Source organism: Choloepus didactylus, chromosome 2, assembly GCF_015220235.1.
Source record: "Choloepus didactylus isolate mChoDid1 chromosome 2, mChoDid1.pri, whole genome shotgun sequence".
NCBI lineage: Eukaryota > Metazoa > Chordata > Mammalia > Pilosa > Megalonychidae > Choloepus > Choloepus didactylus.
In genome coordinates, this window is record NC_051308.1 from 225305685 (window position 1) to 225449863 (window position 144179).

General features: G+C 42.6%; 2 protein-coding genes and 2 long non-coding RNA genes across 26 annotated transcripts; 2 read left to right on the forward strand and 2 right to left on the reverse strand.

Annotated features, from left to right (window-relative positions):
- Positions 1-2965: 2965 nt before the first annotated feature.
- SRRM1 (serine and arginine repetitive matrix 1) lies at positions 2966-32068 on the reverse strand. Of its 17 annotated transcripts, none has more exons than XM_037828153.1 (18): positions 31995-32068; positions 29280-29369; positions 28884-29006; positions 26597-26767; positions 25884-25999; positions 24292-24405; positions 23649-23843; positions 23273-23392; positions 21173-21441; positions 16483-16563; positions 15899-15985; positions 14318-14462; positions 13907-13948; positions 10321-10428; positions 8021-8485; positions 7253-7448; positions 5728-5937; positions 2966-4162 (listed from the first exon to the last, which is right to left on the reverse strand). In XM_037828153.1, exons 1-18 carry the CDS (start codon positions 32013-32015, stop codon positions 4058-4060), a joined length of 2658 nt encoding a protein of 885 aa, XP_037684081.1. In that variant the 5' UTR covers positions 32016-32068; the 3' UTR covers positions 2966-4057. The 17 variants fall into 17 exon arrangements, with proteins under 17 accessions (XP_037684081.1, XP_037684080.1, XP_037684072.1 ...); XM_037828152.1 differs by having other exon boundaries at positions 15899-15982; positions 21167-21441; XM_037828144.1 differs by having other exon boundaries at positions 21167-21438; positions 24292-24495.
- Positions 32069-32200: 132 nt separating this feature from the next.
- On the forward strand, positions 32201-66688 carry LOC119527771. The gene is made up of 3 exons (XR_005215467.1): positions 32201-32454; positions 62838-62994; positions 66011-66688. It is a non-coding gene; the product is annotated as an uncharacterized LOC119527771 (long non-coding RNA).
- Positions 61196-81097, reverse strand: LOC119527770 (non-compact myelin associated protein). Of its 3 annotated transcripts, none has more exons than XM_037828160.1 (3): positions 69302-76190; positions 66184-66268; positions 61196-63934 (listed from the first exon to the last, which is right to left on the reverse strand). In XM_037828160.1, exons 1-3 carry the CDS (start codon positions 69468-69470, stop codon positions 63793-63795), a joined length of 396 nt encoding a protein of 131 aa, XP_037684088.1. In that variant the 5' UTR covers positions 69471-76190; the 3' UTR covers positions 61196-63792. The 3 variants fall into 3 exon arrangements, with proteins under 3 accessions (XP_037684088.1, XP_037684089.1, XP_037684090.1); XM_037828161.1 differs by lacking the exon at positions 61196-63934 and adding an exon at positions 80452-81097 and having other exon boundaries at positions 65909-66268; positions 69302-69387; XM_037828162.1 differs by lacking the exon at positions 61196-63934 and adding an exon at positions 80452-81097 and having other exon boundaries at positions 65909-66268; positions 69302-69390.
- A 15606-nt stretch (positions 81098-96703) lies between these two features.
- Positions 96704-102253, forward strand: LOC119520412. 5 transcript variants are annotated; one of them, XR_005214179.1, is made up of 4 exons: positions 96704-97199; positions 99159-99243; positions 99398-99511; positions 99624-102253. It is a non-coding gene; the product is annotated as an uncharacterized LOC119520412 (long non-coding RNA). The 5 variants fall into 5 exon arrangements; XR_005214180.1 differs by having other exon boundaries at positions 99196-99243; positions 99593-102253; XR_005214178.1 differs by having other exon boundaries at positions 99196-99243.
- Positions 102254-144179: the final 41926 nt, after the last annotated feature.

Here is a 144179-nt window from a genome sequence, read left to right on the forward strand (position 1 = left end):
TAAGCTTTCACAAGGCAAAAAGCCCAAGCTTAAGACTCTTGCTCTCCATTCAGTGGAGCATTCCTTCAGGATTGTGCAGAGCTGGATCCTAAAATATTACCATATAACTTTCAACTTTTAAACTTGGCAGTCTCTGGATCAGCTACATCATCCCGAGTCCCTTCTGCTCTTCTAACAACACACTTAAATTTGGGCAGTGTTTCTATAGTCATCATCACATGTGACTGTCACAATTACCAGAAGGTAGACAGGTATTTTGAGAAAAACATTGGGTTCTTTATCAGATGGTAGGAGTTTAAAGAGGGACAATATTGACTAGTCCTCAATCAGTTATGTTAAATGGTCATACTCTTCCTGAATCTCCTGATCCTCTGTATAAAACGGGAACAGAATTTTGCTTGTCTACAGTTCCCAGCCCCAACCTTCACAATGGTAGGAGTACAGCAAAGCACTTTACAACCCAAGATAATTGAACACTTGTACACATATTGTGTGATTCCATTTACATGAAATATCTAGAACAGGTAAATCCAGAAATAGAAAATAGATTAGTGGTTGCCAGGGGATTGGGGGAGATGGATGGTTGGGGGAGTGACTGCTAATGGTTAGAGTCCCTTTTAGGGATGATGAAAATCTTCCGGAATTAGATAGTGGTGATGGTTGCATAGACTTGTGGAAATAAGTATCACTGAATTGTACTTTTTAAAAGGGTGAATTTTATGGTGAGTAAAAAAAAGAGAAAACAAATGCATTGAATAGGGCTGTGGTCCAAAATCCTTTTTAGTTAACTAAAATTTGTCATCATCGGTAAAATGGATACATGTCATATTAGCTAAGAAAATGGGAACCTTTCTTTGTGTTGTCATTACTTTATATGTATTAACTAACATTTAAATTCTTCAGTACAACTGAGGCAGATTCTATCTTATTTCCATTGTATGGAAGGGTGGAAGGGAAAAGAGCAGAACTTGAAGTAACTTGCCCAAAGTCACACAGAAGAAAGCTATGATGGAAATCCTGTCTGCCAGATTCTAATCATGTTCTTTCCACTCCAAATTGATTGCATGTTCCTGTTCCCAAAAGACAAATTCTCCTTGAGGACAGCCATCATGTATTTCATTTTCTTTACCTAAAATCCCAGCAGTGTCTGGTAGTATAGAGGCAATGAAAATAAATTAATTCATCCAATATTTGAGCTTCCACTATGTACCATCAGGCCCTGGGAACATAATCACCATAAAGAAGACCAAGTTCCAAAGAATCAAAAATGTATCATTACAGATGGTCATAATTGCTATACACGAAAAAAAGAGGGAGTTAGAAAAGCCTGTTTGAGAACTAAGGAATTAAGATCGTGAGACAGTGCCTTCCAGAACGAAGAGTGGACACACAGGCCCCGAAAAAAAATCTTTAGTGGGATACAGGAAGAGAAAGGAGACAGCGTGGCTTGAGCAGGGTGAGAAGTGGAGATGAATGTGTGAAAGTAGAGTGGAAGAATAATAATTAGCCTTGCAGGCCACGTTAAGTAATTAAGCTTTTCCTCTGAAATAGAAATCTAAAATCTATTCAAGGGTTTTAAGCATAATGCTATGATCTGACTTGAGAATCTGTGTGTTGGGAGGTGGACAGTACTGCCACTGCCAGTATCTCAGGTTGATGATGGCTAATTTGACCTGAGTAAATGATGGTGACAAGTACTGAAATGGGGAAAACTGGGAGAAGAAACCATATGAACCATACAGTGGTGGGTGTGGCAACAGTATAAGAAATTCTATTTTGGACATGTCCAATATGATGTCTTTTAGACATCAAATGGAGTTGTCAAATAGGTAGCTGGACAGGAGTGTAGCTTAGGGGGTAGTTTTGACTGGAAATAGACTTGAGACATTGGCATAAAGATGGCATTTAAAATCAAGGAATTAGGGATTAATGTAGGGAAGGCCACCAATGACAAAGACAGGCAAACTCCATCACTTCATGTTTGAAAGGATTTACTAGATAAAAGAAACAGACAGTGAAGTAGAAGGAAAATGTGTTGGACCTAGAAAGTAAACCATTGTTACACGTGAAGTGCATCAACAAAGGAAGAGAGAAAGATCAGGCCAAATCCTGCTGAGAGGTCAGGTAACATGGAGACTGAGAATTGTTCGTCTAACTGCTAAATGGAGGTTACTGGTAACCATAACAACAGTTCAGTCAAGTTCAGGAATGCCAATTGATTAAATAAATGGGCTAAGTGATTAAATGGATTGAATGAGTGAATGAATGGTTGACTAGGTAAGATACAAGTACCCCAGCGATGTTCATTGCTTTGTTCACACTGGAAATGTAAGTCATCAACAATCATCTTCGAAACTGGATAATCTGTGCTTTTCCTGTATCACAGAATTAAAAAATCAAAAGGAAGCCATGGAGAAGATCCTTGAAAACTAAGTTACTGAACACACCTTGTCCATATCCTTTAGATAAAACTCCTAAAGTTTTCCTGAAGTTAGGCTGATAAACATTTTCTTCTTTTTGCTTCAGCTGCCAGAAGTTATCAAATTAACTGCCCATATATCAACCTACTCAGTTTAGATTCCTGGTAACAAAAATTTCCTTTTACTTTTTTTCACAGAAATCTTGTTTTACCTTATTCTGTTATCAACTCAAAACTTCAACTTTTTTTGCTTTGCTAAATCTTAAATACAAAAATGACTTCATTATGGAGAACCAAACATCAAAAAAACATACAAAAACCACAACTGGATAGAGGGTTGTGCAGTCATTCATTTTTTAGCTTTCATTCACTTCCATAAATGTGCCAAGCTTTTAACTCATGGTCTGTTCAGAACTATTTGCTCTGCCTGAAAAATTCTTCTATTTTGCTTTGTCTGGTTGACTTGCTCAGCACGCCATACATTACTATTGCACCCTGCACTTTCCTTTCATAGCACTTATCACATAAAATAAAGCTACTCAAGCCTTAATTTCATCTTTTATTTTCCCAGCCCAAGTCTTCTCCCCAAGGTGTCAAGGGGCTAAAAAGTTAAACATCAATAAATTTCTAAGAAAAGTAGATTTCCTTGCAGTACTGAAACAAGTGAGAGTGGCAAGCATTTTTAAATTTAGAAATTTATTGTTTAATCCACAAGCTTTATATAGCTTTAGTTTAAAAAACAAAAACAAAAACAAAAACAAAACCCAAAACAACAAAAACAAGACACTATTTCAAAGTCCGGGCCCTTCCAGCCTTCCAAACACAAGAGCTCTGAAAGTTGTGTATATCAATTGGAAGAACAAGACAAAAAATTATGAATGGAGCCATGACATTTCAAAAAACAAAATTTTATATAACTGAAGGATCCTTCCTGGGACTAGATAATTGCCTTTACAAAAGAAAAGGAGGAAAAAAAAACCCAAAACACCAAAACCAGAATATAATGAAATTCCAGTGTTCCAAATCAACTTGTTACACAACCATATAAACCCACAGTGTCCTGGCAAACAACATGCTTTCATTTTCTGTCTCAATCTAGAGTTCGAATGTTGATTCATTTCAGCAGAGACTCCACAGGCAACAGGAAAGATGGTGGCATTAGAATATTCATTTATACTTTTGTGGTAGTTCAACAGTGGTCTTATTTCTGGGCAAGCTTACAAACCATACTAGGTTAGAAGCATCATAACTTAAATGGGTGCTAAGAATCAAATGAGAGAAAGAAAGGAAAAAAACCTCTGGGAATAGCCAGAGGCATTAAAGGAACCATAAGAACGCCAACCATATTTAAACCCCCTTTTTTAAACCCCCTTTTTTAAAAAGAGGATTTTTTTTCTTTTTGGCTTAGAATATTTCACGCTAAATGAATTTATGTCAGCTGTCAATGAAAGAATGTCACTAATACACTGTGGACACCTTTTGCAATGTAAATCCATGCCCCCTTTTTTACATGGTGAACGTCAACCTAGCAATTATTACAACAAATGTTATAGTCTAAAGCTCAAACACATTTTAGCAATTTTGAAATTGAATTGCGTACAAACCAAATAAAATTTACAACATAACAAACATTTCCATCTAAGACTGTGGGGACACTTGAGCCTTCCGCATTGATCTCAGGGCCTTTTCACGCAGGTGCTTTTCTAAGTCATCAAGGTTATCTTCAGCTTCACTTTCAGTCTCCTAAAAAGACAGAATGGTTATATAATTATGTCTTGAGATACTGGTGGGAGATGGTGAGTACAGAGCTGAATTATGTCTGGGCCAAATACAGATGCTCAGGATACTGCTGCCTTACTGTCCTGGGAGTGACAGCCTGTTAACGGACCATCCTTCCATTAACAAGGATATCTATGACTTGACACCGTTGTTCTCTTCTATGTATTTTGAAGGTAGAAGGGGTCTTAGTTTTACTTTTCATCTATAGGTAAGAAACTTATACTGCAGTTATTTGCCCCAGATAGCAAAAACTAGTTTTGCCAGAGCTAAGAATCTGGGTCTCCTCATTTCTCTAGTCCATACAATAACTAGTATATTTCCTCAGTGAAAATGACTTCCTCAAGGAAAAAAAATAAAATGCATATAATCTACTCAAAGATAAAAGGGATTTGGGCACGAAAGCTTAATTTCATTGGTCTGCTGTGTGTCACCTGAGACAAAGCACTTTTCTGTTAGTTAAGACTTGCATTAAAGGAAATGGAAAAAGCCTATTAATAAAAATAAAAAGCTTTTCAATAACTGACTTTAATGGGAAAATAAGGAAAGATACCCAGACTCCTGATAATGTCCTCTGGAAATAAATTATTCTCTAAATAGCATCAGTTAAGAGTCCATAGAACTCTAAATCCCACTGAAGTCTTGCTCTTTTACTGCACTCCATTTCCTAGCAAACACAAACCCTAGCAAACTGAAGAGATGATGGTAGAACAAGATGACTGTAATTAATAGCACTGAATTATATATTTGAATGTGTTCAGAAGGGGAAATTTTAGATTGTATATGTTATTAGAGTAAAAATTAAAAACAAAACCATAGGACTGTAAAACATCAACAATAAATCCTAATACAAACCATGGATTATAGTGAATAGTACAATTATAGGATGGCATATGGGAATTGTTTTATGCATGATTTTTTGTGTTTTATGCATGGTTGCTTTGTAAACCTACAACTTCTCTTTAAAAAAAAAAAAAAAGCTAGCCATCTTGCTTTCCCTACATTACTCAAATGTGAGGTCCACTTACCTTTCTGATGGATTATTTAAGTATTAATTCCTTGGTGGCTTTGGTTGCTAGGAAGACTAAAGGCAAAACTTACTCAACCATCAAAACTATACTGACCAACTCCTACAGTTCAATAATAAAAAGACAAATAACCCAATTAAAAAATGGACAAAGGATCTGGACATTTCCCCAAAGAGGACACATAGGTGGCCAATAAGCACAAGAAAAGATGTTCAACATCATTAGCCATCAGGGGAATGCAAACCAAACTACAATGAGATACCGCTTCACACCACTAGGATGACTAATAATAATAAAAAAGACATAATAACAAGGGTTGGCAAAGAGGTAAAAATTGGAAGCTTCATACACTGCTGGTGGGAATACAAAACAGTGTTCTCGGTGAGAAACAGACCAGAAGAGAACTACTTAGCTACAGTCTTAGAAAAAATGATTTAGCTACTTCTCAGAAAATGACTTAACCATCTGTATAGAACTGCAAGATAGCTATGAGTCCATACATACCTTTTTAGGCTCTGGCTCTGCCTCTGGTTCTTCCTGTGCTGATGTAGTTGTGGGAGCAGCAACGACTGCAGGGATTACAGTAGCTGCAGCGGCTGCAGCCACAGCCTTTTCCTTCTTGTGTTTTTTGTGCTTCTTGTGCTTCTTCTCCTTTTTGTGTTTCTTGTCCTTCTTTTTCTTCTTTTTCTTCCCGCCTCCTTCTTGGTCCGAATTCTAGAAATACAACAATAAAAGCAATAGAATTAATCTGATTAAAATTCTGTCCAAGTAAACAAATTATATGTTCTCAAGCAATGTGTAAATGGACAAATTTCAGGACTTCATAAAGCCTTAGCGGAAAAAAAACCAAAGGCCAATTACCACCAAGAAAACTATTCCTGGAGATGTTAACCAACCTACCACATTGAAAGCATCTCATCCTAAAACATGTATCCCTACTATCTGATAAAGCTGTTGTAAGGATTAAATGAGAATATCCATAATCACTCAGAATACTAGGTCTGACATGTAGCAGACTTTTAATAAATGGTACCAGCTATTATTCTAAATACTCTCTTGTATGAAACCATGTCTCTAGTCACCATCTGACCTCTCCTATCTTTAGAGTGGGGTTGTTTTGTTCATCTTCACTGAATATACACTGAATTTATGCAAAGGGAAGATTCTGCTTTAATCAAATCTAGTCCATAATTTTAAATTTCACACTTCACATTTCTAAGAAATTTATTTAAAATGCCTCACAATCCATTGTTAGCACAATAATTCAGTTAACCCTATTAAGATGGATATCTAATCACTAATCTTATACAATACAAACTTTCCCAAGTTCAGATTTATGACTCACAAAAGGGGAAAAACAGTTTAAATCCAATACTTTAACACCCCAATGATCTTTAAATGTAAAAATAAGAATTTTCTTATGCAGTTTGCCAGACAACATATGAGACAATACAGTACTTTTCATCACATCTAATATTTTGCAGGCTGCAAGGCTCATTTTTGCATTACAGAAGTATTTCCACTGTAGGAAAAAAAGAGCATCAAAGTGGAAAGAAGAAAAGTCCTTCTAAAACATAATCACTGTCAACATTTGGTATCTTCTTTTTAATATTTTTATTTTCTTCTTTATAAAAATGGAATACTATAAATACAACCTAAGACTGAAAATACTTATTGACTGTGTGATCTTAACTAGGTATCTGAAAAGGTATCAAACACCAAGACAACAAAAGAATACTAAACTACTCTTCTAGATAACATAGGTAACTTTGTTTTTATTTTTTATATAGTCCAATCTCAACCACTGATTCTAGAATTTCACAGTATTAAACATTTTGCAAATTAGGGGGTGGTTAGAATATCAGGTTTTCCATGGACTGTTGATATAACCACCACTGATCAGTGCCTCCTGGGAGGTCCATCTGAAGCAAAGAAAGTAATTCTCCTCTGAGCTACACAAGATAAACTTCTCTGATTCAAGTGACCGTATACAATCACAAGGGATGTCTAAAACAAGGCAGACACATACCCGTGCCGGAGATGGGCTTGGTGTTGGGCTTTTAGCCTTTTTGACTGGTACCGCTGGTGACCAGTTTGTAGAGGGTGACTGAGACTGGACAGGGGACGGAGGTGCTTGGGGTTTTTTAGCTGCTGGCTCAGGAGATCCTGAGACAGATCGAGAAGATGAGACCCTCCTTACAGATTGAGGGCTTGGTGAGGCAGCCCTAGACAAAGAAGAAAAAAGAAAACAAAACACTTAGCATCCAAGGCAGAGATCTTCCCTGAGAGAAAATAACCAACTACCACTCTGAAACCAGGTCACAAGCTTCAAATGTTTACAGCATTTAAGTTTGCTGATTCTGTTAACATATCAAATTTACACCAGCTAAGTCTCCTGGGTAGTAGAGTTCAAGGCCTATAATCCTCTAGCTGTTCTATTAATGATACTTTGTACATGAAATTAGTAATTCTAGTTTACATTTTAAAACTGCTTTTATCAGTCTTACATGGACACAAAAGAAATGTTCTGTATTTCACTTTGGAGTTTAGTTTGGGAAGCACACCCCTCAAAAGATACTAGTAAGAACCAAGTAAAATCCTATGATATTTAATATCTGCCATTTAATTTCCTGAACATGTTAAAGAATCTGTAAATAGCACCTAGAATTTCCCTTAAAAAGTTTCTATTTACCATTTATTTCTTTCTGTAATTTCTCAATACAAAGGAAAAAAAATCCAAATATAAAGAGCTATGCAAGTTAGCATTTCTTAACCAAAAAGCATAAAATATTTTTACTTTTTTGTCTTTTTGGGTTCCGGAGTTCTGGAGACTCTCCTAATGGGCCTAGTACTTGGAGATGGGGACTGCCTTCTTTGGGGTGATGATGATGCTCCTCTTCGAATGGGGGGAGGGCTTGAGGTGGTCTGAGGAGCTCGAGGCCGTGGTGAGGGCGAATGCCGTTTGTTTGGTTGTGGAGATCGGGCCTCCCGGGTAGATCGACTTGGGGAAGACCCTTTCCTATGCTTTGACGATAACGATGGTGATCGTCTCTTGGTGACTGGGGAGCTTCTTTGTTTGGGAGGTGGAGAATGGGAGACCCTACGCTTTGGCGGTGGAGATGGCGATGCCCTTCTTTTAGGAGGGGGAGGTGGAGAAGCTGTTCTTCTCTTTGGAGGGGGAGAAGGAGAATATCTTCTCTGTATTGGAGGAGAGTATCTTCTTGGGGAAGGTGAGCGCCGACGTGGTGGAGGAGAAGGAGTCCTAGGAAAAACACATCAATAAGTTGAAAGAGTCAACAGAATTAAGGAAAAAGAATGTAAAGAAAACTAACTAGCAGTTACGGTTCTAATACAGTTATCACTAGTCAAAGGGAGTGTGTTTTCAAGTGGACATGCTACACTTTCTTCCTCTTTTGAAGCAAAAACACATTTAATAAATTACGGTTTATCTCAGATGACAACAATATAGGACATTCTGGTTAATGGAGGAATTTGCAGTTTAAACAAAGAATTCAAATTGTCAGTCATTTAGCACAATCTATATGGGATCAATTTACTGTTTTTTTGAGAAGAGAATCTTGCACTGCTTTGAAGTTATAACTGTGAACATCAGTTACCATAATAACCACCAAGTTACTAAATTAGCAAGACTCTACTGACTATAGTTAACTTACTCAGGAAGTCTGTGCTTTCAAGAGCTCTCCTATGTAGTGTCTTCTCTGAATTGGCATTTGGACTCTCCATTAATAGAGTTCACTGCAGTTTTAAAGATACCTCTACACCTCCCCACCCCCAAGGAGAGACTGTTTTCTTTTCTTTATCAAAAGACCACTTTTCAATGGAAATCTGCTAAGCAGACTGTATCCTTGCATAAGTCCAGCCAGTGGTTGCCTGACCTTTGTCTTAATGCTTAATTCCTACAAAATCCTAGGAACTCTTAGGAATTAAGACCTGAAAATAATATTCACACCCCCAAACCTAGTTTGTTCCTGGATCTTTCCATCTTTGAACTTAAAATAAGTATGTTCCCACCTGGAATCAACTTTACAATGGCCTCTTTTTGGGATAACATTGTAAAGTGCACTACCATCTACAAAGCAAGGTTGTCTTGAGGGACTAGAGAGTTCTTTTTACATACAAAGTAATCAAAGAACCTGGCACTTTGCCTACCACATACATAACAGGCATTCAAGAATGTGGCCATTATACCGACACTTCAGTGACATATTTGAGCAGTGCCTTTAAAAAGTATTTTTGATTTTTAATTTGAAATAATTTTAGATTTACAGAAGAATTGCAAAATTTGTGATTTCCCATACACCCTTCACCCAGCCTTTCCTATGTTAACATCTAATACAACCACAGAAAAGTTATTAAAACTAAAAAAATTAATCTTAGTAATAACTTCATATTAACTAAAATACCAATACTGGATTTCCCCAGTTTCTCTACAAATGTTTTTTCTTTTCCAGAGTCCCATTTAGTTGTCACGTCTTAATTTCCTCCAATCTGTGACTACTACTCAGTCTTTGTTTTTCATGACTTGGACACTTTTGGAGAGTACTAGTCATTTACCTTATAGCATGATTGTCAATTTGAGTTTTTCTGTATTTCCTAAAAATTAGATTGAAGTCATGCATACCTGTGAAGAATACCACAGAGGTATCCAGCAAGTATATGATATTAATGTGTTACTGAAGATGTTAACCTTGATTACTTAAAGTGGTATCTGCAAGGACTCCCCATTGTAAAGGTATTATTTTCCCCTTTATAATCACTAAATAGAGCAATGTCACTTTTAAACTTATTTAACATCTTCATTGATATGTAATTCTCATACCATAAAATTCCCCCATATAAAGTGGGTTTTAGTATATTCAGAGTTATGCAACCATCACCACCCCCAATCTCATGTCCCTCCTCCACCCTAGGCAACCACTCATATTCTTTTTCTCTAGATATGCCTATTCTGAACTTGTCACATAAATGGAAAAGCAAGCCACATTAATAAGATACTTCAATCATAAAGACTCAGAGTTGTGCTGCGATTGTCTCCCTACTGCCCCAATTATCCTTCCAACACATCTGATAAAGTACCTTCGTCGTGGTGGGGGTGTGGGAGATCTGCGCCGCCGAGGAGGAGCTGGAGAAGGAGAACGTCGCCTTCTGGTGGGTGGTGGGGAGGGACTTCTCCTCCGTCTACCACTAAACCAAAGAAAAATTATAAGTGATTCTCTGAATCAGCAAAAAAAGATAGTTTCAATTATCATTAACCTAAAAGCCAGCAATAGTTACCAAATGCTTCAGAGTAGAGGTTTAAAACTAAGGTCAAGACCCTGAAGGCAACCAGCCTTAAAAAAAAAAAAAAAAAAAAAAAAAAGAACCAGAAAGTTTTACTTGTGGTAAGGGTATTATTTTGTGAAATTTTTGTTTTAGTACATGATATAAACCATTCTTATCTGATTCAGGGTGAAAAAATCTTGGAAACAGCATCTTATAGAGTGTTGCTTTTTAATTAAGGATGTATATCAGAATCACTGGGAATGCTTCCTTAGAAATGTCTACCAGATCTGGGATCAAATTCAGCCAGCCAGGTGTATTTTAAAAAAGCTTTCCAGATGATTCTGATTCCTTATTAGGAACAACTGTTGTAGAGCTTGGGAAAATTCAATGCTCCAATATAGAAATTTAAAATATCACTATTAGCCAGTGGCGTACGACCCAAAATCTGTGTGTCACTGCTCCAAGTTCTCAGTTTGTTTTTTTTTTTAAAGGTATCTCCATTGCCCAAAAGTGGTATACTATTAACTAAAAAACACTGTCCCAAAGACAAATGACCAAAATTGTCTAAGTACTAAAGCTATCACTGGAACAATGTGGTTAAAATATAGATGAGAACCACAAAAACCTTAATTCTGGGCTCTGCTACACACTTAACCAACACAAAAAGCACACCTGAAAAATAAGGTTATAACAGTTGAACTCACAGCAGCCTGACAACAGAAATAGTAAAATATACAGCAAGTCAGTTTGCCACCTTTTGGGGAAGTCTGGGGTAGTCAAATGATGTAATTTAATTCCTCATTTCTGGAGATAATTTCTAAAATTTACTAGGTCTCAGTTCCCCTTTACAAATAAGGAGAGCTCTATAACTGAGCATAGAAAATTCTAAAATAATTATTATTTTCCAATATAAGCATGCTTGTATCTTGTGGCGAAAGACTTCACTTTGAGCAGATCTAAAATATAAACTATAAGAGGTGACATATCAAAATGGACAAATCTGGTAAATAAAATGTAGACACCAACCCATTAATTACAAGAAGGGACAATAAAAGAGAAGCTACTCTACAAGAAGGGCTCATCTGGCAGAAGAAATGATCCCAAAAGGTTTGCCTGAAGTGTGGGTTAATCTGAGAATTATGGGACTTGGAGAAACAGGATGACTACAGTATTACCTGCTTCAACAAGTAATGGGTATTTCAAATGGGAAAAGACATTCTAACTTTCAACAAGACGTAAAAAGAAGAAAGGTTTATACTTGCAAATTTTGGTAAAGTGACACAAAATAGGAGAACTTCCAATATATTAACAGCAGGTATGAGAGGCTACTATTGTTGTTGACACAGCTTCTGTTTTAAAAAATATTGCCCCGATTTCATCTTGCTAAACTTTAATCTCCTTTAAAAACTTAAACTCAGATTAGAATTTACTGTGATACACTAATGACCTGGGATATTTATTTCTGCCTCAGTTCTCATCTGCAAAATGAAGGGCTTGGAGTAACTAAAAAGGTCCCTTTCAGTGATGATCTTCTATGTCCTATGTTAGTATGTGAGAAAATAAACCAAAAAGCGAGAAAGAATGAATTAAACCATAATCAGACTAGTTTAACATAAAGAACTGCCAGAAAAATAATATGATAATCAGTCATAACTGGTGTCCTGACACACATGGGTCTATGACCTGAAAGCTACAGAGATTCTTACCTGAGCTGGTAAGGCATGCTTCAGGAATTTTAAAAAGCTAAGCATTATCCAGTTATACTCTGAATGCTAATACCAAGCCTTCATTTCTGGATAGAAATTGTTGTTTAGGGACCCCCCTCCCCCACCAACCTGCATCACCCTATCGAGAATCACAGTTCCAAAGAGACTCATTTACAGATGGATAAATCTGTGATATAACTCTTAAGGGTGCAGGACAGAGGAGTCTTATCAGAAGGAGCTAGCTTGCTGTCTCTGCAGTGACCTTTTCAGGATAACCTCACTTCACCAGTCATGCTGGTAATGACAGTAAGAAGTTAGGGATATGACAACTGCCTCTTTCAAACCGAGTTATGATGAATCTAACTCGTATCCTTTAAATTAAGGAGTGTTCAAAACCAAAGACAAGATATAAGAGTGTGGAAAATTTTAAGTTTTTCAATGTTTAAGCTCTAAACATAAAATATTCCAAACTAGGCTATATTTCCCTCCTTAATTCCAAATGGTTCTTTCTCCATCTCTAAATCTTAGACACCTCATAGCGATTTCTAATGTCATTACACCTGAGGTTACTAATACAGCTTGAAATACCTTCTTAATGAGGAAAAACAAAATGAAAACATCTTGGAATAATACAATAACTGTTAATGTTGCTTTTACTGCTATGGGAAGAGAAATCTCTTTCCAGAATAAAGGTAGTTCCACAACAGGGGAAAAAAAAGAAGGCTTACCACTAACCTAATTCTGTAAAGCAATTGTTTGGCTGCTATACTAGCAATTTCAGAGAAGCCAGAAGGAACTGTAGCTGGGAAAAGAATAACCCAGCATCCATATTTTTCTTTTTGAGGATTATGTATTTTAATGTTGTGTAACAATTTCTTTCAAAGCACAAATATCCTGCTCTGCTTCATCATGAACAGTGCTGACTGCTAAGAGCCTTTCCAAGATAATACTCTAAATGAGACACCTAAAACAGTAGTTACAAAAACTGAGTTATAAAGAGCACAGTGTGATAATTTTAGGAAGGATAAACTCTTAGAAATTTCGTGGCAGTTAAAACCCCAAAATGCAGAACACTGGTGAAGACTAGTATAGTACCAAAAGCACTCGGTCACTTTGCCAAGAAACTCAATTTACTTGTTCTGTGCCTGTCTTTTTGCACTTTTAATAAAATGAGACAGACCTGAATTAGAGATTTCTATATATGATTTTGCTCTAAAATGTTATGTTTCTAAGGTCACATGGATGCTGATGATCAAAAAATGTCAATAAAGATATGCAATTCTCCTCCCCACTTCTAGAAACACTGAACAGGACCAAAAGTCCAAAGCCTTACATTCATTTTTAATAAGTCACCAGAAACATAAGGTGTCCCCCCACCCCCCATCCAATATAAGGAGCTATTATGATCTTACTTCTTGCAAAGTATCCATATACTGTAAAACTATGCCCTTCTTGATATAAAGAAGGTATTTGAAATCGAGGTTCAGGTGATGCTCTAAATAAACATCTTGTGCACATTTCCTCCCATTTTTAATTTGAATTTTAAAGAAAAACAATCAAACTAAAACAACTGAGAAGCTTTTCCACAGCTATAGCCACTGTTTACCTTAGAATGTGATAAGTAACCTAAACAGGAATTAAGTCACTAAAACTTTGACAGGTAATTAGAATTTACAAAGTAGTGTCTAACCAACCTTTTAGTCACTGGTGATTGCCATCGTTTTCCCATCTGCATCCTGAGAGCAGTGGAGGAAAAAAAAGGTCAAAAATTCCACTCACCAAATATTTACTTTGATGGAATTATGTACCACAAATGGAGATATTTTTGTGTTCAGAGACGCTCAGGAACTAATGCTATGATTTAACCATTTGGTTTATTCTTCTAGTCATGTACATATAGGACATGGTTCAAAACTTACTCAGTTTCTCATTAAACGGGAATAACCATCACACAAATCAAACCAAAAAACAAAAACTCAGAATTGACCATCTCCTTCTGAAAGTCCTTGGAATGAGGGGGTTAACTAAATTCTAAAAAAGCACAAAGCCCATCCCTTAAGTTATATAATGTCATCACAACTAGAGAACATCAGCGAAGACATTACCGAGGGGAGGTCTCTTTCTGGCGCTTTCGTGGTGATGGAGAGGCACTCCGGGAAGGGGAATGTCTCCGCCGCCTGCCCACCTCGCCATTCTTCACATGGGACCTCTTGGGTCGCTCATCTTCTGAAGAGGAGGAGGAGCCGGAGTCTGTAATTTCACAGCAAAGAAAAAAATTACAACTGGTCTATGCTTATTAAGAGTCTGTCCATGTTTTCTGAATCCAGGTGGATAGACTGTCCGAATTGGCAAGTCCACTCATATAAGTAAGCGTATGTACAAACATTACTTCTAAACAGAGGCAATATAATACATACTCAATGACTTCAAAGCCAAGCATAAATAAGTATTATTATATAAATAGAAGTTCTATGTATCATTTTCATAACACAATCCAACCAAGAAAACAAGTGTCCCTGAATAAGTCTAGTGATTACCCAAATAACTAAGTAAAACTTAAACACACGTGCAGCAACTACTCGATTCCTGTTACCTAAGCACTCTTAATGCCACTTAAAGTCGTATTAGGATATTAGGTTATGAGTAACTTATTTTTACATCCACAGCTTTGACCAAACAAATAAACAGAATGCATGTGGCACTTCCTACAGTGTATGGTAGCAAATGTCCAGGACTGCGAAGAGAAAAACTTCAATTGTTTACACATGGTCTTCTTAAAGTAACTCATGACTGCCCCCACAAATCAAAACTTAAATGAAAAATAAAATCCCAAGAATCAAAAAACAGGCCTAAGAACTACACCCATTTTCAAACTATTCCATGAATAACCTGGTCTAAAGAGGGCAAAAGCTGTGTAACTTTTAACTGACTTAATGCCACTATGGGCTGGTTTGGTTTCCATTTCATAAATGAAAAGCAAAGGTAGTACCTAGACCAAGTCACAAATACCAAGTGAGCTAATAAGAAAGGAGCATCTGGTTTAGAAATCAGGTTCCTGTGCACACTCTTTAATCCAGCAATTCTCTTTCTAATTATTTTATAGATGTACTTTCTTTCATAAGTGCACAAAAAAACTAGCAACAACCTAAATGTCCACCAAATAGGAGACTGATTCAATAAATTATGGTATAATCTTACAATAAAAAATGTTGCAGGTAGCAAAGAGTGTAGTAGAACCATAAGAATTAACAGGGAAAAATGTTCTAGTTATATTAAGTTAAAAAGGCAGGTAACACTCTAAAGTTTGACCTTACTATTTTTTAAACCACAGATTCTTAATATGCACTGAAAAATTCTGAATAAAAGTGGTTAGCTTTCAGAAGTAAGACTAGGAGTTGAGAGGAACTATATTCTTCAATTTTATACCCCTCTAGTCTGTTTTACTATTGTTCTCTAAGGATTTATTACTTTTATAACAACTTAAAAGATAATTTAAGTTTTGGAAAGGACTTAAAACCAAAAAACAAAAGCAAAATAATGCCCCCCCCCAAGAGATTTCCAATGTAGGCACAAATAAATAATTTCTTCGAAGTATAGACACTACAGTGATAGATATTTATATCTCAACTATTTTTTTAAATTAGGAAATGCAAGTAGAAAAAAAGTTTAAGAATCAGCGTCCATACCAGATGAAGACTGCTGGTTCTGTCGTCTGTACTGGCGTCTCTGCTGTACAGAGTCTGCTGCTGCCATTTTGCCGCCTTTATCTTCTTCTGAAAGATGGATGTATTTAGACAGTGTTTCTTTAGTTATACACATAGAAAGTGACATATTTGAAGAGGAAAACAGTCTCTCAAACCTTCCTTTATCTGGTTGGATCAAACAATATGAGACTATACTTCTTACAATGGAGAAGGAGATTAAAACGCCAATTTAAATGCTGATTTAGACTACTGGCACCAAACAAAATCAAAACAAACCTATTTAGGCAGTTGCTACAAGTCAGGCTGGGTGCCAAGAACTTTATAAACATTTTAATAACCACAAACCAAAAGGATGGTTCTATTATATCCCCAACTTTCTGATGAGACTCAGATAAATTAAACAAAAAGGAGTTAAGTGGTAGAGCTGCAGTTTCAAGCCACGTCTGTTCAACTTTGAAGTTCTAGTGCTTAACCACTAAGTCATATCCTTTAATTAATCTTTAACCAACAGGTGTTGACCAAATATGCCACAAACTAATTCAGCTTGAAAAACAATGACAACTTACCAGATTCAGATAACTCTACTTTTCTAGGCTTGGGTGCTGGTGAAGGAGACTCTCTTTTCTCAGTACCTTTATGTTTTGTCACTAAAAAAAGAATAAGGAGGAAAAAACTCACATACAAGAAAAGAAAAAATAAGGCTATACAACTGTATGCTTTCTTACAAGTACCTTTTTACCTGTTAAATTGTCTTCAAACATTAGATACATAAAAATCCAAGTTTTCACAATACCAGTTTATTAACTTTTTTGAATTGCAGAAAATAGATGTGGTTATTCTAATAAAAAGGGAAGGTAATGTTGTTACTGAGTAGAACAAGCTTTATACAATGTATAACATTCAGCTCAGCAAAGGAAACCTCTGTGCTGCTTGAACTCTACAACCTAAGACACACATACAACTGGGAGGGCTCATCAGCATAAAAGCTTTCAAGCACTCACTCACTATATGAGGGTTCAACAAAGTAATCAAGATGATAAATGACCAAGAAATAAAATTAGATAAAATTTTCACAGAAAAAGATACTTGGCCTGGAGATGAATTAGCTACCCAAGAGGCTGAAGGCTATGAGAGCATAAACGTCACAGTAGCATCAGATTTAAATTATCTATGAAAAAAGATGACCTTTACACGACAGTAAAAATTGTTAACTACTAAGGCTGAAAGAGTCTGTCTAAACTCTACGCACACCCACCCAAAGAAAAAGACAGCTCTGTAATATACCTAAGATAGAAGAGCTGTGGGTATGTCATGAATTATCCAACCTATCTTTCCCAATTGCATGGAAAATTTTTATTATGGCAACTATCTTTTGTATGCTTGCTATGTTACAGGAACTGTTGAGCATGGTTGCTAGTATCAATCTCCATTTTACAAGAGGAGAAATCTAAAGTCTAAAAAGAAAACACAAAATTCTGTTTCTAGGCCATGGGCTCTAATCCTCAGCAGTAACTGTCTGTGCTTATAATATATCAAAACTATGTACAGACATGTTATAATCCTTAATCTTACCATGGATTAGCCTGAACTACCACTTGAGAACGATCTCTCAGAGAATCAAAACTTGAAGACGACGTGATCCCTTCAGGATCCTTGCCCCTTATGTTGATTAGAGAAATTATCATGGAAGGTTTGACCCAGAATACAAATATGTCTCATTTAACAGACACTCATATTTAAAGCTCTATTAAAACTTATTCCAAGGAGCAATAAATTAACGGAACTAGGGATTCAACACAACAATTTCATCTTTGCTCAGGTAGTCAAACTGGAGAATTTGCCACTATAATTTTCAATGAACAGAATTTTATTAATAATTCTATCTAATATTAACCATTTGGACAAGCCATTGGCTTGGGTAAAAGAATGGTTAGCACTGAATTAGATATCATGAATTATAGGAGGAGATATGATTAGCAAAAGTATATTTAAAACTCATATTTTAAATACAAAGAAATGAAATAGAAATATATTTTTTTAATTTTTTAAGGCTATTTTTCTAGACAGTATTCTACAATTAATCCTCAATTCATGAAGACAGCAACCAGTTAGGCATCTAAGTTACCAACTCAGAGAACTGAGTCCCAAAATTTGTTTGGAAGCTGGCTGTTTGGATGTCAGAATGCATTTTCCCCTGAGAAACATTTAAAATTTGGTTAGGTTTGCAAAACAGTTGGCAAAAGCCTACCTACCAAATACTTCAACTGAACTATAACAATATTTACTTTTTTTTTTCATGCAAACACATTTAGTTTTACCCTGATTCACTTTGTCATTAATAGCTTAGTTAAAACAGTTTTTCATTACTGTTAGTATGCTCATACCATCAGATTCATATCTCTTATGTATCTCTACTGGTTATTCAGTATGACTGAATAACAGTATTATTAAGATAAGTTCATGTTTCATCAAGGTTCTATTTGTCTAGCTGAAATTTTATAGTTTACTTTGTTAATTATGCTTTATTTTTAGTATTCAAAGGGCAAAATTGTTTTAGCATTATATCAAAAGTCTAAGAAGTCAAATGAAACACCAAAATTTTAAATTTACCTCTACAGTCTTATTAGTCTCCCAGACCTACCCAAAAGATCACTTGTAAAGATAAGTCACTCTGACCAGAATTAGTAATATTCACTAACTGTCTACAAAGCACAATTTATCAAGGCTAAATTGATCTAAATACACTAAAACTTATCACCATTGTAGGTATAGGTACTCTGTTAATACTTTATTGAAGATGCCACTGATTTAAAAGCAGCAGCATTTTATGTACCACTAAGATAATGCCAATATAACCATGTCATACCATTGATTATAAGATGCTTCCTACAGACCCTTTCAGGTGAGCATGTATATTGTACTCCAAATACTTTACCCCAAATCCCCCAAAACGCTTTTCTTGCCTTCCTCCCACTCTACTGGGGGCCAAAAATACAAGTTGCCCTCTCTTCCTTGGCAGTTGCCTTCTCTCAATAGCAGAGCTCTAAACCCTCAACTTAGTGGCTGCTATATGAAATACAAACACAAAATCTTAATGACATTTTAGTGGTGTTGCTCCTGTTACCAGCCATGGAGTTGGTAAAGAAAAGAATTTCTGAAATTATACTACCAGGTACAGCAGCCAAAGAATTTTACCCTGTGCCTCCATCTCCCTTTTCCAGCAGTTAAAGAAGCACTTTGGGAAAAATGAGCAAAAGAATATTTTATTCAAATAGGAATGAGAATGCTTAAATTCCAGTCCTGGCCTGTTAGTGATTGACTTTGAGAATCTGTCTCTTGGTGACAATCTTTAAGGACTTTTGTCACTCTGAAATTTCTTGGAGAGCTAAGAATCATTTTAATGTTATAAAAGGTATTTCTAAGTAGTTCAAACCAATATTCCGCTTCAGTAGACACAAGACAGCTCCTGATTTTAACTGCCCACAGGGTGTATCTTTTGCTGGGATTTTGTTTGGATATGGAAAGTCCTGTCCCAGAACTCATAGGAATAGCCTGGCTTATCTCTCTCCTTTGTACATTTTCTGTGTCACATCAGCAAAAAGCAGTGCTACTCCCCTCCAACAATATACCAAAGCACAAGAGCTTGGCACCCTTGCAGACTCTTTTTTTTTTTTTTTTTTTTTGCAGACTCTTTTTAAAAGGTAACTAATAATTCTTAGCAAGCAAGCAAGCAATTTTAACAAGGTAAATTTTGTGCAATAACTTTGGCCATATATTGTAAACAAAGAAATCATAACCTACATGTTTTTGCAAAGTAACAGGTGAGAACATGTGTATTTTTCCCCAGACAGCTTTTGGCCTCCAGACAAAATAAAGAAACATACACTTCACAGAAAAAAGAAAAAATAGTGCCTAGGCAGTGGGCATCAGATTTGGACATGGTGACTAGAAACCATGGATAGGTAAAGAAAATTTCCAGATTTTGAACAAAGTAATACGGAATATGAGTTTATGAAATCGTGATCCTGAGGCCCCTCCCCATATGTAAATGAAGTCTAAACCCAGAACTAAAGGTTTTTCTATTCAGCTGCCTGTCCAGACCTAGAGTCAATGCACCAAAAATGATTTTATGTTACTATACAATACCACTTTACTTTAATGTTAAAATTGAGAAAATAATCTGAGTACTCTTCACAGATTATGACTACCTATTAAACCCCCTTTCACTGACTACTTGTGTAGTAAATACCTCACTGTAATTGAGATATAAAAAAAAAAAAAAAGTTGAATTTGCCTTTCTAGATAACACCACACTGGGGGGAGATGTAGCAGCAGGCTGGCCAATCAGAAATCCTGGTCTAATAATGCTCATTAAAATGTGTGGTCGAAATTTTGCCCAACCCCATTTCCTTCATTTCTAACCATTTAAATCTGATCAGAACAACCTCAGGACATGTTAACCTACAGACGGCTCCTTAAAATCTGGTTGCCATAGCAGCTTTTAAGAACTTTTCCCCTACTACTCACCTTTCAGGTGAGGCAGTTCATTTCAGCCCTAAGCACCAGAGGCCCAAAAACAAATGGATCCTATAGTTTTTCTCCATGCATATTTTAACACTAAAGGAACAAACCCCAATGGACCACAAAACTTTTACACTTGGATTAATACAGCATTCTACTTGCCTGGCAGGATCACAGATCATAAATTCCTCAGAAATCAATCTGCAGAATAAAGCAAGGACAATACTCAGAGGAAACCTGCCTAGAGCCTAGATTAAAAAACCAAATCAGCTTTTAAGAGGACACCATGTCCTTCCCTTGAGAGCACAGTGTGGCCAAGAAGGAATTAAAACAGAATATGAAGTTCTCATATAAGATATCAAATGAAAAATCTTCAGCGGGGAAAAAAGGTAACTAGTCTCATATTAATAAAATGATCCCTTGTCACAATGACACAAACTTTCATAATTTACCCCAACTCTAACCAGCCCACAACTAGTATTTTTCTCCACCTGTCCAATGCCAGACAGCACTGCTAAAAACAAAATGCTTTATAAAAACTCTGTTCAACAAACCCCAAGAATTTAAGATAGGAAAGGTAAACCTCTACCCAAATTTACAAAAAGACATTGCGTACAAATAAATACCCAGCTACTTCATACTTAGACAGAGGGGGGGCAGCAACAAATGACTATGCACTATGTAGCAAAATGAAGAGAAAACGTAATTTTTTATGTGTTTGATTTTTACCTTTACCTGAAGTTCTCCCTGGAGAGACAGAAACACGACTTTTTCTGGTACGGTTTGACTGCTGGGGTGTTGGGGAATGACGAGGTTTTGGTGGTGGAGTTGCTGGAGGTGAAGGTCGGTGCCTTCGCCTTGGAGGACTCGCTGAAGGAGATAACCTACGAGTTTTTCGAGGGGGACTGGATGTCCTCTTGGGAGGCTTCTTTGGTGGTGACCGGGAACGAGAGGAAGATGATGATGAGCTACTCCCAGACAAGGATGCTGATGAGCGCCTTCTTCTATGGATGAAAGTATTCATATTCACTAACTGCACAGTTATGAAGAATGGCCTTACAGGTATGTACAGTTCACACAAAAATACACAGCTACTTTTTTTTTTTCCAACTTTTGAGTTTATGTAGCTAAGCACATTAAATGATTCCCCCCTCCCAAATGGGAAATGAAACCATGACCTAGGACATGAAACAGCTAATTCTGAGACTAATCATCAACAACCAATACTGAAAAATGCTTCTATTTTAGGTGTCTCCCTAGTTATAAAGGATGCCAAGTCAAATGCCATAATAAAATAACTAACCAGTCTCTTTCTTCCTTAGGATTGGTATCAGTGTTTTGGAGTTTGCACATAAAATTTAGGTAACAAAATTATTATCCACTTAATAACACACAGTGCCAAGCAACCTTTAGGCTGCATTAAAAAAAAAAAAAAAAAAAAAAAAAAAAGATGTGCAAGATTAGGAATTCATTTAGCTACATAAACTTAGAAGCAGGGGACTCTCGAATTCTGCGGCAAAATTTGTGGTAGGTTCTGTTGTAATTATGTGTACCTGCAGAATTCACCTTTGGCAGAAGAATTCCTGAGAACCTGAAAAAAAGAAACCCTACCTTAAGTGTGAGATAAAAACTGGCTGAAAGGGAATCTTACACAATCTGCAAAATATTTTGACTGCTAGATGGCTCAGTAAGCACAATTAAAACATGCTGTTTGCAAAACTCCAATTTAAGAAATAACTGTTTCCACTAATCTTGTACTAAAAAGTTCCAGCATTACTTTTCTCCTAAGGAGAAATCAATTTTGGGAAAGTATAATGCCTGAACGGACTGACCATTTACATCACTAGTCTCATCTATGGATTTTTAATAGTGGTGATACTATAGTTCAATGTAGCTTGACAACCTCCCTATGCAAAAATGAACATGTATATGTATTTATTATGGGGTCCCTGAAAAACGTAAGTCTGCAAAAGAAACCTTTCATGCAGCTTATTTGATGTTTATCCTCTTTATGTTCAAGTTGATTGGTTCCCTGAGAAAACCTTCAAGACTGGGAAAAAAAATTCTATCAAGTATAACCTGAAGCAAAATCATCACAGTTCCTTCCAAAAACAGGTGAAACGTTTTAAGAGGACGTAAAACTGCTACTAATGCACCAAGCCTCTAAGAGCAGATTTAGCCACTATTCTCTTTTTGTTGAAAGCAAAGAGATTCACACATTTTACCCTTATGCTAATTTTAGAATGATTTAAGGAGAAAAAAAAAATTGGTACTAGCAGGTTAGACTTACGCCTAGTCTCTTCATAAATAACTATAGAGACCAAAGTACTAACAGTTATTTCTGTGGAATGGGATTATGGGGAACTTTTACTTTGTTATTTATTTCTGTTTGAACTGTTTATGTTATGAACTCATTACTTCTACTATTAGGAAAAAAGTATAATGCAATAATGGATTACTTTAATACTGGTAAAAAGAAGCTTACTGGCTCTGTAACTCACTACTTTTCATTAACAGTGATAAGTTAAAAGCCAAAAGAGCCAAGGTGGCCAATTCCCATACTCACTGGCAGGATTTCTTGGTGGAGACCGAAAGACTAAGAGTTAATGCGTAGTACCAATAAAATGGAAATGTCCAGCTCTGGACTAGATGTTTTTCACAGCACAATAACAGCATTACATTTCAAATGACATACGCTCTTTAAAAGACTAACATCACACTTATGAGTTTTTCTTTCTTCCAGGGGGACACATTCAAAAATTATGCTAAAACAAACATATGACACACTTTCAAACACTTCACACTTCTAGATTTAAAAAAAGAGAAAAATCTCACCGTCTCACTGGAGATCTACTCCTTCTATGCCTTGGTGGAGGAGGCATTCGTCTTGGTGGAGTTCTTCTCCGAGGAGAAGGCCTCCTTCTTGGGCTTGGCCGCCTTCTAGGTGAATATGATCTGCCATACAAACAGAACAAGGACCTGAATAAATCAGGAGCAAGGAATGAATTCCTTGACATAGTTTTTCTCAATAAATTTCAAGGGACACAGTTTTCCATTAACATAGCAATTTTCATTGTATACAAAAACAAGTGTCTTCAAATTCTCCATGTAAATCCAAATAACACTTGTTCTGTTGTTTGAAATTACTACCTACCTAGGAGAGTAGTACATAAACGCTAAGATCTACACTGATCTTAAAGCCACAACTCACCTTGATCGGGATCTATGGCGCCGTCTAGGTCGAGTATGAGATGGAGAGCGGGAACGAGTCCGGGACCTTGATTTGGAACGTGACCGAGATCTTGGTCGAGTCTTTTCCTTTTCCTTTTCTTTTTTGGAATTTTTTTCTGGAGAAGGTTCTTTAGGTTCTGGTACAGGTTCAGGCTTGGGAACTTTCAGGATGTCACTGTGGAGAAAAAGTTTTTTCCCCTAAGACTTCTAAACCATAAAATAGTGTAATAAAATCACTTCTTTTAAATAGTTTTCAAAATCTATGAAGATGTCTAACCCCAAAAGATGTATGTATTGACCAATGAAATTCAGTAAGCAACTAAATTCTGACCATATACATTTTTAAAAAGTACAAAGATGTCCATGATACATTAAGAGGAAAAAAGCAAGTGAGAGTATATGAAATATTGGAAACAATACACCAAAAGATAGCAGTGATTACCTTTGGGTTGACCTACACAATTTGAATTTCTTTCCAGAAAGTTAATTTTATAATTTTAAAAATCAAATGGAGGAAAATAATCAAGTAATTTTATGCTTTTAACTGAGAGATCTGTCACATCTGTAGCCACTAATAACCACTTAAAACTGTGATATTTCTAAATGAACTTTCATGAACTTGCCTAGTAGAAGTGGCTTCTTGTACTGAAGGTTCTTTTACTTTTACTGAAGGTTCTGGGAGCTCTGGAGTTTTCTCCTTCTTTTCTGGAGCAGGGGAAGGACTCCGGCTCTTGGTTCTGTGACGGGGAGATCGAGAATGACTGCGCTTTCTCTCTCTCCTGACAGGGGAAGATCGTCTTCTAGGGGAAGGAGATCTGGATTTGCGTCTAGGATGAAAGCAAATTTTTTCAGGTTTTTTGAATAACATGGACTGGGGTCAGGGTGAAAGGGAGGGGCAAGGATTTATCTTTTTAATTATACCATTGTTTGTCTATATTGGAGAAGCTCCCTATGGAAATAGGATAGCTATTCTATCTTTTCTATTGATAGGATAGGGCAATAAGTCCAGAAAGGCAAGCAAATGAAGGATAACAACATTCTCAACTATAACCATTATAGAGAAGAGGAAAGTACTGATCTGGGAGGACTCTAAACTTACGTTCTTAATCATTCCCAGAGATGAGAAGAATAATGACCAACTTTTTAGAGGAAGAGGATGCTTAAAAGTAAACAGTGATACTCTTTAACAATAAATCAGATCCAATCAAATATAGATTTAGATGCAGTCTGATTCCACCAGAGTTCATCACACAGAGCTTAGGTAGGCTAGAAAAATGACTAGAGCAACTAAAGTGATACGTTCTTCAGAGAAGAGAAATATATCAAACTTGCATGAAACAGCATTTTTGGACAAGAGGAAGCCCCTCTTCTTCCTTTTCAATAGTAGTTCATCTAACTTGAAAGTGTTGTTGTTTTTTGTTTTTTTTTTTTTTAATTTATAGTGAAGGAAAATAGATCTGGTTCACTGATACTCAAGTACATTATGAGGACTTGTGTTTAACTGCAAAAGAAGTACTGCTTCCCTGACAAGTAAGTTTCAACATCAAATATATACATGAAGGGACTAAGAAATTACTTCCTCCCTTTACTAACTGCTACAGAGATTAATGAAAGAAATAAACAGAACCCTAAAAATGAAAAGCCTAATGGAATTCTCACCTTTCACCACAAATACAGTAGAAGCTGAGTCGTGGATTTAAAAATGTGAACCTAACAATAGTCTCTTTGGAAGGAAGAAGAAAACAAATAAATAATCTGAAGTTTGGGTTCAGTACAACCATCTGAGAAAAGCAGAACAGGGAATTAGGCGGATATAATATGAACAGCTAATGGGTACAGAGTTCTAATTAAAAGGAAATAGAAAAAGAATGAATGAGTGCATTAAAAAATAGCTCAAATTAATTAAATGTGATATTTAAACTAAAGCAATATGGGAAAAAAATTCTAGATTTTGATTTAGGAATTAAGAGTTGGATAATGCACTAAGATTTTAGGAACAATTATTACAGTCAAATGAGCTGTGTCTCAGACAAAAGACAAAATATTTTTTTAACCCAGAGGAAAGTCACAGCTCACCATGAAAATCCTATGATTGAAGGAAATTCCCTTTATAGTGCTACTACATTCCTTTTTTAAATAAGTACGTTTCTACACACAGAATTCCTTAAGGCCTGAGGTATCCATGAAACATTAGGTATGCATTTATGGTACTTACCTTCTTGGGCTTCGGGACCTTTCCCTTTTTTCTCTGCTGCTTTCTTTTTCTTCCTTATCCCTCTTATCTTTGTCTTCATCTTGCTTTTTCATAGATGCCAATTTTTCTTGTTCAATCTGCAAAATCAGGTTTTCAAAAAACATGGTTGAACATCTGAGAACAAGCAAACTGAAGACTACCTTTCATGCATGATAAATGCCAATGCTCTTGTCATTTCACCAGCCTCTGCTTATAAACAAGACTGTTCTTCATCTTTATTACAGAACACACTAAGATTGGTATCAAAGTCACTTATTTATAATATACTGAATAATAATTTGCTGAAAACTAATCCCTAACATAGTGAACTAAAGAGATGTTAACAGTGAACTGAAGAGACATTACCATTTCCAAGTGTACTTAAAAAAAAAAATCATTTTCATATTCATCTTATTCTTCTGTGATCTATCACCCATATCAAGAGCTTTTGCATTAAGTGCAAATTTTCTTGAAGCTAGATGCATTCATATGGTTAAATTTTTTTTTTCTACCAAATTACTGCACTCTGGGAAAATGACATTCTAAACTCAGTGTTCAAGTTGGAGGGAGGAGTGGTGGACCAAAGCTGAATGATCAAAATTTATTACGGCAGAGCAAAACAGTACTCCAATTCTAGCGGCATCATGTAAAATTAAAGAGTCTAGATACCACTTTTTCAAAGAAAAGATCATAACCTGTCTCTGTTTTATTTCTTCTTTCTTCAGTTCTAGAAAAGCAGAAGGAATTCCAGCAATGTTTTCTTGTGCACTTAACAGCAGGGGCCACAATTCTCCCATAAATTCTCTAGCATTTTTTCCATTCAAAAACCCAGTCAGGTTGATTTGCATCATTTTGGAGTCTGGATTCTGCAAAAAGACATGACAGGAAGAGAAACAGGTTACTTCAAAACGAACAGACAAACAAACCTTAAACTCATTTAAATTAGTATTTTTAAAGTCTACCATAGGGGCTTAGATTCATATATATTCCTTACTATTTAAAAAAAAATTTTTTTCCCTACTGGCTTCTCAGCAATACAATCTCTACCAGAGATTATCAATTTCTTTCTCACTACCAAAAGCTCAGAGCAGCCTGTTAATCCTTTGTGGATTTCATAAGTATTTTTGGACTGTGTGGCTGTTAGTGGGTATTACATTTACTAACTTTAAAAACCATCATGGAACATCCATAAATTCTTGCACTTACTAATAAGAAAAGTGTTTGCTACCGTGGAAATTTCTCCCCAGTGAGAAATGGAAAAATTATAATAACTGTTTACCTTTCTAACACTACAGATAGCTTTAAACTTTCTAGAAAATATCTATTGTCCAGTTACAAAAACTAACAAGTTATGCATGCAATCTGTGACTTTTGAAGACTAAGCTGAACGCCTAATTACCACAATAAGGAAAATCTAGTACACAATGCCTCAAATTCTCAACTGTCCACAAAGGGCTAAGAGGTCAAGATTTCTAAAACATAATCGGGTTTTTAAATGCTAAATCTGTTGGTCAAGCAACAAGGTCCATATAACAAGCACAGCTCAATAGCACAAAGCAGTACAGATTCCAGGTGTCTTCAGTTTCTTCTTTGAACCTTGGGGGTTTGGAATCGCCAAGTCCCCTGTAGAGAAAGATGTTCCCTTGGCTTGCTTCCGACTCCCTACTGCAACTCAACCACCTTGAGTTTAATGTTATATCATTTATCTAAATTGCAAAAGACGAACAAGCAATAATGAGTACACAACCACAAAAAAAGAAAAGATTGTTTTAAAAAGTTCTAAACTTTAATCTCATGCTCACTACAAGGGGAGTACTACCAGATACTTAGGTTTTAAAAATGCACTAAAATACAAATCAGTCAAGCATTTCTCTTATAAAATCTGTATTTAATTATCATTTAAAAAACCATTCTACCATGTTCCTGGTTTTCTAAGTAAAACATACATACTTTAAAAGAAGTGCTTTTAAAAAATTAAATAGCCTTTTAAAATATCCAAAACTATTAACTATGAAATTATTTTAAAAATAGAAATACCTTATCAGTTGACATGCCAACTGTTCTGTCAAAACACAAGAGTGAACTCTTTGGGAAAAGGATTAATGTAAAAGCAAATTAACATTAGTATATTTGACAAAAGGTCATATGGTACATCTTATTGTCCTTTGGGTTGCTGTGGCAAAAGAGCCAATTATCTTAAAATAAAAATGTTCTTAAACAACAGTTCTGTCATCTTAGAGTATCTCATGTATACAGAAAGCAACAATTTGTTCTAACAATGCTGCCAATTTCAGTCTGAAGTTTAACTGTAACATAAACAAAAAGCCTAAACAAACTTGGGGCCTAAAATAAACTTGATGACTAGCTGACATGCAGCTAAAACTAAAGAACTTAGTTCCTTGTTTTAAAAAGAATATCCAATCAAACCAGAACTGCCCCTCATGTGCGACATAAACGTCCATTTCATAATAGTATTTTTAAAAGAGCAGTGTAAAGCTTTACCCAATTGCTCTTTCCTGATTGTGTTTTGTTGTTGTTGATGTTCGGCCACTTTACACAACTCACCTCCAAACAAACACTGCATCATCAAGGGAGTTGGGTCAGAGCGACATTGGGACACTCACTCTGCTGTGACCTAATAAGGTGATGGTGCTATACTTCAGACGCAAGGAATAACTTCCATTTTGGTTCAGGCCTTTTAAATCATAAATCACATTATCATTAGAAAATTGCTGTCAAAGTAACTTAACATGTAACAGCAAAATTACAAACAATAAGTTTGATTTTTCAGCTGTGTAGCTTTCACAACTATGCACCTTCACTAAACTTCCAGCCTTAACAGTTGTTTACAAAGTGAATTCTTTTCACAACAAACATTGTAAAACAACCCTCCTATTTGTACTCCATAGAAAAAATTCAGTTTCCACAGATTACAAAATTATGTCACATAATCAGAAATAAGAGCCATCTGTGTATTATTACCTTCACTTCCAGCTGGTTGAATATAAACTCAATCACAACATCATCTTCAAATCCAAGGATTTCCGTTACTCGTTTTGTTATCCAAGGCTTTATAACCTCCAAATTTACTTTGCTCATGTCCACCTGTTGAAAAAAAAAATTATTAAGACTTCATAATCCTAAAAGAAAGCTCAAGTGAGTTTTGTATAACAAAGTTCCTTTTAGCATATGGAATTTTTTTGTTTCGCATGGTACAATTTGGCTCATTCTTATTTGGTTATGCTGTGTGTGTACAGTGGCTAAAAGGTGGCATGTGTTCAATTATGTTTTCCTGAGATTCATGTTACTGTGCATCTCCAGAACAACTTAAACCGATAGTTCTAAAATGATGCAAAAAACTCTAATCCAGAAGAATACCTTTTTTTCTAGGCATTCTGCAAATTTCAGCTGCTTCAGTAGCTTCTTCTGTTTGTTGCTGAACCGATTATCCTGTTCTGCACTAGTTCCCTGCAGAAAGAGAAACACAATATTCTAATTAAGGGTTCAAAGTTAAATTCCTATCTTCTGTCAGCTAATCACAGCTATGATGTTATAATCAAAATAGGATAATCAAATAAACAGAAACACCATAGCTAATATTCATAGGCACAGAATATATACTCTTTCTCAATGTAGCTGACATTTTGAAAACTTGACTCTACTTACAAACTAAATACATGCTCACTATAACAAGTCAACAATAAAGCAGTATACAGCACAAAGTTAACACTTTCCCATAACTAATATTAGGTATAATGTGTATCCTTTCACACATTTTTCAGCTCATATGGACATTAAAGGCTTTTTTTGTTTAAATACAACACACTGTAACACATTTACTCTGCTTTTTAATATATACTTTCAAACAAGAGTATTATATTTCATTCTCTGAAAGCCAATAGCATGCTCGCAAATCTGTATGGCAACGCATATAAATGGGGAATAGGTTTAAAAAAACACTCTTAGGATTGCGTTTTCAGTATTCTACCACTTTAAGAGTACAGAATGTGCAAAAAATACATGCTTCCCTTAACAAACTCATTTTCAGCAAAGAATTTGGAAAAATGAGAGCTTATAACTACATCAGACCACCAACTGATCAGTAATTAGTCTTTGTGTTTTATCACTCCTACTGGCCCAATCCAACATGGAAGTAATCGGTTGTGTGATATGAAACCTCCTGATTGTTTCATTGAGTTGGCCACTGTCCTTGGAAAGTGATCAAGAAAATTCTGTTTCGGAAAGCAGAGAGCCTGGCGATTCAAATCCTAAATCTGCCACTATTTAGCTTTAGGACCCTGAAGCAAGTTAGCTTCTCTGAGGTTGTTTCCTCACCTGCTAAAATCAGAGTAATGAAATCTATCTTGCAGGGTTATTGTGTATGTCAGAAATTATACACGTAAAGTTTCTGGTATGTGGCAAAAAGTTCAGTAAACGGAAGCTATCATTTCTGTATCTTAACTGAAACAGGTCATTATCTGGCAGGCAGTTTACTATAAAGATAACTACAGTAAAATCTTTTAATTCTGACATTATTTCTGGTCAAAAACTCTAAGGAATTGTAGGCACTATATAAAAAAAAAACTGCACCTTTTTACCAACACCAAAAGCAAACTTCACTTTTAAATGTATACATCAAACACCTTGCTCCTTTTCTATTGGAACTCCTTTCCACAGTGAACATTTGTCATAACCAAAAGAAAAGGCTTCTATTTTTGTTTAAAATATTACTTGCACACAACAGAAAATACTGATGATTTACTAAAAAATACTTTGCTGGAAATTACAAAATGGACACTCATCAGCTATGTGAATATTTGATAAGCTCTCTCATTTGAAACCAAATTCCAAAAATAACTTTAGTATGGTCTGCTTAATATATGAACAGTCAAGTAACTGGTTGTTGTAAGTCAAGTATTTGGAAGAACACTGCAACTTTTGATGCCCAGTTGTCTGTCAAAAGTTAATTAATCTTTACCAAAGTCCTGGCCTTCCCCTCTTTTGATTTCTTCTTTAAAACCACACGCCAAACTATAAAATGAAGTGTAGATTTTGGCATATACCAACTTGTCTCTTTGGTCTTTCTGCAACTAAAGAGTTTGGAAACTGATGGGATCATTGGTGCTCAATTATAATCCTGTTAACATTACTTCCCACCCATCTGGACCTAGACCGGGTGCTAATTTCCTGCAGTAGTGGAATATGGGACAAACGGGCTTCAACCAGAGCCTGAAATAGTCTGGGCCCTGGGGATCAAGTACGACGAGGTTAACTTTCCTGCCTGGAAGCGATGGGCGCGCAGCTCCAAGAGAACGTAGGTAAGAGTCAGCTTTTCTCCAGCAGACTCCAAAAAAGGGTAACAAACGATAGTGAGGGTGGGGGAGTAGTTTCACTCCATAACCCTATGTCCACACACACGCACACCTCTCTATAGTAAACTCTGCCCTCAAAATTTTCAAGTTCAAACGTTCTGACTACATATTATCCGAGTTCCCCTCCTTGAAAGGAGATCAAAACGGGCGGGAGTTCCCGCGAACTCTGAACCGGCGCCTTCGCGGAGGCTCAGGACTAGGAGAGAAAACAGGGGAAAATGCAGGCAGGGAAGTCCGCTTTCACAAGAGAAGCCGCTAAACGCTCTGTGCAGTCCTCTTTCCTTTAAGACGATCCTCTGGGGCGATATACCCCCAAACTATACTCTCCACTATCCTCCCGCCGCCAGTCACCTCAAGGTTTCCCTCCGACCTCCCCCTAGAGACTTCCTCCTCGCAGCTCGGCTAGGCCCCAGGCCCGGCAGCGCGCGCAGCGCTTGGCCTGCAGGCCCCACCGGGCGGGAGGGCGGGCGGCGAGACACCGCTCCGGCCCATTCCCGCCGCCATTTTCCGGCGACCGTCGCCGCCGCGTAGGGGGGACGATCCCGGAGGACGACACTGCGCAGGAGCGCACGGGTCTGCGCCGCAGGACACGGAGAAGAGTCCGCAGGCGCCCGAAGCCCTCGGAATCTTCGAAGCCTCCCCTCCCTGACCATCCAATCCCGAGTTTAGGCCTCATCGACAGGTCCCTCACCTCACCCCAGATCCCCGCGCTTCTACTTACGCGAAAGAATCCCGCGTCCATCTTGCTGCCTCGGTCGGAGATCGCTCCCTATCCCAAGGTGCACCGCGCCGCCGCGACGGAAGGCGGGACTGGCAGAAAGAAAACCGAGCGCCAGGACGCAACGTGCGCTGCCTTCACCTGCCCCGCCCCAGACACGAGGCCGCGCCTGCTCAATGAGGTGAGGGCCCGCCACGCGTGCGCACGCGCGTTCGAAGGGCAGCCGGCTGCCTGCCTCCGAGGCTGCTAGTAGCCAGTGGGGGAGGCGAACTTTGCGGACGCAACCAATGAGAGCAAAAGGGAGTCATTGGGCTAGCTCGCTATGTGAATCCTTTTGTGGCGCGTGACTAGCCTCGTTCGCGTACCGTGACGTGACCCATCCTTCGACACGTAGTAGAGGAGGCCTCCTGCCCTGGGGCTCCAAGGAGCGATTGAAGAAAAGGGCTATTACCTCAGAGTGACGGTAATGAGGCGGGCCTTGCGCAGATGACGAGCCTGCGGCCTTCCTTGTCATTGTGAAAGTCGTGAATGTGTTGGTTTTACGAGTTTACCGATAGTTAAGATGGATTCTAAAATAGTTGCACTAGGTTTTATAAATGAAGTCCGCCTTCTAGCCCAATTTCCTGTGCTTTCCCCCGTGTGTACACAACTCACCCATTTTTTAGGAAGCTGTTAAGTGTCCATTAGCTCAGTTTCGGTTTCAGCTTCCGGGTAACCACGTTAAGGAGCGGGAAGCTGAGCAGAGAGCCTTGGCCCTCGGGCTGCATGTCGGGGCCCAAGGAGAAGCCACAGGCCTCCCGGGGTGGAGCTCATGGCTTCGGCCTCCCCCGCCCATGGGTGTCTCCTCAGCACCTTCGCTTTGGCTGGGAGGGCCTCCAGGACTGGATTCCCTTTGCCAAATGTTCACTGAGCGCTTTCTCCCCCTTCTTGCGTTTCTGAGGGAAAAATACAAGTGTCTCTTTAGAAGAAAGGCTTTCTGTCCACCCCACTTCCCCCCATACAAAAATTCTCACCTTTTCGTGCTTTGTCTTCACGTCATGTATCACACCTGAAAGTGTGTACTTGTTTAGTGTCATGGCTTTAAATAGTAACTGTATACTGACGACTTCCAAACATCTCCAGCTCAGACTTCTCTTTTGAACTTCAGACTTGTGTAGGCAACTGCCTCCTTGACACTTCCACTTGGACGCCTGATAGACTTAACAGATTTAACCTAACTAGGAACTTAACTTCTGATCTTATGATCTACCAACACTACCACCCCCCCGCCCCACCCAGGTGAAAAAAACCCAACCCTGCTCTTCCCCAAACCTTTCCTGTCTCAGTTGATGGCAGTATCTTTTCTTGTGGTAGCACACGAACTTTGATACTATTCTTGACTTCACTTTCTCTTGCATCCCACTTCCAAACTGTCAGGAAGTGCCCTCTGCTATAATCCTGGTCCAGGGAGCCATCATCTCTTGCCTGAACTTCTGCAATAACTTCCTAATGGGTCTCCCTGCTTTTATCCTTGCCACTACTGAGTTGTACTTCTATTTGGAAGTCTGTTGAACATAGAGCCATCCTGTTAGAAAACCTCAGTTGGACATGTCACTCGTCCACTGAAAAACTTCAGTGGCTCCTCATTTTTTGCTTAGTAAAAGCCAAAATCCTACCTTATTCCTAGATCCCCACCATTTCCTCTTTGACCTCATCTCCTAGTACCAGGCTTTCTCCTGCCCCTAGGCCTTTGCACTGTGGTTGTAACTTCTGTCTAGAATCTACCCCCAGATATCTACTTGGCAAACTTCAAGTTTATATTCAAATATCACCTATTCAATGATGCCTACCCTGACTGCCCCATTGAAAATTGCTCACACTCCCTCTCTGCACCCCTGATGCCCCTTACTGTATTTTTTCCATAGCATTTGTCACCTTTTAATGTATGTTTACATATTTTGACTGTTTATTATCTAAGTTCTCTAAAGACAGGACTTTTTGTCTGTTTTGTTGATTGATGCATCCCTAGTACCTAGAACAGTAGTATAGGCTCAATAAAAATATGTTGAGTGAATTATTGAAATAAAGCTTTGTTAGAGGGTCAAAGAGGGGGAAGTGATTAGCTCAAGGCCTCCATAGAACAAGCCACATGACCACAGGGAACTATGAAATAACAAGGTCCCACATATTCTCTATGATTCTAGTCATTCTGTTTTATCCTTCCTTCACTGTCTGCTCCTTTGCTGTCAGTTCTGTAAATCCTGGTTTTCTTCTTAGTTCTGTCATTGACACTTTTCTCCCTTCTGTCAGCACAGGTACCTGTATGTACTCTCTTGGTTTTGATTACCTTTCAAACATATATATCTTAGGCACAGGTCTGTCCTGGACTCATATTTTCAGTTCCTGCTAGACATGTTCACTTGGATGTCCTGTATGCACCTCAAACTCAACATGACCCAATCTTAATTCATCTTTTTTCCACCCACTCTCAACTTTGTTTTCCCATTCTCAATGACTATCAACTTCTATCCCTGGTATCATTCTTCTCTCCCTCACTCTCCACAACCAGTCACCAGTCTTGCCACTTGCTTCTCTTTTAAGATTGTGAATCTACTTACCTGTAGCCCCATTACATCTTTAGTTTAGGCAACTGGATTATTCTGTGGATCATTGCAACGACCTATTAACTGTTTTCCCTACCTTTAGGGTTGATATCTCCACCCTATATCCTGAGTGATTATTCTACAATGATAATTTTGATCCAGTCATTCCCAGTTTAAAACCTTTCAGTGGCAACCCATCATCCTCCAGATAAGGTCCAAGCCAGCTAGTGTGGCCACAAAGCCTTTTATGATTTGTTCACTGCTCCCTTCTCCAGACTCATTACATTGGTCAGTCCTCTTCCTTCCACATCCATCACTTCTAAGCTGCAGCCACACTGAATTACAGACACTTGTTTAATTATGAACAGGTCTGTATGTTAAATCTAAAGTGATGAAGAGGTGACTCAAATGTCACCTCCTCAGACAAGCCCTTTCTGGCCAGCCTTCCTAAAATAGCAAACAACCTCTCTCTCCTCACTCTATCCTACTCTGCTTTCTTTTTCTTAAGTAGACATTATCTATTTTGTTTACATAGCAACTGTCTTGTTCCCGTATGTTTTTTTAAAAAGTCACTTTGGGGGAAAAGACCTTGCCCATCTTGTTCACTATTACAGCCTCGATGTCTAGAACAATATCTAACACATTCTTTGAGCTCAATAAATGTTTGTAGAGTGAATACACGAATACAAGTCTAAGGCTCAGTCCCTAAAAGCATTTCTACCAATGAGTGAGTCTGTTCTTTGAAATGTTACAATTAATGATTTTATCCAGAAGAGTCCACACTGAAAAATCTGCTGTGGCAGATCAGCCCCCTTCCTGATCTCAGCAGGTATAGTGGAGAATTACTTAGTACTGAAGGTACCTGCAGACACTTATGCTGTGTAGATAGAAATATGCCTTAAAGCCAAGCATCCATCCCCATACAGCCACTTGTTTCACCACTGCTGTTTTGCTAGATCTGATCTTTACATCCTCAAGTTAAAAAAAAATTAAAAAAAAAACACTCTAAGCATTCTCCTGAAATTAAAAGCTCAAACACTTTTCATTTTAGCAACTGCTTTTCCTTATTGCTTGCTCATAGCTGTTGATGGCAAAGGTGTTTCACCTGTTGCCTATTCCCTCTGTCCTTCAGAGTTGCTCCTACTGAAAATGACTCATCCTTTAGGCAAGTACAGCTTTTATTATTTTCTCACCATTTTCAGCTTTTGTTTTCATCTTCACTTTGTTTCCAGCAATTGTATGTTCCTTTCAACTCTGCTTTTGTGTTTCCTGGATATAACAGGGCTAACAATCTTCATAAATTACTGTAAGAACTAAGCGCAAACTTACTGAACAAGCTATAGGACTAAAATAATCCATTAGGCTGAGATGAAAATGACTGATGGATAGAAGCTGATGCACTTTGCTGTGGAGGGTGTCTTGGGCACATCAATGAGTGTATTAGTTATCTATTGCTGCATAACAAATTACCTAGAAAATTTAGCAGCTTAAAAAATAAACATTTGTTATCTCACACTATTTCTGTGGATCAGGAATCCGGAGTGGCTTAGTTGGTTAGTTCTGACTCCAGGTCAATATATTGGCCTGAGTTACAGTTATCTGAAGGCTTAACTGGAGCTGGAGGATCTGTTTCCAAGATGGCTCACTCACAGGGCTATTCAAAAAATGACTCAACTCCATGCCACGTTGACGTCTTTGCAGGGCTGCTTGAGGGTCCTCATGATATGATAGCTGGCTTCCCCCAGAGCAAGTGATCCAAAGGAGAGCAAGGCAGAAGCCACAATGTCTTTTATTATCTAACTTCAAAAGTTACACACCATCGTTTCCACTAGATCTTATCGGTTACACAGATCATCCCTATTCAGTGTTGGAGGTGAACTACTAAAGGACATGAATACTAACAGGCAAGGATTGTTGGGTTTCATCTCGGAGGTGGTATACCACTGTATTGTAAGTTAAAAGTATGTAATTACAAGAGCTTGCATACTTACAAATCTAGAATGGACGTTATTCTTTTTCTCCCCTCAGGACCTTTTCACATATCTTGTCCCCTTGGTCTGGAACCACAGTTCCCTTCCTTCCAGCTCTTCCTTTGTTCTCTCCAATCTGCATTCCTACCCTTAACCCTTTACTTGGCTAGCTCTGATTCTTCCTTTAGGATTATGTTTAGATATGACCTTTTCCAGGAAGCATTTTTGGTTTGTGGACTAAGTACTGATTAGTCTGATTATTTTTTAGGGGTTTGCTGAGCTCTCCCCACAGACTATGCACCCAGGCCTTCCAAAACTGGATCCCATATTCCACCTAAACTCTTATAACATATTTTCTAATATATATACACACACTCTTATCTCTACCCATGTCCCACACAAGATAAAACCTTTGAAATTAGGGACCATGTCTCCTTCCTCTCTTTATCCTCAGTAACCAATCCAGAGTTTGGCAAATAATAGGTTCTAAATAGATGGCTAAATGCAGAATAACTGAGTGTTAAAAACAATATTCTGCCAAAGCTGAATATTGCCATTATAGAATAAATTTCTGGGATATAAAAATAAACTTGTATGAGAAAGTATGAAATTGTATTAAAAGGTGTGAATATAATTACAATTTTATTGTTAAAAGTTTTAGCAGTAAAATTTTAAGTCTGACATAGTACAGAGACCATAGATTTTTCAACACTAGAGGGCCTCTGCAGTCACTATACTACATATTTTTCATACTCTTGGCCTTCTCCATGTTTAGTCTATTGTCAATGATAATTGCATGACACTTTTATTTACTGCTTTTCCATTCACTAGGAGGATAACTCTATGAGGGTCAGAAATCTCTTGGCAATAGAATGAAATAAAAACTTAATTTTATTTATCGTCAGCATACAAAGATGTCAAGCTATAAGATTTCTAGTTGTTTCTGCATATCGAATAGCAGATATATAAGATTTGGAGGTAGCAATTTAGTATTTTCTGCATCACGTACTTTCCTAGTCTAATAAAACGTCACTAGATGGTGCTCTACCCTCTCGGGATGAAATACATCTTTGGGCAGGACTTGTTGGAAATAAGTAAACTCTCACAAGGGCATGTGGTTTGATTGGATGGTTTTTATTTACTATGTGTTCAGCATGTTGTTTTTAAATGGAGTGAGGTGTACAAAGGAAGTTGAAGATGGTACTCAGGGAACCTAAGGTGTAACCAGGAAGATAATAGCAACAGGCATGAAAGAAAAATGTAATGGTCTGCTTTGCTTTCCAGCCCCGCAGATGTTATATTCAGGCATTGTGTTGGCATATTTATTTTTTACACAAGGGCTGAAAGAAACGGAGTAATGCCCATCAGATGGGAATTGAGGAGCCACAATTGGGAGAATTCCCGCTTCCTGTCTCTGTCTATGTCTATATTCTTACTGGGTCATATGACTGTATCTTTCTTTTACAGAAAATCTTATGATAATAGCAAATACCACCTCTTAGGTGGGGGAGGGGGAGTGGAAAGCATTTTATGTCAGGCTTTGTGATAAGTGCTTTAAACGCATTAGCGAATTCAATCCTCACAATAATACCTTGGATGCATTTTACAGATGGGTAAACTGAGGCTTCAGAAAGAGATGTTAGTTGCCTAAATTTACACAGCCAGCATATAGCGGAACTCATCCATTTGCTGAGGGTTTCATCCATTTGCTGAGGGTTGAGACTGCAACATTACAAATAGCTTTGCATTCATATAAGTGTTAAGAAAATAGCTGGAGAAGCTTATCCTGGTGAGTGAGCAAACAAGCTTTCTTTAATCTATCTAGAGACTGCTTCCCAATTTGTGCCCAAACCTATGTGAGAGGAAGGGAAAAGCAGAGAGGCCTGGGTCAATTTTCTCTACCCTTTTCTCCACCTTTTCTCAGGCAGTGGTGGCCACAAGTGGTTGGTTATTTGTATCATCCTTGACTTCATTTAAGAATGAGCAGCAACAGTACTTGTTATTCTAAGTTGTCCTTTATCTCTTTTGCTTCTGCACCTAAATTCTCTAGCTGGGCAGGTCCTTACCACATTATCCTGTAAATGAAGAGCTGGCTAGAGACCAGATACAGGAACCAGTCAGCAAAATATAAACTTGGATCACATACCTTCGCTTTTGGCCTTATAGAATTACTGAGGGATTGTGGTCTAGTGACTCCTGGGCTATAGACAAAGACCCTTAGGCCATGTGTAGAGTATTCAGTGTATGAGTTACAACTTGAAGTCCTAGTCCAAGTTCCTGTGTTCCAGGAGGTCACTACATCTTATCGACATCAACATTTTGTGGTTGCCTGTGTTTAACCTACAGCCAAATGAGTAGGGGTGGCAAAGCCAGAATGTGCACTAATCATATCTAGATCAACATATGCCAACTATAAATAGTGAAGGTGTGAACAGCACCATCCCTTGGGAAACCATTCACAAAAAGGAAGCCCCCTTCTGTAGAATATAAAAATGTAGGACTTTCCTAGCTCTATGACACTTGCTCCCACAACAGGGGTGCCTGTAATTCCTCCACTCTTCTAAGGCCCAGGCAGCAGCTGGGAAGAGAGCAAAGGAGCTTCTGTACCTGCAAGGCAAACTATTAAACCTTCCCAGGTACTCACCCAGAGGTTAAGATAGTGTGGCCTTTAATCCTACCCTAAGGAAGTACAGTGTATGTAAATGTACTATATGTATTAATAGGAATGTTAGTCTAGAAAATTAAACATTTTATATTGGCTTATCTTTTGTTGTGTTAAATAATCTTATATTTAAAATATATATTTTTAAAAAGTTACCTCTGAACTGTTTCCATTTATTATGTTAAAGTTAGTGGAGTGGTTGTAAAACAGTTCACTAAAAGTCTTAGACACCCTGTAGCTTTGACACCCAGGGATTGACCTTCTTTCCTGGGAGGTGACTTGTAATTTTCCCTGAACATTCATGTCCCTCTTTTCAGTTCTTCCAATAACCGAGTTGCAGGACCATATGGCAACTCCATGCTTAGCTTCCTGTGGAACCACCACACTGCCCTCCAGATGCGCTGCACCATTCTACTTCACCACCAACACTGATTAGGTACATCCCTTTCTCCACATTTGCTCCAGCACTTGTATCCCTCTGTTTATTTTTAGACAGTTATTCCATCTTTAGTAAACAATCTATGATTCCCTGTATAATCATATAGTTATGCATTTACCACCACTATCTATATGAGGCCATTTCCATTTCTTCCACAAAGAAAGAGGAAAAAAGAAAAAAGAAAAAGAAAGAAAAAAATGACAACTAAAAAGCAACAAAAGGAAAAAATAAAATTAAAACAAAATCAATAAAAAAGTCAGACAATAACACAACGCCAAGAATCCCATACCCCTCCCTTATATTCCCTTCATATAGACATTTAGCTCTGATACATTGCCTTAGTTACAATTAATGGAAGCATATTACAATGTTACTGTTAACTATAGACTCTAGTTTGCATTGATTGTATTTTTCCCCAATACCACCCCATTTTTAACACCTTGCAAAGTTGACATTCATTTGTTCTCCCCGATGTAAAAACATTTTTATATTTGTACATTTAATCACAATCGTTGACCACTCTAGGGTTTACTGAGTTATACAGTCTCAGTCTTTATCTTCTGTCTTTCCTTGTGGTGTCCTACATGCCGCTAATCTTCCTCTTTCAACTGTACTCACAGTTATCTTTGTTCAGTGTGCTTACAATATTGTGCTACCATCACCCAAAATTGTGCTCCAAATGTCTCTCTGCTGTCTTTTCCTATCTGCCTGTAGTGCTCCTTTTAGTATTTCCTGTAGAGCAGGTATCTTGTTTAGAAACTCTCTCATTGTCTGTTTGTCTGAAAATAATTTAAACTCTCCCTCATTTTGAAGGACAGTTTCGCTGGATATAGAATTCTTGGTTTGCAGGTTTTCTCTTTCAGTACCTTGAATATCATACCACTGCCTTCTCGCCTCCATGGTTTCTACCGAGAAATCTGCACATAGTCTTATCAAGCTTCCTTTGTATGTGATGGATTGCTTTTGTCTTGCTGCTTTCAGAATTCTCTCTTTGTCTTTGACATTTGATAATCTGATTATTTAGTGTCTTGGTGTAGGTCTATTCAGATCTATTCTGTTTGGGGTACACTGTGTTTCTTGGATCTGTAATTTTATGTCTTTCATAAGAGATGGGAAATTTTCTATGATCTTTTCCTCCATTATTCTTTCTGCCTCTTTTCCCTTCTCTTCTCCTTCTGGCACACCCATGACATGCATATTCATGTGCTTCATGTTGTCATTCAATTCCCTGAGACACTGCTCATGTTTTTCCATTCTTTTCCCTATCTGTTTGTTCTAGTTTGCTAATGCTGCAGAATGCAAAACACCAGAGATGGATTGGCTTTTATAAAAAGGGGGTTTATTTGCCTACACAGTTACAGTCTTAAGGCCATAAAGTGTCCAAGGTAACACATCAGTAATCGGGTACCTTCACTGGAGGATGGCCAATGGCATCCGGAAAACCTCTGTTAGCTGGGAAGGCATGTGGCTGGCGACTGCTCCAAAGTTTTGGTTTCAAAATGGCTTTCTCCTAGGACATTCCTCTCTAGCAGGCTTGCTCTTCTTCAGAATGTCACTCACAGCTGCACTGAGTTCCTTCTCTTTGAGTCAGCTCATTTATATGGCTCCACTGATCAAGGCCCACCCTGAATGGGTGGGGCCATGCCTCCATGGGAATATCTCATCAGAGTCATCACCCACAGCTGGGTAGGGCACATTCCAAGCAAATCTAATCAGCACCAAAACGTCTGCCCCACAAGACTATATCAAAGATAATGGCATTTGGGGGACACAATACATTAAAACTGGCACACTGTTCTTTTGTGTGTAGGATTGCAGCTGTCCTGCTCTCCAGTTCATGAATCCTTTCTTCTGCCTCTTCAAATCTGCTGTTACATGCCTCCATTGTGTTTTTCATCTCTTGTATTATGCCTTTCATTCTCATAAGTTCTGCCAATTGTTTTTTCAAACTTTTGAGCTCTTCCTTATGTTTGCCCAATATCTTCTTTATATACTTCATCTCTTTTACCATATCTTCCCTCAACTCATTGATTTGATTTTTGAATTGAGTTAGCATATTTGTTTGAAGACCTTTAATTAGTTGTTTGAACTCCTGTATCTCATTTGAAGTATAAGTTTTTTCCTTTGACTGGGACATATCTTCATTTTTCCTAACATGACTTGTAATTTTTTGTTGTATAGGCATCAGGTTTCCTTGATTACCCCAATAAGATTTTCTCTGACCAGACAGGCCTAGGTCTCAGGAGGAAGGTGTAATCAGTACCAAGTTTCCCTGAGGGTGAGACTCAGCAGGTTGTCAAACTTTCCTGTTAGGCCTCTAGACTCTGTGCTTTTCCTATCCTGTCTAGCATGTGGTGCTTGTCAGCCTGCAGCTCCCCACTGGTGTAAAAAGGTGCAGTTTCTTTAATTCTCAGTGGCACTTGTCCTGGCCAGGGGCTGAGGGTGTCAGAAGCCAAGCTTAAGTTGTTTGTGTTCCCAGCCCCCAGGCCCTGGGGTCTGAATTCTCTGAGGGAGGGCAGCCACTTGAGCTGGGCCCCACCCCCCTTTTCTTAGGGAAGATATACCCTTTAGGGAATTATCTCCTAAATTTGAATTCCTCCTCTGTCTCTATGACTCTCTTAACTCCACCCTTGCCTGGGTGAATGCTAACAACTGTAAATGCCTGAGGCTTTCCCTAATGAGCTACTTAGAATGGGAGGAAAAAAAAGGAAAAAGAAAAAAATCCACTTTTCAGAGCCAGTCGCCAGCCTCCCAGTTTCACCAGTTGACTGGTGTGGGTACCCAGTTTTCTGTGCCCCTTTTCTTGGGACCCTGCCGTTTTCCAGTATTCTGAGCTCAGCCATCTCCAGAAGCCTGTGTTTTTATTTATTTATTATTTATTTTCTGTCAGTCCTGCCTCCTCTCTGCCAGAAGAGACCTCAGGGTTCCTTTCCTGCTTGCTCAGGGTTTATTTGTGCTCGTAGCTTGTATTCAGTAGTCCATATTTGTTAATTAAAACCATAATTGGATCTTGGTTGAGTTACTTTCCCTTGCTCCAGGTAGCCTGCTTCTTTTTTCCACAGGGAAGTGTTACAACTCAGTCTGCTGTGCCGTTGGGGGAGGGGTGCCAGCTCTGCAGTTTGGGGAACTTTACTGACAGTTCTATGCTGTGATCTCAGCCATTCCACCCAATCCAGGCTGGTATACAATGTGTGTCCAGTCATGGATGTCCCCCAACAGTTGTTCCAGACTATTTACTAGTTGTTCCTGGCTATTTACTAGTTGCTCTTGAGGACTAACTAAATTCCACACCTCTCTATGCCACCATCTTGCCCTCCCTCCAGGAAGCTACATTTTTAATAAGCATCCTTGGGAAATTCTGATAGGGAACCTCACTTTGAGAAACACTGCTTTAATGTCTTAGTTAAGTCATTACTTGTTCCATATGAAAACTTTTTTGTCTTCACTTGATTGTGAATTTCCAGAGGGCTTTGGACATAGTAAGTATTCAATAAATTGTTGAATAAAAAAAATTGTGGTAAACATGTGAAGAGGGATCTTTCTCTTTTTAAAGTATCTGAATAATCCTAATAAATCTTGGGGCCCTTCATGACCTAGGCATTAGTATCATATTCAAATAACAGAGGCCAGGAGTCAAAAATAATACAAAATAATTTCAAATTCCAATTGTATTTTTCAAAAAGTCAGCAAAAGGAATTCAGTTCATAATTTTGTCCGCTTCTCTTTGGTTCCCTCATACTTGCAGTTGCTTTGTTCCTCTTCCTCTCCAAAAGTCCCCCTGCTCTTTACTGAATAGATTAGTTTAGCCTCTCCAGCCTTCTGAAGATCTCTCCTTTACCCATCTCCTGATTTTCCACTTCAAAGAAGACTGTGAGAGCTGATCCCTTAAGCCAGATTCCTCTGCTTTAGACCCTCAGTTAGGATAACATATGTTACTCCACCAGTTTTCCCCTGGTAAATCTTTGCAGACCTCCACAAAGAAAGGCCCCTGTTTATCATGTCCTCCAGAGGCTCCTTTTACATATATTCCATCCCCTCTTTCTTTCTTTCTTTTCTTGTGAAGAAAACACAATTTCTCCAGTGTGGCTCTGGAGAGACTGCCAACCTGAGCCATCAAAACCTCTCTCAGATCTCAAGAGTTAAGAACAGGAGCCTCTGCCCTCCACCTCCCCCCCTCTCCCCCCAGTGTATGGGAAGCCCACACCCTTACAGTTGCAGACTATCACTAAATATCTCCCTTCAGCCACAACTTCTCAACATTTTGGACAATCTACTGTTGTTCCTTGGCAAGAACCATGCCCACCTATGGGAATGCAAGAGGTAGGGAGCAGAATGAACAAAAGTGGTTCAAAATTTGACCCATCTTAAGTCCCAGCCTGCTCATTTGCTCAAACCTAAAACCTAGTTTATTTGCATCAGTTCCAGCTCTCTAAGTCTGTTCCAAGACCTGGCATTCCAGCTCTGAGCTCCATTTGATAGTCTTGTTTTCAGGGGCAATCATGGCAGTGTTTTCTCCTCAGCCTTTCTGGCTTCATCAGTAGCAGTCCTTGTTTTGGTGGTGGTGGTGGTGGTGGTATTAAAAGTTCAAGGTTGCCATGAAGGCTGTTGAGTTTTTTTCAATGCAATTTTATTGAGATATATTCACGTAGCATATAATCCTTCAAAGTATACAGTTGTTCATAGTTGTGCATTGATCACCACAATCAATCTTTGAACATTTTCTTTCCTCCAAAAAATTAAATAAAAATTAGAATAAAAAAGAACATCCAAAACATTCCATTCCCCTCCCCCCCATCGTTCATTTACTTTTTTTCAGACTCATTCATTGTTTTTTTTAACTTTATCAAAAAATTAAAAAAACAAACAATAAAAAACCAACTTTTCAAACAAAATCAAAACAGAGGAATAAGAAAAAGCAAATAACCTAAAATAATTACATTGCTTCCAACGTGTTCCTATCCTATCCCAAGAAAATAAACAGACTATAACTCAACAAAGGAATAAGGAAAACAAATCCCCTAAAATAACCACATTTCTGTGAACTTGTTCCTACCATACCCCCCAGAAATTGACAAACCATAGTTGTTCCTGAGCATTCCCAGAACATTGTTTACCCTCCTTAACTTATCTGTTCTTATTAGATTATCGTTCCCCCTTTACTATTTGCTATCACTAAGTCTCCTACATTCTACAACATAAACCGTATCGTTCTCCCTTCACTATTTGCTATCACTAAGTCTCCTACATTCTACAATATAAACCATTTATTTTATATTTTTCACAGTGTTCACATTAGTTGAACATACAATATTTCTCTTTTTGTGCCAGTCTTATTTCGCTCAGCATTTGTCTTCAAGTTTCATCCATGTTGTCGACTGTTGAGTTTTATTCTAGCAGGCAGTCATGTTACTGACAGATCACCTTGAACTTGTGGAGGTTTGATTTAATTTTTTGTTAGGGCAGGCACATTTCAGTATTTGGAGTCTCAGAAGGAGAGGGCAGGACAAAAATATTTTTTAAGAAAAAGCCAAAAGTTTTCCAAATTTTATTTAAAAAGACAGTACCCAAAGATCAAGGAAGCTCAGCAAACACCAAGGAGGATAGATACAAAGATTACTGTTAAATTGTTGAAAACCAAAGAAAATACTCAAAACAGCCAGAGAAAATGGGTGTATTTCATACAGGGGAACAATGACAAGAATGACATCTGACTGGAGGCCAGAAGACAATGGCACTACATCTTTAAAGTGCTGAAGGCACAAAATAGTCAACCTAGAATTCTGCCCAGTGGAAATATCTTTCGAAAATGAAGGTGAAGTAAAGATATTTTCTGATAAATGGAAGCTTAATGGATTTGTCACCAGCAGACCCTCACTACAAGAAATTCTAAGGGATTCTCTTGGCTGAAGGGAAATAATAGCAGTAGGAAATTCAGATCTACAGGAAGGAGGGAAGAGCACTAGAAATGGTAGATAAGTGGATGAACATTAAAAAAGCCAACTTTTTGTTCTTTTCTTAAATACTTTGAAAAGTCATTGATAGTTAAAAGCAACAATAACACTGTAAGTTGAGGTTTTGAACATATTGTACTGGTTTGTATATATTATGTCCCCCAGAAAAAGCCATGTTCTTTGATGCTGTCTTGTGGGGGCAGATATATTCGTGGGGATTAAGCTGGAACATTTGGATTAGGTTGTTTCCATGGAAATGCGCCCACCCAACTGTGAATGATGACTCTGATTGGATAATTTCCATGGAGGTGTTACCCACCCATTCAGGGTGGGTCTAAATTAAATCACTGGAGCCATATAAATGAGCTGACAAACAGAAGGAACTCAGTGCAGCTGTGAGTGACATTTTGAAAAGCAACTGAGAGTGACATTTTGAAGAGGATCTACAGCCAAAAGGAAGACTTTGAAGGATGCACAGGAGTAGAGAGGGGCTGCAGATGAGAGACCGTTTGAAGATGGCCGTTGAAAGCAGACTCTTGCTCTGGGGAAGCTAAGAGAGGACAAATGCCCCAAGAGCAACTGAGAGTGACATTTTCAAGAGCTGTGGCCTAGAGAGGAACATCCTGGGAGAAAGCCGTTTTGAAACCAGAACTCCAGAGCAGACGCCAGCCACGTGCTTTCCCAGAGGTTTCCCGGACGCCATTGGCCATCCTCCAGTGAAGGTACCCAATTGTTGATGCATTACTTTGGAAACTTTATGGCCTTAAGACTGTAACTGTGTAACCAAATAATCCCCCTTTTATAAAAGCCAATCCATTTCTGGTGTTTTGCATTCTGGCAGCATTAGCAAACTAGAACACACATGTAGATATAAAATACATGCAAAGGGCAGGAGGGATGTAAATGGAATTATGCTATTGTAAAGATGTCAATCTTCTACAAATCGATTTATTTTTTACTTCAATAAATTTCAATAAAATCCTAACAGATACTTTTTTTTTAGGAGAAGGAATTTTATTTCTTGTGGTCAAACTGAGTGAGATTTAATGGATATTTTTCCCTTTTTTAAAAAAATTAAATTCAATTTTATTGGAATATATTCACATACCATACAGTCATCCATGGTGTACAATCAGCTGTTCACAGTACCATTATATAGTTATGCATTCATCACCCCAATCTATTTTTGAACACCCAAGTCATCCCCCACATCCCACTATTTTTCATTTAGTTTTTGTCCCCATTTTTCTACTCATCCATCCATACACTAGATAAGGGGAGTGTGATCCACAAGGTTTTCACAAATCACACTGTCACCCCTTGTAATCTACATTCTCATACAGTCATCTTCAGGAGTCCAGACTACTGGGTTTTTTTGAGTTTGATAGTTTCAGGTATTTACTTCTAGCTACTTCTATACATTAAAACCTAAGAGGTGTTATCTATATAGTGCATAAGAATGTCCACCACAGTGACCTCTCGACTCCATTTGAAATCTCTCTGCCACTGAAACATTATTTCGTTTCATTTTGCATCCCCCTTTTGGTCAAGAAGATGTTCTCAATTCCACGATGCCAGGTCCTGATTCATCCCTGGGAGTCATATCCTGCGTTGCCAGGGAAATTTATACCCCTGGGAGTCAGGTCCCACGTAGTGGGGGAGGGCAGTGAGTTCACCTGCTGAGGTGGCTTAGCCTAACAGATATTTTTGGGAAACTTGCAAGCTGACTGCAAAATTTTAATAGAGGATGAATTTATCTTTAAATGGAAGATAAATGGAAAAGCATTTCCGCTCCAAGACACTGCAGAAGAGAAAGTTTGAGTGGGGAGACCTTGCCCTACTGTATTAATTAAGACAATGTAGTATCTGTGCAGGGATTGACAAACTCACCAAGGAAACAATAGTGTAGAAAAAGACCCACAAGTATAAGAAAACTTGACAGAAGACAAATGTAGCATGGTAGATACTTGGGAAAGGATAAGTGGTACTGGGACAATGAAAATCCATGTGAAAAAAATGAAATTGGATCACCCTATACACAAAGTCAGTTCCCAATGGATCAAAGATTTACATGTGAAAGGCAAAATTAAAAAAAAAAAGCTTCTAGAGAATATCTTTAAGGCGTAAGGATAGAGAAGACTTCCTTATACATGACATAAGAAAAGTACTAACCATAAAAGAAAAATAATGGTAAATTTAACTACATTAAATTAAAAATGTTCATCAAAAGATAACATGAATTAAAAGGAAGCAAATTGGTAGAAGGTATTTGCAGCAATATTACTATAACTGAGAAAAGATTAGTATCTAGAATAATATTTTTTTAAAATATTACAAACTAATAAAAAGACTGACAATCCGATAGAAAAATGGGCTAAGACTTGAACAGATATTTCACAGAGGAACCTATCAGCATATGACAATAGCTTAACCTCATTAGTAATCTAGAAAATGCACATTAAGATCAAAAGATACTAATTCGATTGTTAAGAATTAGAAAGTCTGTAAATCAAGTGAAACTTATATATGCTGATGGTGGAAGAGTAAACTGGTGCAAACACTTTGGAAAACAATTTGGCATCATCTAAGAAATGACCCTATGACCCAGCCTTTCCATTCCAAATTCTTACATGTGTACACCAAGAGATGTATAAGAATGTTTATAACAATGTTCTCCCCAATGGCACAAAATCAAAAGTAGCTGAAATGTTTGTCACCAAGGTAATGAATAAATTGTAATACATTTAAAAAGTGGAATGTAATGCAGAAAGAAATAGAATTTAGTACAGCTACATGTAAACATGGATAGAATTTAGAAACATAAAATCTAGTGAGAAAAGTAAACTTCAGAAAACTATATTCAGTACAAACTCATTGTTTAAAAGCTTCAAAAAAAAAACTAGCAAAATTAACCAGTATATTATTTAGGAAATATACATTATGGTAATTATTTTAAAAGTGAAGAACATTCAGGAAAGTGTTACTCTGGCAGGGCAGGATGGAGAATGAGAGAGGGGAAAAGCACAGAGGTAGACATGTTCTGTTAGTAATGCTCCAACTCCTGAGCTGGGTTGTGGGGAGTTTCAGAAACAGTTATTTCGTGTTACATCTATTCTTTGATATTTAACAAGTATAACACAAAGAGGGGGAAAAAAACACCCGAAACTCCTGGAGAGAAAAAACAGATTGTCAACAAAAGAACTTCTTAACAGCTAGTATGCAAAAAGACAGTGGTGTAATATTTTCAAAGGAATGAAGGAAAATAAATTTGAATCTAGAATTTTTTTCTCTATAGTGTCCTTTAAATACTAGAGTGAAATAAATATTTACTCAAGGCCTCAGAAATGTTGCCACACAAAGACCTTCTTTGACCAGGTAGTACAGCAAGAAGAGAACTAAATTCAGGAGGAAGCAATGAGGTAGGAGGAGTAAGAGTGAATAAATGACTTAGTACATTTTTCTAGTGTCTAAATAAATTGTGATCCCCTTCTGAAAAAATGGGATAGACTCTAGAACTAAAACTCTATGTGATTTTAACTGTTAATCAGGGAAATTCAAATTAAAATAGCAATGAGATAATGTTTCACATCCAAAATACCATCAGAAGTGATAAGGTCAAGGTAATTCAAAGGACAGGTGAGGATGCGGGGAAACAGGATTTTTCATGAATTGTTGATGGGGTGGGGTGGGGATATAAATTGTGTGTGCTTTTTCCCTGGAAGGCCTTTTGACAGCATTTAGTCAAATTAAGTATGTCTCTCTCTGTCCTATGCCCTGCAATCCTACTCCTGGGTATATAACCCACTCTTCCTCCACCCCACCACCCCACCCCCTCAAAAAAAAAAAAAACCCACCAAAGACAAATAAAAAACTCCCACAGGTCCACAAGAGTATGTTTGAGAAAGTTTATTTTGTGTTGTGTATGGAGCTGGAGCTGGAGGCAAACTATATGTGTGTCCTCATGGGGCTGGAGTTAAAAATGTGACATTTGATGGAATACTATGCAGTGATCAGAAATAAAGAACTGAATTTACATTCAGCAATACAATTAGAGCTTAAAAAATTGTGTTCGGTAAGAAAAGGAAGAAAGAATATCTATATCACATTTATGCAAACCTTATGTAAATTAAATATTTATTCTTAAAAGAATACTAATTTTTTAAAGACACATATTCCTTCATTAAATCACTTATTCAAAGAGTATTTTTTAAATACTTACAGTGTGTCAGACACCACTCTTGACATTGGGAACATACCAAAAAACAAAATCCCGTTTTATTCTACTGGGGAAGACAGATAACGAAGGAAAATAAATCAGGGAAGGCAGGATGGAGGGTGTCTTTGGAGAGGTGTGCTATTTTATATGGGATGGCCAGGAAGTCCTCTTTGCTAAGGTTACATTTGAGCTGAGGCACGCTTTAAGAGGAGGAGCAAGATAGTGGAGATGTGGGGGAAGAGAATTCCAGGCAAAGAGAACAGTAAGTACAAAGGTCCTGGGGTGGGAGTGGGTTTGGCATGTTCTGGGAGCAGCAAGGAGGCCAGAATGTGGCTGGGGTGGAGTGAGAAAGGGAGTAGGAAGTGAGAGACTTTGTGGTGGGTAACATCACATAGGGCCTCACTTTTAGAAATTTTCTTAGAATGAAATGAGAATCCATTAAAGGCTTTTCATCAGAGGAACAAAATGATCAGGTTTATTTTGAAAGGATCACCCTGGTTATTGTGCAGAGGCAAGGCTAGAAGCTGAGAGACCAGTTTGGAAGTCCTACCCTGATCCAGGAGAGAGGTGATGATGGTGACTTGGAATAGGGTGGTAGAAGTGAAGACAGTGAGAAATGGACTGAAGCTGGATATATTTTAAAAATACAGCAGGTAGTTCACTAATGGATGAGTGTGAGGGAATTAGAGAATCAAGGATATCTGTGAAGTTTTTGACTTGAGCAACTCAAAAATGTAGTTGCTTTTCACTGAGTAGGAAAGATTGGGGGAGGAGTAGGTTTGGATGGGAAAATCGGAGGTTTTATTGGTTTTGTGTTAAATTTGAGATGCCTGTTAGTTATCCAAGATGAGATAGTAAGGGTGCTGTCGGCCATTTACAACTAGAATTCAGGGGAGAAGTCTGGGTTGCTAATATGTATTTGGGAGTTGTTGGCATATTGGTGGTATATAAATTATAGGATGAGATGAGGCCACTGATGGAGTGAGTTAGATAACGAGGAAGCCTGGGGACCAGGCCCTGAGGCACTCCATTATTTATGGATAGGGAAGGTGAAAAGGAGCCAGGAAAAGAGACTGAAAGGGAATGGCCAACTGGAGTAGGAAGAAAATCAAGAGAGGGTGGGGTCCTGGAGGTCAAGCAAGAAAGTATTTCCACCAGAAATAAACTCACACATCTATGGCCAATTGATTTTCTACAAGAGTGTCAAGTCTTTTCAATGGGGAAAAAATAGTTTCTTCAACAAACGGTGCTGGGAAAACTGTATATCCACATGTAAAAGAACGAAGTTGGCCTCCTACCTAAACACCATAAACAAAAATTGACAAAATAGATCAATGATCTAAATGTAAGAGTTAGCTAATTATTATTCTTGTTATTTTTGTGTGTGTGCTAATGAAGGTGTCAGGGATTGATTTGGGTGATGAATGTACCACTATGTAATGGTACTGTAAACAATCGAAAGTACGATTCGTTTTGTATGACTGTGTGGTATGTGAATATATCTCAATAAAATGAAGATTAAAAAAAAATAAAAATAAATGTAAGAGTTAAAACCATAAATCTCTTAGAAGAAAACAGGGGAAAACCTTCCCAGTCTTGTATTAAGTAGTGGATTCTTACATATGACACCAAAGCACAAGCAACAAAAGAGAAGACAGATAAATTGGGCTTCAAAATTAAAAATTTTTTGCATCAAAGGACAATATCAAGAAAGTGAAAAGGCAACCCAAAGAATGGCAGGAAGTATTTGGAAATCAGATACCTGATAAGGGCTTAATAAACAGAATAAATAAAGAACTCCTACAACTCAACAACAGAAAGACAGACAACTGAATAAAAAAAATGAGCAAAAGGCTTGAATAGACGGTTCTCCAAGGAAGAGATACAGATGGCAAATAAGCACAGGAAAAGGTGCTCAACATCATTAGCCATTAGGGAAATGCCAGTCAAAACCATGATGAGATACCACTTCACATCCATTAGGATGGCAACCCAAGAGTCCATCAAGAGATAAATGGATAGACAAAATGTGGTATATCTGAGTATTATGCAGCCATAAAAAGGAATGAAGTTCTGATACATGCTACAAAATGGATGAACTTTGAAGACATATTGAGTGATATTAACCAGACACAAAGGACAAATATATGATTCCACTAATATGAAATTCCTAGAATAAGCAAATTCACAGAGAAAGAAAGTAGATTACAGGCTACCAGGGGGCAGCAGAGGGGGAGAGGTAAGGAACGGTGAGGGGAGTTACTGCTTAACGGAGGCAGTTTCTGTTTGGGGTGATGGAAAAATTTTGCAACTGGATGGTAGTGATGGTAGCACAATATTGTGAATGTAAGTAATATCAAGGAATTGTACACATGAAAGTGTTTAAAATGGGACATTTTGTTCTGTATATTTGTTACCACAATAAAAATAAAATAAGTGTTTCCAGAAGTAGATACGGGAGATAAGATCAGGGCAGAGAAGTGAGTAGATTTGGCAAGGACAATTCTGTGTAATGATGGGAATGAACACTTCACTGAAGAAGGTTCTAGAGAGAATGGGAAGAGAAGTGGATGTAGCAAGAGAATTGAAAACACATGCCATGCAAAATTCTTTTTGAAGAATTTTGTTGTTGAGAAAAGCAGAGAAGTGGAGTAGTGTCTGAAGGGACCTACATGGTCAAGGAAGGGTTTGTGTTTTTTTTCTTTTAAGTATAAGAGACATGTTAAATACCTTAGAGCCAGTGTCTCTTTAAGCAAGAGGGGTCTTCAAGGTCAAAGATGAATTGAAGAGGATGGTAGAATGATCTTTATGCTGGGAAGGGGTGGAGAGTGGAAAGCAAACAAAACAAAACATCACCCTCTTCTCCCCTTCTGTTCTTTATTATTCAGAGCAAACTGCCCAATTCACAGATTCTTCCATTTAAGGTTGTGAATCCTTGTACATTAATTATTTTTATCCCTTTTACTCCCATGTGCCTGCCAAGGCAAGAACTTGAAAGTTGGAAAGAATTAGTAGATTGGATATTATATATATATTTTTTTCTGGGATCAATTAAGGCACTGCAGCCTTTTGGAAGAATATCAGAGGCTTCAGTAAAATTCATTTAAGGGATTGAATTGGGGCTGATAAGGGGCCTTCCCTGATAAAACCTGGACTGCATTCAGACAGGCAGGAGAGTTTCTTATCACAGGGGGACATGAAGGTCAGTCCTGTTTCTACCTGGTTCTCCCAAATGTGGGTAGACTATTGGCATTCAGGACAGCAGTATCTGCCGAACCACTGAAGTTTGCTTCCTTGCCAGGATATTTTCTGTGAAGGGAATGGGAACCCTGAAACAAAGGACCACAGAGCTGAGACAATACCCCTGCTGTGTGCACCCATCCAGTGGGCTTGAGACAACTCCTGGGGACATTTTTGTTGGGTTACTGCACACCCACAAATAGCTGCAAAAAAGCAAAAAAGAAAAATGTAAAGAAAAAAAACCACCACAATTAGAAGGCTATTTAGAAAAGGCATTTTAAAGCTAACAGATGTGCCTTCTTGCACTAGACTCTAAATTGTTCTCCCAGCCTCCAGTCTCTCCCACACCAATCCATTCTGCACATTTAGCAGGATTAATTTCCTTGAAGCACACATCAGATCTTGTTACTTCCCTGCTCAAGTACCACAGAAGGTAGGCTCCCCATGCCTTTAAAATAGCCAGGCAATCTTTCATTTCTCCTCTGCTCAAAAGTACCCTCAGTGATTCCAGTCACTTACAAATGAAGTTTCACCACTTCTTCAGTAGCCAAACCTGGAAGCCTATCTGCAGCGACTGAAGCCCCACCTTGAGTGCAGCAGACCACCCAACTAGAATTCCACCTTCTAAGAGCTATCATCCTCAATGGCTGCAGAAAAGACTCAGTAAGCTGCTTTTTCTCCTGGAGGACTTCAAGACTACCTCCCAAGTGTTGCCATCAGAAAATACCTCTGCAATTAAAATAAAAATTTTTGTGCCTTGAAAAAAAAATCCAGTCTTTCATATTGGAACCTCCCCTTCCTAGCCCATTTCCCATTTCTACCTTGAATTTCTGTACTGAAGCTTCTCCCTGTTTTATTTCTCTTCCTCTCTTCTCACTCTTCCCCTAACTCACTTCTACCCAATCTTTCGTGATTAGTTTAGATGTTATTTCTTCTTGTGAGCTTTCCCTAATACTCCCTCCTCACCCTCAACCTCTAGGCTGGGGTACAGGACCCAGCAACAGGCTTACACAGCACTCTGTGAAAGAAACTGCTTTATATTGCAGTTGTTTAATTGGCCATCCTCCCTGCCAGACAATTGGTTCTGTGAGGTCAGGGACATATCCTTTGGCTCACCTTGTGTCTCTTCAGTGCCTGGTACACACTTTCCAAAGCAAACAAGAAAGAAGGATAAGTAAACTGAACTGGATTCCAAAGTTTGAGTTTTGTTCCTCTCCACCCCCCCACCCCCCACCCTACTTGTCTTTTCCACCATTCCTGTCTATAAAGTTCCTATCCAAGCTAATCATATAGAGTTACTTGATATATGACAAAGATGACACTACAGGAAAACACTGGGGAGAACAGAGTCTTCTCAAAAAATGGTGCTCTGTCAATTGGATATTTCTATGGAAAAAAAATGTATCATGACCTCACTTCACACATAAACAGGAATCAATTTCAGGTGGATCATATATCTAGGTGTAAAAAGTAAAACAGTAAGTCTCTTGGAAGAAAACATAGGAGAAAATCATCATAACCTTGAGGTAGGCAAAGCTTTCTTAAATAGGATACAAAGAGCTCTAAAGATAAAGGAAAAATTGGTAAATTAGCATCTGGATTAAAAACTTAGTTTTATTAAAAGCACCATAAGAGATTCAAAAAGGCAAGTTGCAGAATAGAAAAATGATAGAGAAAATCGACAAAACTGAAAGCTGGTTTTTTGAAAAGATAAATGGAATTGACATACCTTTAGCTGGACTGACCAAGAAAAAAAAGAAAGAACAAGGCTCAAATTATTAAAATCTGGAACTGATTTTTCAGAAATAAAATGTATTATAAGGGAATACTATGAAAAAATTATGTGCCAGTACATTATCTAACCTAGATGATATGAAAAAATTCCTAGAAAGATGCAAACTATCAAAATTGTTTCAAGAAGAAAAAGAAAATCTGAATAGACCAATATCAAGTAAAGAATTATTAATAATTTTAAAAATCCTCATAAAGAGAAGTCCAGATCTAGATAGCTTCACTGGTAAATTCTACCAAATATGTAAAGAAGAATTAACACCCAACATTCACAAAATTCCAAAAAAATGGAAGAGGAATCAACACATCCCAAATCATTTTATGAGGCCAGTATTACTCTGATACCAAAACCAAAGACATAAAAAAACAAAAAACAAAAACAAAAACATAAAACTATAGACCAATATCCCTTGTGAATATAGATGCAAAAATCCTCAACAAAATACTAGTCAACAGAATCCAGCAAGATATAAAAAGTATTTTATACTAGGATGAAATTAGATTTATTCCAGGAATGCATGGTTACTTTGACATACAAAAATCATTGTAATGTACCATATTAGTAAAATAAAGGACAAAACCACATGATCATTTCCATAGTGACATAAAATGCATTTGACAAAATTGATCACTCTTGATGAAACACTCAACAAGCTAGGAATAGAAACAAATTTCCTCAACCTGATAAAAGCCATCTATGAAAAACCCACTGCTAACATAAAAGCTAATAATGGAAGACTGTATGCATTTCCCCTAAGATAAAGAAGAAGAAAAGGATGTCTGCTCTTGCCTTTTCTATTTAATATTGTACTAGAGTTCTAGCCAAGGCAATTAGGCAAGAAAAAGTAATAAAAGTATCCAGATTTGAAAGGAAGAAGTAAAACTTTCTCTTCGCAGATGACAAAGTCTTGTATTTAGAAAATCCTAAGCATTTCACACACACATAAAAACTATTAGAACTAGTAAATGAATTCAACAAGGCTACAGGATACAGGACAAATATTTTAAAAAATTAATTCTGTTTCTATATACTAACAATGAACAATTTGAAAATGAAATTAGGAAAACAATTTTATTTACAATAGCCTCACAAATAAAATTCTTAGGAATAAATGTAAAAAAAAGTGCAAGACTTGTACATTGAAAACTATAAAACTTCATTGAAAAAATTAAAGAAGACTACAATAAATGGAAAGGCAGCCTGTGGTGATGGATCAAAAGGCTTTCTATTGTTAAGATGGCAATATTCCCCAAATTGATTTACAGATTGAGTGCAATCCCTATCAAAATCCCAGCTGCCTTTTTTTCAAAATTGACAGACTGATCCTAAAATTTACATGGTGCTACAAGGGACACAGAATTGCCAAGACAATCTTGAAAAGGAGAAACAAAGTTGGAGGACTGAACAAAGTTGGAGGATTTACACTTCCCAAATTCAAAACTTATGACAAAGCTACAATAATCAAGACAGGGTGGTACTGATGTAAAAATATAAATATAAATCAATGGACAAGAATTCAGAGGCCCGAAATAAACCCTTACATTTATGATGCATCAATTTTTTTCTAGTTTTTTTTTAAATTATTATTATTAGAGAAGTTTTGGGTTTGCAGAACAATTATGCAAAAAATACAGAATTGCCATACACTACCCCACCACTAACAATTTGCATTGGTATGGAACATTTGTTATAATTGGTGATAGCACTTTTTAATAATTGTACCATTAATTTAGAGTCCACCTTTTGTGTAGTGTAGTTCCATGGATTAAAAAAATTATTCTGTTACCATACATATATTCTAACATCTCCACCCTTTAATCACATTCAGATATATATTTCAGTGCTGTTAGTTACATTCACACTGTTGTTGCTACCATCACCACCATCCATTACCAAAACATATCCATTATTTCAAATAGGAACCCTGCGCATTTCAAGCCTTAACCTCCCATTCCCTATCTGCACCCTGTCCCCCTGGTAAACTATATTCTAGGTTCTGACTCTATGGGTTTGCTTATTCTAATTCTTTCAAATCAATGAGATCACACAATATTTGTCCTTTTGTGTCTTGCTTATTTCACTCAACATGATGTCTTCAAGGTTCATTCATGTTGTATCATGTATCAGGGCTTCATTCTTTTTATGGCTGAATAATATTCCATTGTGTGTATTTACTATATTTTATTTATCCAATCATTGGTTGATGGACAGTTGAGTTGCTTCCATCTTTTGGCAGTTGTAAATAGTGCCACTATGAACATTGGTGTGCAAGTATCTGTTCAAGTCCCTGGTCTCAATTCTTTGGGATATATACCAAGTAATGGGATTGCTTGGCCGTATGGTAGTTCTCTACTTAGCTTTCTGAGGGACTGCCAAACGTTCTTCCACAGCAGCTGCACCATTTTACATTGCCACCAGCAATGAATGAGTGTTCCCATTGCTCCATGTCCTCTCTAACACTTGTTATTTTCCATTTTTTTTTTTTTTTTGATAGCAGCCATTCTGATGGGTGTGAAATGGTATCTTATTATGGTTTTGATTTGCATTTCCCTGATGGCTAATGAGGTTGATCATCTTTTTCATGTGGTTTCTGGCCATTGTATATCTTCTTTGGAGAGATGTCTGTTCAAGTCTTTCCCCCATTTTTAAATAGGGTTGTTTGTCTTTTGTTGTCAAGTTGAAGAAATTCTTTATATATTCTGGGTATTAAACCTTTATCGGATATGTAGTATCCAAGTTGTGCCAATTTGAATGTATTATGTCCCCCCAGACGCCATTATCTTTGATGTAATCTTGTGTGGGCAGACCTATCAGTGTTAATTAGATTGTAATTCTTTGAGTGTTTCCATGGCGATGCGCCCCACCCAACTGTGGGTGATGACTCTGGCTGGATAATTTCCAAGGTGTTGGCCCACCCATTGGGTGGGTCTGAATTAAATTACTGGAGTACTATATAAGATCAGACAGAAGGAGCAAGCTGCTACAGCCAAGAGGGTCACTTTGAAGAAGGAGCTGCAGATGAGACACAGTTTGAAGATGGCCACTGAAAGCAGACTCTTGCTCCGGAGAAGCTAAGAGAGGACAAATACCCCAAGTGCAATTAAGAGTGACAATTTTAAGGAACTGCAGCCTAGAGAGGAACGTCCTGGGAGAAAGCCATTTTGAAACCAGAACTTTGGAGCAGATGCCAGCCACGTGCCTCCCCAGCTAACAGAGGTTTTCCGGACACCATTGGCCATCCTCCAGTGAAGGTACCCGATTGCTGATGTGTTACCTTGGACACTTTATGGCCTTAAGACTGTAACTGGGTAACCAAATAAGCCCCCTTTTATAAAAGCCAATCCATCTCTGGTGTTTTGCATTCCGGCAGCATTAGCAAACCAGAACACAAGTATTTTCTCCCATTGTGTAGGTTGTCATTTTACTTTCATGATAAAGTCCTTTGAGGCACAAAAGTTTTTAATTTTGATACGGTCCCATTTATCTATTTTTTCTTTTGTTGCTTATGCTTTGGGTGTAAAGTCTAAGAAACCACTGCTTAACACAAGGTCCTGAAGATGCCCCCTATGTTGTTTTCTTCTCGGAGTTTGATGGTTCTAGCTCTTATATTTAGGTCTTTGATCCATTTTGAGTTGATTTTTTTTATATGGTGTGAGACAGGGGTCCTCCTTTCTTTTGAAAATGGAGATCCAGTTTTCCCAGCACCATTTGTTGAAGAGACTATTCTTTCCCAATTGAGTGGTCTTTGCCCCCTTGTCAAAAATCAGTTGGCCATAATGTTAGGGTTGATTTCTGACCTCTCAATTTGATCCCATTGGTCTATCTGTCTGTCCTTGTGCCAGTACATGCTGATAACGATGCCAAGACCATTCAGCAGGAGAAGGATAATCTTTTCTACAAATGGTGCTGGGACAATTGGACAGCCACATGCAAAAGAAAGAAGTTGGACCCCTACCTCATACCATAAACAGAAATTAACTCAAACTGGATCATAGACCTAAAATAAAGAGCTAAAACTACAAAACTCTTAGAAGAAAATACAGGAGTACATTTTAATGATATTGGGTTAGGCAATGGTTTCTTAGATAAGACACTGAAAATATAAACAACAAAAGAAAAATTAGATAAATTGGACTTCATTACATTAAAGACTTTTGACCTACAAGGACATCATCAAGAAAATGAAAAGAGAAGCCATAGAATGGGAGGAAATACTTGCAAATCATGTATCTCAGAAGGGACCTAATTTAAAAATGGGCAATTGATTTGAATAGACATTTCTCCAAAGATTATGTACAAATGGCCAATAAGCACATGAAATGATGTTCAACATCATTAGTCATTAGAGAAATGCAAATCAAAACCATAAAGTGATACCACTTAACACCTTCTAGGACAGCTATAATAAAAAAGATGTACAATAATAAGTTTTAGCAAGGATGTGAGAAATTAGAACTTTAATACGTTGCTGGTGGAAATGTAAAATGATGCAAGCTTGTCATAAAACAATTTGGTATTTCCTCAAAAAGTTAAACATAGAGTTGCCATGTTACCCAGCAATTCCACACCTTCATATATACACAGGAGAATTGAAAACACGTCACACAAAAACTTGTATATAGCAGCATTATTCATGATAATGCAGCATTATTCATGATAGCCCCAAAGTGGAAACAACCCAAGTGTCAATCAACTGATGAAGAGATAAACAAAATGTGGTACATCCATATAATGGAATACTCTTCAACCATAAAAAGGAATGAAGTACTGATTCATGTTACAACAGGGAAGAACCTTGAAAACATAATGCTAAGTTAAAAAAAAAAAAAAAGCCAAGCACAATAGGCCACATATTCCATTTATGTGAAATGTCCAGAATAGGGAAATCCATAGAGAAAGATGGTAGATTAGTGGTTGCCAGGGGCTGGGGAGAGAGGATAATGGGAATTGACTGTAATAGATGCAAAGGTCTTTTTGGAGTGATGAAAATTTTCTGAAAGTTGATAGTGGTGATGTCTGCACAACTCTGTGAATATACCAAAAACCACTGAGCTGTATACTTTAAAAGGGTGAACTCTATAGCACTTGAACTATATCTCAATAAAGCTGTTAGTTAAAAAAGGCAAGCCACAGTGACAGAGGACTTACATCTAGAACGTTTATAAAACTCCTAGAAATCAATAATGAAAAGGAAGGCAACCAAATACAATAAATGGACAGAAAGACTGAAAAGTTACTTCATAAAACATGAAATCCAAATGGCCAATAAACATGAAACAATGGTCAGTTCCATTAGTTATCAGGGAATGCAAATTAAAACCACAATGAGAGACTGTTGCCACACAGAAGAATGGCTGAAAGTAAAGATTCTGAAAATATCCAAATGTTAGTGAAGGATATAGAACAATTGGAACTCTCAAATATTGCTGGCGGGAATGCAAATTATGCAACTCTTTGGAAAACTGACACTATTGACTAAGACTGAATATATTCATATCCCATGACCCAGCAATTACTCTACTAGAAATTGTCCCAAGAAAGAAAGATAGGTAGATAATAGATAGATAGATAGTTGTCAGAATTTTCCTAGTAGCACTATTCATTACCGTCCTAAACCGGAAACTTTTTCATGTACATCAAACAGTAGAATGGATAAATATAAAATGTGGTCATATTCACATTATGAAATTCTACAGCACAATGAGAATGAATGATCTTCAACTACAAGTGAAAATATGAACAAATATTGCAAACACAGTGTTGTGTTAAAGAAGCCGGAAACAAAGAAACATGCCCTGTTATTATTTTAGTTATATAAAGTTAAAAAACAGACAAAATTGTTCTCTGGTGGTAGAAATCAGGGCTGTGGTTACCCTCGTGGGAAGTGAGCAGGATGGGAAGGGGAGAGGGAAGCTTCTAGAGTGCTGGTAACATTTTATTTTTGATCTTCATGTTATTTTGATCTTCACAGTCTGCTTAGTTTTAGTGAAAACTCTTTAAGTTGCACACACACACACATACATGTATGCATGTGTGATGTATTTCAATAAAAAATTTTACTAAAAAAAATCCTACCCACTCTTGAAGTCTCTTTTCAATTATCTCCTCATTCATAGCTCTGCTGCCATCTTCTCAGGTGTGAAGAGAGGCACAGAGCCTACTAAACTTCCTAACTCACAGAAAGGTCTGTAGATGGTAGCCCATCTTTTTCATCAGGCTGTAGAAGTGAAAACACAATGTTTAAAAAGGCTCAGGCTTTCCCACTGGACCCTATTTACATTGTCAGGGAAAGGAAGTTTTTAGAAACAGGTGTTTGTTAGCTCTAAACTTAATTGAAATCACTAAACAAATGTTTGACTTAAACATTTTTATTTTTAAATATCTTTCTTTAAGCATTTAATATATTTTATTGATTCAGTGGCCAAATGAGGCAGCGTCAGTTAACAAAGGTACCTTGTCAGAAGTGAAATATCCAACAGTGTTGTAAGATCCCTGCCCCAAGGAGATCAGCTGTAGACTCCTTGAGAGCAAGGACCATGTCTTAATGTATTTAGTAGCACCTTAACTTGCACATAGGAGCCCTTCAAAGGATGTTTGTTGAATTATCTTCATTAGTTAAGAACAAAACATTAAAACCTTTTATTTGCCCCCACCCCATTACTCCTCCTCCCCCTCTTCCCTCCATTTCCAAGCTTTCATTTGGTCAAAGAGTATATGGGAGGGTAACCCCAGGAAGACCTCACTGTGGGCAGAAGAGTTTGGTTTCATGGCTGGAACGTTCCAAAAGAGTTTTTGTTATTGTTGTTGCTGTTTTTTAAAGCATTGTATGTTTAGGGGAGCAGCTCTGTTTGAGGCTTGAGATCCCAAAGAAATGGCTTTGCCCTGGTTATGTTCCATCCCTCCTCTTGCACCTTGGACCTAAGTAGTAGGGAGAATGATTCAGGAATCCTTAGCGCTTGGATGGGTTTAGAAAGGGGTCCTTTGGCTGCACTCATGGAAGCCCAAAGAAGGCTACCAAAGTGGCTTTGTCCCCCACTTATAGCTTGGAAACTAGACCCCTGACCTCCATTCAGATACGTGGACTAACCTGTCCTCTTCTTGTTCAGCCCACAAAAGAATCAGTGTTTCTTTGAGCCAAGATGGCAGGGCACGAATGTGATATAGCAGAAAGATGGATTTTGGAGTCAAAGACACCTGGTTTTGAATCCCGTCTTTGCAAGTTACTAGTAGTTGGACTTTGTGCAAGTATTTTTTTTCTTTTTGAGTCCCAGTTTCTCAACTGCAAATGGAAAAAAATAACACTTATCTCCCAAGGTTATTGGGAAAATTAAATCCTATGAGATAACATTTGAAAGCACCCTTGCCTGGTGCTTGGTGGATATTTAACTATGGTAGGAAGAAAAGAAGGCTAGGAAGAATTTGCCAGTATTTCTCCAGAGCTCTTCAAATGAGAATTTTTTTTAGAGGGATGACATGAGCTGTGTGACCTTGGGTAAGTCCTCTTTCCTCTCTGAGCTTCGATTTCCCCTCAAAAGGGATTTCTGACCCCAAGAGAGAGAGACTCCTAGAATTTGACGTTAAATGTCAAGAGTGTGTCACTTTCTGTAACAGAATAAAGATTTATCACCTTGTTTTTAAGATGCCATTAATTCTAAGATGCAGATTGCCTTGAGAGGGACCCATCGATTGTAAGACATGTTCTAATTTCAGAATCATTAAAACGTGAACAACTGTATGTCTTGCAATCAAAGAAAAAAAATAATAATACTGGCTCCCACTTATTAAGAATCTTCTAGGTCTCAGGCACTATGCAAGGTGCTTTGCTAAGTCTATTAATTGTTATAATAACCCAGTGAGGCAGATGTTATCCTTCCCACTTCATGGATTAGGAAACTGAAGTTGGAGAGGTCAAGGCATTTTCCCAAGGCCACACAGTTTGGAAGTGGGACTTGGTAGGCAGATCTTAATTTCCAAATGCTTTCCCCCTACTGTAGCTTGTTCTCCAGACCAAGGAGTCAAAGAGATCAGCTCTCTACCAAGAAATGGTTTGTGGATGTGACTTCGACTATGTCTTCAATCTCTGCAAGGAAGAGCATAGGTATCACAAACAGAAGGGTAATCTAATCAGTCTCCAAACACTGGCCAATGGAGGTAAGGACTGTATCTTAACAGAATAGTCAGGGTTGCTTGCAGTCCAAATACAGGGGAGCCAAGAATGAGACTGGGTCAGGGTTTAACCCAGCCCTGTGGAGTGGAGGAGCCCTGGCCAGTCACCAGGTTTGTTCCAGGCCTGTGGACATTGCAACAAGGTCACTGCCATTATTCCTCAAGATCACCCTACTCCTTCCACCCTGACTCTATACTAATTAAGTAGAGACCTTTTGAGAAGAATTCAGCTTTTCCAGTGACCTTCCTTAAAGAGGGAAGAATGTGCTGATCAATAAGCTAGTTAGCGGTCATCTGGTACTGGAACAAGTTATAAATTAACAAGTTGGTTTTCTGGTTAGTTGGTCCAGGTTAGCACCCCTGTGCCTGATTACAGGATGGAATACTTTGCTCTTCAAAGCTCACTGACTCTGAGATGGCCCCGCTGGCACATCCTGTCATGAGACTCTCAGAGAAGGATGCCCTGTCCCTGATTTTTGAACAGAAGACTCCTGGCCTTTATGTCTGTCTGTCTATCAAACCCACATTAGTGGATTCCCAACACAGCTCTACCTTGCCAGGTGACAAAAGAAAATTCTGTGGCTTTTTGGTAGGGTGGCCGCAGGGATATGAGCATAGTTGGGTGGGGCAGGGCAGGAAGGGGTTGGGGGTTGTAAGAAGCATCAGATATTGCGTAACAGATGCCTCTGTCGATGTGAAACTGCCAGAGGAGAAGCATGCTTCTTGGTCTTGACTCTGGAGAGGGTCCTTGGGACAGTGGCTGAGGTGGTGCCAGGGTGGGGATCACCGATCTTCCACGTGAACGTCGACAGGGCCGAAGGTCACCGTTGCAGGGTGTTGGCTGCTGTTACTGTTTGGGCCCAGGCCAGCAGGGGAGGCTGGCTTGTGGCCCTTGGGTTCCAGCTCCCGTTTGGTTCTCATTTTCCTGTAATGAGATACATATGCCATGGTGGAGCCTTTCCCCCAGAGGAATGGGCTCTGTGACTACAGTTCTGGTGAAGAGATTAACGTAGATCGTCATTAAATTACATTGCTTAATTGTCAGCCACAGAATTTTGCAACTGGAAGTGACCTTAGATATCAGCTAGTCTGACCACTTCAATTTTTTTTGCATTTAACCTGGATTAGGTAGTTAATTTTATTTTTTCCCCTTAATGAGTAAAGTGTGAGATAGGTGGTTATCTTAAAGACAAAAAGAAGATACTACAATTTCTGTTCAAAGTTGTAGTGTGAGTTAAATTTTGAATCCCCATTACACCTGCTAAGTTTATTGCTAGAAATATTTAAGAACTTTTACATAGTTGAAAAGAGAATGTACTTAAAACATATATCCTATTTTCATTTCATATACCATAAATTGAATAACTATCAATAAGCATTAATTCTCACATGACATTCTAACATGATATTTCATCTTGTTGACATGTCATAATTCTTTAAAATTTCAAATCTCAGAAAAGTTGCAAGAATAATACCATGAACACCAGAATATCTCTTGCCTAGATTCACCAATTGTTGACATGTTGCCATATTTGCTTTTTTCTCTCCCTTTCTCTCCCCATTTATCAACACACATACACATACACAAACACAATACACATATTTTAAAACTTGTGAGTCATTTATGAGTTAGTTGCAATCTTCACGCCACTTCACCTCTAAGTTCTCCTAATAACAAGGTCATACTCTGATATAACCATAATGCAAATATCACACTTTGCAATCCTTCCATTTTAAAGATGACAAGATCAAGGCACAGAGGTCCAGTGACTTGCCTGTCTTGACAGAGCAAAGACTGAGCTCAGGTCTCCAACCCCCAGCCTAGGCATCAGCGTGAGCAGGGTGGGATGAGTGAGGTCTCTACCCAAACTACACCCTCAAAAAGGGGCTTAGAGCTCCGGCAATGACTGAGGAGGAATGAAGGGCAGGTGTTGGGGTTTGGAGCCCCTTCTAGGTTTGGGATAGACCCATATTGTAATACCCTAAAGATTTTTAAGAGCAACTTTTATTATTATTATTATTATTATTACTATTATTATTACATGTCATGGTGGCAACATTGACTTTGAAACCACATGAACTGGGTTGGAATCCCAACTCTGCCAGCTAGGGCTTAGTAACCTTGGGTATGCTACTTAATATTTTTGTGCCTCAGTTTCCACAGCTATAGAATTGGGGATACCCGTAGTACCCATCTTGTGGGGTTGTTGTGAGGATTAAATGAGTTAACACATGTAAAGAGCTTAGAACCATACCTGCACATGTTAAGAGGTAAATCAGTATATGTTAGCTGCCTTTATTCATAGTATTAATACTACTATAAAATCAATGCATGATTACTACTCAAAAATAAGGAAACACCCCACCCTCCAAAAGAACAAACTCACAATCTCACCATGCAGACATACTAGTTGTTCACACTTTGCTGTGTACCCTTCGAAGCTTCCTTGGGTATGTGTGTGTGTAACCCACGTGTACAATCATAATGTTTGGTAAACTTGGACAATATTGTAAACAGCTTCCTCATCAATAATTATACTTCTCCATAAATATATTAAATATATACATTAAATACATATATGTTTAATGGCTGGCTCTCAGGTCTTCTATGATGTGGTTTTAAGTGAGATTTTTTATTTTGATTTCTTCCCTGAAAAGAATAACCTAGCAAAGTTGTGACTGAAAGGTGATAACACATAAAACATAATGAATTTATTTTTCATGTGAAAATTACATTATTTTCTTTTCCCTTATTTTGTCCTAAAAAGTGAAGTCAGGGACTATGTGCCTTCAAGTATTTGTCACCTCAAATATGCATGTGTACCCCTCAGTATAATCTAGCAGAGGGCTCCCCAAGAAAAGAGGACTGAAACATTCCCATATTATCTGTAAATCACATACACGTGTTTACTACAGTGCTCAAGGCCATTATTATTATTGTTATTATTATTATATTTTAAAAACATTTCTGCAAGTTCACAAATATTTGGTCACTCTACAGTTCCTCCAGCAGAGCAGACATCCAAAAAGGACCCACAGAAGGTCAGAGCATTGGATGGTGGACTCACGGCCACTGCTGGACCCACAACAGGCGTCCACCCCACAAATGCAAGTTCCCATTCACTCTGACTTCGCTGAGGGACCAGACCATTCCACTGCCCAGGGCATCCGTACCTGTTGTACATCTTCAGCAGGATCAGAACCACAGAGAAGATGATGATGACCACCACCACAATGGCAGCAACGATGGCTCCAGAACCTGCGGAGAGGAGAGGAGAGGAGATGGGAAGGTGTGCACTGAAATGCAGAAAAGCATCCGGAGGGGCTGAGAGGGGACAGCTACTTTGGCACCAGACAGCCCCTACTGGGTCCAGGGAAGGAGGAGAGAAGGATGTGTTCTGGAAAGCTGACTGCTGACCTCAGCTGTGTCCTGGCATATCATCTGCCAGGATTCTGCCTTACGCCAAGTCCGGTTCCCAACGATAGGTATCGGCTCCAGTACAGCTTCAACTTTCTTTTGTGAAACTGACAAACAAAACACCTCTCCTATTTTTGGCAATTTTTGGTAAAAACGTAATATGTGATTTTTGTAAATAATTTTGAAAATATAAATACAATCCAAAACAAAGGAGGGGTGGAGGGAGATAAAAACCTCATTGCCCCAGAACCATTATCTTCTAGACATATGTACATTCACCTCTGTGTTCATGTATATGTATATATGCCTATTAAATATCTATCCATTTATCCTTGTTGAAAAGTTTATTAACTATTTCTGAAAACCCATCTTAAGGAAATATCCTTAAATATGGAAAATTATTCACCCTATAAAAATGGAAATATATTCCATATATTATTTGGTAACAACATCATGATCATCTTTTCATGTAATGACACATTTTTTCATGATTTTTAATGGCTGCATAGTATTCCATTGTTTGGGTGTACCATAATCTGTTTCCCAATTTCCTATGGGGGATATGTATGTCATTTTCAATTTTTTTGCTAGTAAAAACAAGACTAGGGTGAATGTCATTGTAGCTTAATATCTCAGATTCTAATTTTAATACCAATTCCAAGTCCCAATGTCAAACTAATTTTAAGATGAAGACCAAGATCCTTGTCAGAATCAATACTGAAAATATCAATAACCATAAAATGTCCATAATTTAGACCTATCTTAAGTAAACACTTCAAAATACAGAAAAAAAGCTGTATGATGAAGATGTTTATCACATTATTCATATTGTAAATATGGGAATGGTTGAATAAGGCATGACACACATTCCCATGAAGTATACAACAATTTAAATGATGATTATGAAGACAATGGTAACACGGGGAACACGTGGGATGATATAAAGTGTAGAAAACAGCATGTGTTATATACACACCCATAACACATGCACATACTATGTAGCAACCATTAAAATATGTGCATGCAAACATAATACTGAGTAAAAGCAGCCAGATGCAAAAGTGCACATATGATATAATTCCATTTGTATAAAGTTCAAAACCAGATAGAACTAATCCGTGATGGTAGAAATCTGAACAGAGGTTACCTTTGGGTGGGTGGGGGTGGTGACTGGAAGGGGCCCCAGGACCTGTAAGGGTGGTGGTTTGCATATTGAGTGGAGGGGCTGGTTACACAGGTGAGTCAACCTTGTGAAAATTCATCCAGCCGTGCACTTATGAGTTGGGCACTTTATTGAATATATGTAATACTTTCATAAAAAGTTTATTTTTAAAAACTCTATGTATAAATATTCATAGGAAGAAAGACTGGAGGGAAAAAAAGAAGGGGGCAGGAAATTCATTAGGTAGTAACTTGGATTCTTCCTTCCTGGGGAGTCCAGTGATGCTGCTTTAGTTCAGGGCTTCTCAACCTCAGCTGCTGTGGTGGACCATTCTGTGCACCATGAGATGTTTAAAAGCATCTCCAGCCTCTCCCACTACATGCCAGTAGCAACTCCCTCACCTCCCAGTTGTGACAAACAAAAATGTCTCCAGACATTGGCAAATATTCCCCCGAGGTACGGTTGCCAGATAAAATACAGGACACCCAGTTAAATTAGAATTTGCAATAAACAATGGATAAATTTTTAGTATAAATATGCCCCAAGTATTGCATGGTACATACTCATCCTAAAAAATTATTCATTGTTTATCTGAAATTGAAATTTATCTGCGAATCCTATATTTTTATTTGTTCACTCTGGGAACCTTATCTTGGAGGGCAAAATGGCCTCAGTTGAGAACCACTGCTCTGGTTAAATGAAAACAGAATCACTGCCCTGTTGCTGCCAGTGACTGTGTCTACCCTGCATTTCCCCTCTGAGCTGTTTTGAGACTGACCTCAGCAGGTCTGTCGGCCTCCCAAACCAGCAAGGAGCAGGACAACCCACCCGTCTGGGTCTCCGTGGAGGAGACATATCCTGCCTGCATCACAGCCTGCCAGCCCTCCTGGTGGTGGGGCCCCAGAGGACACCCAAGGGAGCGGCCTGGAGACCCGGTGCAGGTGGACAGCTTTCCAGCTGAGTGGAGCTGTTTATCAGGAGAACCCCGTAGATGTCAGGAAGCTTGTTCCATAGACAGAGGTGGGTACGTAGCCAACTGAAATGGATAAAATGGAGTTGAAATGCCCCCCAACTTCCCCTTATACAATCCACTGGTTTTCCAAAGAGTTGTCAAATTTTAACTTCTGGTGACCTCTTGTTCCTGGCAAATGTCTCCTCAGGACTAACTCTTCCCACTGATATCCACTGACTTCCTCATAAGCTGATGAGATGTTTTTGCCTTGCAAAAAGTTTCAAAGTACTTACATTTTAAGGTGATCCATTTAGGGATATCTTACAAGAGATTCAAATTCCCATTGCCCTCTAGTCTCCAAGACACTCTAATAAAAATAATATTAATAGTAGTAATCAGACTCATGGTTATCATCATCCTATTAATAGTCAGTAGGTGCTTAATATGCACCTGAGGCTGTTCTAAGGTCTTTCGTGGAGTATCTTTTTTAGTCCTCACTTCTACCTTATGAGGGAGCTTCAGTCAATGTTCCCATCTTACAGACGAGGAAACAAAGGCACAGAGCTGTGCAGTAATGTGCCCAGGGTCATACAATTGGCAAGTGGCAGAGCTGGGACTCAGACCCAGACAGTCTGTCTCCAGAGCCCACGCTCTTGACCTCTACACCAGGAGTGGACTGTGCCATTTGTCCTGCCCGGGAGCCAACGGTGACACTCAGGGACGGTCATCCCTCCCTGGCTCCAAGCTAAGTTGACCTTACTCTGATACAGAAAGTCTTCTCCCCCGGTGGTCACGTTCAACGAGAAGGGGGTATCCCCCAGTGGGGTGGCTGTGGTCATCTTGATCCTGCTGAGAGGAAAGAAGAAATTTTGTTTAAATCCAGAGTAAGCCTTATTATCCGTGTATGATGATGCCTTTCGGATCTTCATCTGGATGACTTGGAAAATATTCAAACATGCTGTTCTCTTAGCAGACGGTAAATACAATTACTGTGGTAATTGAAAATAATGTCCAACGTTTGTAAAGAAGCTCAGTGTTCAAAGCAGTTTTACTTCATTAACAGTATTTATTAAACTCCTAAATATGTTTCACAGAGAATGTCTGAACTGATCTTCTAGAAACCTTGTGTGGCAGCCCTTTTACTGATAAAACTGAAGCCCAAAAGGCTACGTGGGGCTCCCAAGTATAATTAGTAGAACGTAACCCAGCATGTCTACCTCTCAGTCTAGTGGTCCTTTCACCACCCTGCGGTGATGCCTGAAATGGTGTTCCTGCTTTCCAAAGCTTTCCAATCTAAGGGGGAAAAATAAGCAGATGGAAAATTTAACTATGATCATTAAGTAATCAGTGTCATGAGCCACTGGGTTGTGAAGAAAGATTTCACAGAGGAGATAAATGTCAGTGGGCCTTGAAGGATGGGCATGGTTGGGGTGGGCCAATGGGAGAGGAGAGCAAACAAAGGTCAGGTTGAGCTCTCATGGGGAAGAGAGTTAAAGTGTGTTAAGCATCTACCATGCACCAGGATCTGTCCCAAGTGCTTTCACTCACTCTCTTATCTCATTTGATTCTCTCAATAGCTGAAAAGTAGGGAGCATCCATATTTTGCTGTTGAGCAAACTGAGGCTGAGAAGTGGCTCAGTGATTTGCCCAAGGTCACACAGCTAGGAAGAGATGGAGCTGGGGCCCAAACATAAGTCTCTGACTGCACAGTGCATCTTCTTTCCTTAAGCACCAGGAATCAAAATTCACAGTCCTGTAATCCTACACTTAAGGAGTGAGCAAGGAGGTATGCAGTTAATACGATAATGTGAAACCAGAAAGAAGTATTGAGATCCTCCACCTAGAATTATGTTTTAGGCACAATGATATAAAAAAGGGGAGCAAGAAATGGGAAACAAAACCAGGTTTTGCACCACTATTTTAGAGTAACACTTAATACAGCTGATGATGATCTGGAGGCCCATGAAGGATCTGCATCAAGAGAAGCATTATGTAGGCCTGTTTGTAATCCTAAGAAGCCATAATCCACCTTCTGGAAAAGAGTTATTTTGCACATTTAAAAAATATTCGTTTGTAAATTTATTTCCTTTTGAAAAGTAAGACATTTTTTAAATTATGAAGCCTGTAATAGAACTTCATGTACCTATCCTATATTTAACAAATGTTTACAGTCATATTTATTTTTTTGAAAAGTTTCACACATAGCTGAAGTCCCTATTCCCTATTCCAAACCCCATTTCCTCCCTGTCCCAAAATAACTACTACTTTGATGTTAGTATATATTCTTCTCCTGAAAGTTTTAAACGTTTGCTACGTATGTCTATATCCATAAACATTGTATATACTGTGTTTCTACATATTCATCAAACAAATATTAATTGAGCATCTACTAAGTGACCTACACTGTGCCAGATGCTGGGAATATACTAGTGAAATGAGAGCCTCCTCCTTGCCTTCAGAAGCTTACGTTCTAGGGGAGATAGGCTATAGGCTTGTCACATCAGTCCTGGGCTCAAAATCAGTCAGCCACTCCCGCTGCTCACACTTACCTGGCTGTGAAAGCCCTTGACTTGCTGTTTCAACCCCCCAGTTTTGAGGCTTGTGGCTACCCACACCTGTCTCTGCCAAGCTGCTGTCACGGGGGACCAAGCCCCCCTCATTCCATCTTCCCCCGACATTCCTGGTCTTTGCTGACACTGGGCTGATGACCCCAGGCTTTGGCCTCCCCAGACCCCAACACTGGGAATCTCCTAAGAGTCCCCACTGTGGGCTGCAGCTCCCCCACCCTCCCAGCTTCTGAAGGAAACAGGTCGATACCCCACTGGTGCCATCTATTGGAACAGGGTCATCTGCATCCAGACTGAGGGCTCTGGTGGCTGTGGTCTGCCCCTGTGGTCCTTGCAGCCTCAGAGTGGTCCTCTGTGTCTTGACCTTATTGATCCATAAGGTGAGCTCTGCCTTCACCTTCTCTGCCCTCCTGTAAGCCTGGGGCCCTGCCTGGAAGCTGCCCTTGCCTGTCCCCTCCTCCCAGAGGCCCAGTCCTCAGGCCTCCCCTGACTCAGGGGATCTCAAAGAAGGGCAGGTCCCTGGGCCACCCACATGGCTCTGCCTGACCTCCCCACAGCCCCCAACTTTTCTTCCTGCCTCTCAACCATCTTCACCAGGCCCAGGTCTACCAGGCTCCACTACTGCCACCCAGCAAAATGAACACACCCCTCAAGACTCAGCCTGGTCGCCCCTCTCCAAAGGAGGTGCCCACCCCAACAGAATTAATAATTCTGCTCTCTGCGTTCCCAGAGCAGGGCTCTGCAGACAGGCCCGACCACAGCCATCATCTCAGGGGCTCGTCTGGCAGTTAACCTCCCACCTACATTGTCAGCTCCTGGGGGGCAGTAAGTATTTGCAGTTCTTTTTCATAGCCCTTGGCCTCCCCTCAGCGCACAGTCTGGCTCTTCTGTGTGGAAAGTGTTTTCAAGTGCTCAGCAAACAGTTGCTCTTAGTATTATAGTGGCTATGAGTAAAGATTTGCTGAATTAAATTAGAGACAGTTGGACATGGAGCAAAAAACAAGGAGAAATTCTTTCTATAAAAGTAAACTGGAAAAAAATTTTAAAAAAAAGTAAGTCAGGCAAATGGAACTTGGAAGGAAGGTCCTCTCCAACACCCTGTCGCCATCTCTGCCCCCAAGGAGAGACACCCCCCCATCCCTGCACATAAAGAGTTTTGGTGTGCATTTCCTTAAACCCTCCGCTTCTATCCCAACCAATATCAAACTGACAAGACTTGCTGGTGATTTTTTCTTACATTTCCTTTTGAAAACAGAAAGGAGACTGGTGATCAAGGATCATTTAGTGAGAGAGACATGCAGTGCAATCATGGATTGGGCACATCCACCATTAAACCAAAGTGCACAAACAATGACAGAAGCGTCCATCTGAGTGCCTGTCAAGTGCCGAGACCTTGTGCCAAACATTTTTTTTTTTTAAATCCATGACCTCATTTAATTAGCAAAGTATAAGATGGGGTTTACGCTCCCCTCATGTCAAATGAGGAACCTGAGACTTGGGGATATAAAGTCAAGTCTCCATGGTCACAGAGCTGGGCAGCTGCAGAGCTGGTGTTCGAACCCAGGCCTTGCAGAGTTCAAAGCTTGTTTCCTTCCCACTGCACCACCCTGCCCTTTGCACAGGTGCATGAGCAGCACTACAGGAACACACACATGCGTGTACACACACATACACACCCACACACAGCCTCCAGGACACAGGCTCCTCCACAGTCCTGTAGGGATGACCTCTGGGTGCCAAGTACCAGGGGCAGACACCCTTTTGAATGGGCCCAGTTTCTCTTCTTTTGGGGGGATGGTGAATAATCTCAGAGCACACCTCGCCTCATCTCAGGACTGAGGGCTCCCAATTACATCTCTGTTCCTGCCACATCTGCGAGGGTGGGAGGGAGAGTGATGGAGCAATGATGGCCAAGGATGTGGGTGTTTTCATGTGTAGGGTCCCCAGCCACTCTTGCTAACCCAGTGAGATCCAGCAAGGGAATTTCAGTATCAAATGTGTCCATGGCTGGGGCCCGTGGCCATAGAAAACGGGGGAGAGTGTAGGAGGGTGAAGCCAGTTTTCACTGGCAGAGGTAAATTTATATAAAAATATTATATATTATATATATAACTTATATAATAATAAACCATATGCCAGGCACAGGACTCAGTGCTTTATGTGCCAGGTCTCATTTAATTTTCACAAGATGCAATCACTGTGTCCATTCTATACACGAACAAATTGAAGCTCAGAGAGAAGAAGCCGACCGAAGCTCACAAGGAAAATAAGCAGCCCGGCTAGGATATAAGCTGCAGCCTGTCTGATTTCATAGTCCCTTCTCTCTAAATCCTCGCCAGGTACAAATGGCCCAGCACCAGGGCTCTAGTCAGTGTGGGGCTTTTAGGAGGACACCCACCCAGGGTGGAAAGCCGCAGGCAGAGCCAGAGCCCTGACTCCTATCTGACTGGTCCCTGCCCTTGACCATGCCCTGATCCTCTGTCCTCCACTGAGCTTTAATCACATTGACAGAATCTGCAAGGAGCTTGGGTTGTTTACAAATGGCCCAGGGTGGAAGGAAGTGGTTAGGACAGGTGGCGAAGGGGCAAGGAGGTCAGGACCATTTATTCTCTGACCCACCCTTCCCTGATTCTTCTTAGTCAAGTGAAAGAGCCATGGCTGGAAGACATCCGTTGCCAGACCCCACCTGTCTCCCCCACTGCTCTGCACCAGCAGTACCCTCCTTCCCTCTTTTTCCTTTTTATTTTTATTGTGGTAATATACACACAATATAACATTTATCATTTCAACCACTTTCAAATATACTATTCAGTGGACCCTCCTTCCCTGTTGCCTGGCCTCGAAGTTCCTCCATGGATAAGACGACCAAGACACAACTACCCCCAGCAGACCTGTTTGCAAATGACCAACCATAACTCAGAGGGGGTAATCTGTGAAAATCCTCCACCAAAACACTGGAACACTGCTTTCTCTCCATCCCCTGAGAGAAAGGAGATTCAGCATGACTTGATCTCTTCCACAGACAAGAAACTCACTACTCTCGAGCAGGCTCTTGAGTTATCAACATGCTTTAAAGGTCAGGAAATTAATCTTTGTGCTGGAGCCAACATTCTTCTTCCCTGTAGTTTTCACCCGTTGGTCCTAGTTCTCTCTCCACAAAGGTAAATCTGTTATCTCTTCTGCATGATGGTGTGTCAGAGGTAAACACACTTCTGTGTATGAAACAAACTCAACATCCATGGATGGAAAGAATCAAGGTAGCTAGAACATCGATTTTACTTCCCGCCCATAGGTGGCGATAGCAGTCGGAGGTAGCACGTCCCTTTGACTCACAACAAATGGCTGGCAGATGTCCTGTTGAACTCAACCTATTTCTAAGTACAGGAGCTTTCTGCCCTTGAAAACAGCAATTGTTTGTTCCCTGGGGATTTTCTTCTCCAGGCTAAATATTCTCAGTACCTTCAAACATTCCTTGGGGTGACGGTGCCCCTCAGGGGTCCCTCATTCCTGTGTCAGTGTCTCCCTTAAATATGACACCTGAAACCAGACCCAGGACTCCAGAGGGGGCCTGAGATGTCTGGAATAACATTTTTTCTTGATACTAATCAGATCAGAGTCTGACCTTTACCTCTTCCTAGCTGTGTGACCGTGGTCAGCTTCCTTCTCCTCTTTGAGCCTTAGTTTTCTGATCTGTTAAGTAGGATCTATAATAGTCACAAGTCCATAGGGTTGCTGTGAGAATTAAATGAGACACAGCATGTAATATATTCATCACAGAGACTGTGCACAAAATCTATCTATACTGCACTTGGGTTAATGTAAACACAAGAAAAGGGGCCTTGGGAACCCATTCTTAGAGCTCAAAGAGGATGACACACACAATTGTTTCTTTAGAATCTTTTCTTGAATCAGTGTTTATTGGGGGTCATCCCCCCAAAGGCCTAGCCCAGCAATGATCTCAGAGAGATGCCTGAATTCTATGGAAAAAGCAGATGTCTGAGGATGTGGAAGTCTGGGTTCTAGGCCCACCACATATTAAGTCTTATTAACCTCCATGTAAAATTATGGCTTGAACACCCTCCATTTCTGTGATTTTTTGTGGTCCTCCTAATTATAAGGAAAGGTCCCTCAAGGAGATTCCAACCCAAGACCCACAAATATTGTAAGCTCCATGTACTGAGAGCTTATAGAGAAATCCCAGATGAAAGTTGTCACAAGGCAGATTTTGCCTAGCGCCAAAAGGGTGGCACAGGCAGTGCCAGGAGTTGGCGGGAGGAATAGACCTGTGGGTGTTGTAACTGAGACTGACTGAGAGCTGGAATGTGACCTGTGGCTTCCAATTTGCCCCAGTCTTTGGGCCCCACGCCAAGGGCCCAGCTCCCAAGAGTTCCCAGACTATATCTCAGCTCTCACGTACATCTCCAGGTGTCCCACTGTCCCCAGGAGGTAAAAAAGGCACAAGGTTAAGTTTATGCTTCTTGGTGAATGTAACAGAAGAACATAATTCCTCCCCGATATTCTAGTCAGGAAGGGACGGAGCGAACATCAAGAAGCATGATGTGCCAGGCACTGGGCTTTCACATATGTTTTCTCATTTAAACAATATAGCAAGGCAGGTCTTTTCACCCTTACTTTGCTAATAGGAAACAGAGGCTCAGAGAAGTGAAGTCACTTGTCCAACTCTTTCAGCAAGTGAGTGGCTGAATTCATGTCTGCTTCCTCCTGAAATGCCACGCAACTGGCAGTAAAGGAATCAAAAGGTGTAAACTCACAAGGTCAAAGGGAACAGGAGGGAAGACAGCCAAGTCTGAGAGAGGTCAAGACAGGTTTGAAAGCTGAAAAGCCTGAGGGCTGAGTGTGACTTAGTGGACTTGGAAAAGGCTAAAGCCTAAACCTGTGGTGTGGGAAACCAATAAATGCTGATTGCACTGAAGAAGTCTGACTCAGGAATGGGTGAAAACAGATGTCACCAAAAGACGCGGTGCCGGGTGGGGCTGAAAAGAGGGAGACGAAAGTTTGTAAAAGTAGCAGTTCATCTCCACCCCTCTCTGTCCTGTCCCCGAAACCTCATGGCCACAGACCTCCTCCCCCTCTGCAGACTGTGGTAAATTCACTCTCTGGAGAGAACGAGACCTCTCAGGAGGAACTAGACCTGCACCAGCCAATGTGATAGCCACATGTGGTCTTTTACATTTAAATGAAAATTAATTTAAAGACAATTTAAAATTCAGTACTTAGTCACATTAACCAAATGCCAAGGGTTCAGTCTCCCAGAGTGGCTTGCCATTCCTGCATTGGACAGCATAGATAGAGAACATTTCCATCACTGCAGAAAGTTCTCTTGGACAGTGCTGATCTAGACCTCTGTCATCCAAAGTGTGTGGCCCATGGATCAGCAGTACTGGCAGCTCCAGGGACTTTGTTAGAAATGCAGAATCTTGGGTTGCCTCAGACCTGCTGAGGGAGAATATGCATTTGAGCAAGAGTTTCAGGCGTTTACATGTGCATTTGACTTGGAGAAGCACAGCTCTACGGGGGTTGAGGGGAAGTCTGAGTCCTGCCTTCTGGGGCTCCCCCAGTTCCCTTAACCGGGGCTTCCAGAACACTGAGAGTCAGGATTAGTTGCCAGGAAGGAAACTAGAAGACTAAGTGCTGGGGAAACTGACCAGCCAAAGAGCACAAAAATACAGATACTGATTGACATCGGAGAATCCTCCAATGAAATGTCCGGGTTCCTGGCTAATCAACCTATGGGGAACTATTAGTCACCAAGCCCCGCCCCTGAACCAGAAGCTTCCTGGGGACTTTTTCATGTCTTACTCTTAAATAGGAACAGACAGCCAAAGATCAACAGGCATTGGGAGAAAAAAAGCCTCAAACATGATGAACAGACAGCAGACAAATTAACAGATGGAGGCATTTAAAGCAAACGGAGACATGCAATACAAAAAGCAGAAAAAACCTTCAAAAGATAAAACCATAACATCCTCAGGGACATAAGAGAAGATATTGTATCTACAAAACAATAACTGGATGCTTTAAGAAAGGGATAGTCTGAGAATAAGAAATTTAAAATATGGCATTAAAAATATGACAGAAGAAATTTAAAAATTTAATAGAAACGTTGGAAGATAGTTGAGAAAATGTCTCATCAAGTAGAACAAAAAGAGAGAAATACAGAAAGTAGGTGAAAACAGATTAATCCAGGAGGCCTAACATCCTAATAATAAGAATTTCAGAAATGATTACACAGAGAAAATTGATGGGAAGAAATTATCAAGCAAAGAATACCTAAAAATTTCCTAGACATGAAAGATAGGAATATTCAGAATGAGAGGAATCTCTGAGTCCCCTACATACTGAATAAGAAAGACCCACAGCAGGGAACATCAAAATGAAATTTCAGAACATGAGGCATAAAAAGAAGATCCCACACACTTCCAGATTTTTTTTAAAAAGTCATATACAAAGGACCAGCAGTCAGACGAAATCTGAATGGCATTGGATTTGACAGTGGCAACACTGGAAGCTCTGAGACCACTTTTCAAAACTCTGAGGGAAAATAATTTCCAGCCCAGAAGTACACAGCAAGCCAAACTAAATATCAAGTGTAAGGAAGGAGTAACTACATTTTCAGGTGTGCAAGGCTTCAAAAAAATCCACCCGCCCCATGCACCTTATCCCGGGAAGCTCCTGGAGGAAGTGCCTCGCTGAAGCTGGAGAATGATCGGAGCAAGAGGAGTCTAAGGGATCTGGGGACCAGGGGCTCCAGCAGGAAGGGAACCAGGCAGCTCCAGCAGGAAGGGAGCCAGGCGGTGCTCAGGGGTGCGCTGCAGCAGCCTGGGGGCAACCAGCCCGACTGGGAGCAGGAGGGAGGGTGCGGGGCTGGGGTGAGGCGGGGGTGGAGGGGGTCCCACCCAGAGATAAAAATGAAACCCAAGGATCTCCTGATGTGTTTGTCCAGACTGAAAGGAAATTCACTTTTCTGTTGCAGAGTTTAGGGGATGCATTTATAATAGAAAACTAAGCTCCCCCCAAAAGCCTAGGGAACAAAACTCCTCCCTTCCACTCCAATCAGTGAAATTTCTTTTACCCCCACACCCCAGGTTGTGACACTAGAAGGCAACTCCTTGGACTCTCAGGATTTTGAGGAACCCAGGCTGAAACGTACTGTCTCTGCTTTAGAAATGGAGGAACTGAGAGCCAGAGATGCACCACATCATACAGACAGAGATAGGTTTCATTCGGTATATTTTTGTGAGTTCCCTTCTGATTCATCCAAACCAAACCAATAATGGCAATAGCAGGAACCAAACTGAACCAAACCTAAAGCCTAAAGGCTGGTGAGTGAGGTGTGAGATTCCTCCAGGCCCTTGCATTTCCATCTTAGCTTTGCTTTCAATGAACCTGCCCTAAGTTTCTAAAAAGCACAAATGGAGGTTTCTGAGCTATTTCTAATCCTCACCTATTAAAATCAAGAATTTGTAGATCGAACTTTGTAATTAAGTTTTGTATAGTATAGACAATGCAACTGTAAAGACTGGGGAAAAAACTGGGGGTGTGTGTGGAGGAAAAAAAACAAACCCCAAATGGGCACAAACAATCTCCTTGAAACCAGGTGGGCTGACCCCCCAGTGCTCTTGGGTAGCTACCTGTTTTTTGGTTTTTTTTTTTTTAAATAATTCAATTTTATTGAGATACATTCACATACCATACAGTCATACAAAGCATACAATCAGTTGTTCACAGTACCACCATATAGTTGTGTATCCATCACCAAAATTAATTTTTGAACATTTTCATTACCACACACACAAAAGTAATAATAAAAATTAAAGTGAAAAAGAAAAATTAAAGTAAAAAAGATCACTGGGTGCTTTTTTTTTTTTTGCCCCCGTTTTTCTACTCATCAATCCATACACTGGACAAAGGGGAGTGTGATCCACATGGCTTTCCCAATCACATTGTCACCCCTCATAAGCTACATTGTTATACAATCATCTTCAAGATCAAAGGGTTCTGGGTTGTAGTTTGATAGTTTCAGGTATTTAGTGCTAGCTGTTCCAATTCATTGGAACCTAAAAAGGGTTATCTATATTATGCCTAAGAGTGCCCACCAGAGTGACCTCTCGGCTCCTTTTGGAATCTTTCAGCCACTGAAATTTATTTCATTTCATTTCACATCCCTCTTTGGGTCAAGAAGATGAGCCAAGGCCAATGCCCGTCTGCAAACTCCAAATATTTGTGGCATTTATCTCTAACCGGGCCCTTCCAGAGCTCTAGCTTTTGATTCTCTGCCTCTCCTTCACCTTTTCCAAGGGCTTAGCTAAACTCAAAGTGTTTGTCATTAATGAGTTAAGGACATAAACTCTCTCTGCATTTTCATATGCAATTCTAGGAAATCCAGGGCTCTGTAATCTTAACATGTGACATTCTGTCTTTGAGCCTCAATACCTGGTCCATATGGAGCTTGCACCATACCTGTTTAACAGGTCACCCACCAAAACCCTGGCAGAGGCCTGATGTGGGGGAAAGAACCTGGGCTGGAAGTTAGGAGTGCCCAGTTCGAGCCTTACCTCTCTGTTCCTCGCTTGCTGTGTGACCTTGGGCAAGTCTCTTGCAGTTTGCCCTCCTGCAAAATGAACAGCTGGGCCTAGTGACCTCCAGGACCTGCTTCTTCCAGCTCTGGCATTCGGGGTTTCCAGCTTGTGACTCTCCCAGCCTCCTGGTTTGGTTCAGGACAAGGCCTCTTGCCTTTCCCCAGGCTTGCTTCCCTCCCACACCCTCCATTCCAGAAGGAACACCACTCCCCTTTCCTGCCCAAGCAGGGGCCTGGCAGGCACCGGACTGCAGAGAGGACAGGAGGTAGGGGAACAATCCCGGCCGTTCAAGCCGCCTGCGGTGAGCACTGGCCTGTGGCCAGTCACAATAGGCCCTGAGACACAGAGGGGTGTTTGTCTGGGGGACCCACAGTTTCCTTTAAACCTTCCCCCTGGCTTTGGCCCGCTGCCCCTCTTTTCCCCCCGCCCTGTCAAGGGGCAGCGCCAGCCCCTAGCTTTGTTGGAAGGTGGGAGGTGGGTGCCGCCCAGATCTGAGCAGCCGCTTGCTGGGCTGGAAACCAGACAAAACAAGGGCAGGTGGGAAGAAAGGCAAGGAAGCCATAGGTGTGGGCGGCCATGGTGTGGGTGGCGGGTGGAGACAGGGCAGGAGTGGGGCCTCGTGTCCTCGCTCACTTCCAGACATACCTCTGTGAACTAAAACGTGAGCTCTTCTTTTAGAAGCAGAAAGAATCACCGAGACTCTAGTCTCAGCAGGGCCATAGAAAAGGAAGAAGGAACTTTACCTGCAAGCCTGAATTCCCACACTGGAGTCCAAACTCCACTGCAGCTGGATGACGAAGGACTAAGCATGCCACACTGTGCTTCGCTCTTCTTTTCTGTGGAAAGGGGATTCAAGTCAACCAAGTGTCGATGGAGGGCGTCCTGGGCCTCGTGTGGATTCAGAGACAGACTTGAGGTGGTCCATTGCCACTACTCACCTCAAGGGGAGTGAGTTAGGCTGTGAGGACTAAATTAAATAAAGTGAGGAACTTGTGAGTAACCCATGAGGTGTATGACCTCAGATGGACCTGGGTTCAAATCCCAGTTCTGCCACCTCTAACTTCACGGTTGTGGGACAACTTATTTACCCTCTGTGAGCTCAGTTTCCTCATTGGAGGAAAAACTGTGTGTGGGTCAACAGGGTTGTAAAGAGTGAGTAAGAACTGATATGAAGTACCCTGGCCGGTCAATGCGTTTGTACGTGTGAAGAATTGGCTAGGCCTGTGGTTTGACTTTTGTGGGCCCCTCCCACAAGAATTAATCTTGTACGCCCTAAATAATTCATTTTTTTTAAGTGAGGAAAAAAGTGGAAACATTTTCTTCTACCCTAAAAGTTATTTTTTTTTCCTTCTGATTTTAAAATAAATCAAAACATTTTTGTGGGCTGCCGGGCCCTCTTCGGCCCTGGTATTGGTTCAGGGGTCCTCTCAGCACTGACCCACCCCGGTCGCCATCCCCACCCCTGCTGGGCCTCGGCAGCACCATCTCTGAAGAATCCACCGTGGAGCTCGGAGCCCTGGGAGACCGAGGCCTTGTACCCCACAGTGCTGGGTGCAGGGGCCGTGGTTTTTGCCAGACCTTCTAGTTGCAACGTGACTTGGGCTCTGCCCTCGAGACTGACGGGGCCCGGGAGAACCCCAGGTGTGGAGGCTGGGAGATACCAGTTCTGCCCTATAACAGGGGTCGGTGTGTGGCCTGGGTCTCATCCTGGGGGAGCTGGTGGGAGACGGGCAAACCGTGGTCACTCACTGTGCAAGCCCTGTGCTTGGGACTTTACAACTGCAGCCTTGCTGAATTCTCACCACATCCCAGTTTCTTCTTTACACCCGAGGAAACTGCAGCTTGGAGAGGCTGAAGAGCTCATCTGTCCAAAGTCAGAAAGCTACCAGGGGCAGGGTTGGGGCCCAGCTTTCTGCTTCCAAGCCAGGTGCCTCCGAGCACCCCACCCACCCCTCCTTGAAGAGTTGGAGGGAATACGGAAGAGCCTCGGAGGATGCGCAGGAACATGGAAGGCAGGTGTGAGTCAGGGTTCCCGGGAAATACAAAGATGAGCAGGACAGCGGTGCGAGAAGGGAGCGATGGACGCGCTGGGGCACCCAGCCCAGCAGGGGCTCAGAGGGCTGAGCAGGGGCGGGAGGCAGCCTCAGGGGCTGCTGTGTCCCGAGCTGGCCCCAGAGGGAGCTTGGCCAGGCAGGGATGTTGCTAAACATGCTACCAGGCACTTCATTTCCTCGCTGAGCTGTCCAGAGCCACATCTGTTTACCCACAGGCCACAGCAGATGCTGGGCTCAGCCAAAATCTGTCCAGCTCAGGGACTGCAGCCTCAGACCCAGGAAAGCCACAGCACAGCGGGGTCAGGTGGGGTATGTCCTGGTGTGACCTGGCCACCCGAGAGTGGAGAGGATGGACAAGCTCTCTCCACACTCAAAAAACTCATCAGCACCCCAGAGAACTTTCTAGACAAATTGGACCTTGCTCACCTATACCTAGATCTTCCATGGCTCCTCATCAGCTAAGATGAAGTCCAAACTCCTCAGCCCGCCTGTCCGCCCGGTGGCACTTAGACCCGTGCTGCCCACAAGGTAGCCATAGGCCACTGTGTGACAACTAGGCCCTTGAAACGTGGCTGGTCCACATTAAGACGAAAGTGTAAAATACACAGTGGGTTTCAAAGACTAAGTACAACAACAACAACAACAAAAAGAATGTAAAATCTCTCAGTAATTTTTAAATTGATTGTGTGTTGCAATGATAATATTTGGAATATATTGGGTTAAATAAGATATATTATTTAAAGTTATTTCACCTGTTCCTTTTTACCTTTATAATGTGGCTGCCAGAAAATTTACAATTACATATGTGGCTTGCACTTTATTAAACAGCACTGATTCACACTCTGTGCTTCTCTCCTTGCTGCCTCCCCTGCTGACATTGACTCATTTGTTTGTTTGTTCATGTATTCATTCATTCAGTAAACATTCATTAATCAGTTACTATGTGCTAGAGACATGCTATATGCTTGAGACAATAAGGAAATGATACAGGCTGGCACCTGAGCCCACATGGAGCTTATGAGCTATGTTTCAGAGATACTAAAGGGCTTGTGTTCTACACAACCCCCCCTGCCTCCCATAATATTACTTGCCCCTGCTCTTACTTTTTCTCTTTAGAATGATTTCCCAACCCTAGCTGCCTGATAAACTCCTATTTATACTTCAAAACCCAAATCTTCAACTACTTCAAAAGCTCATATCAAATGTTTCATTAAGAAAAAAAGAAAATCCCACTTTGTGAACTTGTTTAACCCATACTCACTGCTGAACTTGTTCATTCCTACCTCTGAACTATTACTAATTGTGTGATGAGTGCGATTTTATTGTAGTTTCAATATCACCCATTCTAAGCTCCCCCTTTCCCCTGACCGTAAGAAATCTCTTGCATTTACCCTTACCCCTTTAGCCCTCTTCACCGCTGAAACAATCTTGTTTGTGACCCATCTGCCCCCACCCTAGCCCTACGCTCCATGAGGGGAGGCTGCTTGTCTTTCTTGTTCACAGCTGACATCCCAGCGCCTGGCACCTAGTAGGCACTTAGAAAATGTAGATGATGACTGTCAGTGCAGGCGTGTGCCATGATATAGACTCTGGGGCTGGACTGCCAGCCTCCAAGCCCTGGCCCTTCCCTTTCTGGCTGTGTGGTCTTGGGCAGTTGCTTGACCTTCCCAACCAGCTGCCTGTTAACAAAGCACCACAAACTCGGCAGTTTAATACAACAGAATTTCATTTTCTCACAGTTCTGGAGGCCAGAAGTCTGAAATCAAGGTTTCGGCAGGCTCTGCTGCCTCCGGAGGCTCCAGGAAAGAATCCTTCCTCGCTTCTCCTGGCTTCTGGAGCTTGCTGGCCAACCCTGGCATTCCTTGGCCTATAGATGGATCATCCAATCTCCACCTCCAACCTCACATGGCCTTCTCCAAACTTCCCTCTTCTTATAAGGACACCAGTCAGATTGGATTTAAGACCCAACTGGTACAACCTCATCTTAGCTTGATTACATCTGCAAAGACCCTATTTCCAAATAAGGGCACATTCACAGATTCCAGGGAGGCATGAATTTTGGGAGGACACTATTCAGCCCAGTACACCAGCCACTTCTCATTTAGAAAGGAGGAGGGGGGATTTATAAGGATTTATAAGCTAATTTGGTGGCTGTGAGAATTAAATAATATCACACATATAAAGTCCTTGGAACAGTGTGTCAGATTACTCGATCAGCTATTTTCATCACCGTCACTATGATCACACGTCTGCTTCCCCCCTAGACTGCTGGCTGCGTGAGGGCCCCGGCTGTGTCTTGGTGATTTTTGCTGCCCCAGAACGTCACGGAATCTGGTCTCTCCCAGTGTTCCAATTGCAGGAAATGGCACCCCCACCCATGCAGCGTCACCCTGACACCTCTCTACCTGCCACTAGTCCGCCGACCTCATCGCCAAGCCCTCAGATTTACCTACATTTCTCACCAATTCACTTGCTTATCCCCCGCGTCATCAGCCCCCTGCAGATCCAAGCTTCCATGGTCTCTCCCCTGGCTGCTGCCATTGCTTCCCAACAGGCTCAGCCTTGCTCTGCTCTAGGCCCTGGAACTGCCTTCTCCACAATGCAGCCACAATGATCTTTAAAAAACTCAGGGCTACTTAACACAGGAACCTAGCATGATGGACAAGGCCCCACAGGGTCTGGATCCTGCCAACTCCGCCAGCCTCCTCCTTGCCCGAGCTCCCCCAGGGTGCACCCTCTTGGAGCCTGGCTGGTCCGGTCAGTCTGTGTCACCCTCCTCTGCCACAAGGCCTTTGCATATCCTGGAGCACTCTTTCCTCATCCGCATGCTTCTGACACTTAACCCAAGTGTCACTTCAAATCCTGTGCTGTGCACTCTCACAGCTCCATGACCCTCTCTCACCACTGCTTGTAGTTAGACACTCCCGTCTGATGAGTGGCTGTCTCCCACGCGAGACTCCGGGTCTGTTTTTATTCACCTTCTGAATCCCCAGTGTCTAGCACACTGCTTGGCATGTATAGGTAAGAACAAATATTTGTTGAATGACATGACTGAATGGCTAAATGAACTAACACAGTAGGTGCTCAATAATTGCTGGTGGAAGTGCAGCACTGGGCAAGGATGGAGCACAGATCATCTGACACCAGGACTGGTGATTTTCCACTACATATGGCTGCCACAGTGATGCAGATCCAACAGTAAGAAAACCAGAGAGGCCATGAATGCCATAGGAGCTCAGAGCACGAGAGGGTGCTGTGCAATGGGCCAGGAGAAGAGGGACGCCTTCCTGGAGGAGGTGGCACCATATAGTTGTTAAACTCTTGAAGTCATGGGTCTGAGTCCCAGTAATACAATGATAGCTAATATTTACTTAGTTTATTCTAAGTATCAAGCTCTGGTGTACGTACTTTAAATGATTTGTCTCATCTACTCTAATCATAATGTATTGCCATTTAAAATTTTTATATGAGTAAACTGAGGCCTAAAGAGATTAAGTAACTTGTTCAAGGTCACCAATTGAGGTAATATGAACCCAAGGAATCTGACCTCAGTATCTGATCCATATTTTAAAGGCTCAATGATAAGAATAAATGTTTAATGAGCACCTACTATGTGCCAAGCACTTTCTAAACAGTCTACAAATATTAATTCCTTTCATCCCATAAAAACTCTATGAGGTGAGTATCATTATCTTCATCTTACAGGTGAAGAAACTGAGGTCCAGAGACCTCAGATGTTAAGTAACTTGCCTGAGGTCACACAGCCAGCAAGTAGCAGAACAGAGTGGAACCCAGGCAGAATAATCCAGAGTCCATGCTTTTAACACTCCACCTCGCTGCTTCTACTAAATGAATGAGAATTATTATTATTATTAATTATTATTATATTACTGGGACTTTGTAAGGTGGAAAAGGATGGAATAACAGTCTAGCCGAGAAGGAGAGAGGGAGTAGAGGAGACTGGGGGTGCAGACTGTGAGCAGAGAGCAGATTCAGGAAGGAAAGCGTAACATTTGGTTAGGGGCTGGGTCAGTGAGGGTCCCAGCATGGTGGAGCTGAGTGTCCAGGGAGGACTGCAGTGGAGACAAGACATGAGGGATGTGTTGGGATTAAGCTGTGGTGGGATTGCTCCACAGGGGGAAGCTGGCCCTTCCTGCTCACGCAAGAGTCCCCATGGACTGGACTCAGTGTGAGATGTTTGAAAACCAGGAGCGCTAGAGCCAGATGGAGCTGGGGTTGAGTTCCAGCTTTGCTGGGTGGCCTTTGGCAAGGCACTTAACCTCTCTGGGTCTCCATTTCCTTATCTGTAAAGTAGAGGTCATGAGGGGACTTCCTTCATGGGCTTGCTGTTTGGGTGAAATGAGATAATGAATATAAGGCCCTTAGCAGCATGTTTGGCACACAGCAGCCCTTGAATATATTTCACTTTCTTCCCCTGCCCCATCTCTAGGAAGATCTTCTCCCCAATCACCCAGCCGCACCTGAATCTAGATTAAAATCACTGGCTAGTCTAGAAACACCAAGCTCCCCAGAGGCCCCCTGGTCAATAAAGTTGAAGAAGAGAAGGGAATGTCAAGCTACCCAGCTTCAAAATGTGTCCAAGACTGAAAAAAAAAAAAAAAAAGAAGAATCATAATTTATGTCCCTTTCCTTCCTGCTGTGTCAACTCAGGGTTATATAACTGAACTTCTCTGTGAGGCACCCCTCGGGAGCCTCCAAGAGGCAGGGCTGGCAGTGACATAAATAAATATTTCTGTGCTCTCTGCCCCCGGGCTCAGGTTCTGAGCAAACACCGCAGCCTGAAAGGGAGGTTGTGACAAGGAGGAAGCTGGGTGAGGAGCCAGCTCTGGGCTGGAGTCAAGAGCCCCGTGTTCCCGGCCCAGCCCTGCCTTGAAGGACGTGGACACGTCCTGAGCCAGCACATAGGTGATGAGTTTCCATGGGAAAGTGACCCAGGAAGGGAGATTCTAGCGTGGCCTGGGTCACAGAGCCCTCAGGGGGTCCTCCTATGACTGAGTCTGGCCCTCAGGGCCCCTCCAGATATGACCCCCATCCCTCTCCCTCCTGCCTCACCTTCAGCATGTGACTCAGCTTCTCTGAGCCTGTTCCCTCGGCTGTGGACTGGGCTTTATGACTCCCATCTCATTCCTTGTTGTGACAATCAAATGAGATATTCACTATCCACAACAAGTGCCAGTTACTTAACCCAGGCACCTGTGAGGCTGTCACACACACAACTCACTTAGCGATGTGTGCCGACCCCCTCGCAGAGGACCAGGCATACAGCGGGTGCTTATGAACGCTGGCTGGCTTTTCCTGCAAGAAAAATGCCTTCTCACCCATCTCAAGTAGCTCAGTCTCTTCTGAGAATCTTCACAGCATCTCGTAGGTACCTTGGTATAGCACTTACCACCTGAGAGTGCTGTTATTTGCAGACAGATCTGTCTTCTGTTCTATTCTGAAAGGGGCTCCCTGGGAGACAAACCTACCTTAGTTGTGGCCATGCTGCCAGCACCCAGGACAGGGTCTGTCATTTAGAAAATACTTGAATGAAGGAATGAATGCATGCTTGCACAGAGGCTGCATAGAAGGGAAGGGCTTAAGCAGATACCTGAGAATGGGTCAGTTTTGAACATGCACTTGCATCTCCAGGCCCCAGCTGCTGACGATGGGCCTCAGAGCCCCTCTCAGCTCCATGCACACTTGAGGGGTGAGTCCCACCCTCCTGGGTTCCTATGTCACTTGGACCTGGACCATGATCATATTTTTCCAGTCAAAGACTGGGATATTTCTCCTAGCAAAGGTTCCTGGGGCCATGAGGAGTGTAAGAGGGAGTCTGGAAGCTATGGAATGAATGTATAAATTCTGGAACTTCCAGAATAGTCCAGTGGTTTATGAATCACAGTGCCTGGCCATGCCTAATAAATGTTTAGTGGATTTGGAGCAGTGTGATCCTTACCCTGTCTTGGGTCTGGGATATGCTACATGAAGGACCTAAAGCCTTTGGCCTCTTCCCTGGGGAACCACTCACTGGGAAAGGAATTAGAAGTCTGGAATCTCCAAGGGCTTAGCTTTCTGTGCAGTGTCTCTCTGTGGTTCCAATACCTTCAATTGCTTCAAACTAGTTACAGAATAATTTGTCGCCTCAGCAATCAAGGGCTTCCATGAACTTGTCTGTCTTATCCACCAGCACTGTCCCCCCACCCCCACATCCCACCTCCACCTGGCAGAATGAGTGACTTCCCATCGCCTAAACTCACCAGTGCTTCCCAGCTGTAGCAAGTTGGTATTTTCCACCACAGGCTATCCCCCATTCCACATATTCTTCTGCAGTGTGACCCTGCCAAGCCCCCCATCAAGAGGTGGGGACTATTTCTCCACCCCCTTGAATCCAGGGGGGTTCTATGGCTGCTTGGACCAAGAGAATATGGTGGAAGTGACACTCCTAGTTCCAGCCATAGCCCTTTGCTGGCAGCTTCTGCTTCCTGCCGCTCAGAATGCTTGTTCTTGGGAACCTCCCTCTCAGAACCCAGCTGCCATGCTTTGAGAAGTCCAGGGCACATGGAGAGGCCACAGGTAGATGTTCTAGTCGGCAGCCCCAGTTGCGCTCCCACCGACAGTCGGTGTCATCAGTCAGCCATGGGAGTGCGCCATTTTGGATACCCAGCCCAGCTGAGCCTGCAGGTGACTGAAGCCCCAGCCAACATCTGTCTGCAACCATGTGAGAGAGCCTGAGTGAGAACTGCCCAGCTGAGCCCAGTCAATCTAGAGAACTATGAGAGAAAATTAATAAATTGTTGTTTTAAGCCACTAAGTTTTGGAGTGGTTTGTTACAGAGCAAGAGATAACCAGCATATCAGCCTTCATTTCCATGCTCTCTTCCCAACCCTACAGCAATTTAAACCCCGCCTCGACCACGAGACCCAACTGTCCCTCCTCCCTCAGACAGGGACCTCTTCCACCTCGGGCTCTTCTAATAATTATTTACACCATTCATTTTATAATCATGATGGCTTTGGATGGGCACCCCTGGACTGACTCTTCCTTTAAGACATAAAAACTTATTCTAAAAAGAAACTTTATATCACTTCTGAAAAACAGAAAACCAATGGCACTTGCTGAAATAAACCATTAAATTCTAGCTAGACTGTTACTTCCCAAAGTGTCTGAACTCAATGTTCTCCCCTCTTTGTTGAAAGGGAGATTAGCAAGTGTTGCCGTGAGGACACTGGCAGCCAGACCCTGGCTTTCACAGCCTATCAGCTTCCAGATCCCTGGATCACATAACGTTTTAGTGTGCCCTTGAATTCAGCAGTTTCAACGCAGCCACAGGATTCCTCCATTTTACTGATTGTGGCAGAGGCAGAGGACGTGGTGCCCCAATATGGCCGGTTCTGGAGTGTCTTGGGGGAATCCATCTTTTCCGATGTTTTAACAGTCTTAAGTGTATAAAATCCCCTCCTACCTCCTACCTGCTGAGTGCTGCTTCTGTTCCTTGCATTGAACTCTCACGTACACACCCAGATTTTCCACAGCTCTTGCAGGATCTCCTGGATTTCTTTCTTTTATTATTTAAGTATTTCCTCCAAGAGTGTTTTCAATGTGGGTCTTTGTGTGTTCTACCTTCTGAGGCTTTATTTGCCAGAGAATATTTTTATGATGACCTCATGTTTGAATGACAATTTGGCTTGCTTTAAAATTCTAGATCAGAAGTTCTTTCCTTTCAGTTCTCTTAATAGTGTTATTCTTTGACTTCTTGTATGGAGTGTTGTTATTGAGAAGTATAATGTCAATCTGATTCTTGTTGCTTTGAACATGATCTGTTATTTCTCTCTGTTCTTTCACAGTCTTAATTTCACCATATTTGACTGTGGATTTTTCCTTGTTTCTATTGTTGGTTACTCTATGAGTTCCTTTCAATCCAATTTCATTCATTTAAAAAAAATTCTGGAACATTTAATCTCCATTATTTCTTCAATTAATTCCTCTTCTCTATGTTTATTTTTCTTCCTTTTGGGATTCCTACTTCTATCCTCCATATTGTTTAGCTTTTCTTTCTACTTTGTTATTTCTGTATCTTTTTCTGCTGCCTTCTGGGATAGTTCTTAATGTGACCTTCCTCTCCATTAGTTCATTCAACTGTATCCATCTGATATTTATCCCATCTACTGTCTCCTTTATTTTAAACATATTTTTTATGGCTAATATTCCAACTTGGTTCTCTCCTCTGACTTCTTTTTCTTGCACTCTACCAATTTCTTCCCCTGTCTCCTTAAGTATAATTTTCCAGCTTTACTTTAAAATTGTGACCATCTGCTCCAATAATTATGCTTCAGATGGTAGGTGCGGCTTGGTTTGTGGTCTTTCTTTTATAGTAGATGTACTTTTCAGGTGTCTAATTATTTGGGGTGTGAAGTTGAAGTCCCCCCTGGGGCTACCAACCATCTGTCTGGTAATGTGCCCTGCAGAAGGGCCAAAGGCATAAGGAGAGGAGAGAGGAGGTGTTGGAGGCAGAGAGCTACATGGCTACCCCTGCCCCGCTCTTCCGGCTGGCACTTCGCCAGGCTATATCTGCCAGGCTTCACCTCTAAATCCTTGGGGAGAACAGCCCTGGCTGGAGGTAGACTCCTCAGGTAGGACGCCAGCAGCAGCAGTGGGGCATGGATGGAGGGGTGAATGCCTGAGCCCTTGCCTGTCTGATCCGTTCCTCACTCCAGCAGGGCTTACTCTGCGGCTGGAGCCCTAAAGGGGTGGGCAGCAATTGTCCCAAGACAGAGAGCTGGGACCCAAAGCAGATAAGCTTCCCTAAAGGGGAGGACGAGTGGAAAGATTAAGACTTCAGGCTCTGAGGCCGGTCAAACTATCGTTGATTCCACAAACATTTCTTGAAAGCTTGAATGCACCAAGGACTCGTGCTGGGTGATGGGGAGATAGATGGTGGGAAACAGGACACAGTCCTTACCCGCATGGAGGTTATACTCAGGTCCAAACCTTGGCACCTCCACTTGGGCAACTCACTTAGTCTTTCTGAGCCTCAGTTTCCTCATCTGCAAAGTGGAGATGATAGTCCCTAGCCGCAGGGTTGCAGGTGACAGTGTCTGTCAAGTGATTAGCACAATGCCTGGCACACTGGAAGCTCTAAAAATGTTTATTATTGTTATTATTATTATTATTAATGATATTGTTCCCGGGGATTAGGTAAGAACTTGGAGCTGCTTCTAAAAGACAAATAAATCCCCTTTCATCCTCTGGGCAAACCGGTTACCACTAACATCTATGACTGGAGAGAGGTAGAGGTAGGGTGTCTGGAATTTCGGAGAAAGAGGATTGAGTGGGCTTGGCTCTTAGAAAATCTGTGTTAAAAGCAGCAAGGCGGGGACAAACCAAACAAACCAAGTTCCATTTTCCAGAGAGAACTATGAATACCACTAAAGATTTCAGATAACTAGTCACTTTTCCCCAGTTTTTTGCTCGCTCTTTCTTTTTTTTCAATTGCTAAAAGTCAGTACTGTGAGGAGGGTGGAGGTTACACAGCAACGGGCATGGGCTGAAATCTCAGCCCTGGTACTTGTCAGCTCCAGGGCTGACACCTCTATCAGGCACCGTGCCCACAATACTTTTAGGGGCCCATGAAAATGTTTTTGTTTCTTTCGAAATCAGAAGAGAAAGTGAACTTTCAGATTGAAGAAAATGTTATAATATATAATATCAATATATACACCTTTATGCCAGTCATAAATATAATTACAATTTTATATTTATATATATAGAGATGAAGGGGACCACGAAGGCAAAATTACCTAGGGCCTATGTATACCCCATCATAAACACACACATATGTCTAACTAAGAGTCATGTGCTAGAAAGTTAAAGCAGCAGTATTTGAAATAAACTGAAACTAGAAGCTATCCAAATGCCTTCATCTGTGGGCTGGATAAGTGAATTGTGGTGAGTCACACAATGTAATATATACACAGCAATAAGAATGAATGTTTTATATATACAGCAGTAAGAATGAATGTTTTGTGATTCGTGCAAAATATAGAAGACTCTCACAACATGATTTTTAACAAAAGAAGCCAGATACAAAAGAGTCAATACTGCATGATTCAAAACTGGGTAAAACCTATCTATGGCATTAGAAACCAGAGCAGTGGTTACCCTTTGATTGGGGAGTACCTGGGAGGGACACAAGGGAGCTTCTGGGGTGATGGAAATGTTCTATGTCTTGATCTGGGTGCTGGTGCCACAGATGTGTTCAGTTTGTGAAAATTCATCTAGTTGTACATTTACATTGTTAATATAAAGAATAAAAATATATATGGATTCTAATAATACTATTCCCTTGCTAAAAAGTGATTAATGTCTGTATAATAAATATAAACTGTCAGCCGGCAAAAAAAAAAAAAAAAAAAAAAAAATTACCTAGGGCCTATGGTTAGCCCAGAGACATTGGGCAAGTTGCTTCATCTCTCTAAACCTCGTTTCTCAGGAGAGAACCAGGAAATAATAATATCCACCTCTTGGGTATGCTGTAGGGGGACATTAAGCACTGGGGGGCCTGGCTTTAGGACACGCTCAGTAAACAGGAATTAACCACGTTTCCCTTTGGGACCTGCAGGCCAAAGCCTTAGGAAACTTTCAGGGGGGTTATGGGATTGGGTAGAGTAGTGGGGGGACAAATAACACAATTGCCTTTTATTGCACAACAGACATAAGAGCTATCCCCAGGTCTCCACAGCTGGAAGCTTCAAAGCAAAGTTACACTCTGCTGGGGTCTACAAGAAACCAGACAAATGGGCAGCAAAAAGGGCTCTCTGGATTCCTAGTGCAGGGCTCAAGGCGGGGGTTAGCACTTAAGAAGTGGAATGAATGAATGAATGAATGAAGAGTGAATTGTGTGAGAAATCTTGAGACAGTGTGTCCCAAAAGTTGGCTCCACAGGCTCCCCCGATAGTTCTCCAAAGGGGAAGGGAAACCAGCATTTTTAAAGTGGTGACTGTGGATAGTATTTTCTCTGTTTAATAAATTAGGAAAATGAGGCCCAGCTAGGTGACCTGGCTTGAGCAAGATTCCAAGGATTGAAAGCAGAGATACAGTGCTCCAGCTCCTGCTCATTTGCCATCCACATTGCTGGTACTGCCTGAGGCTGCAACTTAGGAAGGCATGGTGGTCCTCCAGGGTTTGCACTGGTCTCTGAGAGGCCTCTCTTTCTAATACTGCCCACCCCCATATCCTTGAGGCCTCAGGAGGTGCTGGAGGACCTGGCAGCCCCACTGGGGGCCCCACAGCTCAGGTGTGTCTGACCCAGGCAGGAGGCCGCGCAGAGCAGGCCTCGAGGCTGGCGGGAGAACAGACCTCTCTGTCTTAGAGACTGGCACACCCTCTTTTCCTTCCACAGGCCAAAGTGTAGCCGCTACCCCTGGGAGTTTCAAACCACATGCAAAGTTCCAGCCCCGCTGCCCTGCTTTGGCCCCACTCCCTCAGCTTTCCCTGCACCCCAGCCCTTCTCAGGAATCTGCAATCAGCCCCCTTCCTCACTTCTTGCCTCCTCCTGCCTACCTGGATCTATAGTTCTGACCAGGCATTTATTTCAGTGCAAAAGAGAAGTGATCTATCCTGCCAGATCCCAAAGCAAAGCATGGGATGCCGGAAGCTGAGATGCAAACCACCAGATCAGAAGGCCTGATGGATGGAAATGGGGACTGCAGTAGGGGAAGTAGGCATGGGGCTTTGAGGTTGTCCAGGACAAACAAACACACTGGCTGCAGAGCCCCTCGTAGGGCAGTGTGCAGAGAAGTGTGCACTTAACCCAGGCTGGCCAGCAATGGCTCAGCCCAAGCTAGAGAGGCTCCTACTTGGGATATTTTTCTTCAACTATCAAACACGTATCTTTGAAAAAACAAAAGGAATATTTGTCATTTTGGATCTTTATTTTAATCATCAGTGAAGTTTTATTGGGCAACGTGAAATCCCGTCTTTCCTTTTTCTTTTTCTTTTCTTCTTTATTTTTATACCTTCCATTTCATTTAATTGGAAGATTGAAAAATAAAGAAAAACGTTGGTGCATTTGCAAATTCCAAAGAATTTCATAGCCTGCTGTAGTGAGAAAGCATTTGGAATTAGGGGACTTGAGGCCTCTTGTAATTCTACATGACCTCGTGTCACATCCTCTCTGGATCCCAGTTTCCTCACCTTTAAAATAAGGGAGTGGGCTTTATTACCTTTAAGGGTCCCTCTAGCTCTAATACTCCATGACCCTGGGATCTAATATAGCATCTATGTCCCAAGAGTGACGGGCTGGGGGTCAGCTTTCCTGTAGGTTTCTGGGGGACTATTTGTCAGGGGCATGTAGAGCAACAGCCCTGGGAGAAGCACCAAGAGCCCCCAGGCCCCTCCCTCTGGTATAAATGTCTACAAGTAGCAGGTCCTTTCCTGAGAAAAGACAGGGACTTGGTGGAAGAGAGGGCAGAAGGTAGAACACGTGAGAAGGGAGACACACTCCAAGGTGGGGGTAGGGACTGGACAATGGAAAAAGACACTTGTGGTCCTTATGTTACTTTTGTCAGAAAATGCTCTCCAAGGAGCACTGAGGCTCTCCTCTCTCAGAGCCAGGAGCCCCAGTCCTCAGCCTGGGTTTATGCATTCCACAAATATTCATTGAGCACCTACTACATGCCAGACTGTGCTGGTGGGGAGACTGAGGGAGAGGCAGGCCTGCTCCTTGTTCTCATAAAGTTTCCAGTCCAGTGGGAAACCCAGATATTAAACAAATGATGGTGACTAGTTATGGACAGTGCCGCAAGGAGAAGCTTAGAACTTGGCACTTTTAGGGGGTGCAGTGCCTCATGTTCCCCTAAATCTCTCACTTTCCCTTCAAACCCTTGCTTCTCACATATTCCTGCATCCTGGGCGGATGAAACCCCAACACGGTTGACCTATCAGGGCGTCAGAAAAAGTGAAGCCCCTAACTTTGCTTAGAGAGGCTCTACCTCAAGGGATCAGCTCCCTCCCAGCCTGAGGCAGGAGTGTCCACAGTCTACACTGGGACAGAGGCCCCAGCACTGGCCAAGGGGAAAAGCTGGTTGATGTGAAACCACTGCACCAGTGGTTCCCAGTGCCCACCGTGTGCTGGGCTCATCACACACCCCCAGGCTTGGCACCACACTGCTGCCCCCTTCGGCCCACTTTGCCACCAGCCAGCACAGAGACTAGGCAAGGATGAGACAGGGAGTACCCCTCCCACGAAGGGTGCCTGAAGCCCTCCTCCCCGTTCATCCTCCCTTCCCATGAGGTCTTGTGGTCCTTTGTGCTCTCTTGCTCTCCCTGCCCTTTATCCCTATAAGCCTGTGGGGCGGGTGCCTAGAGGACATGAGAAAGGCATCTGATCTACCTAGAATTCCAGCTTCTTCATCTACCCCACGTGGCTGCTGGGATTTAGGATTCCAGGATTTTATGCTCCCCCCTCCACCTCTGTGCTTTGGCTATACCCATCGTTCCCCCCCCCCCAAAAAAAGGGAGGGCCTCTAATCTACTAGTCTGGGTTTATGTTTCCACTGTCTCATTCACCTAGACCACTGAGGGCTCCTATAGCCACACCCATCTGTTACTACCTAGCCAGCTCTAGATTCACTACCACATGTTGACAATTTACCATGTTCCCAGGGTTGCATTCATTCATTCATTCATTCAACAAATATGTATTGAGACTCCCCACATGCCAGGCACCATGCTGGTTTTGGGGATACAATGGTAAGCCAGATAAACAGGTCTCTGCTCCCAAGGAACTATATATAGTCTGGGGGGTAGTAATAGCTTAGGTTCATTGAGTGCCTTAGACCTTGTACTAAGCACTTTTTATCTGACTTAATCTATCAGAGAAATGGATCCCTATCAATTGTAACTGAACCCTAGAGAGATGAAGGGACTTGAGTTTGACAGCCTTGGTTAAGTAAGGGGCGAGGCAGGGATTCCAACCCCCAGGCTGATTCCAAAGCATGGATTTCTAATCACTCTGCTTTCTTTCCCAGCCTCACTAAAATCCCACATCCTCCGGGGAGCCCTCTGAGATTCTCCACAGACTAGAGGGCTTCCTCCGTCCCTCTAAGCCAATCCTTGTATTTGACACACCCACCTCCTCCTCCCATCATGACATCCAGAGAGCTGTCTCCACATCTTTCCTCTGGAGCAGCTAGTCCTGTGAGCGGAGCCAAAAGCTGCTCCAAATGTGTCTGTTGAAGTTGCTGATCTGATGGAACCCGCCGCCTGGGTTCCTTCCCCCGGTGTGGGGTTTTCACCTCACGGAATTGCAGATCTCCCTCCCCGAGGGGCTCGGCTGCATGGGCAGCAGTCCCACCCGTCAAGATGCCCTTTGCACAGATGAGGCAAACATGGATCCCAAGTGGTTCCAAGCCCCGTCTAACCTCCCCGCTGGCCGAATCAGCTCCCTTTTCTTCCAGGGAGGGGGTGTCCCAGTCCCTTCGCTGGAGGTTTGGGTTAAGGGCGGAACAGGGAAACGACTGTCACTTGGGTGTTCCAACTACGAACCCTCAAATGCCAGCTGGTTCTAGGCGCGCTTCCCGGTGCTCAGTTGAGCTCGATTGCACCACGGGCCACCTGTACGCAACCCACCCCCATCTCCAATCGCCACCGGAGGTGACCCAGCTCTCTCCCACCACCCCCAGACCACCGCCCTCGCGAGCTGACACCGGGCACTTCCTCCAACAGGAGTGGGGACAGGACTGGGACCCTCCTCGTCCCCCCACGTCCTGCCTCTCCTTGGCCCAGCGCTGCCGGCAGGTGCCTCTTACCTCCTCGGACGAGCCCTGCTCGCCGGCCGCCTGCTCCCCGCCGCACTCCCGGCTCTAGGTCCCAGCCGCCCCCGCAGCCGCCCCGCCTCTACCCGCCCGGGACCCCGCCCCCGGCCCCGCCCGCGCAGGTGATCCCCGGGAGCGGCCGAGCTCGCCCCTCGCCCCACCTCCGCCTCGGGGCAGCGGGGGCCGCGCTGGGGGCACCAGGGTCCGGACGCTGGAGCGGCGGCGCCTCCCCGCGGTGGCCCCGGGCCCCTCTCGGACCGGGGTCCTTTGGGGGCTCCGGTTCTGGCACCCCCGGGCACCCAGTCCACCAGGCCGCCTGCATCGTCCAGGTTAGACTCCTCAGGCGGCAAAAGGGGAGGAAGGAGCCTCCCAAATACTCCAGGCCGCATGCGAGCTCCGGGGAAGTTGTCTAGATGTCTTCAAAGTGGCGTTACGCTCATCAGATGGGAGGGTTTGGAGCAGGTTGGGATTTCGACAGTCACAGAATGTCAGACCAGGAGGAAGCTGGTGTCCCCGCGTCACACAGCAGCGGGCGTCGAAAACTCCGCCCGCGTCTCCGCCAGCAGACTGTCGCTTTGGATTCCGCTGTGTCCCGCAGCCCTGCTCAGTGCCCCGCACACAGTAGGTTCTCGATAAATAGTCATAGATTGACAGAGAGAAGGGCTGAGGGGAAAGCCAACCCCAGTGCTTTCAAAAGGCGAAACGGTGGCCCAGGAGGCAGAGGCGATTGCCCCCAGTGGCAGGAAGTCATTGAGGGACCCAGGAGCAGACAGAAGTTACCTCCTCCTGTTTTCAATTTATTTCCAGAAAGGGATTGGTTAGGGGTCCATTGCTTTGCCATTGGGTGCCTGTGAGGTGCTTTCGAAGCCCTGATAACTTCCCCCCAGGTTGGCTGAGAATTGATTAAGAGTCCACTGTATTTCCTAGAAAACTCCGAAGTGTGTATTTATTAACAAATATTGAGAAGTATAATGCTGTAATTCTGCTTCTTTACCAAAGACGGTAAGCCACACCCTTTGGCCCCAGAAAGCGTCCCTGTGGTGGGGGAGGCAGACCTGTCCACCACGGAGGGGCCGGAGGAAGGGAGGGAAGCCCTGAGCCCCCACACCAAGGAGTGTGGCACTATCCTGCCACTTAAGGATTTTTCCGGAAGCTGTTCCTGGGGGTGTGAGTGGGGCACAAGTCTTGAAGTCAGGCGGTCCTGGTTTCGAATTCTGGCTCCATTACTAACTAATTGAGAGATGAGAGCAGTTTTCTTTAACCTCTCAGGACAGCCAGAGGCAGTTCCTTTCCGTCAAATGAAGAGAATATACTTACCTCACAGTGGTTGAGGTGAGGATTAAAAATGCGATAATGCTTGCAAGGTGCTAGACAAACAGGAGAATTATAATGTTAAGTGGTTGGGGGTGGTAAAACGTGGCAGCTAGAAAGCTGTTCCCTGAAAGCCGTGTGGTGGTTTGGTTGCCAAAGAGTCATGTTCATTCTCTGAGCCCTGAGTCACTGACTCTTCTGTCAGGGCTGGGTGGAACTTGGAGACCTTCTACTCTCCCCTCATTTTCCACCCGTGGAGTCTGAACTCAGGGAAGTGAGGAAACATACCAGTACCTTGCTGCCAGGTAAAGGCAGAGGCCTCCTAACTCCCAGTCCAGAACTCACCTGACCCTATGGAGTCAACTTATTCTTGGGGCAAGCCAGGAACAGGTCAAGCTAAGGTGCCACATCAGGCAATAGGGAACGTGATTATCAACATGATTATCAATCATACTGTTTCCACAAGATTGGCAACAGATTGCAATTCTAAATGATGGAGAACAGTCAAGCCAAGTTGCTATGTAATAGAGGCACAAAACATACAGATACACAGGCATTTCCAACACATTAAGATTTGTGTATAAATAGAAAATGAAACTGGCATATATAAACTATGCTGATTATGATTTGAAGGGAAACTGATGGAATGCAAATAATTGTGGTTCTTTCTGTGTTCCTTTTTTCTGTAAAGTTGATGATGTTTATGCAAAACAGTTTTAAAAGTTGCGTATAAAATTACTTATAAATTTGCTTATAAAATTACCTGGCAAACCATCCTTGTTTCAGATGTACTATATATATATATTAGATGCTGGGAGATTTAAAAACTTAAAAAAAACCGCCTCTTCCACATGGAACATATGGAAATACAATGAGTCATCTTTCCCTTTCTTATTAACACAGGCTGATGCTACAAACTAGCCTCTGAGAGCTGGGGTTTAATCTCCCAGCCAGGACTGTCCAGCCCCACTTCTCCCCTCCCAGCCTTGATCTGCTGTTTATGGCTTTTGAGATGGTTGCTGGGGAAACCAGCAAATGTCATGTAGAATTAGAATGCAATTTCAGAGGAGAGACGAAGCACAGAGAGTCATGACTCCAGAGAAACCCAAGTCCACATTGATTAATCCAGTACACACACACACACAAAAGAGGAAGCAGAGATATCTAGGCCATAATTCCTTGCCTCAACCACTCACCCACCTTGCGGGGAGAGGAGTGAGTAGCAAAGGCCAAAAAGACTCAGAAGCCACAGTTCTTGATTCTCTACAGGACGTGCCCCGTGATTTTCCACGTGGCTTTTTCCCAGGTTGACGTGCTCCAAGTGGGACCCAGGGATGAGACGTGGAGAAGGAAGGTACAGTACCCTTCCCATGCGCTGCTGTCCTGTGTGCGTGTTAATTCCCAGTTCACCTCCGAGAGCATCTGGGGGGTGGGTGGAGGGTGAGGAGCAGAGGTGAAGTGGGATGAGTCAGGGGTCATAACCTCCAGCAAGCCCTCTATCCCTCCAGGTCTCCATTTTCTCATCTGTGAAATGGCAGTTTGGCCTGCTTGGTCTCTGAGGCCTCTTCCAGCTCCACGGCCAGCTCGATGATCACAACTGCCCCTTTAAACAGGCAGCCCAGGTAATTACAGGCAGCTTCCTCATTTGTATGCTTATTTTTAGGAACCCCATGATTCAGTGTGTTTGTGCAAATAATTTGCAGGCAATTACAAGGGAAAAACTTCTATTCCCAGAACTCCTGAAGTAAGAAAATGAGAAGCTACAAGTTAAGTCCTTTGGCCATTAGTCAAGTTTCCATGGAAGCTGCTCTTCTCTTGTCAAGGAACCTACCTGTGCTCTTATCCCAGGGACTCAAGGAGCACCTCACTGGCGGCAGCTAGCCCACTCAGACACCAGCTCAGCTGCTGGACCCCCTCCCCTCATGTCTCCTGGTTTCCCCCTAACATCATAGACACCCTCGGAAACCCAGAGCAAGGGTACAAAGAACAGGCACTGAGAGAAGAAACCGTTCAACAGCTACTTCATTTACTTGCTGTGTGACCTCAGGCATGTGTCCCAGCCTCCCTGGGCTTTAGTTCCCTCTTCTATAATTCATTCAATGACTATTTATGAGTGCCTACTATGTGCCAGCAGTGAACAAGAGAAATGAAAATCCCTGCCATTAAGGTGGGGTGGGCGTAGGGGATAGTGAAATAAACAAAATAAAAACAATAAAAATAAATACACCAATGATATGGTATGTTGGAGGGTGAAAGTGCTCTGGAGAAAAATAAAGGGAAGGAGGCCCTGTGTCCACCAACAAGGGTTGCTGTGAGGATTAAATGAGTTAACTCCCGTAAAATTACTTCATCCAACAATTGTCAGGTATACAAATGTAAAGAGCAATTAAATCATTGTAGATGTACATTTTGCAGAATGAATTTACAGTGATTCTAAATGCCAAGAAAATGTGGTCATCCAGGGAGGAAGAGCCCCAAATGGCAGGGATCTGAATGTGCTCTCAGCCCTGGTTGCCCCTTGGCAGCGCCTGGGAGCTTTGGGGTGGGCCAGGTGTTCATGCTTTCCGCAAGCAACCCAGGGCATGGGACTGTGCTTCAGCCTTGCGAGTCACTGAGGCTGCCCTCTTCTTGTACCTGAGGAGCCTGAGGCACGCAGAGAGGGAGTGACCCGACTGGGGGCTGACCCAGGGCTCCTGGCACCCAGGAGGGTCACTCAGCGCGCCATTCCCCTTGGCACGGGAGCCCCTACCGGGGGTCACGGCCTTGCAGCCTTCCTCCCTCCCCGCAGGCCCACGCGTCTCTCCTTTCTGAGGGGTAAGCAGCCAGCCGACGGCTCTGATTGACAAACGAGGGGCGTGACTCTCCTCGGAGACGACGGGACTGTGGATCTTCCAAGTTCAGGTTCTTTAACAGGTCGCCACCCAGGGCTGTCTGCTGCCCTCGGCGCTGGAACGGGAAGCGACTTGGTTTGCTTCCTCTTCCCGGAGAGCGTTGCCTTCCAAACGGCTCCATCGGGACCCTACTGCTCCTGCAAGACCTGGTTCATTTTGGGGTTCTTTTTCCCGGGGCCTCGAGTTGAACGCTTTTACTTGGTCTTGGTCCTTTTGTTTTCTAACATGCGTTTAAGGCTACCCTGCATTTTCCTCCAATCCCGCTGTGGTCACACCCCACGGGTTTTAATAGGTAATACTCTGGCTGTTCCTTTCCAAAAATGAGTTTTTCCAAAAACGGTTCTCTTTTCCTCTTTAACCAAAGAGATATTTAGTAGGTAGTTTTGAATTTCCAAGTGGTTAGATTTGTTTTTCTTTTTGCAGTTCATTTCAAATTTTATCACATTATGGTTTGTGAATGCAGCATGTAGGGTTTCTGCTTTTGTAATTTGTTGACAATTTCCTTGTGGCCTAATATCTGATGATTTTAATCGACGTTCAATATATGCTTGAAAGGAATACATAATACCTGCTTTTATGAGGTACAAAGTCATATATAAAGACATTTTATATATGTGCACGTAATAAATACATTATTATCTAATAAATGATATGATGATGTACCACGATACTAGATTATATTAGTATACATTATATAATATATATTTATGTATTTACATAATGTTATATATATTACATATCGTATGTAAGGGACCTGTTTAATTATCTTATTTACATCTTCACTATCTGTATTCATTTTTGGTCTATCTGGTCTGTTGAGAGATACTTTAAACTCTCCCCTTTCTGTCCATATCCCATCTTCTCCAGGAACTTTCTCCCAACACTCCAGGCAGGCTTTGCCTCAAAGCTGACTGCTGCCGCTGAGATACGAAGGGTTGGGAGTAGTCATCAGCCAGCCAATAAATAACCGGTGCCCTAAGCCTAACTTTGTCCTCCTGTGTCCTTTTTCCCCTAAGCCTGGGGTGCCATTCCTCTTTAAGGTCCTGCTTTGCCGTCAGGCCTTTCCAACGCACTTCCCTGATTATCTGTTGCACTTGACAGCTGCCTTTTTGCCAAAAAAATAATAATAACGCATGCCTGGCTTGCCTTCTGGGCTACTGTGAAGACCAAAGGAGATAATGAATGTGAAAATGCTTTGAAACAATGAGGTATAAATGTCAGTTGTTATTGTCAAATTAATTGCAATAATTAAATTAATAATCAAACCTGTCATGATTGGAATGCAAAACTTGGGGAATGTACTATGGCCCAGCGTGGAATCTATTGTGGTGCAACATTGTCAAGGACCATCCTAGCAATCCAGAGGCGACTGTAAATCAAGGTGGCAGATTGCTCAAGAAACAAAGCACAGCACCCTGAGGAGCTCTTTTCATACAATGGATTATAGAGTGGCATTTTGCAGTCAGGAAGTGCTCCCCAAAGTACCCTTTGGGAAGAATGTGATTTGTCAAGGTTTTGCTTCTCTTGTGTGAAACTTGGTGGCTCTTTGTTTAGATTTCACCCCCATGTGATTTTCCCGATGGGTGTTCTTAATGATTCTACACAGTAAGGAAATAAACAACCTCCAAGGGAAAATCCTTTTCTTTCCGAATGAGGGGGAAGAGAGAGTAGTCCCCCCTAAGTAGTATGTCAAGAGGTTGGAATGGTTTTCTCCCTCCCACCAGGTCAGCCATCAAATACTCACAATAACCATGTTGTTATTTCTTTAGGGCATGTTATATGCCGGAACACTGCTAGGCGATTTGCAAGTGTCATCACTCACCCTTACTGCAAAGTAAATTTGATTATTCCCATTTTTCAGATGAGAACACTGAGGCACACAGCAGTTAGCAGTAGGGGTTTTGCCCCAAGTCATGCAGTGGTCAGCCGAGTCCAATCCACGTCGGAGTCCTAAACCTGGCTCCCATGCTTTCCCTGCAGAGATCCTCGCCACCTCTAGCTGCCCCTCCAGCCGAAGTCTCCTACCTGGGTGCCCACTACTTCTTCTCCGTGCTGTGGGGAATGCACCCCCCACTCTGTCGGGTTGGTGGTCCTGAAGCCCCCCTTGCACAATCCTTCACTTCTGCTCTTTCCAAAAGCAACAATAACAGTCTAACCTGTGGGGTAAAGGCCCAACCCCCCACCTGATATTCTGTCCTTCAACCCCCAAGGTCAGCCTCCCTACCTCCTGCTCTCCTGGGCCAGCTCTGGGAGGGGCTGATTTAGTCACTCTGCTCTTCGACCCTCCTTTGTTTGACTCTTCCTCCTCTGCAACCTCTTTCCTCTTTGTCTCCACCTGCTGGAAGCTTACTCCTTCTTCACAGCCAACTCTCCCCTCCTCGCTCATTCTCCATCCCCAGAATGCATGCATGCACTCATTCATCCATGCACTCATGCACTCATGCACTCATCATGCAGAGCTGAATGATGATTGGCACAGAACAGGCATTGGGCATGGTGCTAGACATAGCTCTAACTCCAGAGGTGTGAACAGGTAATTACAATCCAATTCAATACCCCTTGACAATATCAAGTGACAATGATGCACCAAGCACCATGGGAATATGTTGATGTGACTCCTGCCCCAGTGGAACTCACCGCCTGGTGGGGGAGACCCCCAGTGCAATGGAATAAACACACGGGAGGGGCCCTAACCCAGACTTGGGCGGTGGGGGTCAGGGAAGTCTTGAGAACCAGAGAAAGTATCATCTAGCTCTGCCTGAATGGTTCTGGAAAGATTTCCCAGAGTAGAATACATTTAAGCTGGGAATTAAAGATGAGAAGGAATTTGCCGGGAGGAGAAGAGGGGTAAGGACCTTCTGCATGGAGGGGCAAGGGCATTCCACATGGATGGCCCACACTTGTAACATGTGGAGCCAGGAAGGGGCATGGGGTGTTCGGGACCAGGGCAGTTGAATGTGACAGGGGTGAGGCACACATGGGAGATGAAGGTGAGGGATGGGTTGAGTTCAGTTTTCAAGGAGTCTTGACTAGTTTGCTAAAACATGTGGACTTTATCTTGTAGGCCAAAGGGCTAGCAGAGGCCATTTGAACAAGGAAGTGCTCTACCAGATTTGGTTTTTTAAAAGAGGGATTTTGGTGGCAGGATGCAAGATGCACAGGAGTGCATAGGCGGGGAGGCAGGGAGAGCAGTGTGGAGCCTAGACCTGAAACCAAGGCCAGGGCAGCAGGACTGAGAGGAGACCACTCCTGCGTGTGGTCTACATGTGGTGCTGACATGACAAATTCTGGATTCAAGTTTGACATGGAGACAGAAGTCATAATGACTTACTCCTGCTACTCCTAGATTGTGGATGGGTATGTAGCAATGACATTGAACACACTGGGAATTATAAGAGGAAAAAGTTGTAGGAGTGTTCCAGTTTGTTAATGCTGCCATTATGCAAAATACCAGAAATGGATTGGCTTTTGTAAAGGGGATTTATTAAGTTACAAATTTACAGTTTTAAGGCCATAAAAGTGTCCAAACGAAGGCATCAACAAGAGGATATTGTTCTAGTTTGCTAATGCTGCCAGAATGCAAAACACCAGAAATGGATTGGCTTTTATAAAAGGGGGTTTATTTGGTTACACAGTTACAGTCTTAAGGCCATAAAATGTCCAATCGGGTACCTTCACTGGAGGATGGCCAATGGTGTCTGGAAAACCTCTGTTAGCTGGGAAGGCACGAGGCTGGTGACTGCTCTAGAGTTCTGGTTTCAAAATGGCTTTCTCCCAGGACATTCCTCTCTAGGCTGCAGTTCCTCAAAATTGTCACTCTTATTTGCTCTTGGGTAGTTTTTCGTCTCTTGGTTTCTCTGGAGCAAAAGTCTGCTTTCAACGGCCATCTTCAAATTGTCTTTCATCTGTAGCTCCTCTCTCAGCTCATGTGCATTCTTCAAAGTGTCCCTCTTGGCTATAGCAAGCTCGCCCCTTCTGTCTGAGCTTATATAGTGCTCTAGTAAACTAATCAAGGCCTATGCTGAAAGGGCAGGGCCACACCTCCATGGATATTATCCAATGAAAGATTTCACCCACAGTTGAGTGATCACATTTCCATGGAAACATCCAATCAAAAGTCTCCAACCCAATCAACATCAATACGTTTCCTGCCCACACAAGACTGCATCAAAGATAATGGTGTTTTGGGGGACATAATACATCCAAACCAGCACAGATACCTTCAATGAAGAATGGCCAATGGCGTCCGGAACACATGTGTCAGCTGCGAAAGCACATGGCTGGTGTCTGCTGTTCCTGGGTTGTGTTTCAGCTCCTCTCTCAGCCCCTGTGCATCCTTAGCTTAGCATCTCCAAATGTCCTTCTGTCCACAACTCCAAGCATCTCTGAGCATCTCTGTCAGCTCCCAAGCATCTCTCCAAAAGTCTCTCTCAGCTGCTCTTGGGGCATTCTGATGGTTAGGTCTGATGGTTAGCTTGACCAGGTGATGGTACCCAGCTCTCTGGTCAAGCAAGCACTCGCCTAACTGTTGCTGTGAGGACATTTGTGGCTGGTTAATAAACCAATAGGCTGGTTTATTAAATCATCAGTCAATTGGCTACAGCTGTGATTGATGACATCAGTGAAGGGTGTGTCTTCCACAATGAGAGAATGCAGTCAGCTGGATTTAATCCAATCAGTTGAAGACTTTTAAGCAAGACAGATAGAGGACCTTCACTTCTTCTTCGGCTGACCAGTGAAGCGTTTCCTGAGGAGTTTGTTGAAGTTGCCAGTTCATTTCCTGAGGAGTTCATCAAACATCTTCATTGGAGTTGCTAGTTTGCTGCCTGCCTTATGGAATCTGGACTCGTGCATACCCACAGTTGTGTGAGACACTTTTATAAATCTTATATTTATAGATATCTCTCATTGATTCTGTTTCCCTAGAGAACCCTGTATTAGTTAGGGTTCTCTACGGAAACAGAATCAGTGAGAGGTGTCTCTGATTATCAAATTGTAAAAGTGACTCACGCAACTGTGGGTATGCACGAGTCCAAATTCTGTAGAGCCATCAACAAACTGTCAACTCCAAAGCAGATGTCTGATGAACTCCTCAGGAAACGAACCGGCAACTTCGATGAACTCCTCAGGAAATGAACCGGGATCTTCAATGAATGTGTTCGATGAACTCCTCAGGAAACGAACTGGCAACTTCAATGAACTCCTCAGGAAATGCTTCACTGGGCAGCTGAAGAAGAAGTGAAGGTCCTCTATCTGTCTTGCTTATAAGTCTTCAATGGACTAATTGGATTAAATCCAGCCAATTGCATTCTCTCATTCTGGAAGGCACGCCCTTTGGTGAGTCATCAGTCACAGCTGCAGTCAATTGACTGATAATTTAATAAACCAGCCTGTTGATTTATTAACCAGCCTCAAACGTCCTCACAGCAATTGTTAGGCCAGTGTTTGCTTGACCAGACAGCTGGGTCACCTGGCCAAGTTGACACATGAACCTAACCATCACAAACCCTAAGTAATACAACTTGGTACCAGGAGTGGTTCTTGAGAAACAATCTTAAAATGGGCTTTTACAATTTGTTTTCTACTCTGATTAGATTCAAAGGCACTAATGACTCCATTTCCAATAAGACGGCACTGACAGTCCATGGCGTGAGTTGGCAATGGAGATACGCAAAATAGCACCATTTGATTCTCCTAATCATACTCTTGTACAAAGCAAGGCTCTAGGTGACAGTGTTTTTGACACCTTCACAGAGTTTTGCAGAATTAAGAGGTATAATGATGTTGGCTGGCTGCTTTTAGATACGTTGGATAAAGTTATAAGAGAAAGGGATGAGTTAAAGGCTTCAAATTTAAAACTTAAGCACTGTATGACAGATGTAAAGCTTTCTATGTGTGCCCTGAAAGAAAATCTTATTTCCTATGGCTGCAGAATTGATATTTCTGAAAACCAGACGCAGACTCTCATTGTGCAAGTAGCAGACTTAAAACGTAAACTAAAATCTCAACCTCTCAGGGTGTCTGCTGTTAAAGTAAAGGCATTGATTGGGAAAGAACGGGATCCTGAAAATTGGGATGGGGACATATGGATTGATAATAATGGCAGGACGTTGGAACCCTGAATTCTGCTGAGTCATTGTTAGATTTACCTGTAGTGGGCTGTCCTGAGGAAACAGCTTCCCCACCTCCAGTCTGCCCTGAGGAGCCTGCCATCCAATCCCCACCTAAAGAAATTAACCCTTCAGAGCCTGCTAATTCTGTAATCACCTCCCCTGAGGAAGCAGCCTTCATTCCTCTGTCTGGAGAGATTAATCCTGTTTTACGAGATGAAAATGCAACAGAATGTCCTGAGGTGAATGGCTTGAGGGATACTTCTAATTCTTTTCATGATGCACCCCCACCACCAGCCTTTGCTTCAAGACCTATAACTAGACTAAAATCCCAACAGGCCCTGAAGGGTGAGGTACAAAGTGTGACCCATGAGGAAGTATGCTATACTCCAAAAGAACTGTATGAGTTTTCCAACTTATACAGACAGAAACCAGGGGAATATGTTTGGGAATGGATATTAAGGGTGTGGGATAATGGTGGAAGGAATAAAAGGTTGGATCAGGCTGAATTTACTGATGTGGGCCCATTAAGCAGAGATTCAGCATTCAACGTTGTAGCTCAAGGGGTTAGAAAGGGCATTAACAGTTTGTTTGGGTGGTTGGCTGAAAACATGGATCAAAAGGTGGCCAGCATTACCAGAGGTTGAAATGCCAGAACTGCCCTGGTATAATGTAGAGGAGACTTAGAGAGATTGGAATGTTAGAGTGGATTTATCATGGAAAACCTGCTCACACACCACTGGGATGTCCAGAGGACACACCTTTTACCAGGACTGTGAGGAATAAATTTGTGAGACTAGCTCCATCATCTCTGAAGAGCTCTGTAGTCGCCCTTCTCTCAGATGTTACTGTAGGAACTACTGTCTCTGAGCTGGAATCCTTAAACACAATGGGGATAATTGGGTCCTGAGTCGGCAGAAGCCAAGTGGCTGCAGTTAATTGCCACAGACAATGTGAGTGTGGCCACCATAATGGAAAACAGGCTCAAAGCAGCAATCAAAATAATCTGACTCACAGAGACTTATGGCACTGGTTAGTAGATTGTGGAGTGCCAAGTAGTAAAATAGATGGGCAATCAACTAAATTCTTGTTTGAACTATATAAGCAAAAGAATTCTAGGTTAAGTCAACAAAAGTCTCCCTTGAATTACAAAACAGAGAGTCACGGCCCCTTAGTCAATTCCCAGACGAGGCAGTTTACAGATCCAGTGCCCCTTGAATGAGGGGAAGGCCAGGTACCCTTGGGGAAGGACCCTGTTACACTGCCAAAACTTTATACTGTTAATCTTCCTCCCAGCCTTCCCCAGGGGGACCTACGGCCTTTTACCAGGGTAACTGTACATTGGGGAAAAGGAAATGATCAGATATTTCGTGGATTATTAGACACTGGTTCAGAAGTGACATTAATTCCAGGAGACCCAAAACATCACTCTGGTCCACCAGTCAGAGTTGGGGCTTATGGAGGTCAGGTGACTGATGGAGTTTTAGCTCAGGTCCATCTCACAGTGGGTCCAGTGGGTCCCCATACCCATTCTGTGGTTATTTCCCTAGTGCCAGAATGCGTAATTGGAATAGACATACTCAGCAACTGTCAGAATCCTCACACTGGTTCCCTGACTCATGGAGTGAGGGCTATTATGGTGGGAAAGGCCAAGTGGAAGCCACTAGAACTGCCCCTGCCTAGCAAAATAATAAACCAGAAAGCAATACTGGATTCCTGGAGGGATTGCAGAGATTAATGCCACTCTTAAGGACTTGAAGGATGCAGGGGTGATGATTCCCATCACATCCCCATTCAACGCTCCTAATTGGCCTGTGCAGAAAACAGATGGCTCTTGGAGGATGACAGTGGATTATCATAAGCTTAACCAGGTGGTGACTCCAACTGTAGCTGCTATTCTGGATGTGGCATCATTGCTACACACCTCCTGGTACTTGGTATGCAGCTGTTGATCTGACAAATGCTTTTTTCTCAATAGCTGTTAGTAAGGACCACCAGAAACAGTTTGCATTCAGTTGGCAAAGCCAGCAGTTTACATTCACTGTGTTACCTCAGGGTTATATCAACTCTCCAGCCCTATGTCATAATATTGTCTACAGGGATCTTGATCATTTCTCCCTCCCACAAGACATCACATATGATTCATTATATTGATGATATCATATTGATTGGACCTAGTGAGCAAGAAGTAGGAACTACTCTAGATTTGTTGTTAAGGTATTTGCATGGCAGAGGATGGGAGGTAAATCCAACAAAAATACAGTGGCCTTCCATCTCAGTAAAATTTCTAGGTGTCCAGTGGTGTGGGGCCTGTCGAGATATCCCTTCTAAGGTGAAGGATAAGCTTTTGCATCTGGCCCCTCCTATGACCAAAAAAGAGGCACAATGCTTGGTTGGCCTCTTTGGATTTTTGGAGACAGCATATTCCTCATTTGAGCGTGCTACTCTGGCCCATTTACCAAGTGACCAGAAAAGCTTCTAGTTTTAGTGGGGACCAGAACAAGACGAGGCTCTGTGACAGGTCCAGGCTGCTATACATGTTGCTCTGCTGCTTGGACCATATGATCCAGCTGACCCAGTGGTGCTGGAAGTGTCAGTGGCAAATCGAGATGCTGTTTGGAGCCTCTGGCAGGTTCTTATAGGAGAATCACAACACAAGCCCTTAGGATTTTGGAGTAAAGCTTTACCATCTTCTCTAGATAACCACTCTCCATTTGAGAAACAGCTGTTGGCCTGCTACTGGGCCTTAGTAGAGACAGAACGCTTAACCATGGGCCACCAAGTTACCGAGAGACCTGAGTTACCTATCATGAGCTGGGTGTTGTCTGACCTGCCAAGCCATAAGTTGGGTATGCACAGCAGCACTCCATCATAAAATAGAAATGGTATATAAAAGATAGAGCTCTAGTGGGTCCTGAAGGCACAAGTAAGTTACATGAGGAAGTGGCCCAAATGCCCATGGCCCCTAATCCTTCCACCTTACCTTCTCTTTCCCAGCCCACAGCTATGGCATCTTGGGGAGTTCCTTACAGTTGACTGAGGAAGACAAAACTCAGGCCTGGTTTACAGATGGTTCTGCACAATATGCAGGCACCATGTGAAAGTGGACAGCTGCAGCACTGCAGCCCCTTTCTGGGATGTCCCTGAAGGACAGTGGTGAGGGGAAATCCTCCCAGTGGGCAGAACTTTGAGCAGTGCACCTGGTTGTTCACTTTGCTTGGAAGGAGAACTGGCCAGAGGTGTGTTTGTATACTGATCCATGGCCTGTTGTTGATGGTTTGGCTGGATGGTCAGGGACTTGGAAGGCACATGATTGGAAGATTGGTGACAAAGAAGTCTGGGGAAGGGGTATGTGGATAGACCTTTCTGAGTGGGCAAAGGATGTGAAGATATTTGTGTCCCATGTGAATGCTCACCAGAGTATGACTTCAGCAGAAGAAGATTTTAATAACCAAGTGGATAAAATAACCCATTTGGTGGATACCAATCAGCCTCTTCCTCCAGCAACTCCTGTCATTGCCCAATGGGCTCATGAACAAAGTGGTCATGGTAGTAGGGATGGAGGTTATGCATGGGCTCAGCAACATGAGTTTCCACTCACCGAGGCTGATCTGGCCACAGCCACAGCTGAGTGTCCAATCTGCCAGCAGCAGAAACCCACACTCAGTCCCTGATATGGCACAACTCCCCAAGGTAATCAGCCTGCTACCTGGTGGAAGGTTGATTACATTGGACCACTTCCATCATGGAAGGGGCAGCGATTTGTTCTTACTGGAATAGACACATACTCCGGATATGGGTTTGTCTTCTCTGCACAAAATGCTTCTGCCAAAACTACCATCCGTGGACTTATAGAATGCCTTATCCACCATTATGGTATTCCACACAGCATTGCTTCAGACCAAGGAACCCACTTCACAGCAAATGAAGTAATGGAATGGGCACATGCTCAGGAACCCGCCTGCTTATACGTGATAACCCGGACATGCAAATCCTCTTAGAAGGATTTCAGAGGGAATTCAGCTGCCACTGTCCTAGCCATCGACTGTTACAGGGGCTCGCCAAGCTTCCCTTCCGCAGCCCCTTCCATTCTTTCCCCTCCTCTGCACCCATCCCGGGTGCCACTACCGTCTTCACTGATGCCTCCAAAACCCATTTTGCCTTCCTCTCTTATTCTCAGGACCACCCAAAACCCCGCCTATTCAGCTATGTCAACCTTCGTTCAGTCCAAGTGGGGGAAATTCTGGCGGTGTCATACGCGCTAAACGCCCACTGCAACCACCCAGTAAACATTTTCACAGACAGCCTCTACACGTATCAGGTCTGCCGAGTCCTCGCGTTTTCCACCTTTTTCCCGGGAGACTCGGCCATTGATAAAGCACTTTCTGACCTCAGAAGCATCCTGGAGCATCGACAGGATCCTTGGTTCATTAGCCACATTCGTAGTCACTCAGGCCTTCCGGGGCCCCTGGCTAATGGCAATAGTATAGTAGACCAAGCGGTCTCAGCTCAGAATACCCAAGCTATGCTAACCCACACGGCAGCCCCTCCGGGGGATGCTGTTAACCAGGCCAAGTTATTGCATTCCAGGTTTCACTTTTCGGCTACGTCGTTACATCATTTATGTGGCCTCCCCCTAGACACCTGTAAACATCTTGTCCGCAATTGTGCAACTTGTGCGCCCTTTGCGCCGCTTGGCCCCCTGCAACCTCAGGGAGTCAACCCACGAGGCCTAAAACCCAATTCTAGATGGCAAATGGACGTAACTCACGTTCCGTCCTTTGGGCGCCTCAAATATGTGCATGTAATATTGACACCTTCTCAGGCCATGTGTTATGCAGTCCCCCTTGCCGGGGAAATGGCCAAACACTGTATCAAGGCCCTAAGACAAGGAATTCTCTTCATGGGAGTCCCCTGGGACCTAAAAACGGACAATGGGCCTGCCTATCGCAGTGCCTCCTTTGCGGCCTTTCTTCAGTTATATAACATCACCCATCATTTTGGCATCCCCTATAATCCACAGGGGCAAGCCATTGTGGAAGCAGTCCATCGCCGCTTAAAAACACAAATTGAAAAAGAAAGGGCAATGCTCCCCCAGGCAACTCCAGGGGACCTTATCATAGCAGCCCTTATTCACCTTAATCTACTCACATTCAATAAAGAAGGGCTTTCGCCCCTACATAAACATTGGGGGCCCTCGTATAGGCCCACCCAGGCCCCGATGGTTTACTGGAAGGACCCAGAGAATAATGCCTGGAAGGGTCCCTCCCCACTCCTCGCCCAGGGGTGCGGGTTTGCTTGTGTTTTCCCAGATGATGCAGCACAACCAATCTGGATCCCAGGAAGGGCAATCTGGCCCGCCACCAGCAACCACGCGTCTAACGAGACGAGAACGCCGTCGTCTCCGCAACCTGGTGCACCGGATGACAACAGTACACCTGGGCCTGGACCCCAGTCCGAGTGAACCCCCTTTTTCCACAGCCCTCCAGCTGCACCTCAGCTGCAACCAGCTGCACCTCAGCTGCAAACAATGCATCGCCAACCCCACCACCCCAACCTCCTCTACCCCCCTCTCGCTACTCCTCTCGCTACTCCTCTCCCCTCCTCGGCCTTATCCAAGCAGCCTTCACCTCAGTGAATTCCTCCAACCCCAATCTTACCTCCTCTTGTTGGCTTTGCCTCTCCACCTCCTTCCCCCTGTATGAGCCAGTTGCCTCCAACCTCTCCTTTTCAGAAAACACAGAGGACAGCCCCTCGAAATGCAATTGGAATACCTCTGCCGTCCCCCTAACCTTTCATTCAGTCTCCTTTACAGGACAGTGCATCCACCTTCGCTCAAGTAACTCTCCCAACCTCACAGCTTGTGCCAACTACTCATCTCCCAGCAGCCCTGCCAAATTTCTTATTCCTCACAACTCCTCCCAATGGCTCTGCTCCTCTACAGGACTTACCCCCTGCCTTAACGTGCAAACCATCAATATAACTAAAGAAACTTGCCTCCTAATTGTCCTTATCCCTAGGGTCCTGTACCACAGCGAGGAAGACTTCTTCCTCCGCCTGGAAAAAACTGCAGCTCCTGCCCCTCTGCAAAAGCGAGAGCCCATCACCGTCCTCACGATCGCCACCCTCCTAGGTCTTGTAGGCACTGGCACTGGAATTGCTGCGCTAGCCCGACAAAACTCTGCCCTAACTCACCTCAGGGCAGCCATGGACGAAGATATTAGTCACCTACAAAACGCTATTTCCCATCTTAAAAATTCTGTTAACTCCCTCTCTGAGGTCGTGCTCCAAAACCGTCGAGGTCTCGATCTTCTTCTCCTCAAAGAAGGAGGCCTTTGCGCCGCCCTAGGAGAAGAATGCTGTGTTTATGCCAATTCCACAGGTCTCGCCGAAGACAGCCTAAAGAAAGTCCGAGAAGGACTAGAACAGCGCAAAAGGGATCGTGAAGCTGCCAACTAATGGTCCCACATCTTTACCTCCCTCCTCCCTTACCTCCTCCCCCTCATAGGCCCCCTACTAAGAATTATTCTAGCTCTCACCCTAGGACCCTGGGTTATCCGCAGACTTCGCCAACTTGCTAAAAGCCAGGCCAATACCAATGCTGTCCTCTCATCATTTGTGCAAGTCCAGTATCAACAACTTGCCTCCACTGAAGAAGCTGACCCTCCACAGCGTCGCCACCCTCGTCCATCCCGCAAGCAGCGAGGCCCTTGTCGAGCGCCCGGGTGCCACACCAACGCCGAGCTCCAGCCTCGCTGAGCCACCGTCAACCCCTTTTCCCCTCCCCGGCCTCCCCCTTCCCTCATCCCTTAGCGGACCTCTCCGGTAAGCTTCTTCCTTTAATTAGAAAAGAAGGGGGAAATGCGGGATACTGATTACGTGCTTCAACTTGGCGGGCCTGGGCCAGGGGACCGGATCCGCCCCTGGGGAGGGTGGTGGGCACGGGTGACAGCGCCCTCCACAGCCCCCCAGGCCTGGGAAAGTGAGGCTGGAGGCAGGCCCCATTTTCTCACCCAAAATACCACCATTAGGGGAGGCTTGCCGGAGGGAACCGCCTTTTCCCCACCCCCTTATCTTGCCCGCACACCCCCCGTTGCCAGAGCAACTCCCGCCACCACCAGTGCGCATACACTGTTGCCAGACACCGTTGCCAGAGCAACCCCCGCCCCTTTTCAAACTACCTCCGCGCCCTCTTAGAACCAATCCTAACCTCCGCACCCTCTCAGAACCAATCCTAGCCTTTATCCCCTCAGCATTGGCTTGTAACAACCCCCGCCCTCTATGCCAGCCTATATAACCTGTGCTCACCCCTGAATAAAGTCCCTTTTGTCTTTTTGTTCTACCCCTACTGGAGGAAGAGTGTCTTGTCTTTCCCTTCTCGCCGCCCTCCACACCTTGCACACCACAGCCGGGGACCTGGCCAAGTCCCCCGCCTCGCCCTCGCCTCCGGGAAAGAGCCCCCGCCGCCAGTACCCTCCGAGCAACGCGGAGAGCCAAGGGTTCAGCAACCGGCCGCCCCCCCCCCCCTGAAGCAGTAGACGCGACCGCAACTGTGTAACCAAATAAACCCCCTTTTATAAAAGCCAATCCATCTTTGGTGTTTTGCATTCTGGCAGATTAGCAAACTAGAACAGGGTCCATGCATTTTTTTGTTTTGTTTTTTCTTTTTGCAGCATCTGGACAAAGTGGCATGTTGATTTGAGGGCCCCACCCACAGCTGAGGCCCCAGGCAGAGCTCTTCCCCTTGGCACTCTGAGTGAGCATTTGCACAGCAGCCTGTGGTGGGTAGATGTGAGCTGAGCAGTTCAGTTCATGGATGACCCTCCTCTGGCTCCTCTCTGCCAGTGACCCAGCTAGTTTCACTTGTGTTCCAGCAGAGCGGGGGTATGATCCCGTGCACCTTCTGTTTCCTGGGGACTCTAAGCTTGTTTGCTTAAAGCTGTGAAGAAAGTGCCACATCCCTCCAACCACCCTTATCAACGTCACCCTTTTCTTCCTGGCAACACTTACAGGAGGGTTGGTTGGCCATTAATCTTATTATGGTTTCCCACAGAGCTTTATACTCAAAATTTAAAAAGTTATCTTTGTTGCACAGTCATGAGCCACTATGTAAGATATGAAAATGGAACAAAAAGTTATAGTAATTGTTTTAGTTTCCTGGCTGCTAAAAAAAATACTATAGTTGATTTAAACAATAGGAATTTATTGCCTCACAGTTGGAGGCTAGGAGGAGTCCAAAATTGAGATGTCATTAAGGGGATGCTTTCTCCCAGAAGACTGGGGCATTCTGGGGCTGGCTGCCCATGATCCTTGGCCCTTGCTTTTCTGTCACATGGCAATGCATGTGGCAGCCTCTCCTTTGGCTTCTGAGTTCTGTTAACTTAAAGCATCTGGCTCTTCCTCTGGCTTCTCTCTCTGCAGCTTTCCCCATGAGGCCTTCGGTAGTAGACTTAAGACCCATCCTGATTCATTTGGGCCACATCTTAACCAGAACAACCTCATCAAAAGGTTCTGTGTATAAGGGTTCACACCCACAGAAATTGTGGAGTGAGTTGCTATGTGGTGTGTGGTGGAAACACCGGTTCAGGCACAATAGAGACTTCCAGCAAATGACCACTTCATGACTTACACAGCACAAATGATTCAAAAGGGCAGGGAAGAGATCCCGTCGTGGCTTGTCTCCCAGGAAGCAAACTGCTCGGTAAGGGTTTGTGGATGGCTGCTCTGCATGCCCCACTTTGTGTTGGAGAGGACAGGTGTCTGTACTGCCCAAGAGTGGGTGTTTCTCAAGCAAGGTTTGTGCAGAGTTCCTGCCTTGAAGAGCAGCTAAGGCTGCTTTTTCCCTGCTTGGGGTTCAAGGTTTAATCAGGTCATTCCATCAGACCTAACATCTCTCCTGGATTGCAAAATGGAAACATTGAAACATCTGCACACAAAGTAAAGCAGGGAGATGGGCAATGGCTGGGAGATGGCTGCTGAGCATGTCTGTGACTTCCCCAGCAGGAATGGATTAAGTTTAAGAACAAGTTTTTATGGGGTACATAGTCACCACGGTCTGCCCTCTGGACCTCAAAAACACATGTTCTTTCCACATGCAAAATACATTCCTTCCATCACAACAGCCCAAAAACCTTAAGTCATTTCAGTAACAATGCTAAGTATAGCATCTCATCAAAATCAGTCATGGGTGGTATTCTGGTTTGCCAAAGCCACCAGAATGCAAAATACCAGAAATGGATCAGCTTTTAAAATAGGGGTTTATTTTCACCAATTTACAGTTCTAAGGCCATAAAAGTGTCCAAACTAAGGCATCAACCAGAGGATATCTTCACTGAAGAATGGCTGATGGAGTGGGGACACCTCTGTCAGCTGGGAAGGCACATGGTTGACATCTGCTGGTCCTTTGCTCCTGGATTGCATTGCTTTCAGCTTCTGAGTCCAGTAACCAAGTTCTTACTTAGCTTCTCCAGGGGAAATTCTGGGCTTTATCTCTTAGCTTAGCGTCTCCAAATATCTTGGACTATGTAGGCTCTGAGCTCTCTCTCTCTCTCTCTTTTAGCTTCTTAAGGACTCCAGTTAACTAATTAAGACTCACCTTGAATGGGCGGGGGTCACATCTCCATGGAAGTAATCTAATCAAAAGGTCTCACCCACAATTGGGTGGGTCACATCTCCATGGGAATAAACTAATCAAAAGATCCCACCCACAATAGGTCTGCCCCCACAAGATTGGATTAAAAGAACATGGCTTTTGTGGAGTACATAATAGATTCAAATCAGCACAGGTGTGGTTTGTCCTCCATCTGTAGATCGTCTGTCTTAAAACTTCTGGCTGCCTCCTCTGGCTTTCTCTCTTGGAAGTACAACCTGTTGATGAGGTTACTTCAGTTAAGGCATGGCTCAACTGAATCAGGATGGGAATTAATCAGATTACTGGAGGCCTTAGAGAGAAGGCTTCAGTGAGAAAGCCACAGGAACAGCCAGAAACTGAAAGTCAATAGGACCTGGAAGAGAAAAGAGAAGCTGCCATGTGCATTGCCATGTGTTTTCATTTCCTCATTGCTAAAACAAATACCACAGAGAGAAATGGTGTGGACCCAATGGAAGTAGGATCTTTTGATGAGGTTACTTCAGTTAAGATGTGGCCCAAATCAATCAGGAAGGGTCTTAATCCTATTACTGGAGCCCTTTATAAGCAGAATGATATTTAGACACAGAGAGAAAAAGCTAGAAGAAGCAGCCAGAAGTTGAAAGTCACTGGAACCTGGAGAGACCGCCTTGTGCATTGCTATGTGACAGAAAAGCCAAGCACCAAGGATTGCCAGCAGCCAGCCCCAGAATGCCTGTCTTTGGGAAGCAAGCATTGCCTCAGTGATGCCTTGACTTGGACTTCTCCTAGCTTCAAAACGGTGAGGCAATCAATTTCCATTGTTTAAGTCAACCCATTGCTTTAGCAATGAGGAAATGAAAACACATGCAATGCACATGAAGGCCTCTGCTTTCTCTTCCAGGTTCTGTTTACTTCCAGCTTCCGGCCTCCACTGTAATTGTGATAGTTTGAAGCTGTATGTACCACAGAAAAGATTATGTTGAGAAAAGATCCGCTAATCCATTCCTGTTGTTGTAGACCTATCATGGGTGGGACCTTTTGATTAGATTATTTCCATTGATGCATGCCCCAGGTGGGTCTTAATCCTCTAACTGGAGTCCTTTAGAAGAGGTTAAAGGACAGAAAGAAGATACAGAAAAAGGCCCCAGCGAAGACTAGAGAGAAGGACACACTGAAGCTAAGAGAGGTAGAAGCTGAAAGAGAGAAACATGCAGACACTCAGAGAGCAAACCACTGAAGCCAGAAGCTAGGACCTGCGGGTGCCCGCAGCCTGTCTTCCGAGTCCACGTATTGTCCTGTTGTTGCCTTGAGTTGGGCATTTTCATGGCCTCAGAATTGTAAACTTGTAAGTTAATAAATCCCCATTGTAAAAACCAACCCTTTTTTGTGTGTGTTTTGTTTGTTTGTTTTTGCAATTTGACAGCTTTAGCTAACTAAAACAGTAATATTAACCAATTTTCAATTAAAAACAAAACTGAACATCCATTATGGATTGAATCACGTCCCCCACAAAGACAGTTTTGAGTCCTAATCCCCAGTTCTCTGGGTGTGGACCCATTCGTAAATAGACTCTTTGAAGATGTTATTAGTTAATAGGAGGCCAAACTGAATCAGGATGGATATTAATCCCAGTTGACTGGAGTTCCTATGAGCAGAGGAAATTTGGACCCAGGAGGATACTGATGGGGAGAGAGCAGACATGAGCAGGAAGCAGAGATTGGGTTCTGGCTGCCAGCAAGCCACCACTGCAAGGCTCCAGACTTCAGAGAAAGCACAGCCCTGCCGACACACTGACTTTGGACTCCTGGGCTCCAAAACTGTGAGCCTGTAAGTTCCTGCTGTTTAAGCCAAGCAGTCTATGGTGCTTTGTTGTGCAGCCCTGACAAATGTAGACACCATCCTTCCGTTCCCCATCACTAAGGGTCCTCCCTTGCCGAGTTCTCTGTGTCAGTCCCTGGAGCACTTCCCACGAGAGGACTCACCCCTCAGTCCCTCCGATTGTTGGTCTTTGTGGCCATCTTCACAGCTTTCCACCTGTTGCCTGCCAGCAGCCCTCTGCTACCAGAGCCATCACCCCACAGAGGGGGTGCAGTGGGTAGGGGGGTGAGCGGCAGTGGCTCCATCCCTGTAACCAACACTAACTGTGAACATCAGAGCTGGGAGCCAGAGGTTCGGAGCCGGTTACACCAGCCAGGATGACTTACATTAGCTCAGATCTTTGCAGCACAAAAAGTCCATTCTATTACTTGATCCTGCTTATCCCATTGATATCATAAGTTCCTGTCTTTTTTGCTTCTTTTCATGGCAGACTGGCTGAAGGAATGGTATGTGGAAGATAGGAGAGAGAAGATGGGTTGAGGTTGGGTTTTTCTGAGTGGGTTAAGGTTAAGTTCTCTCTAGCATTGCCTTTGGGTGAACCTGACTCATCCGCTAGTTAGGAAGCAAGATAATATCCTGAAAATCTTGAACTATCAATACTCGTGCTTTCCCACCCGCTTCCTTTGGGATTCCTCCCTCTAGTGAGAAGCATCTACACTGCTTCAAGAGTGTGAGGGCCACAGGGAAAACGTAAAGGTCAAGAAGCAATCAATATCCACTTTCTTTGTGACTCAATAGGGAAAACCCGGGGAAAAGCAGCATTTATATCACACTAGGAGAACTGGAAAGAGAATAGGGAAAGAGGAGATCCCCTTCCACCCCTGCTGGAGGCCTTGGGAGACTCCTGGGCTGTGGCAGGAGAGAAGAATGGAGCTGGGGCACCTGAGGACAGGTTAGCCCTGGCAGGCTGCTTTCTAAATACTTTACTATGAAAAATATCTTTTCATATTTTTCCATTTTTTCCTTGTTTATATGAAGACTTTTTATTGGTGTGCATTAATAACAAGGAGCTATAATTTAGATTACTGATTTCTGAGATTTATAATGAAGGAAAAAATGATTTAAAAATCAATTTATCATATGACAAATGTATCCTCTGACTTACTAAGTGACAGCATGAGGCCTCCTAGACAGAGGTGGGTGGCAAAATGAATTATGTAAATGGGTCTCTTTGAAGTTGTTCTGTCAGTTAAGGTGTAGACTCATTTCACATCACTGAATCAGGGTGGATTTTAATCCACATTACTAGAGACGGTATAAAAAGCCAGAAGTCAGAGAAAGACACAGGAGGAGATGAAGGACAGCGCCAGGTGATGGGATGTAGAGATGTAAGCCCAGGGACCCCAAGGATTGCAGCAAACCAGCACCAGGACGCTACAAACTTCTGGGAGAAGCAAAGCCTTGCCGACGCCCAATTCCTGGTCTTCTAGCCTCTTAAACTGTGAGTCAATAAACACTTGTTGTTTACGCCAACCCCATGTGTGGTATTTGTCATAGCAGCCTGGCAAACTAAGACAGGCCATTTGATCTTCAGGCAGAAGATGGCAAGTGGCAATACCCAGGGGTGAGAGCAGGATAGATGTGGCTCTGTAACAACCCTGAGGCCAACGGGGCTGAAGCAAAATGAGTCAAGAGAAGAGTCCTGGGGAATGAAGTTGGAGGAAATTCACGTAGGACTTTATTGGTCCTGGCAGATTCTCTGGGTTTGCTCTGAAGGAGATGGGAGCCTGTGGAGGGTTCAAGGGGAGAAAGGAAAATCTGACTTAAGTTTTAAAACAATCGCTTAGTTTTAAAATAATCGCTCAGCTCACTGTACTGAGAACGAGCCGTCAGAGGGTGAGGCGAGAAGTGAGGAAGCTCACAGAACCACCAGATCAGAGGGGATGGCTTTTTGGATCAGGGAGGTAGCGATGAAGGTGGTTAGAAGTGGTCAGTCTGGGATCTGTTTTGCAGGTAGAACCAATAGGATTTGCTGACAGATTGGGTGTGAGGTATGTTAAAGTAGGGGACCAAGGATGATTGTGAGGTTCTTGGAAGGATGGAGCTGTCATCAACAGAGACGGGGAGCTCCGGGAAAGGAGCAGATTTGAGGGAGAGAAGTTTGGTCTTAGACCTGTGTGCTGGTTTGAAGCTTTTATGCACCCCAGAAAGGCCATGTTCTTTTAATCCATTCCTGTGAGTGCAGATCTATTGTGGGTAGGAACTTTTGATTAGGATATTTCAGTTGAGATATGACCCAACTCATTCAACATGGATCTTAATCCACTTACTGGAGTACTTTATAAAAAGGATAAAGGACACACAGAGAAAGCCTGAGAGCTGAGAAGCCCCAGAGAAGCTTAGAGAAAAGTCCCAGAGAAGCTAAGAGAGGACCTACAGAGGAGGTGAGAGGAAGCCACTGAAGCCAGAAGCTGAAAGCAATAAAACCCGGGAGTGAAGGACCTGAAGACTCCAGTCATTTGTCTTCTCATGTGACAGAGTCGCCCTGAATACCAGCAGCGTGTCTTCAGATGATGCCTTAATTTGGACATTTTCACAGCCTTAGAACTGTAAATCTGTAAGCTAATAAATCCCCGTTGTAAAACCAACCATTTCTGGTACATTGCATTCTGGCGGTTTAGCAAACCAAAAGTTTCAGACATCCATTAGATGTCTGTGCTGGTTTGGATGTATCATGTCCCCCAAAATGCCGTTATCTTTAATGCAGTCTTGTGTGGGCAGGAAACATATTGGTGTTGATTGGGTTGGAGACTTTTGATTGGATGTTTCCGTGGAGATGTGATCACTCAACTGTGGGAGAGATCTTTCATTGGATAATTTCCATGGAGGTGTGGCCCCACCCATTCAGCATGGGCCTTGATTAGTTTACTGGAGCACTATGTAAGCTCAGACAGAAGGAGTGAGCTTGCTACAGCCAAGAGGGACACTTTGAAGAACGCACATAAGCTGAGAGAGGCGCTGCAACTTACAGAGACATTGTGGAGATGGCCTTTGAAAGCAGACTTTTGCTCCGGAGAAGCTAAGAGAGGACAAACACCCCAAGAGCAACTGAGAGTGACATTTTGGAGAGAAGCTGAAGCCTAGAGAGGAAAGTCCTGGGAGAAAGCCATTTTGAAACCAGAACTTGGAGCAGACGCCAGCACATGCCTTCCCAGCTAACAGAGGTTTTCTGGACACCATTGGCCATCCTCCAGGGAAGGAACCTGATTGTTGATGCCTTACCTCGGATACTTTATGGCCTTAAGACTATAACTGCATAACCAAATAAACCCCCTTTTTATAAAAGACGGTCTATTTCTGGTGTTTCGCATTCTGGCAGCATTAGCAAACTAGAACAATGTCCATGTAGGCATTTAGACTATGGGTCTGGCATTGGGGAAAGAGATCTGGACTGTAGACACATTTGGGAGTTGCCAGCATGGTGGTCCATTTAAGGTTGGGCGCCAAGACAAGGCATCCAAACAGAGAGTGTAGGGAAAAGAGGAGAGCTGACGGCTGAACCAACATTGGGGGTTGGAAGACTGAAAAGGTGAGCAGTCACCTACATTCCCACCTCTCTTTAAATGGCTTTATGTACTATATTTAGCTCTATAAATAATTGAAGATTTATTTTGTGTACAGTGAGAAGTTAGGTTCTACATTGATTCCCCACCCCAGGTAGTCGCAGTACATAGCTGTTTTATTGGGAGCAGCCCTTCCTGATCTAATCCCCTGCTTGATAACTGTTGATTAGCCATTCTGCCATGTATCCAGGGCTTCACTGGCAAAATGGCACTACCGGACCGAAGTAATTCAAGATGACATATTCAAACCTGTTCTCAGAAATCACAGCCTGCTTACCAACCTCAAAGCAATGTTATGCCATCAATGAAATATGAAGTATTATGGGGGCTTCTAAGGTGCTTGATAAATTCAAAGTGATACTGTGCTCCCAGGCAAAATCTTGCATAGGAAGGGAACAAATATTTCCATGGTGACCTAATCATTACACATAACTTTGATGTTCTTATTCTTTGTTAATAAATGAAAAGGCTTAAATTTTAATTTCAGATGTGAATGAAAGAATAACTTTGTTGTTTTGAATGAAAATTGCTGTGTTCCTCGGTAAGGGATAGGTAGATCGAGATTTGGCTTTTGGATCCCCTAGTGCAGGAAACAGCTCTGTGAACATTAAATGCTTTTTAATTTTTGGAATAATTTATTCACATTTATATAATCCTTTTAGAATTTTTGTGCTTTCAATTAGTCCCATTAGAAACACATAATATTTTATGATGATGTCTTTTACAGTTTTTCCATTTCTTTGCCTTTCCTTTTTTATATGAAGACTCTTTTTAATGTACATTAATGACGAGGAGATACAATTTAGACTACTGGTTTCTCAGATTTATAATGAAGGCAAAGTGATTTAAATAATGTTTACCACATGACAAATATGTATCACATTTATTTTGATAAGATGATAAGTAATTTTTTTTGACTTTCAAAGTACAATTTAACAAGTAGTCACATAGAAAATTTCCAAAAATGTTATGAGTCACAGCACCATAGTTTCAGTTATTTCCTAATTGTGAAATATAACATATATACAAAAAGGGGATAACTTTCAGATTACAATTTAGCAAGTAGCTATAGATCAAATTTCAAAGAAAGCTACAAGTTACATTTCCACCATTTCAATTATTTCCTTCCAGCTATTCTAGTGCCCTAGCAACTAAGAAAACGAAAATTATATAGCGATTCAGTATTCATAATCCTTTGTTAAATTGATGGTAACTATTTGATATCAAGAAATGGTGAAGGGTATCTGGTTAAGGCAACAAAGAAGTTATAATCTAAAGACTCCTTACCCTTAATCAGCTCTTTGTAGACAGATAATGGTGACACAAAGATATTTGTGAAATTATTTGTAAATTAGTCAAGTTAAAAATCAGCCAAATTATCCTATAAAGTCTTTAACCTTTTAAATGAGCACAAATAATGAACAGTAAAATATAGATGGACATAATACATGAAGGTATAGTGATCATAATAATGTAGCACAATAGTCTTGGCATCCATCAAGAAACCTATAACTTCTATGACATTGAGATGAAACTGTTTTGGACTCAGACCAAAATAATTTAATTAAACTGTAATACTTTACCAGCTAAAAATGAACTGCATTTTATTGCTCCAAGTTATAAACACTGTATCTAAGGACAGAGCTGGTGAAGAATGCAATTAAATCCTACTCTGGGGGAAGAACTTTCATTGGCAGTTTCAGCGTTTGTGAATTTGAGGTGAACAAATACACCTCTCAGAAGATACATTTCCTTTTTCATAAATGGCTGCTCCATTTTTATATTGTAATGCAAAATATACAAAAATAAACGAGTTATTTCGAACACTGTTCAATTGAATTAATTTTTATTGATTTTCTTATGCTGCTTACTTTTAGTGTTCCAAAGAGAATTCAGTCCATTAATTTTCCCTACTCAGAATCCTCCAAAAATAATGTGATTTTAGAAGGTGCAACTGATGAATCAACACGAACATGCAAAGACAAATAAGAATCTGGTTATTATGAAATTGAACTTTAGATAGTTGGAGGAATAAAAAGAGCAGATTTTCTTTTTCTCACATATATATATATATATTACTATTTAGTTCTACTGGGAAAAAATCTTACTTTATTTTCCTAGTGCTGAATTTGGTCGATCAAGATCCATCCAATATATATCCAAGTGTTAAAATATTTAGAATTTTGAATGTCATTTTACAGGGTTCGTATTTGCACGGACATTTTGTCCTTTCGGGCCAATCTGAGAAACCAAAAAGGCTAATGAGCTCTGTACATCGTAGTCTCCCCTCCCCGCTCCTCCACCCCTGAATTAGTCTCTTGTTTGATGGCTACGATGGCTACCGCAGGTGGAGGTCATTCTTGGCATGACTTGTTAAAGGATTGGCTGTTTCGTGCCCATCTGTTTTCATGTCATGAAACGGGGAAGGACAGTTTCCAGGCTGCGGGAGACCCCACCCCTTCGCCAATGGGGAGCAGCAGCTGTGCAGAAGGCTCATCCACCAGGCAGAAAAGGGAGATGCAAGAAGCATTTCAAAGTCCACATCCAGCAGAGAGGGAACGCTGCTGAGTCGCTGTTCCTCGGATGACCCTTGCCTTAGAACAGCGGGTCGTAACCTTCTTTTGAGTCATGGACCCCCTTAGAAAACTTGGTGAGAGCTGGGGCTCCTCCTCTCTGCAAAAAAAGTGTGCTTGTCAGGTCCTCGTGCACATGCACACACTCTCACACACACACACTCACGTTTTCTTCGTACAATTTCAGAGGGCTTCATAGGAATCCTGGGAGCCCTTGGAATCAGATTAAGAAACTTTGCCTTAGAAGTTTGGGAAAAGAGGTTATTTGTTTTTCTTAAAATGTGGACGACACTCTTTAAATCGCTTTTAAAAATAAGTGAGTGCTACATACGTACAAGCCAGTTTAAAGGACAAGCACTGAACGAAGTAGCAAAGTCTAGAGCAGTAACTGGTCTAGAGGAACTGGCTGGTTCACCCCAGCTTGCCTCTACCCCTCTCTGAAACGTTCCTTCTGGGACTGATTCTTAGGACCTCCTGTAAGAGAGCCAGGGAGCTCACTTCCCCCGTTGGGCCCCAGTTTCCTCACCTGTGAAAAGAAGGGATTTGCAGATATTCAGACTTGCAGATATTAATATGTTTATGTCTCCTAAGAGTCAAAATATCAGTTGAAAAAAAGTATCAACTTTTAACAGTCCATCCAGAACCCATCAGAAGCAGCGATACCAAAACCTAAACCTTTTTCCTGGGGATTGAGGGTAGTTGAAAATTTTCTCAGTGCTGAACAAGGGGTGTATTTGAAAGACTTGTTAGCTAAACTGGTTCTCAAATCCCATTAAATTCAGCTTTGACAATATGAGATCCTATGCAAAGCAAATTAAAACTGTGTTTACTGGGTAAAGGGCACTTGTCACTTCTCTAATGTTGCTGAGCTTATCTCTGCTGGTGAAAAATTCTTTGTAAATTGAGTGCCAGGGATTTGTCTAAAAACACGGAGGAGAAAGATAAAGTGGCTTTTTGTAATTTTATAAGGATCCTTCCCCTACTATTTGCTTTCTTGACTATTTAAAAAAAATTTCATTAACAAGTTAAGAATGGAAAATAATGGACCAGTAGATTCTGAAAATGTTCTTTTGTATTTGCTTCAGATATTTTTTTAAGAAATAAAGTATACAACTACAGCTGAAAGACTTCTCATGAAGCATCCCTGCCATCCACTCTCAAAGTAACCTATCCTATAGTTGGTTTGACTATTTTTAAGAAATAATAGCCTTTATTTTTGGAGTGGTGTTAGGTTTACAGAAAAATTGCAAAGAAAGTATAAAGAGTTTCTATGTACTTTCTCCCCCCACCCCCATACATAGCTTTCCCTATTATTAACATCTTGCATTGGTGTGGTACATTTGTTATAACTGATGAGCCAACATTGATACAATCATAGTAATTTAAGTTCATAGTTTACATTAGGGTTCTTCTTTGAGTTTACAGTTCTATGGGTTTTGACAAGTGCATGTATCCACCGTTACAGTATCATACGGAACAGTTTCACTGCCCTATAAATGCCCTCTGCTCCACCTCTTAATCCCTTCCCTCCACCCTACCCCACAACCCATGGCAATCTCCAAACTTTTAGGGACTGATTTCTTTCACTTAGCAATAGGGTTCCTCCATGGTTTTTCTTGGCTTGATAGTTCATTTCTTTCATCATGGTTTGGCTCTTTTTAGTGAATGTTTTTATATTTTCACTTTCTATGTATGTATCCATAAAATATATATGGCATTGTTTAGTATGTTTTTATAATTTACGTAACGGTGTCTGTGCTGGTTTAGATATATTATGTCCCCCACAAAGCTGTGATCTTTCAATCCAATCTTGTTGGGTAGAACATTTTGATGGTTTCCATGGAGATGTGACTCACCCAAGTGTGGGAAATACCTTTAATTAGATTATTTCCATGGAGGTGTTACCCTGCCCAGTCCGTGTGGGTCTTAATTAAATCAATGAAATCCTATTAAGAACACACAGACAGAAGGAGCTCCGTGCTGCAGCTGAGGGAGACATTTTGGAGACGGCCGTTGAAAGCAGACGATTGCTGATGCTTTGGAGATGCTAGCCCAGAGTTTGCTCCAGAGAAGCTAAGAGAGACAAGTCCAGAGACATTCTGGAGAAAGCCATTTTGAAACCAGAACCCTGGAGCAGATGCCAGCCATGTGCCTTCCCAGCTAACAGAGGTGTTCCAGATGCCATTGGCCATTCTTCAGTGAAGGCACCCTCCTGTTGATGCCTTAGTTTGGACACTTTTGGAGCCATAGGGCTGTAAATTTGTAGCCAAATAAACCCCCTTTATAAAAAAGCCTATCTATTTCTGGTACTTTGCATAATGGCAGCATTAGCAAACAGAATAGTGTTCTTCTATTCATATCCTTTTGCAAATTGCCTTTTTCCTTCATCTTTATGTTTCTTAGATTTTTTTGTATGGTACACTATATTAAGTTCATTCACTTTAACTGCTAGATGGTATTCCCTTGTATATTACAGTTATTCCTCTCTTGTCCTGATGGTGGACATTCTAGTTGTTTTCAGATTTTTTCTCTTATAAACAATACTGTTATCAACATCTTTATCCATGTCTCCTTGGGCACATGTGGAAGAGCTTTTCCAAAGTAAACGCTTGAGAAGTGGAATTACTGAACTGCGAGAGTGTGTGCTTTCTTTGATGTGACTGCTCTGCATGTCAAATTGCTCTCCAAAGTGGTTGTCACATTTTACTCCCTCCAACAACCTAGGAGGATTCCATATCCTTGCAAACTTAGCAGGGCTTGGCATTGTCAGACTTTTAACTTTTGCTAGTGGGTGAGAAATGGTGCTTTGATGGATTTAATTTGTATTTTTCCTGACCTACTATTGAGGTTCATTCATTCAACCAATACTTCTCGAGTCCCTGCCATGTACAAAGTGTTGTCCTTGGCTCATGGGATACATCAGTGAACAAAATAGACAAAGTGCCTATCCACTCTTCACTCATGAAGCTTTCATTGTGGTATGTGTGTGTATATGGGGGGGGGCACGGTGGCAGCTTAGGAATGGAGAAGGAGTGGATTACAATTTTAAATAAAGTGGTCAGGGTAGGAAGTGAGGGAATTAGTCACTTTCTGAAAGGAAAAGAGTTCCAGGTAGAGGAAATAAGCTCTCAAGTGTGATTGTGCCTGGGTGAGAGGAGGCGATGGGCTGGGGGAAGGGGGGAGGGTTGGTAATGCAGGGTTTCTTAGGCCATTTTAAGAACCGGGAGCCTGGGGTTCACCACATATTTCTTGCAAACTTCCCTCTGAGCACTAAGTAGTATGACACTTTCTGGCTTTCCTAAGGATGAATGAGGCCACTTGACTAGTTTGGCCACAAAGTTTTTGTGACATCACCATAGTAGAGCACTTAATTGCCAGTGATAAATCTTCTAGAGCTTTTTACCCCTCTGCAAGTGACCAGAAGCATTAAAGGTGGTGTTCTGAGCTGAAAGCTCAAGCCCTTGAGCAGTGATGTTGAAGAGCAGGTTCTAACGCATGCTTCAGACAGACATGGTACAGGAGTAAGAAATGATAGGTATTTTAAGTCACTCAAATGTTAGGGTTGTTTTTTACCATAGCATAACCAGGCTCAACTTGACTGATACAGAGCCATTACCAAATTTTGGACTGAAGAAGAATGTAATCTAACCAACACTTTAAAAGGATCATTGCTTGTGTTGAAAAGAGACTGCCTGGGGACAGTGGTAGAAGCAGGGAGAGCAGTATTGAGGAGACTACTGCAATAATCCAGGCAAGAGAAGATAGTGGGTTTGACTAGGGTGGTAGTTGTAGAGGTAGTTAGAGCAGTCAGCTTCTAAATGTAGTTTGAAGATAGGGCCAATGGATTGGATGTGAGTATGAGATACATGAAGGTTTTAGTCTGAGAAACTAGAAGGACTTCAGGTGGGGCAAGGATTGGGAGATGTTTGGTGTTCAGTCTTGGGCACGTTAAATTTGACAACTATTAGACTTGTGTGGTGGTTTGAAGCTGTTTGCACTCCAGAAAAACATGTCCTTAAATCTAATCCATTCCTGTGGGTGTGAACCCATTGTAAGTAGGACCTTTTGATGAGTTTATTTCAGTTAAAGTGTGACTCAGGATGGCTCGTAATCTTCTTACTGGAGTGCTTTATAAGACAATGAAATTCAGACACACAGAGAGAAAGCCACAGGTGAGCAGCCAGAAGATGGACATCAGCAGAATCCAGAAGAGAATGGAGAGACCTGGAGATGCTGCATGTGTCTTGCTGTTGAACCAAGGATCACTGGCCCCAGAACATTAGTCTTTGGGAAGAAAGCATGGCCTCGATGACACCTTGATTTGGTCTTTTTCCCAGACTCACACTGTGAGGGAACAAATTCCCATTGTTTAACCTGACCCATTTCATGGTATTTGCTTGAGCAGCCAAGGAAACTAAAACAACATCCAAGTGGAGAGGTTGAGTTGGCCATTGGATATGAATCTGGGGTTCTGTTCAGGAGGGAGTTCTGGGTTGGAGACATAAATTTGAAAATCATCAGCAATTGGATGGTCTTCAAAGCCATGAGACTGAGTGTAGGTAGAGAAAAGATCAAGGATTGAGTGTGGGGGCTCCAGCATGAAGAGATTAGGGAAAAGAGAAAGAGTCATTAAAAGAGACTGAAATTTCCACTCAACCAGGATGGTGGCATAAGACACTCCTGGGTGCTGTGCTCCCACAGAATCTTTGAACAACTAGCAAAAATGCAAAGCATCTTCCTCAAAACTCTGGAAAATAGTTAAAGGCTTGCAATAACTGGGCAAGTGCCAGATCGAGAAATGCAGCATTAAAAACAGTAGGAGAAGTTCACAGTGCTATTGCTGGCCCCTCTGTCACCCCCTTCCTGCTGCAGTGTGAACTGGCCGGTGTGCTCATTGTGGGCCCTGGAGGAAGCAGAGTTTTCCTTTGCACGTGCTGGAATTCTTGTACATTGAGACCAGTCTTTTGGATGGCAACCTGAAAGACTGAACCAAGAAACTTGTCTCTGGCTTGTCCTCCCAGAACTTGCCCTGCAGGCAGATGCAGCCTGCAGACAGCCAAAGCAGTTTAAGAAACAATTAAGTCAAAGTGGCCTGGAGCAAAGGACTATTAACATTCCCGTTCCTGAAAACAAGGGAATTCCTAAGGCCACAAGCAAGCACAAATCCAGCACAAGATGCAGGATCAGAAAAGACTTCACTTTTGCCTCAGGCTGACTTTCTTTATAGGAGGACTAAACTCTAAAGGAGAGCACTAGCCATCACAGAGCCAATTTTCAAAGACTGTGAAAGGTGGGTTTTTTGTTTTTCTTGTGTGTGTGTGTGTGTGTGTGTGTATGTGTTTGTGGTTGCTGTTTTTTGCATTTCTTTGTTTTGTTACCTTCTGGTACTCAAAGAAACCTCTGTCGTATTACTGGCTGCCTACAAATTTAAGGAATAAACATCCCTGGAACTAAATTCCAGAGTTAGCACATTAAAATATTATCATGTATAGTGTGTAAGAAAAGATTACAAGTCTTACAAGACAAAGAAAGAAACAGGAAATGATGGCTCATCCAAAGGAAAAACAATAAAAATCCAGAAACCATCAATGAAGAGGACCAGATTTTGGATAAACCGAACAAAGATTTTAAAAAATGATCTCCAATATGTTCAAGAAGATAAATAAAAAAAGGAAAACACAGATAAAGAACTAAAGTATATCAGAAAAATGGGGAAGGAACAATATGAGAACATCAATAAAGAGATAGCAATTTTAAAAAGGAATCAAACCTACAGGACCAAAATTTTCTAAATGGTACAACTCTACAGTCGATTTGTTCAAACACCACAGTTGCATGGAACTTTGAATAGGAAGTGAGATACGGTAGGTTAGTATAGGCTGGAGTGAAATAGTGACGCATCCCAGAGTAATTTGGGCAGATAATAAAAAATATATTTACAGCCTCCCCCTCCCCAGCCCCGAGGATCTGGGGGAAGCTGCGGATGTGTTGGACATCCTCACCTGGACTGGTGTTGATGTTGTCACAAACATTGGGACTGGCGGTTTGATGTGCTGAGCCCTCGATCATGGGACTTGCCCTTATGAAGCTCGTTACTGCAAAGAAGTGTCTAAACTTGCATATAATTGTACCTAAGAGTCTCCCCCAGGTACCTCTTTGTTGCTCAGATTGGCCCTCTCTCTCTCTAACTGAACCATCTCGACAGGTGAACTCGCTGCCCTCCCCTCTACGTGGGACCCGACTCCCAGGGTTGTAAATCTCCCTGGCAATGCAGACTATGACTCCCGGGGATGAATGTGGACCCAGCATCGTGGGACTGAGAGTATCTTCTTGACCAAAAGGGGGATGCAAAATGAGATGAAATAGTTTCGGTGGCTGAGAGATTCCAAACGGAGTCGAGAGGTCACTCTGGTGGACATTCTTATGCACTATATATATAACACCTCTTAAGTTTTAATGTATTGGAATAGCTAGAAGTAAATACCTGAAACTACCAAACTCCAACCCAGCAGTCTGGACTCCTGAAGACAATCATATAATAATGTAGATTACAAGGGGTGACAGTGTGATTGTGAAAACCTTGTGGATCACACCCCCTTTATCTAGTATATGGATAAGTAGAAAAATGGGGATAAAAACTAAAGGACAAATGGGGTGAGATGGGGGGATGATTTGGGTGTTCTTTTTTTCCCTTTTATTTTTTATTCTTGTTGTGGTTCTTTCTGATGTAAGGAAAATGTTCAGAGATAGATTGTGGTGATGAACGCATAACTATGTTATCATACTGTGGACAGTGGATTGTATACCATGGATGATTGTATGGTGTGTGAATGTATTTCAATAAAACTGAATTTAATAATAAAAAAAAAAAGGAATCAAACCAAAATACTGGAGTTGAAAAACACAATTAAGGAAATGAAAACTTCCCTACAGGATTTCAAGAGTAGATTGGGGCTGGCAGAAGAAAGAATCAATGAACTCAAGACAAGCCAATTGAAATGATTCAGGCTAAGGAAAAGAATGAAAAAAAAAGAAAAGAAAAGCGCCTCAGAGACCTGCGGGACACCATCAAGCATATTATTCTGGTTTGTTAATGCTGCCTTTTTGCAAAACACCAGAAATGGATTGGGTTTTATAAAGGGGGTTTATTTGGTTACACAGTTACAGTCTTAAGGCCATAAAGTGTCCAAGGTAAACACATCAGCAATTGGGTACCTTCACGGGAGGATGGCCAATGAAGTCCGGAAAACCTCTGTAAGCTGAGAAGACACATGGCTGGTGACTGCTCCAGAGTTCTGGTTTCATAATGGCTTTCTCCCAGGACGTTCCTCTCTAGGCTGCAGCTCCTCAAAAATGTCACTCTTAGGTGCTCTTGGGGCATCTGTCCTCTTAGCTTCTCAGGAAGAAAAGACTGCTTTCAAAGGCTGTCTCCAAAATGTCTCTGTAAACTGCAACTCCTCTCTCAGCTCCTGTGCATTCTTCAAAGTGTCCCTCTCGGCTGTAGCAAGCTTGCTCCTTCTGTCTGAGCTTATATACTGCTCTAGTGAACTAATCAAGGCCCATGCTGAATGGATGGGGCCACACCTCCATAGAAATTATCCAATCAGAGTCATCACCACAGTTGGGTGGGTTGCATCTCCATGGAAACACTCCATCAAAGAATTACAATCTAATCAACACTAATATACCTGCCCACACAAGATTGCATCAAAGATAATGGCATTTTGGGGGACATAATACATTAAACTGGCATGCATGCCAATATAGATAGAGAGTCTCAGAAGGAGAAGGAAGAGAGAAAAGGGCAGAAGGAATATTCAAAGAAGTAATGGCAGAAAATGTCCCAAATTTAATGAAAGGCATGAATACACACATTTAAGAATCCCAATAAGCCCCAAACAGGGTGTTCTAGTTTGCTAATGCTGCTGGGATGCACAACACCAGAGATGGATTGGCTTTTATCAAAGGGGTTTATTTGGTCACACAGTTACAGTCTTAAGGCCATAAAGTGTCCAAGGTAATACATCAGCAATTGGGTACCTTCACTGGAGGATGGCCAATGAAGTCCGGAAAACCTCTGTTAGCTGGGAAGGCACGTGGCTGGCGTCTGCTCCAGAGTTCTGATTTCAAAATGGCTTTCTCCCAGGACATTCCTCCCTAGGCTTCAGCTTCCCTCCAAAATGTCACTCTCAGTTGCTCTTGGGGCATTTGTCCTCTCTTAGCTTCTCCAGAGCAGAAGTCTGCTTTCAAAGGCCGTCTCCAAAATGTCTCTATAAGCTGAAGCTCCTCTTTCCACTCCTGTGCATTCTTCAAAGTGTCCCTCTTGGCTGTAACAAGCTTGCTCCTTCTGTCTGAGCTTATATAGTGCTCCAGTGAACTAATTCAGACCCACCCTGAAGAGCTGGGGTCACAACTCCATGGAAACTACCCAATCAGAGTCATCACCCACAGTTGGGTGGGTTGCATCTCCATGGAAACACTCTGAAAGAATTACAATCTAATCAACACTAATACATCTGCCCACACAAGATTACATCAAAGATAAATGGCATTTTGGGGGACACAATACATTCAAACCAGCACACAGGGTAAACTAGAAAAGAACCAGGTGCAGACACATAGTAGTTGAACTATTGAACACCAAGGACAAGAAAAGAGTTCTGAAATCTGCAAGAGAAAAGCTATGTGTTAGGTACAAGGGAGCCCCAATAAGATTAAATGCCTATTTCTCATCAGAAAATATGGAAGCAAGAAGGCACTGGAATGAAATAGTTAAAGAGCTGAAAGAAAACAATTGCCAACCAAGAATTTTATATCCAGCAAGACTATCTTTCAAAAATGAGGGAGACCTCACCAAAATGGACTAACTACAATGTGTAAACTCAGAATTGAATCTAAGTCTAAGAGGGGAACAATTATTGTAATGGTCCCTAGATCGTAAGCTCTTATAGCAGTCAAATCTATTCCTGAATTGTAATGGCTTTCTCCAAACTTTGAGATGCTAATCCCTTAGTGTATAGCCTGATTGGTCTCTGGAACACTGGGTATCTCTATGACACCTGAAACTTAGAGCTAGAGCTCGGTAGATATGAATGTCAGTATTAGCGCATACAGCAAGTGTTGAAAAAAAAAAAGAAAGCAGCTGAAAAACAGCCCAGACTTCAATTACTGATATGAATGAAGCAGATCTGGTTAAGACTAGGGCAAACCAGGCCAAAGGGTAAAGGTCAAAACTGACTGTGTTTCAAAACTTCAACTTCCATGTGAGACCAAGGGAAGAGATGTATATTTGGTGCAGGATCTATATTTTCTAAACAGTATGACTCTACAGTCAGTTTGTTCAAACACCACAGTTACATGGAACATTGAATAAGAGTATAGGTTAAAGTGAAATAGTGACACATTCCAAAGTAATTTGGGCAGAGAATAAAAATATATTTGCAGGGCCCCCCTGAGGAGCTGGGGGAAAATGTGGAAGTGGTGGACTTCCTCACCTGGACTGATGCTGATGTTGTCACAGACATTGAGGACATGGGTGCTGAGCTGCAGGCATGGAGGGCCAGGCTGTGCCCCTGGTGCCAGGAGGACAGTGTCAGAGGGATTAGGCCCCCTCATGCTCAGAGAGTTAAGGCAGCGCTTGGCGCACGAGCTTAGGTTGAGGTGCAATGAGGGCCCTGAGAAGGCTGGGGTGGGAGGCCACATCCACCAGTTACTTGGGGAGTGCCTACTCATGTTAATTCAGTGTAACAAACAGAACCAACATTGCCCCTCCCTGCCCTCCTGGAACCCAGATGCTTGAGGGGAGGGGGCAGGGGAAAAAGGCAGACAGACATGGGTCAGGGGTCCCTGAAGAAGGGGAGGTTTGTTCCGATGATTGACTGTGAGCCCCTATGATTGAACCTCTGCACCAGTCCCCTATCAATGACCGGTCAGCCACTGCCAGGACTACCCACAAGGAGATGGCATGTGGTGTGTGGGCCTCTGGATGGGCAGGGGCAGGCACAGGAGAGCCCCAAACCCCCACAAGCAGGAATATCATTGGAGGGGACGTTGGGAGGGAAGCCCAGGTCCCTCATCTTCTGACCCCCTCCTTCCTCCAGGGCCTTGTCACCCATGGTCAGAAGCTGGATGGACCAACCAGGGGGCACCTGGTTCAGCCCCGGTCACTGCCAGCCCCACGGCACAGGTGAACTTCTTCTTGAAGATCATTCTGGCTTCCCAGCAGCTGTGCCACACCTGTCTGTCCTGCACACACATCTTGAGGGTCTCAAAGCAATGGAGGCTGAGGCAGGGTAAGGAGGACTGCGGGTGGGAACCTTTGATCTGCTGACCGTGCTCCTCCCCCCAGTACCAACTGCTCCATCCTCATCACCTGGTGAGACCACACCATGGAGAAATTCTTTCAGCCCCTGCGGTCCCCTTGCCTCAAGGTGCTGGTGGGCTACAGGAGAATCACCACCCTGGGATGGGAGCTGCAGGACTGGGCCCATCTCTCCTGTGCCCACCTTCAGTCAATGGAGGCCGCACCTGAGGGTAAGAGGACTGGGGTGGGAGCCTGTGAGCCCGAGGGGAGGACATGGGGGCAGCACCCAGGGAGGAGCCTCCAGGGCTGGTGTTGGGCCAGGAGCAAAGAGGAACCTCAGTCCATCATCTGGTGGACCTCCATCCGGGAAGGACTCCTGGTTTGGGGCTGGTAGGTTAGGGCTTGGGTTTCTGCAAGGCTTGGGTGTATTTTCTGGTTGGAGGAGCCACCCAGAAAGGCAGGCTTTTTGGGGAACACTCCTCCTCTTCCAGCCCCAGTGTCAACACTGCAAACGCCAGCTCCTGCTGCCATCCCAGCACCAGGTGGAGCAACAGCTGGAGACGTGCGGCCAGGTCCGTGGCCACTGCTTAGGGCACCCCTACACCTGCTGCCAACGTTAGCACAGGTGAGGAGTATGAGGCAGGTGCAGAGCGGGAACATTGACAACACCTGGGCCAGATACCGAGCTGGACGCAGCACCATCCCTGAGTAAGCGGTGGATGAGCTCGAGCCAGTTCAGGCACCAGAGGAAGCTCCAACTTCTCAGACCCAGCCTGGGCCAGATCAAGGCAGGCAGCCTGGACAGTTTCGTGCCGACAGCAAGCTATGAGGCTGGAAGCTTCCCGTTCTAATTGCTAATGCTGCCAGAATGCAAAAGACCAGAAAATGGGTTGGCTTTTATAAAAGGGTGTTTATTTGGTTACACAGTTACAGTCTTAAGGCCATAAAGTATCCATAAACAAAGAGTACTTTCACTGGAAGATGGCCAGTGGTGTCCATAAACCTCTGTTAGCTGGGAAGGCATGTCACTGGCGTCCCCTTGATCCCAGGTTGTGTTTCAAAATGGCATTCTCCAAAATGTCTGCATCAGCTTCCAATGGCCATCTTCAAATTGTCTGTCTCAGCTCCAGCTCCTGTCTCAGCTTCTGTGCATTCTTCAAAGTGTCCCTCTTGGCTGTAGCAAGCTCCCTCCTTCTGTCTGAGCTTATATAGTGCTCCAGTAAACTAATCAAGGCCCATGCTGTATGGGTGGGGCCACACTCCATGGAAATTATCCAATGAAAGATCTCACCCACAGTTGATTGATCACATCTCCATGGAAACATCCAATCAAAGGTCTCCAACCCAATCAACACCAATAGGTTTCCTGCTCACACAAGACTGCATCAAAGATAATGGCATTTTGGGGGACGTAATACATTCAAACTGGCACACTACCCTTCATCTCAGGGGACCTGGGTGTGATCAGCCTTTTTAATATTTTCCATCTGTGCCAGTTTGGATGTTTTATGTCCCCCAAAAGGCCATGTCCTTTGATGCAGTCTTGTGGGGCAGACGCATTAGTGTACATAAGATTGGAATCCTTTCATTGTTTCCATGGAGCTGTGACTCCATCAACTGTGGGTGAGACCTTGGACTGGATAATTTCCATGGAGATGTTACCCCGCCCATTCATGTAGGGTCTAAAATGAATCACGGGAATCCCCTGAAAAAGTTCACAGACAGAAGGAGCTGCTGCAGCCAAGAGAGACACTTTGTAGAAGGCACAGGAGCTGCGAGTGGAGCTGGAACACAACCTGGGATCAGCAGATGCCAGCCATGTTGCTGGATCATCTCTACGGAGACGTCGCCCCACCCATTCAGGGTGGGTCTTTATTGGATCACTGGAGTACTTTAAATAGAGCCACATAGGCCCAGAAGCAGAGCAGCTGGGAGCAACAGAGAGTGACATTTTTTTTTTTTTAATATATATTTTTGTAAGGTGAATCCTTCTTTTTTTTTTTAATCTTCATTTTATTGAGATATATTCACATACCACGCAGTCATACAAAACAAATCGTACATTCGATTGTTCACAGTACCATTACATAGTTGTACATTCATCACCTAAATCAATCCCTGACACCTTCATTAGCACACACACAAAAATAATAAGAATAATAATTAAAGTGAAAAAGAGCAATTGAAGTGAAAAAGAACACTGGGTACCTTTGTTTGTTTGTTTCCTTCCCCTATTTTTCTACTCATCCAGGAAGAGAGTGACATTTTGAAGAGGAAGAGAGTGACATTTTGAAGAGGAGCTGCAGCCTAGAGAGGAACAACCTGGGAGAAAGCCATTTTGAAACCAGAACTCTGGAGCAGACGCCAGCCACGAGCCTTCCCAGCTAACAGAGGTTTTATGGACGCCATTGGCCATCCTCCAGTGAAGGTACCTGATTGTTGATGCCTTACCTTGGACACTTTATGGCCTTAAGACTGTAGCAGTGTTATCAAATAAACCCCCTTTAAAAGGAAATCAATTTCTGATGTTTTCTTTAACAGCAGTATTAGGAAACCAGAACAAATATGTATTTTTGTTTGGGGGAATATTGTCATTGTATCAATATAAAGTCCTCCATTCCATGAACATGTGATGTCTTCCATTGACTTAGGTCTTCTTGGTTTCCTCTGGGCATTGGAATGCACATGGAACAACTCCTGGACCTCCTTGCCTATATAAATTCCTGTATTTTTTAATTTGTTTGGATACTATATTCAGTGTTGGACATGCCACCAGCTTTGGATAACAACCAGCTCCAAAACTATCCCTGGCACATATCCAGACAGAGAACCCACTTCCAAATCAGCTCTACATCAATTCCAGTGTAGACCCAGCTGCCATGCCTCTGTTCCAGCCATAGCACCAGCTCTAGCACCAGCCCCAAATGAGCAACAGACGGAGAACCAAGTCCTGTGCTTAAGGCAACAAATCTTGAGCTGGTGTCAGCACGAGGTTCAAACGTAGACGGATCTGCGGCTGTGACAGTGACTCCAGAGCTAGAGCCTGCTTGGGTGACGGCTCCCGAGCTAAAGGAAAAGTCATTTCATGTGATGTAGCCAGTTCACAGGCCAGCTCCTGCGCCAATCCCACAGATACAGTGACAGGTGCCAGTCAGGTGCAGTCCCCTCTAGCAACACTCTGAGAGTCCGATCCAGCTGCAGGGCCCCCTCCGGGGAGAAGGCAGCCAGAGCTCCATCTCCAGAGCTACCAACATCTCCAGCACCAACTCTGGATTCCAAAGCAGCATAAGAACCAGCCTTTGCACTAGCTCTCTGGGCGTGTCAGTTTTTCCATCTGTCTTCCTTTCTCCTGGATTTTGCTCCAGCTCCCCAGAGGCTGGGCATCTCGCTATTCAACAACAGTTTCCTGGCTCTGGGAATACCATTCGGGCCTTTTGTGGGGGTGGTCCCTCATTTTGTAGAATGTACATTTCCTAGGACTGTCTGGAGTTGGTTTGGGAAGAGGGGATCTGAGAGTGTCCCCTCTCAGGATTCAGAGATCATGGATCAGACCCTCACCCCCCCCGCCAAGTGGAGGGTCTGCCCACGAGGCCTGGGGCAGGTGCTGCGAGGTCTGCCCTGCCACAGGCTTGGGGGACACCGTGAGAACCTCCCTCCCGCACCCCTCCTTGACTCTGCTGACTCCTGGGAAGTTCAGCTTGGGAGACTCCACACACCACCAAGAGGGCTGGGCCTGGGACTCTGGCTGCTGGTGGGCTCCTGCAGGGAGCAGGGCGCTGGGAGGGAAGGGGAGGTGAGCATGACCTTGCTCCTTGCCTGGGAGGACCCAGATGTGGAGGTCCACGCCATCCTCATCTCAAGGTGTTGCCCTTGGTGATGGAGGGCTGCAGGCATCGCTTCTAGAAGTCCTTGACCATCAGGGACCCTGCAGGTGACAGGAGGGCCTGTTGTGAGGTCAACTTCCTGCCACCCCACTCCAGCCGCAGGGCCCTGCCCAGCACCACCGGCTCACACGTTGTCAGTTTCGGGGTCTCTGGGCTTTCTCCAGTGCTTTGGGGGTGGAAAAGGGGAGGACTTTGCAGATGTGGACATTGACCCCAGAAGCCCGAGCCCCTTGCCCATGCCCCCCTGAGGACTCCTTCCCCGCACACAGCACCCACCTGTGAGTCCATCTCAGGGCAGGTGAGGCTGGGCTCTGGGCTCACACCTGAATCCGGAGGGGTCACCCAGATAGGCAAAGGGGCTCCCCAGAGGCTCACCAGGGACAGCAGGAAGGGTCTGGGGTGGGGGTGGATGGGGGAATCCACATTGAAGACAAGGCACAGACACCCCACTTGCACACACTGCTTGAGGAAGGGGTTAACCCTTCTTCTCCTTGGGGGTCCTGCTCACTGAACCTCAGAAAAAGCCCCTTCGATCACTGTTACCATCAGGGAAGCTTCAGGGAGAGAAGGAGAGGCCAGTGGGGGGTTAGGATCCATCTACAGCTGCCTGGCTGTGGCTTGAACCCCAGTTTCCTCACCGGTAGGATTGCAAGAACAGCCTCTACTTCCAGGCCCTGTTTGCCATCAGGTGGGAGAATACTGGGCTCCCTGGAGTGGGAGATTCTCAGGGGTCACTGCCTCAGTGGATGTTTGCACCCAACCATGAGCTCCCAGGGGAGGAGATCCTTCTTTCTCCTTTTCCCTCTTCTTCCTTGGGGCCAAGCTGGCTGGACACGGGGTCAGTGCCTGGTGCCCACGTCCTCCCACCCTGTGCTCCATCCAGGAGAGGCCCCAGGGGCAGACTCCCAGCCAATGCCTGGAGCAGGAGAATGGCTGCAGAGCACCCTCTGCCCGCCCCGAGCCCGGGCCCCTCTGTGAAGTCATCCAAACTTCAGTCCAGGAGGCTGGTGAGCCCCTCTGCCCATTTTCCCGAGGAAGGGTGGAGACTCAGAAGCTGCCTGTGCTGGAAGATTGTCAATTCAATTTCTCTTATAGACATAGGCCTATTCAGAATATCCATTGCTCCTTGTCTGGGCAAAAAGTAGTCTTGTCAGGAAACGTTGGAGGGAGGGGAGGACGTCTGCATGTGACAAAATGGAGGTGAACCCCTACCTCAGCCATTTATAAAAATTAACTCAAGATGGAGCAAGAAACTTAATATAACTGCTAAAGTTAAAAAATCTCTCAGATAGAAACAACATTTCAGGTACTTGAATTTGCCAATTATTGTTACGTATGACACCAAAAGCACAAGTAACAAAATAAAAAAAGATAAAATGGGCTTCAGGAAAATTAAAAACTTCTGTGCCTCAAAGAACATTATCAAGAAAGTGAAAAGACAACTTACCGAATGGGTGAAATGTATATATCTGATGTCTGATTTATTCAGAATATAGAAAAGACTAATAAAAGTCACCAACAAAAGTACATACCACCACAGAAATAATGGGTAAAAGAACAGACGTTTCTCCTAAAAAGAGATGTAACTGGCCAATAATCACATGAAAACCTGCTCCGCATCATTAGACTTCAGGGAAATGCAAATCAAAACCACAGTGAGGAACAACTTCACCAACACTTGGATGGCTATGAAAAAAAAATTAAACAGAAATGAGTTTTGGTGAAGATGCAGAACATTGGGTAACCTTGTACCTTATTGATGGGAATGGAAAAAGGTGCAGCCACTGTGTAAAACAGTCTGGTATTACTCAAAAATTCATCAGAGAATGACATATGACCCGACTGGTCTACTTTTTGGGATATCCCCAAAAGAAGTGAAAACAGGGACGCAGACAGACGCTTTCCTGCCATGTTCCCAGCAGCGTTACTCAGAACAGCCAAAAGGATGAAGCCCCCAGGTGTCCGGCACAGCGTGGAGCAGGCGTAGAATGAAATCTTATTCAGCTGTCGATAGAGCTGAAGCTGAGACCACGCTGCACGGATGGGCTGGAAAACGCTGTGCCGAGGAAAGCAAAGCAACAGCAAAGGACTAATGATGAATAATCCCAGTATTTGACCTATCTAGAAAAGGCAACTCCACAGGGACAGAAGTAGATTAGGGTTTCCAGGGACTGGGGGTTAGAGAAATCGGGGTGTTTTTGCTCCCCTAGTCTGACATGGAGATGGACACCAGCCTTGTCCCCACGTCCCCTGAGGGACGAGTGAGAAGGTGACTGTCAAGCTCCTTCTCCCTGACTGCCTTCCCCTTCCCTACTTCCTGAGAGGCCCACTTCCAGGACAGAGCTTCCGGGGGGCCCTGGAGCTGATCTCCCACCTGGGGCCCAGGAGGTTCCGGGGCCTCTGGGGGTCCTGCCAGGGAGGGCTGGGGGCCACCAGTGGGAGGAACCCAAAGCCTCACTGTGAGGTGACATCTCAGCTGGGAGCACAATGACTGGAGGGAGCACGGGGGACAGTGTGCAGAGAGAAAGCACAACTGTGCAGAGAGGGGCAGAGGGGAGCATGGCCAGAGGGGACGTGAGAAAGGCAGATGTGCGGCTGGAGCAGCTCGGGAGGGGAGAAGGGAAAGAGGGCAGGGCCGGGCCCTCCACACTAGGAGACGGTTTTAGCTGTCAGTGTGGGAACACATTGCGCCAAAACTCAGTGTCCGACAACACCCCTTCATTGTCTCCCAGGTTCTAAGGACCAGGAATCTGGGAAAGGCTTGGCTGGGGCTGCGGCCTCATGGTCCCCCCAGGCTGGGCTGTGACTTCAACGGCGGCTCAACTGGGGAGGATCTGCTTCAAATCCCACTCCCGGGGCTATGGCAGGACCCAGTGTGGACGGAGGCCCTGAGCTCCTTCCTGCTGCCCGGACACTCCCTGGGCCTTTGCCACATGGGCCTCAGCAGAGGAGAGACTGCAGCTTGGCAGCTTGATCTCAAAAGTGAAGGGAGCAGGCGGGGCAAGATGGCAGACTGGTGAGCTGTATGTTTTAGTTACTCCTCCAGGAAAGTAGGTAAAAAGCCAGGAACTGCGTGGACTGGACACCACAGAGCAATCTGTCTTTGGGCATACTTCATATAACACTCATGAAAACGTGGAACTGCTGAGATCAGCGAAATCTGTAAGTTTTTGCGGCCAGGGGACCCGCGCCCCTCCCTGCCAGGCTCAGTCCCGGGGGAGGAGGGCCTGTCAGCTCCGGGAAGGAGAAGGGAGAACTGCAGTGGCTGCTCTTATCGAAAACTCATTCTACTGATTCAAACTCCAACCATAGATAGACTGAGACCAGGCACTAGAGACTCTGAGAGCAGCCAGCCCAGCAGAGAGGAGACAGGCATAGAAAAAAAACAACACGAAAAACTCCAAAATAAAAGCAGAGGATTTTTGGAGTTCTGGTGAACACAGAAAGGGGAAGGGCAGAGCTCAGGCCTTGAGGCGCATATGCAAATCCCGAAGCAAAGCTGATCTCTCTGCCCTGTGCACCTTTCCTTAATGGCCCTGGTTGCTTTGTCTATTAGCATTTCAATAACCCATTAGATCTCTGAGGAGGGCCGTTTTTTTTTTTTTTTTTTTTAAAATCCTTTTTGCTTTTTCTAAAACAATTACTCTAAGAAGCTCAATACAGAAAGCTTCAAAGAATTGAAATTTGGGCACGTCAAGTCAAGAGCAGAACTAAGAGAGCTCTGAGACAAAAGGCAATATTCCAGTGGCTGAGAAAATTCACTAAACAACACAACTTCCCAAGAAAAGGGGGGTGTCCGCTCACAGCCACCATCCTGGTGGACAGGAAACACTCCTGCCCATCGCCAGCCCCATAGCCCAGAGCTGCCCCAGACAACCCAGTGTGACGGAAGTGCTTCAAATAACAGGCAAACACCACAAAACTGGGCATGGACATTAGCCTTCCCTGCAACCTCAGCTGAATGTCCCAGAGCTGGGAAGGGGGAGCAGTGTGAATTAACAGAGCCCCCATTCAGCCATCATTTGAGCAGACTGGGAGCCTCCCAACACAGCCCAGCAGCCCAGAACTGCCCTGGGGGGACGGCACTCACCTGTGACATAGCACAGTCATCCCTCAACAGAGGACCCGGGGTGCACAGCCTGGAAGAGGGGCCCACTTGCAAGTCTCAGGAGCCATACGCCAATACCAAGGACTTGTGGGTCAGTGGCAGAGACAAACTGTGGCAGGACTGAACTGAAGGATTAGACTATTGCAGCAGCTTTAAAATTCTAGGATCATCAGGGAGATTTGATTGTTAGGGCCACCCCCCCTCCCCGACTGCCCAGAAACACGCCCCACATACAGGGCAGGCAACACCAACTACACACGCAAGCTTGGTACACCAATTGGGCCCCACAAGACTCACTCCCCCACTCACCAAAAAGGCTAAGCAGGGGAGATCTGGCTGGTGGAGAACAGGTGGCTCGTGGACGCCACCTGCTGGTTAGTTAGAGAAAGTGTACTCCACGAAGCTGTAGATCTGATAAATTAGAGATAAGGACTTCAATAGGTCTACAAACCCTAAAAGAACCCTATCAAGTTCAGCAAATGCCACGAGGCCAAAAACAACAGAAAATTATAAAGCATATGAAAAAACCAGACGGTATGGATAACCCAAGCCCAAGCACCCAAATCAAAAGACCAGAAGAGGCACAGCACCTAGAGCAGCTACTCAAAGAACTAAAGATGAACAATGAGACCATAGTATGGGATATGAAGGAAATCAAGAAGACCCTAGAAGAGCATAAAGAAGACATTGCAAGACTAAATAAAAAAATGGATGATCTTATGGAAATTAAAGAAACTGTTGACCAAATTAAAAAGATTCTGGACACTCATAGTACAAGACTAGAGGAAGTTGAACAACGAATCAGTGACCTGGAAGATGACAGAATGGAAAATGAAAGCATAAAAGAAAGAATGGGGAAAAAAATTGAAAAACTCGAAATGGACCTCAGGGATATGATAGATAATATGAAACGTCCAAATATAAGACTCATTGGTGTGCCAGAAGGGGAAGAAAAGGGTAAAGGTCTAGGAAGAGTATTCAAAGAAATTGTTGGGGAAAACTTCCCAAATCTTCTAAACAACATAAATACACAAATCATAAATGCTCAGCGAACTCCAAATAGAATAAATCCAAAAAAAACCCACTCCGAGACATATACTGATCACACTGTCAAACATAGAAGAGAAGGAGCAAGTTCTGAAAGCAGCAAGAGAAAAGCAATTCACCACATACAAAGGAAACAGCATAAGACTAAGTAGTGACTACTCAGCAGCCACCATGGAGGCAAGAAGGCAGTGGCACGATATATTTAAAATTCTGAGTGAGAGGAATTTCCAGCCAAGAATACTTTATCCAGCAAAGCTCTCCTTCAAATTTGAGGGAGAGCTTAAATTTTTCACAGACAAAGAAATGCTGAGAGAATTTGCTAA

Bases quoted from the DNA above. Each gene is read 5' to 3' on its own strand.
- SRRM1 (XM_037828142.1), bottom strand. From the start codon at position 32,015: ATGGACGCGGGATTCTTTCGC. The intron at 26,768-28,883 runs GTAATAATACAC...GTCTTTTTGCAG, and splicing joins TCAACCAGCTGGAAGTGAAG to AATCCAGACTCCAAAATGAT. The intron at 5,938-7,252 runs GTATGTGTCTGC...TTGTATTTCTAG, and splicing joins CAAGCCCATCTCCGGCACGG to AATTCGGACCAAGAAGGAGG.
- LOC119527770 (XM_037828160.1), bottom strand. From the start codon at position 69,470: ATGAAGATCCGAAAGGCATCATCATACACGGATAATAAGGCTTACTCT. The intron at 66,269-69,301 runs GTAAGGTCAACT...TCCTCTCCGCAG, and splicing joins AGAAGACTTTCTGTATCAGA to GTTCTGGAGCCATCGTTGCT. The intron at 63,935-66,183 runs GTACGGATGCCC...ATCTCATTACAG, and splicing joins CTGCTGAAGATGTACAACAG to GAAAATGAGAACCAAACGGG.